Source organism: Eublepharis macularius, chromosome 11 (assembly GCF_028583425.1).
Source record: "Eublepharis macularius isolate TG4126 chromosome 11, MPM_Emac_v1.0, whole genome shotgun sequence".
NCBI classification, from domain to species: domain Eukaryota; kingdom Metazoa; phylum Chordata; class Lepidosauria; order Squamata; family Eublepharidae; genus Eublepharis; species Eublepharis macularius.
The window spans coordinates 88,648,015-88,792,193 of NC_072800.1; the positions used below are offsets into that span (position 1 = coordinate 88,648,015).

Consider the following 144,179-nt stretch of genomic DNA (forward strand, 5'->3'; position numbering starts at 1 on the left):
GTGGGGGACGGTTACTGTGATTTGCCGTGATGTGTTGACCTATTGTACTTTGACAGTGAGAAAATAATTTTTTTAAAACTTGAATCATTGTGTGTGTGTGCGCTTCATTCTTTGATGTGAGGTTGGTTCCCAGCATAGGGAACAATGGGGCAGGCTGGCCAGCCTTCTCTGTAGGTGGTGGGGGTGTCGGGGACTGGTTGTCTGTGGTTCAGGTGCTCTTTCCCAGGGACAAGTTGGCACTCAGAAGTGTGTCCATCGTGGTACCCCTGGGCTGTGCAGAATTGCCCTGGGAAAGAGTTTAAAAGTTCCCAGCATAGGGAACAAAGGGAGAGGGCTGGCCCGCCTGTTCCTGGGGTTATGGCGGGTGTGGGGCTGCTGGGGGTGGATTTGGGTCTGCTAATGTGGGGATTTGTGTCTGTGTGTGGCTGCTGGGGGTGGGGGGAATTGGGTTTGTGTGGGGCTGTAGGGGGTGGACTTTGTGGGCTGAGAGCACCTATTTGGGGAGGCCATAAAATGCCCCCCCCCAAGTGGGAGCAGGCTGAGCCTTGGTGGGGGTGGGAGAAGGGCCCCTGAGGGTTAAAATGCCACCTCTAGCAAGCGAAGCCTCCCCAATGTGGAATTGGTGTAGAAAAGAGCACCTACTTGGGAAGGCCATGAAATGCCCCCCCCAAGTGGGAGCAGGCTGAGCCTTGGTGGGGGGGGTGGGAGAAGGGCCCCTGAGGGTTGGGGGGCAAAATGCCACCCCTGGCAAGACAAACCTGCCTCTTCATTTTTTCCCCATAGGAAATAATGAAGATCAGCAGCAGCAAGCACAAAATAAGAGATTAGCAGCAGCAGGCTAAAACTTTCCCCTTTTTTAGGCGAGGATAGGGGGACCTGGTTTGGGGGGCCATAACATGGCCCCCATAGTCCAATCGGTCTGAAACGTGGGGGGTTGTTAGACAGGAGTTAGAGGAAGGTCCCCACCAATTTTGGCTTGATTTGGTGGGAAAATGCCTCCCCCAGGCTTCCGGGAAGGTGGAGGCATTTTTCCATTGAAAAGCATAGCCAAAACAAGCCAAAATACCGAAACGATTACCGAATCATGAATACCGAAACAGTGTGCCTTTCCACACCCCTATTAGCAACACATTTCCTCCACCCAACCACATCCCAGGAAGTCCCTACTAGGGGTGTGCACGTTTGTAAAAATTTGGTTTTCCCTCTTTGGTTTACCCTAAGTGGGAAAATTATCCGTGAAAACTCGGAAGCTGGTCCTCTCCACCACTGTAAAGAGGTCCCGCCTGATCTCCTACCTGTGCTGCCCACCTCAAGCACTTTGTGTGAAGGTAAGCTTGGACATTAGAGGCTTAGGTCAGGGTAGGGCAAGGTGGAAGGACGGTGGCACTGATAGAAACCTCCAATTTCTTGAACAGGAGTTATGGAGGGCATTGAACGGGCACCCTCCATCAGATGTGACCGTTTGTCCAATGTAGATGGTGGACTTGAATCCCAACCACTATACATGCGTTCATGGTTGGGGGCATTCCACCCTGGCGCTGGGCCTGGAAGCAACTCTCTGGAACCTTCAGGTGAAGAACCACATAGCTGCAGCTGCCATCATCTCCCCTGCCCACATTTATTGAAATTTTAATCTAGGAGTGCCATGCCAGACCTCATTTAGGCAAGCCGATGAATGAGGCGTGGATACTTTCTCTCAATGCTTGTTTTGCCATTTCAGCCGACGTCTGTGCAGGCCTCGCAAGTTTAAATATACTTTGAAAGTAAATACATTAAAACTGTTTAAACTTGTAAGTAATTTGAACTTAAAATGCCTTTGTAACAAAACAGGGAACGAACCTTAGCAGCACATTTCCTCGGCCCGACTACGTCTCAGGATATATTCCATCCTCTCCACCTCTGTAAAGAGGCCCCGCATCAACTCCTACCTGCGCTGTCTGCCTCAAACACTTCGTGTGAAGGAAAGATGGGATATTAGAGGTTCGAGTCAGGGCAGGGCAACGAGGGAGAACCTCCAATTGCATGAACAGCAGTTATGGCAGAGGTCAAAGGGCACCGTCTATTATATATTCTGAGCTGTAGGGGGAGATGCTCTCACAATTCCACTTGATATTGCATCCTCTTGTGACATTGCTTTGCTGACATTGAGGGTGGGCTGAACTGCCAAGATTTGCAACAAGCGTCGTGGGTGGAAAGGCCACCAGCCTCCTGCAGGCTATCTGGTAACAGGGGTGAAGGGGTGCAGGTTGTTTAGGAGCCACCCCCTCCCTCCACATCCACTGACCCAAGATCTTTCCCTAGACATTGTACAGGCTCCATGAGGCATTCCCTCCCAAAACAGCAAATGACCCATGTACATTGGATTTAAAGAAACACACACTTAAAACTTTTAAATCGTTACAGTCCATGTAATTCAGCCCCTCCTAGCCAGCAGGTTAAGGCTGCTGGGGCCGGGGGCCGCATTTGCTGCCTGGTAACAAGTGTTTCCACAGATACCTGGATACTGGCAGGGAGGGGGGGGCGAGCCAAAAAGATTCTCTCCCCCCCCACAGCCACCTCTGCTTCCCCCAGCCAGCTGTCCACTCCTTATGCTTGGTTGATGAGCAAAGCTTGGTTGCTTTGCTCTCCCTACCCGAGCTTTTGGAGCGGCGGCAGCCGGCAGGCTTCACAGCTGGCAGTTTTTAAAACTATGAACAGGTAACAGAAAGCCAATTCAGAAGTTGGCTGCAGAAAACAGACGGTGACAGCAGAATGTATTTGGTGTCATTGAAGAATTTCTGTGAAAGGGGAGGTTTAACTATGTTAGCAAACACATTGTATATTAGTGAAATATGCGCAGGGCACTTGTCTTGTTCACTGTTGACTTTTTACACTGCTTTCATCTTTGTACACATTAAATCTGAAGAGGAAGAAAGGCAGATAAAGATCATAAACAGCCTTTGTGGAAATGGTGGATAAGTAACTCTCAAAGAGGAGGCAAAAATATATTCCGTGTTTAGTGCAATCCACATCAGCTCTTTAAAAAGGGGGCTGTCATATTTCTAACTTTCCTGCTGTTTTGACCACCTCCTAAAAAGGCTTCTAAACTTGGAAACAGTTTGAAGCGCACTCTGACAAGCTGTCCGTTTGTGACTACATTTCCCATGATGCTCTTTGCTTGCTGTGCATACGGAAACAGTCAATAGCCACAGGGCTTCTGGGATTGCAAGGTGATCCACTAGAAACACGGCTTCTTTACATTATCTCTGCATTTAAAAATCTGCAGCATTCATTAGTCTCCTTGCGAACTACCCAAATATCCTGAGTCTGGGCTGCACTGAGCAGATATCCAGTGAACTGCAAACTTCTGCGTGCAGAGATACTAGTGAGTATTCTACTACTATGGGAGAGGGGAGGGAGTTGTGACCTTCTCAGGTGAAGAAATGCAATTCAGTTCATTTACTATTCTCTCCCATTCACTCCAAGAAAAAGATGCCAGAGAAATGCAGTCTACTCTAATAAAATTAAAGCTGTATATTTAGTTCAGGACATTTCTCTTTTATCAAACAGTCCTATCTCTGTGACCAAGATTCATTTAAATTCAATATAATTTCTTGGAATATCAGCAAATTAATCAAAGCTGACTAGCCTTCACACAGTTGGGATTCAGAATAAAGTAGAAATAGAACTGGCCTCAAAATACAGAAAATACCACTAGATGCAATGATGGAACTCCTGTGTTATTTTAAAGGAACATGGAGATTTTTTAATCGAACTTTTAAAACCAGGTAGCTGCTGTAGTATTACTTTGGGCACCCACACCCTATTAACAACCACCATCCAACAAAAATTTGGTCTCTTTTAAGCTATTTGAAGTGTGCTTATTGGGGGGGGTGAAGAGTAGTCTACTCCCCCCCCCATCCTGGAATAAAGTAAGGAATCGAGATTATACTGATACACTGTAAGCTTTATTATTGCTTTCAAAGTCTGCTTTCTCAGTGTTGGATCTTTATCCTGTAACCTTGGCTGTAACTAAGCATTACCTTCTATTTAGTCGTTAACATAAAAGCAATTTCCCATGGGAGTAATGCAGTCCCCGTTGCAGTTTTGCCTTCAAGGAAAGTGGTGAATAGGCTGTTAAATATAAATGACAGCACCTGCACATTTCCCCCAGTGTACGAGTTACAATTTTGGATGGGGACTTTGGCTTGCAATCACTGATGAACCACGTCTGACTCGGTTCAGTTGCTACCACGAGACCATCCACATTCATTTTGTTGCCAGAAAGGAACACCTGTACAACCATTTCTGCTGTTGTACAGGTGTTTTGGCACCTGGAACGGCATGGTGAGGAACAAGGGCTGCAGGGATCGCTAGGCACCCAAGACAAATCAGGGCCCCCACAGCAATGTTTAAGTAAAACAGCTCCCGTAACTGTTAGTGTCTCATCTAGTTTGGCTTATAGGTATGCTGCTTCTCCATTTTTGAGCAAGCAAAACCCTAGACATACTCTCTTACCTGTATCTTTGGGAGATACCCATGAATGCTATAGCACTGCTATACCAAAGAGCACACCAGTACCAGCTATTTCATTAAAGCCATATCTGCTGCCATTGAACAGCAGTATTGTAATGGCCTGCATAGGGCATTTCACAACGCAGTATGAAGAATCCACAAACTGATCAGCAGTTCAACAAACTTGTTAGAAGACTTGGACCTGAATGGGAACACATTTTGTCTTTGGGATTTATTTCTTTATTTTATTTATACCCCGCCCTCCCCACGAATGGGCTCAGGGCAGCTCACAACTTTCATAAAATACAGTGAGTTAATCATAAAACTATAAAATCAGTAATAATCTTAAAAACCATCATTAAAATAGGCCAGGAACAGGCTACTTAAATAAACAGTTGCGAGTCCGTATATGGGCATATATGGGCGTAGCACATGGCCAAGGGCAGTCCCAGAAAAAGTAGGACACAAAATGACATTTACTGTTGTCATCTGTGCAATCTCCACTCATAGATTTTGAGTGCTTATTTCATAAATGCAATGTTTTGAGAAGAGAGCTACTATTAAAAGTCTGTGCGCTGGTTTGAAGTTGGGAAGAGTTGACTCTTTGGTGATTCAAAAATTGTTTCCATGACCCTTGGATCCAAAAGTCCTGTGTACCATTCCCAACATGAAATAAATCATGAAAATAAATCAAGGGCAAGTTGGGGATACCAGGTGTCCTCCAGTCCCGCTAAAATAAATTTAAGTATTCAGTTTCCTGTAGCTGCAATAGAACAGATTGACCGTGCCTGCCTATAGTAACAAATGCCAGAAGTTATTAGTTTGCCACATCTTGGAGGTCCTTGGACTTGTCTTTTACTTTTTTTTTTTTTTTTGCTATTCTGTATCTTAATTTTGGTGGTGTTTTATATATTGCTGTATTTATTGTGATTTACGGTATTATATGACCCACCCTGAGCCCACTTGCAAGGAGAACGGGATATACATCTAATATATAAATACACATATAGAAATACAGGAGTAAGTTCCACTGCGACCAGAAGAGCTTTTTAACTGGTGATGTCTGCTTTACAGAACACTCAACTCAGGGACACGTTACTATTATTCTCTTTTGGAAACCAGATTTAAAAAAACATTCATCAAAAGCTTGATTTTACGACTGCTTGTACTTTTTAGTTTGTTTGATCCACATGTCTCTACCAGCATCTGCCATTCAACGAAAAAAAAAAAGTTACTTTGATTTTTGTAACTGTCAGTTGGCTTAATATACATTTAAGGTGTTTTTTATGTCCAAAGGTAAACGTTGCTAACGTGGAAATTCAATATTAATGTAGATAACTGGTCTCTTCATCTTACGATTTCTCTTCTTCCTTTTAGTGTTTTTCAGAGCACCTTTTTAAAAAGGGACCAAGTTTTAATTCAACCTTGAGCAACACTATTTTTCATCAAGTTTTGTGGCTCTCTCACAGCCAAGTAAGAACCGAAGAGGCTGGCCAGAGCAACATTCCAGAGTTTAAACTGCGCCTATCCTAAACTGGCAGATTAGAATGGCCATCCAGGACGAGGATTTGATAGAGCCGCTGCTGCGCTTGAGACGACAGTTTGATCAGAAACCTCACGGGATGCAGCAGGCACCTCCAGGGCTTCAAGGAGAGACCGCGTCCGTCGAAGATGCAAGCACAGAGAAGAAAGAGAAGCGGCTTCCCAGATTTAACATACATTCCGTTTTCTGGCTACTGGCGTCAATCGCAGTCACGTATTACGCTGAATTTTTTAAAACTGTCAAAGAGGTTATTCAGATACAAAGTTGGTGGTTCATACTTGGCAGTTGGCTGTTGCTGGCTAGTTTGTCTGTAGCTTTTTACTGCATTATATACCTCGAGTGGTACTGTGGGATTGATGACTACGACACTGCCTATCCGGCCCTGATCCCCATCACAACAGCCGCTTTCATTGCAGCTGCTGTTTGCTTCAATGTTGCCTTATGGCCCGTGTGGTCTTTCCTCACCCCTTTGGTGCTCTTCACCCAATTCATGGGTATCGTAATGCTAATCTCCCTCCTGGGATGAGTCCAAAAACCAGAGAAGCTGCAAGTGAAAACAGGATTCCATCTGATTTCTTCCCCCCACCCTCTTAAGATAATCTGATTAAGATCAATAACTAATCTAACCAAAATGGGGCTACTAACAGGTGTCAAGATTTGGCTGCATTAAACATCACATCGCCAAAGGGAATTGTCTTTACTTATTATTTCATAGAATCTTTGTCAAACATGTTTTAAATGCTTCCAAGTCAACTTTGAAGACTCATCTTGAAACCAGATTATTGCAGATTTCTCATCCACCTTTCCTCACTCTGAAGAAAAGGAAGCTTGCCTACCAGTCTCAGAATTATATATAATCTATTTCTCTCTTCATGATTAAAGATAAATTATTTTCTATTGCTTCTTGTAATTGTTTTATTCAGTGTTTTTATCGTTTTTAGAAACAAATATGCCCCTGAATGGTTTGAGTAAGCACACGGATTAAGTGGCATTTTCTGAAATTAGTGCATATATTTATATTATAGCCTGCTGTGACGGGGTCAGCATGATTGACATGTTTCCCCCCTCCTCATAGGGCTAGCCTGAAATGGCAGTTGGGGATGGACTGTTGGGGAAGCTGGCAGTTGGAGTTGGAGAGAAAAACACGAGAGTGAAGGGGAGTGGGAGCCTGGCTTTAGACCAGAGAGGGTCAGCCAGAGAATCCTCTGTGAGAGGAAATGTTGTTTTTGAAGCAGTTTTAGTCCTAGGACTAAAGTGGGGGAAACCAGCACTAACTCCTACTCAAGAGATCTGGGAATTATAGAAGGTCAAGAAAGTGGGTAGAGAGGAGTCTCCCCTTCAGTGCCAGGAACACGGTTATAGCTCGTAACTATAACGCCTGCCCAGTATCTAGGAAGGGTTTGTCTCAGTGGAGCACCCTTAAGTCTGGAGAGGAGGGGAAGTCGTGCTGTGTTTGAGTATATAAAGCAGTGTCAACCTCTGAAAGAAGCCAGCAACCTAGTGTTATACCAAGTGTTTTGTGCCTCACACCTGTGAAGTTGCTGTACAAAAACCTTTCTGTTACGTCAGTTCAAACATCTGCCCACCTGCCCTCTGACTTTACCCTACTGTAAATAAACCTTCTGTTATGTTTTGAAACCCCCCCCCCCAAGCCTGGTGTGCCAGTTTCTGCAAAAGGGAAGTGCAAACCCCTGATCTGTCCCCTCCAAAGACTTGGCTGGGTAACCATTTTTATTATTTCTTAAGGGTGAGACAAGAAGAATAGTTGAAGTTTAACATCAACCATGCTACCAGAGGCTTCCCAGCCCAGTATACAGCTTCATAGGCTTAAATGGTACAAGTTTTACCTCAGGATAGGGGTCAGCCTAAGCCTGAGTTGGATGTGAGTTTGTGACACCCACCTTTCTCACTGAGACTCAAGGTACAAATCAATACAATCAATGGCTGGGATATTCAACACAAAAAGGTACGGACTACAGAAATTTGAAAGCAAACATAGATCTGAATATAAAGATGTAACATTGCTTAAATAAAAATTAATTTGCCGTAGCATATTAAATGATGTGGGAGCTCCTAGTAGGAGCATATCTACACCGACAGACAGTACTCTGTAATATAGTCTATACAGTCCTTGTCTCTTTTCCGCAGCATCACTACAGCACAACTCTATGTAACACAAGTAGAAAGTCCTCCCAAATAACCCAAGTTCTGCTCAGTTTGTGAAACACCAAGAGGGTTGAAAGCTCTCCTGACCTCTTCAGGCAGGCCATTCCATAAAGTGCGCGCCATCATTCTATGCACTGAGAGCAAACCAGTGTGGTACAATGGTAAGGTCATTTAAAACAAGTGGTTCTCTGGACAAGGGGCAGTGTGAGGCGATTCAGTGTTCCAAATGTTTATCTGCTTTTTCCCCATTTGTGTTCAGTTGTTCTGTTCAGAGGGGATCATGAATAATGAAACCAGGTTGAAGGTAAAGGAGAAAAATCAGATCTTTGGAAATGGAGCGGCAACTGGGCACCATTCAGCTGGCAAAGCACAGGACACGACACAGGTGGTGCACTTTCTGAAGCCACTATATACATACCCCCCGCCACATTGCAAAACATCTCTGGAAGAGGGGAGGAAAGGGGGAAGAAAGCCAGGCTCCCAAAATCCGACACCTCAGTGAGACACCCAGATGTTCTCCCCACCCTCACCAGAGACACTGGCCAGACCGTCCTCCTACTGGTTGCTGCTAAGACACATGATGGGAGGGGAGAAAGATCCGGAGCAAAAGGAGCATGCGCAAGAATGGCTATAAATAGGAGGCACCCAGTGGTTTGTCGTCTTTTTGTGCTTGGGCTTTGGGAGAGTTAGATCGTGCAGTTCTATACAGCCTGGGAAGGAGGGTGGTTCGTCTCTATTTTGTAAATTAGGGAAATGATGCTGAAATGGTAATGTTTCTGAGGAAAGCCTGCTTAATTGGACTAAAGCTTTTATTTTTATTTTTTAAGGAAAACATTTAGGGCGGGTAGCAGTTTCACTGATTGTTCATCTCCTTCTCTAGTGTACAGAAACTCTAAAAAGTTTTTTTTTAAACCATAAATTTGATTTTTGATTCCTTTGTAGTTTAAACAGTTTACTTCACTTATAAACCTTTTTTTCCCTCATTTGTAAGCCTGCCTCCCTAGCGCAGACATTTTAAAAAATGTGTTTGATTTTAATACCTCAGTAGTTCTTCTATTAATGTAGATATTTAAGGAGTTTTTTCTTAAACAAATATTAGTTTACGTCACTCGCAAACCTTTCTATTTTTTTTAAATATATACTTCACTTGTAAGTCTTTCTCTGCTGAGACTCAGGGTGGGTTACAAAATATATATTTAAAAATCAGGCAGTATGCGAGATTGCCAGTAAACAGTGAAACAGGGCTTCAAGTTATAGCTTATAAACTTAAAAAGTAGTTGAAAATTAAATTTCAGTCTTTGAGGAAATATTTCATACTGTTGTTCAGAGGTGAACACGAATAATGAAACTGGGTTGAAGATTAAAAAAAATCAGAACTTTGGGAATGTACAGAGCTGAGTATGTGAGCAAGAGCAGCAACTGGCGACCATTCAAACTGGCAAAGCACAGGACGCAACACAGGCGGTTGTACACTTTCTGAAGCCACTACACAATGTGACACCCTGCTCCACTCCTCGGAGCAGGTCTCGAGGGCCAAATGTGGCTACGAGGTGGCCCCACGTCAGCTCTACATCATCAGCGTCAACATGATTGCTATTGCACTTCGGTTATCACCAGCAATACATGCTTGCTACTGTACACAGGAGAGCCATTCACCTGATGCCAGGAAAGCACCGGCATGGAAGCTACAACGGCAAGGAGAGGCAGCTCCAGCTGACTTGGGCTCCCCTCCGTCAGGGTCCTATGACTGGGAACACTTTCCTCCCCCCTCACTAAGGTCATCCCTGCCAAGGCTTGAGACTGCATCAGGGAGGACAATTTGATAATTATACAACTTTCTCCGACACCTTCCTGATCTCTCCCAGCTTCGCCTTCATCTGCTGGCCCTTAAGTAAAGCTGCTCCAGTAGCTGCCACATCCACTTGGCCAGCCAATTACTTTTGTGTCCTGTTCAGGGATGGGTCATCAGATATTCTACAGTCAGAATCAGTTTAGGCCCCGTTGTATATGGCTACACCTCAAATACTCATATACGCAGATGAGCTGACACAATTCTGGGCTAGCAACAGATTTCCCACATGGCCAAGGATCACTGTTCACCCCGTGTGTAAAACCTGGGAAGCATCTGGTTGTTCCGGCATCACTTCTACGGCCCCATGAATCGAGATCCCTGCAACTCAACCCACCCAGCCACGGCAATCCAGTTCCTGTGGCCTTCCTTGCAAGTTGGTCCTTCTGAAAACACACTTGAGCATTCCTAGGATACCTTAAACTGTCTTTCATGGTATCTTTGGTGGCAAACTTGCCAAGCTTGCAAGATGTTTACCTGTATCCAGCACTGGCCGCTCAGCCAAATTGCCAATCAGTCGGTTACGGCTGGCTGGCATCCCATGGGCCCAATCAGGCCCACCCATGAACTTCTACCAGTAAGCAAAGATGGTGTGATTGAGAAGTGGCATGGGACAGTCAGTAGGTCAGACTGAGCCCCCTCCCTCGGTTTCAGCTTTGCCAACTGCAGAAGCCTACTCCTCAAGTCAATACCGAAACACGTGACCTCCTCAACCATGGGGAAGGGGGAAGATCCAACTAGCCACACTCCACTGTGTAGCCCAAGTAGCCACAGCATGCCTAGTTGCTAAACGTTATGTGTGGCTGTACTTCCACTCCCAGCTGTCTTTCTAGGGCACCATGTAGCAAGCCCAGCGTGCCAAGGTGGCACCTCAACCCACAGGAATAATCATTACTGCCAACGTGCCCTGAATATCCACATCTTAGTTTGAGGAAAAACTTCAAATTAAGTCTAGCTCTATTCACTCCCCATTTAAACCAGCAAAAAGGTTTAAATAGTTTCTTTTTAAAAACATCACTATTTACACTCCAGATTTAAGACACCAATAACCAACCCACATAATTCTGATTTCACCTTAATACAGATTTACAATTTATCTAGCAAAGACCACTTCAGAAGTAGTGATTTTCTAAGCATTTTTAGTGTTACGCTATTTACAAACATTATAAATCAAAGTAATCCCATAGAATGAAGCAATTCTTACATTTGTTCTCTCCATCACACACACACACCTCTACATTGCAAAATATTCCTTGAAGAATCTACGCAGTTGTAAAAATGTGTACTGCTTTATCTTTAAAGGAAGACTAAATGTGGACATTACACACGCAGAGAGAGATTCGCAAGCAGGTTAACACCGGATGTTCTTTAGCTGGTTCTTGCAAAAGGTGGGAGGGGGGAAGCAAGAACATTCTCTTCCGAGGATACCATCTCCATGGTAACAGCCCAACGGCAGCGTAACCGACGGCCAACAGTACAGCAGACAGCAAATGGAGCAACTCACAGCTGTGCAAGGGAACATAGCATCAGCTGGCCAGTTAGATGTCATTCCAGTTTGACTAAGTCCCAACACCCCCCCCCCTTTCATGCACAAGAAGAGGTAAAAATATGGAAACTGCTTTTGTGGAAGAAGTGGCTGCATCTTTGGTGAGGGAGTTTCTCAGCAAAAAGGTAAAGAAGTTCACAATTCACTTTGTCAATGCATGTTGGTTTTTAGAAAAATATTGTTGTTTGAAACTGCAGCGAAGTCTAAACTTTTCCTCTGCTTTCTGCCAACCCTGCTCTCAGGGTAACTGCTTTCCACTGTTCTTTGGTTCAGGCGTCAGGATCAAAACACACCCAGGACTACACATCCCATAGTGCACTGTGGTTGCAAATGAATACAGAAGCAGATGCATACGGAAGTGAGAGCACAGGCTTTGTATCGAAGCCTTGGAGTTTAGGGGATTGTTCATCAGACACAGCCCTTTCGAAAAGTTGCTTCACTCTGGATAAGGCTTTAAGCCATATACCTGTAGCTACTATGGATCTAAAGTTGGAACTTGTTCAGCAAAAAAATATATGATCATAGCTTCTTTTTACTAAATGTTTTAAGCAGAGTGATTTAATGTTGGTGTAATTCACAAAATGCATTGCTCAAGATTATGCTCTGGAAATGTGTAGTTATTCCACTCTTTTGGGAGGAAGTTATTAATCATATTAGTCAAATTAATTGTGTTAGAAAACTCATTTTTGAGGATGTTAAGAATCTAACTGATGGTCAACAGAGATGAACCCTCTGTGCCCTTACGGTCGCTAAATGACTTACATTTCTACATTGGAAAGACAAAAGTCCACTTCCTGTATATCACTAAATTGAAGACCTTATAAACTTAACATTTGAACGTATTGCATATAGAAGGCAATTGCATATGGACTTATTTTTAGGTATTTGGACATTTTTAATTGATATCTATGTATAGATTTGCCAAGGGGTTTTGTAGCCAGTACTGTTTTCGTTTGTTTGCTTTGTTTTTGCACTACTAAAGTAATTATTTTTAAAAAATTAAACACTAGGTCTGCTATCGTATTACAGGGCAGGAGGATGCGACTTTTCACTTTAAGAAGTGCTGTTAACGTCACTGTTTTTAGCATATGAGGTGTTTTCAACAGTTTAAAACAGCATACCTGAATTTCACTCACTATATAGATGTTGCACGCCAGCATTCTAAAAAGCCTTTGCCCTCAGCTTCCCCTTCTAAAAGAAAACCATCTCATCAGATACTCAGTGATTTAATTTCTGGCCTTAAAGCATACTTTTGACAGAGCATTGGCTTCCTTGATCATGGGGGGCAAAATCAAACCCCAAGTTCGCCACTGAACCTTTTGGCAGAACTAGGTGATAACTGGGCCATCTTTATGAACAAGGATGGGTGATCAGGTGATATCAAGCACCTGTCTATGCAACCATCAGTCCCCCCCCCCCCAGGTTCCATCAGACTGGCCAACAGTGCTCATCAAAATACAAACGAAGGCTGCCCTTCTTCAATGCTGTGGAGGCATATCTAGATTACTACAAAGTTAGGGACTTATCACACCTTTTTGAACTGTAAAGGGACAGCCAGTACAGTAAGTGTCAGATTGGGGAAACACAAATGTGAATCCTCACATTCTTCAGTGGAACTTCAGTGGGCGATGTAGGCCAGTCCCACTGAGCTTTTATGATGACAAAACGCAGGACGGGAAAGAGGACAACAGTGTTGTAAGGTGCTTTGATCACCACTTGGAGAAAAAGTAGGCTACAAGTATCTAAATGAGTCTCAGAAATGTTAATTTTGCAATAAAGCAGGTTTTACCAGAATATGAACCAAGATGTTTTGTAACAAGAGGCTTTCATAAGCACAGACGATCGGGTTTTCACCTACCTCCCAAATAACAACCGCAATAAATTTTGGAAGGAATTTTGCAGAGTGCTTCAGTAGATTATTCCAACAGTAACCGATTAATTCAGGTGATAGAACAGGATGCAGGAAAGAAGTCAATCTGAAGGCATTTTTTAAAAATGGTATTGTTCACAGACAATTCAAACAAAGATTTTTTGTGCTGCTCATTGTCAGATAGGCCTTCAGCATATCTGCCATGCATCAAGTGTATTGTGATAAGAGTATTGTGCTGCAGTGCCTGTGTGTGCAAAATATAATCAAACGCCTGTTGCTTTGATGCTAACTGCTTGTCTTCCAGGCAAAGTGTTTTGCTTCCAAGTTCCTGGCTGAAGCCTGGGAACACAACCTTGGTCTTAAACACAAGAGACTGAGCTGAGCTCCTTTCTCTTCCCTCCCTGGTGGTGTTGTGCACAGGCTTGTGCCTCTGTGGTTCGTTCTCTTTTTTCCCTAACCAACCACAATAAAAATTAAAATAAAATCCAGGAGTCCTTCTTGAATTGAAGCAAAACAGATGGTTCTTTATTAACCCGGGGGATAAGCCTCTTCCCTTACACAGAAGTAGACGGTCTCCTTGTGTGTAAAAAGCTCAACCCCTTACAATAGAAGTGTAGAGTAATTAATACTTTCAGATAATAACAATATTACAATATTCTATTATTTGCTATCTTATTGGCTCATAAGGTATCTAGGGTTAGTTCTGATTTGAAGATGCAATTCTGGGTTGGCTCTTCTTCTGGGGAGAATTCCAAATAGGCTAACCTCTCACCCACTTTCTTCTGGGCATAATACTTTCAATAGCGCCAATGCGTCTTGATCTAGCAACCTTGATACCCTCCAATAACTGAATTCTGCTGGTAAGAAGGGATATTTTATTTTCTCTGTGTCCTTTCCTCCAGTTCCTTCTCTGCCTTAAGGAAAGTAGGCCACAGGTGGCCAAAACCAGCTTGCTGCATCAAATCAGTTTTCTACAAAAGGCTCTCTGGTACTGATTTCTTTTGGAATCTTATAGAATAATATAACATATGCATAATATTTTATAAGTGCAGCTCTAAAAGCAGTATATCAGTTCTTACACAGTTTCAAGTCTTCTTGTTTCAAGTGTCATATTCTTACAGGTTGCATTTCAAGTACTACATTGACTCCTGAGCATAGGAAGAAAGTGCAAGGCATATATGTGTTGTATAAAAGTAATATATAAAATCCTTTTCTTCAATTCTATATCCATCAGCGGTGCGCACCGAAACTTCGAAAGGCCTCTCCTTCCTCCGGGGGCGCGGTGGGGGTTGGTTGGTTTGTGGCGACACTAACCTATAATTGATCCTGTTTTACTATCTTTAGGGATTCCAGTTAATTCTCTTGTACAGCCTCTTGAACTGGTAACTTTCTTTAATAAAGTCATCTTTAACTCATACACTGGAGTGATGCAGTGAAGTGAGTGGGGAAGTACTCGGCAAGACCTGACAACTATAGGGTAGCAAATACCTACTGTGAAACGAAGTGGTAGGTAGGTAAAGCCAGTCCCCTGTGCAAGCACCGAGTCATTACTGACCCATGGGGGGGGGGGGGACATCGCATCACGATGTTTTCTTGGCGGGGTGGTTTGCCATTGCCTTCCCCAGTCATCTAACACTTTACCCCTAGGAAACTGGGTACTCATTTTACCGACCTCAGAAGGATGGAAGGCTGAGTCAACCTTGAGCCGGGCTACCTGAACCCGGGCTTCTGCCAGGATTGAACTCAGGTCGTGAGCAGAGCTTGGGCTGCAGTACTACAACTTACCACTCTGCGCCACAGGGCTCCTCAAGTGGTACCCAAGCGCTAAATTATTATTTTCATTTCTAGACAACCCTCCCCATCTGACAGGCTCAGGGCGGTGTAACAACATACTGTTTGTACATAGTTTAAAAACAATGAAAACATTATGAACGAACATTAAAATCCTATTCCATATACAATAAAAATTTCTCAATTGGCAGATATAAGCATTAAAATACAGCATTTTAGGTGTGACAACTGCACTGAAGAAACACTCATGTTTACATCCAAACATTTTTCCACGTGGAGTTTGGGCCACCTTTTTAAGGTATTATGTAATAAATGCACATTCTTCTCCCTTCTGCACAGGGCTTGAGCAAGACAAGCAGCACCATGGACCAAGAATTCCCACGCACGGCCCTCAGCATCAACAACAGGAACGAGCTTCGCAAGATTTTGCATCTACAGCCATTTTATAAACTAAATAAGGTAAAAAGTTTCTTCTGTGTAACTTGGGAGGATGAACCAGTTGAGGCCATGTCAAGAAGCAGGGGTCTTAGATCTGTCCTGGGAAACTTGAATCATTTTTTCATATCCAGGGCCATGTAGATAGCAACTACTAGGTAAAATTTCTCTGCGCCGTTTAATGTCTCAGATCAAATTGTTTTGTGTTTCAGCGGTGCCGGATTTCTGCTCGTTTAAAAATTACATTTTCATTGCACGCAGACCCTTATGATTACAAATTAGAACAACTGATCAACGTTACTTCTTGAGTCTTTACCGAAACTGAACTTCAGTTTATTTGCTGTTAGATTTTGGAACATGCTTACTTTTAGGCGATTATAAGTTGGAGAATGCTTTTGCTAATGAATCTAGCGAGATCTGTATAGATTACTGATGTTGAGAATTGTTCGTTTGGGGCCATCTAAATCAGTTCTTTCAAATTTAATGGCTGGTGAAATTAATCATCTTCCTTTCAATTAATTGGGACTGGTTATGATTTTGATTGGTTTAATCTGTCAGTAGATGTTATTTGGACGATGTAAGAACTTCAGATAGCAACTTTTATCTCGGTATAAGCAGGATTCATTACCTGTCCCGTCATACGCAAGATACAAATGTGAGAAAACCCAGTTATTATTCCAAATGAAATCTGGCAGAATTGATATACCAAGGAATTTTTTAAAAGGGCCTCCAGTAAATGTTGATCATGAAATAAGCCATAGGCAGATGGGGAGATGGCCAAAGAGGGTGAGGTGCAGCCGCCGCCCCCCCCCCCCCCACAACTTTAACGATCTTTTGGGAAGCAGGGCTGTAACTGGGGAAGTTAACAGAGTACTTGTCCTTTTCCTTTCCCAGGAATTGTCCGCTAAGGAGGGGTGGTTGGAATGAGGGTTTAAGCACTTTCTAGAGCTCCCTTTGCATGCACACACCAGCATGCATGTGCTTCCACAGATGTGATGTTACTAGAAATGGGCACAAACAGCATTATGAATGGAAAAAACCCATGTTCACGAATAGCCCGTTCATGAGGCACCATTCCAGACGAAGAGGTGGTCGTTGTGAACCTCGTTCGTTGCGTTCGTCTGCTATTCAGGAAGCCACTAGGGAGGAGGGCGGGAAGAGGGGTGGGTGGGAAGAGGGTGCCAACCACAGACCTCCTGCGTTTCTCAATCAGACCTCTGCTTATAAAAGGGCACTGCGCTCCCGGTTCTGGTTTCACTTTCAGCAAGCAGTGGAGTGGGACAGAGCTGTTGATAGCCTTTTTGGAGACAGGGAAAATGCATTGGAGCTGAGATTTTTTTGTGCGTGTGGTGGGTGGGATAGGGACCTATCTCCTCTGGTTCCAAGGCTGCCGCCAGGCCCCACAACCAAGCTCAGTGCACACCTTGGCCGAAGGCTCACCCTGATTATTACTGCCTGATCTGATCAGGCTGCTGTGGGCACCTCGGTTGAGGGCTCACCCAGACTATTACTATTATTAGTATCAGTGCCTGATCTCATGGTCAGGCTTCTGCATGTGCTGGGCTAGGGCTCTAGCCTCAGCCTCCGCTTCCAGGGCTGCTGCCAGGCCCTGGGGCCAAACTCAGTGGGAATCTCAGCTGAGGGCTCACCCTGTTACTATTACTTCTATCAGTGCCTGATCTGGTGGTCAAGCTTCTGCGTGTGCTGAGCTAGGGCTCTAGCCCCAGCCTCTGGTTGCAGGGCTGCTGCCCTTTCTGTTCTCCTTAATTCTAGTTTGGTGGCACAATAAGTCTTCATATTGTGGTAGCCACGGGTGGTTGTGGGGGAAGTGCAAAGGTAGTCCTCCGGGTTTCCTCGTGGCAAGCAGTACTGCTTGTGACTCGGGGGCAGCAAAGAGTACTCCCGCTCCCCCAATTGACCTGTGGGGGCTGTGTAAGAGGCCAAAAAGGTCTTTCCACGGGGGGGGGGAGGATCTCTCTCAACATTTTGAGGTGGGTGATGGAACCCTGGAGGAATGGTATGTGTTTTATGAAACATCCCTCCCGTCCCCATCCCAAACTCTCAGTGGTCCCCGCCTGCAGCCCGCCCCTCACTCCGTTGTCCGTGGCCAGCTCCGCCTGTAACCATTTGGGACAGTTAGTGATCCACGTTTCAACACCTCCATATGGAGGCACTTTCAGGCCTTGTCAAGTTCTGCAGTCGGTAGGAAGAGTCGAGGGAAGAAGAAACACGTCTCTGCACAGAAACAGTTGGCTACCTTGGTTGTTGCCACTGAACCTGCAAAGCAATCTTCTTGGGTTGTTGACTCAGGAGCGTTCCAGATATTTGTAAATGACAAAAGTTTGTTACAGGAGCCAAGGTCTTCAGCTCTGAAATCCGTGAGTATGGCAGTATTTGACAATGTGCTGTGTGTTCCCTCACTAGAAAATAATTTGCTAAGTATATGTGTGTTGGATGAAGCTGGATTTAACATACAGTTCCAGAGTAAGGGTTGCAGTATCCTGAAAGATGGTAAGCAACTTGCTAGAGGGGAATTGAAGAATGGTCTATATGTGTTAAAAGCAGACACAGGGAAGGCACAGTCAGTGGTAAATAAGGGATTACATGATAAATGTATTCATTTGCTGCACAGGTGTTTAGGGCATGCAAATTTGGGGGCAATACAAAAAACGCTTGCATTGTTAAAGAATGAAAAAGTATCTAACTATAAGGTATTTTTAGATTGTGATTATCTGTAAGCAATGTAAGTCTCAAGCAGTCCCTGTTGCCAAAAAGAGTCAAAGGGTTACTGACAAACCACTGAGTTTAATCCATTCTGATGTAATTGGGCCTTTTCCCAACAGCCATTCAAAGCAAAGGTACCTGTTACTTCTGGTGGATGATGCTAGTAGATTTATGTGGTGCTATCCTTTGGTACACAAGTCTGAACTGTGTAAAACAATTAAGACATGGGCTAAAAGGGTAGAGAAACGATTTCAAAGCCAAATACAAGCGTTACAGACAGATATGGGCGATGAATGTATGTCCAATCAGTTGGCACAATGGTTTACCAAAAAAGGCATTGAGCATAAGATTGCCAATGTTTCCTCGCCCACTGAGAATGGAATTGCAGAAATCGTGCCAACGATTCAGGAGACAAACACAAATTAAAAGGAAATCACATAATTTCTTTTTTAGAAAGTATTTTTATTAATTTTCCACTTAACCATTTCATTAACACATTCTGTACTGTCTTCCTGTCCCTTGACTCAACTTAAACTGGGACAAATTTGTAAAAGAACACTGTGCTGCTGAACTTGCTTGTGGCATGGGGCTCCGCACAGGTCCATTTCAGACAAGCAAGTTGAAACTATGGGGTTCCTATCCCATTTCACTCGTATCAAATCCTTACTTGCTTGTGGTGCAGTGCTCTGATCAGGTCATGCTCAGATTGGTGGTGGTCCCCACATCGCAGAGGCAGGGCCTCCCCGAGCGCGAAGGCCAGTTTCAGCAGAATGAAGGGCATCTGCAAGGAGGGGTGAGGCCAGGCCACCATCAAAAGATACCTCTCTGGTGTGGCAGGGAGGGGGCGGCCACCGTCAATACCCACCTCTCCCACATGGTGGCTGGCTGCCCTCTCACCAGCCACTCAAACCCCAACCAGCATATCCTTCCTTTGCCAACGCCGCCACATTCGGTGAAGTGGGTTTCGTCAGCGACCGACTGTCCTGCTCTTGCGAGCGCAAGGGCCCCTCTGAGGGTCAATCCCCAAAGTCCGGTGACAAGAAGGACAGTGGCCCAGGTCACAGCTCTGCCCCTAACCCAAGCAAGCAGACACATAAGCCCTGTCCCTGGCACCTTCTAAGTACTTTGTCTTTTTCTTGTGTATTAACATACAAACCAGCGTAAGGCACATGACGACTGACAGCTTTACAAACATATATTATCCTCCCGACAAGGCCTGTCCCTGGCACCTTCTAAGTACCTCCTCTTATTCTTTATAAACTCAACGACTTTTGGTATAATTTGTATGACAGAACAGGCTAAGGCACAACTGTTGTCCATCTCATCGTTTCTGGCGAGGTAGGAAGGTGGGTGAGGTTGGCAGCCGCCGCCGAATTGTTCCTCGGGGGTGGGACCCTGGCTTCAGGATACTGGCCATTTGTGGTACTTCATGGTCCTCCCCTTCCTCCCGACACATCCAGTCCCTCCCTGTAGCCTCCCAAGGGTGACATGCCCTGCTCCTTTGTGGTGAGGCAGGAAGGTGGGTGAGGTCAGCTGCCACCATAAGCATAAGTCGGCAGTTGGCAGTTCAGTTGCGGTCCCGATAGCGGGGGGGGGGGGGGGAATCAGGCCACCCACCAAGCAAATGTCAACTCTCCCCCAGTGACAGTACCAGCACACTCCCGTGGGGCCAGACCTCCCCGCCCCGAGGGGAGGCAGCTCAGAGCCGCGTCCCCGGGCCGGCCGGGCCCGGCGACCTATGTCATCACCCACCTCCCTTCCTTTGCGGGGATTCCGCTCCACTCTCCTTTGGCCCGGTGGCCGGGCACATGGGGGGTGCTGCCGGCGAGCGGCCAGCCCCCCTGCCCCCTCAGGGGAGGCAGCTCGGTGCCGCCTCCCCGGGCCTGCCGGGCCCGGAGGCCACTGTCCTTACCCACCTCCCTTTCTTTGCGGGGATTCCACTCCGCTCTCCTTTGGCCCGGCGGCCAGGCACATGGGGGGTGCCGCTGGTGAGTGGCCGCCCCCTCAGGAGAGGCAGCTTGGCGGCGGCGCCTCCCCGGGCCTACCGGCCACCGTCCTTACCCACCTACCTTCCTTTGTGGGGATTCCGCCCCGCAAAAGGGGATTTGCTAAGGGATTTCTGCAATTCCATTCTCAGCGGGCGAGGAAACATTGGCAAAACCTTTTGCAGAAATCCCTTTTTGCACTTCAAGCCCAACCGGGGCCAGTGAAGGAGGCCCCCGTAAGGAGGGGGCGGCCGCCGTCGAAACCCACCTCTCCCGCATGGTGGCCACCCTCTCGCCAGCCAGTCGAACCCCAACCAGCATATCCTTCCTTTGCCAACGCTGCCATGTTCAGTGAAGTGGGTTTTGTCGGCAACCGACCGTCCTGCTCCCGCGAGCGCAAGGGCCCCTCTGAGGGTCAATCCCCAAAGTCTGGTGAGAAGGAGGACAGTGGCCCAGGTCAGCTTGCTTGATAGCTAGCAAGCTGACACACCATGTCACTGAAATGGGACTCGTTGTCCACTGCCCAAAGAGGCTCCTTCTGAAGAGGGTAGCATGAGTTTCCTTCCCTCAAGGTGTGGAAGACATCCTTTCCCTCCCTCCCGTGCCTTCCATTCCAGCAAGGGGCCTTTGATTTGCTGCATGATCTCCTGTTGCGGAGTTGGCTTTCACTCAAGTACATCCACTCATTGCCCATCATGGAGAGTTGGTCTCCCCGCCCCGCTCTTGTTGATGCAGCCCCTCTCCTGGACAGGAGCACAAGTCTCTCTCCTTCCCCCAAGGGCGGGTAAGGGTCACTGAGAATAGGGGAGAGGAAGTTGTGGTTTGTCTCTTTGGAAAAGTGATAATCGAGGAGCGTTACATGAGAACCTTTGGTGGGGAAAGTCTACTGAAGTGAAAATGTGTGGGAAAACCCAGGCCTCCCTGAACCGAACCGGTTCTCGAACCGGGCCCAGTCAGTTAAAAGTTCGTGGTCCGTGAAAGCCCACGAACCCCGAAGTGGCGGTCCGTAGGCCAATGCCGGTCCATGCCCATCTCTAATTGTTACATTTATCAAGATTTCAGACAGTTTATTTAAAAAACCCTTCATATTGCAGATAACATGGATCGGGGTGACAGAAGGGTATTTTTGTAAAACACTGACGTTCCACAACTCTCACAAACAGATTTGGCCCTCCCAGTTTCACCTACTGAAATCAAGGGAATTATGAAAGATTCTTATGAATTCTATAATTAATTAGGTGTACACATGGTTAAATTCTTTAATAAGACGCTATGATCCAAAGTCATTTTAGATCATTGGGCAGATGCTATTATTTATTACTTAAGGGAACATCCCTAGAATACCTCCTTATTTAGCTATTTCTTTGTTTACAAGAGTGGACCACTTAAAGAAAGTTCTCTATAACTTGAAATTCTTGTTATTGCAGACAAAGGAGAATCCCCTGAAAACCATCCTTGAAATCATGACTAGCTGTTTTCTGGAGCAGACCATTAACTTTCAAAGCCCACCAGTTCCACAGAACAAGCACTCCCAGCTTAGAGCTTCCGAGACTCCCGTACCCAAGAGCTCCTTCTCTGATGAAGACACTGGTGTGCCAGAAGCACCTGAAACGAACCAGACTGAGAGATGCAGGTAAATAAACCCACTTGAATCTTACAGCTCTTTCTTAAAATCATTAATCACCAACAGCACTTGTTTTGACAAACCAATACAGCCAGCTACCTACATATACTGGCTTTAGTTGTATACCTACCACATGCTTCTTACATTTATCTTGGAAAAGTAATTCCAGAAATGTATGCATTTGCACAAGTTTGGTCCTTATCTAGAATCAAAGCATGAGCAATCAACCCTTTTAAGACATACTGGTGAGGGAGTTTTCTCTTAAGAAGTATGTATGTAGTAGGGGCATAATTGCATGTATGCAAGAATACTGAATTACTTAGTTCTTGGAAAGTTATTTCCCACTGAGGTCGATAGATCCGGATGGTATAACTCCAGAGAAGTGTAGTTTTCAAGTAATTATATTCAACGGTGAGCTGTATATTGAAATAAAGTTTGATTTCTGGAAGTTATTTTCTTCCTAAGTACGGAATGCAGCATCCTGACTCATTTCAATCAGACTCAACCATAGAAATTTAAAGAAATACAGGGATTAAATTTCACAAAGTATTTAAAATGTCAATGTCCAGAAAAAAACTCTTCAAATTAATGTAGCAGGACTCACTGACTTGTGCTGGACGTATCATTGGCCAAAACCAACCTTTAAATCCATATACAGTAGGTTTGTGTAGTGTAGTAGTTTTGGTAGAAATAAGCCAATTAATAAAATTCCATTAACTTTGTTCATTAGCTTTGTTCTTGTTGACCTCAAGTGGGAGACAAATGGAAAATAAGAATGGAGCCTTATCGAGCAAACTTACTGTTGCAGCCGGTTCAATCGCTGCACAATTCTGGTTTTGCAAAAAGATCTCTCTGAACGAATACTGGCCGAGATGTATAGGCCAATAAATAAATTTTGACAAAGATGAAATTGATTTATCGACTACCAGAATAACAATTAAACCAAAATTGAATTTTTTAAGTTCTGAAAAGCATTATCTATCCAGAGACAGGGGAGATGTGATGTTAAGTTTATCTATAATCTGCAGTTTGAAGGTTTTTACAGCGTTATTTGCGGCCTCGTTTTACTGAATGTTGTATATTTCTCTGAATAGAGATTACTTCTACATCTATATGAATTTAAAAGATAAAACAAAACCGTTTTTGAATCAAGGGCTAAAAAACTAACTTTCATAAGTTTTGAAGTTAAACTTCTTTTTGAAAATAATCTTTTAGCCCCTAAAATATGTCTCTGAGGAGATAAATGTTCTTCAAACTATTAGGAAAGACTATCACTCCCCAAATCACTTAAAAGACACTGCAGAATCTTTGTTAAAAAAAAAAAAAGGAAATGGGGAAAAAAATTGTACCCAAATATATCATTTCTGGTACTGTATTGTAGCCCATGTGTGTTTTATTTATTTTATAGACCAGGGCCTTTTCAGTCCTGGCTCCAAACCTCTGTTGGATGAGACCAGGACCCAGCAGGATTTGTCATCCTTTTGCTGGGCCTGTAAGACAAAGATGTTCTGCCAGATATATGGTTGAGGCTAGGCCTGGCCTCCACCAGCCAAATAGAGGAGATTGGATCCCTCCCTACTAGATGTATCTGCCACATAGCTCTTTAAAACTTTCTAAATAGTAGTTTAGGTGGTGACTGAGCGCCACTATCTATTTTTATGCTTCACTGTTTCATATTGCTATTTAGATTATTTTTATAATTTATACTGAAATGTTTTAAATTAAAATTGTAATCTGCCCTGAGCCTGCTTGTGTTGGGAGGGCGGAATATACATCAAAAAATAAATGAACAGCTGTACTTTGAACCACTCCCCAATGAATTCTGCTAAAAAATGTGCAAGAGTAGGAAATACAGGAATATATTCAGGACTACCATCAGGCATTATTTTGCGGCAAATGGCCCTAACAGTCCAGAGTTTATTTTTTAATGTTCTCTTTCTTAATGTAACTCTTTCCCCTCATGTATAACAGCATCTGGCTTTCTACATGCCGTTCTGCAGAAACATGTAAAATCACATACATTAGCCACATCCAAGCTAATACAAAAATATCTTCAAACCTATATTGGTTTTTATTTTTTAAAATATTAGGGTATCCAAAATTACTATAGTATTTTTCAAGACCTAACTAATGGGTTATAAACTATTAAACCCTCAGCATCAAGACTGCTAGCAATTGCATTCCAGGATCCAAGACCACAACAATGTATGAAATATTTCCCCAAAGACTGAACTTTAATCTTTAATTAAGCTATAACTTGGAAGTCCTATTTCACTGTTTACTAGCTCTCTCGCCCACTGATTTTTAAATATATTTTGTTCATCTTCGTTCTTCTGTGCTTCCACACATGGGGACTGAGCAGGCGCAGGCCAGCCGCCGGAGAATTTTCTACAGCTTCTATAGCTCCGAAGGGGCCGTTTGTCGCGCGCCTCAGTGACCGTTTTCCCGCCCAAACGGTCACATGCTCCTCCAGCGACCAACGGCCCCTTCCCTCAATTCTCTTCTTGCCGCCGCTTGGAGAGAACGTGAGCTTCGTTGCTCTGTCTTTTTGTGTGCTTTTGAACTTCTTGATTGATCTTTTGGCTTGACTTCGGACTACTCTTCTGCTATACTGATTTGGACTTTGTGTGACCTCGGTAATTATAACTCGGACTGTCTGACCATTCTTTTGCCTGCCCCTGAAGATGGCCTCCAAGGCACTCTTCAAGCACTGTGTGAAGTGCCACACGAAGATGGCACAAACTGATGGCCATGAGCTGTGCCTCTTCTGCCTGGGGGAGACCCATAACGTGACCGCATGTAAGGTCTGCCAGGGGTTTACCCACAAGGCTCGGCAGGATCACCAAGCCCGGCTAAATTCCGCCTTGTGGAAGTCCGTCATGTCGGAGGCCACCCCGATGCCCTCTGCTAAGGCCGGCCCTAGCCCCTCTGCCGAATGGCGATCTAGAGCGGGTTCAGTGGCTTCCGCGAGGTCGGGGTCAAAATCTTGGCCCCCAAGTGCCTCGGCGTCGAAAGCGGCCTCACCGGCACAGGGATCGGCAAGGCCGCCCCGAAGCGCATCTTCTACCTGTTCGGATCCGAGACCAGCTTCGGAACCGAGGATCGTGGTGCCGAGTCCCCGCTCGGAGCCGACAGCTGGCTCGATACCGATCAGAGCGAAGGGGTCGAAGCCGAGGTCCACTTCGACGTCGAAGAGCCCTTCGGTTCGGAGGTCCTCATCGGACCCACCGGCCAAGAAGACGACGACTAAACATCGCCACCGGTCGCCGCGTCCTGTTCCACCAGAAGACGTCATCGTACGCCCTCGCACACCTTCTCCCCACCTGGGTTCCCCGGATCCGGAGGAGGTCCTGGAACCGGTGCCGGAACCGACGGCCTTCGACGTCGTGCAGGCGGAGTTTTCTCCGGGGCCCCCTGGTGAAGGGGAGCCAACCATCACCTGCCCGTCGTTCCCCAGCTACTTCCATCCACGGACGACGTCGGTCCGAGGAGAGTGTCAGTTCCGACCGTTCCATCGCGTCCCGTCATCGCCAGGCTTCTTACCTTCCCCCGACGTACCACTGCCAGTGGGAAGGGGCACCTGCCGGGTTCTCCGGCTCGGAACCGAGGCCTTCTACGTCGAGGCAAGCGTGGCTCCCCCCGCCGATCCAGGGAGAGGAATCACAGCACAGTTCCGAAGGAGAAGAAGTGGAGAGCGTGGGGGACTACCGTTCCGAGTCCTGGTCCGAGCCTTCGCCGGATGATGATGTGGCGCCGAGCACCAGCTCACCATACGAGGATCTGAGGATCTACTCAGTCCAGATGGCCCGGATGGTGCAGGCGCTGGAGATGGACATCTCATCGGCTACCCCCCAGACCAAGGACAAACTCCGGACAATCCAGCGTCCATCGGTTTCCCCATGCTGGAAGGCCTTGAGGAGATTGTGGAGAGGGTTTGGAAGGTGCCCTGCGACCAGCCTGCAACTTCTAAGAGGATCGAGCAGCTTTATAAAATCAAGCAGGGCACCTGGCAAGCGCTGGTGAAACACCCTCCACCCTCCTCACTGGTCACGGAGGAATTCCACCCCCGGCGTTCAGGCCAATCTTCTGTACCGTCTGACAAGGAGAGCAGAAAGCTTGATGCGCTTGGCAGGCGGCAGTATTCAATTGCTTCCCTGGGCCTTAGGATCGCCAACTACCAGACTATTATGGCTGGTTACCAGCTTTATCTCTGGGAAAAGTTGGCGTCCTATGTTGGAGACCTCCCACCTGAAAAGAAGGCGGTGGTATCCCTGCTACAGACCGAGGCTGTGAGGCTGTCCAAGCAGCAGATGAACGCGGGGAGCCACGCTGCCGACACTGCTGCACGGGGGATGGCTTCGGCGGTGGTCCTCAGGCGCCATTCCTGGTTGCGGTCAACCGCCCTTTCGCAGGAGGTGCGATCCAGGGTGGAGAGTATGCCTTTTGAAGGGGACTCGCTGTTCTCCAAGACCACCGACGAGGCCTTGAAAAAGAAAAAGGAAGACAGGCAGACGGCGCGGTCCTTGGGGCTGGCTCCTGCGGACAAGCCCACTTCCAAGCCACGGTACGCCCCCCGGTACGGCCCATATCATTACCAGGGCCGGTACCAGCAGCAGCGGCCGGCTACCAGCAATATCCTGCCTACCCGCAACGGACCTATCCTCCTGCGCAACAACAGAGGAGGCGTAGGCCGTTCAAGTCTCGCCCGTCGCAGCCACCGGCCCAGCAGAGGGATCAGCAGGGTCCCGGGAGGCAGTACTGACGGGACACGCCAGCCGTATCCCCAACTTTTTCGGACAGACTGAGTCCACTCCTCTCTGAGTGGGAGTCAATAACATCTGACTCATGGGTCTCAACGATTGTTGATAAGGGATACGGGCTGGAATTCGTTGAGCTGCCCAGGTGCATTTCACCCGACAGTTGTCAATAACACTATGGCCGAGCTGGATGCGGAGATCGTGTCGCTCGTGGCCAAGGGTGCTGTGGAAGAGTTGGCCTATGAGGAAACCGTAACTGGGTTCTTCTCTAGGTTTTTCCTGGTACCCAAAAAAGATCGGGGTTTACGCCTCATTTTAGATCTGAGGGGTCTTAATGCCTTCAAGATGGTTACATTGACGATGGTGATCACCTTACTGAAACAGGGGAATTGGTTTGCAGTCCTTGATTTGAAGGACGCATATTTTCACATGGGGATACGGTAAGAGCACAGAAAATACCTGAGCTTTGTTTATCAATGTAGAGTTTTCCGGTATAGGGTGCTTCCCTTTGGTCTATCCACTGCCCCACGAGTGTTCACAAAATGTGTGGCCCCTGTGGTCTCCTTCCTCCGTGAGGAGGGCTGTACCATCTTCCCATAGCTCGATGACTGGCTCATCGTGGCTGAGTCGGAGACTAGGCTGGTGCGGGACATTGACGTAGTGCTTAGCACTTGTGACCGCTTGGGGCTCTTGGTGAACTTTGAGAAATCCAAGCTAGTGCCCACCTGCAAGGTTTCTTACATCGGTGCACTGTTAGACTCCGTGGAGGGTAAGGCTCTGCTCCCCTTGGAGAGGGCTAGGTCCCTAAGGGGTCTTGTGTCCATGTTTAAGAGGAACCGTTTCCAATCTGTACGCACTATCCAGTACTTGTTAGGTCATATGGCAACGGCCACCTCTGTGGTCCCCTTCGCTAGGCTGCATATGTGCCCTCTCCAGAACTGGTTTGTACGGAGGTACGATGCCATGCAGCACCCTCCGTCCCTCAAGCTCTCCATCCCAAGGGTCATCCTGTCTTCCTTGGACTGGTGGTTGTCTGATGACAATTTATTTAAAGGAACCCCTTTTGGCTATCAGCATCCTGACGTCACGGTGACCACTGACGCCTCTCTGCTGGGATGGGGGGCTTATTGTGGTGATGTATGTGTGCAAGATGTCTGGTCTGAGAGGGAAAAGACCCTCCATATCAATGTGCTTGAACTAAGAGCCATTCGTTTCGCATTTGTGTCCCTTACAGCATTTTTGAAAAATCGCCAGGTGTTGGTACAGACGGACAACACAACTGCCATGTACTACATAAATCAACAAGGGGGCACAGTGTCCATGGCGCTCTGCCGGGAAGCCACGCTCACTTGGCAATGGGCACTCAGGAATGGCATGACAATTCGTGCTTTACACGTGGCAGGGTCGGACAATGCCCGAGCGGATGCCCTAAGCAGGGTCCTTCTGCTGGACCACGAGTGGGAACTGAACGTAGAGTGCATTAGGCCGATCTTTCGGATGTGGGGTCATCCGGATATAGACGTGTTCGCAACTGCGGCGAATACCAAGGCCCAAATGTTCTGTTCCAGGGCAGGGAGCGACCCCCTCTCTATTGGGGATGCCTTCCAGTGTATGTGGACTCAGGGGTTGCATTATATGTTTCCTCCGTTCCCTTTGATTCCCAGGGTCCTGTGCAGAATAGAGGAGAACAGGACGGACTGCATCCTGGTGGCCCCTTTTTGGCCAAGGCAGGTTTGGTTTCCAAAGCTCCTGCGGATGTCCCAACGGACATATGTGAGTCTGCCCCCTCGGCAGGACCTTCTCCTGAACGGGAGCTTAGTCCATCACGACCCCGGGACGCTGCACCTGACGGCTTGGCGGATCGTTCCTCCCCTGTAGGTTTTTCAGATCAGGTGAAGAAGGTCCTCCTGAATGCTCACAGACCATCCACTAGGCGCTCTTATGAGGCCAAGTGGCGCAGATTCGAAATATGGGCACTTGCTAAAGGAGTGGTGCCTGCCAGCAGCCCCCTAGTGGTTGTATTCGATTACTTGTGCCACCTGCGGGACCTGGGCTTGAAGGTTTCCTCTCTGAAGGTCCACCTTGCGGCTATCTCTGCTGCTCACACTCGAGTTGATGGTGGTACAGTATTTTCTCACCCGAAATCCCGTCAATTCCTTAAGGGCATGTTCAACCTATACCCACCTGTGTCGGCACCAGTACCTCAGTGGTCGCTGTCCCTGGTGCTCTCGCGGCTTATGTTGCCTCCGTTCGAACCTCTGGCAACCTGCCCCTTGGACCTGTTGTCGTACAAGGTATCATTCTTGGTGGCCGTAACTTCTGCTAGAAGGGTCAGTGAGCTGTCTGTGTTGCGATCTGACCCTCCCTTCCTGGTGTTTCATCCGAACAAGGTGGTCCCGTGTCCCTGCCTAGGTTTCCTGCTTAAGGTGGTGTCCGCTTTCCACCTCTCGCAGGATATTGCATTGCCTGCATTTTTTCCTCGCCCTTCCTCGAAAGGGGAGAAGGCCCTCCATTCACTAGATTTGAAAAGGGCCATAACCTACTATTTGGATAGGACAAAGGGCTTCCGATCAAGTCCTCACCTGTTTGTGTGCTTTGGGGCCAAGGACAAGGGTAACAGGGCTTCTTCACAGACTCTGTCTAGGTGGATCGTGTCGGCCATTAGCAAGGCCTATTCCCTAGCTGGGGTGGCTTGCCCTCTTCGTGTCAGGGCCCATTCTACGCGGTCCCAAGCATCCTCCTCGGCACTCCTCAGGGGTGTGCCTCTGGTTAACATCTGCAAGGCGGCCACATGGTCCTCTACAGACACTTTTGTGAGGCATTATGCCGTGGATGTCAATACAGAGCAGGATGTTTCTGTGGCCAAGGCTGTCCTACACTCCCTTTTTTCCTAAGCAAGTCTTGGATGAGCTTCTTTGCGTACCTGTCAGGTACCCTTGGGTGAAATTGTATATATGCTATCTGTATATATGTATATATTGAATATATATAGTTATTGCACATGCTGTATAGATGTATATATATGTGTATGTAGTTGTTATTGTGTTTGTTACACATGTGGAGTGTTATTGGTGTTGTATAATAATAAAATTGTGTTGGACTTCACACCACCTTCCTTATTGTGTGAAGCTTGGTACTCTCCCATGTGTGGAAGCACAGAAGAACGAAGATGAAAACAGGGTTGACATACCTGTAACTTATGTTCATCGAGTTCTTCTGTGCTGACACACAACCCTCCCTCCTACCCCGCTGTGAATTCCAATGCACGGTGCTGTGATGACTATAACAAAAATTGGTGTCTTTGAAGGTTTATGGCTATGTGTATTGGTTAAGCGGCGGCAAGGGAGAACTGAGGGAAGGGGCCGTTGGTCGCTGGAGGAGCATGTGACCGTTTGGGCAGGAAAACAGTCGCTGAGGCGCGCGACAAACGGCCCCTTCGGAGCTATAGAAGCTGTAGAAAATTCTCCGGCGGCTGGCCTGCGCCTGCGCAGTCCCCATGTGTGTCAGCACAGAAGAACTCGATGAACATAAGTTACAGGTATGTCAACCCTGTTTAACCCAGCCTGAGTTTCAGCGAAGGCAAGCTTACAAGTGAGGTATACTTTTTTAAAAAAATCTTTTTTCAGTGCTGGGATGCAGCCCTGTGGAACAACTGTTACTCTGAGCATGTTCAAGCTGTTTTTCTGCCAGTATTGGAGTGCAGGGAAGCTCACAGGACCACTCGAGAAGGAGCCATAGTTTAGTCCTAGAACCCCAACTAGCTTTGCAAAAGGCCCCATTGCTATTGTTCAGTAACACTATGTTAAAAACTGTTGATGTACTTAATGTTAAGTGATGTGAAGTTCCTGAATTTCCAGAGGGCTGGAGAAGTTGGATGGACTTGCATGGCAAGTGTTTGAAAAAGTGTAATAGATTTAGCTGTAACAGGACACACCATTTAACCCACATCCCATTCCATAGCCACTACAAGATAAAAGTCAGAGCCCAAGGGTAGCATATGTTAGACACAGTATGTCTAAAATTGTGGTCTAAAAAGTCCCCAATTTAGGACTTTTAGAGCACAGTACTGGTAGCACGAGGTTTGTGCACACTTTTGACGAGTGCATTTTTTTCCAATTTACAACTTTTCTCTTTGAGCAACACTTTGGCCAAGCCAGGAAAGCACATGATTCTAATGCTCTGGATTAACGAGGGTTTAACTTTGTATATTGTACCAAGTACACTGACCTTACACGGGGAGCTATTGCAATTTTTGAAGTAATCATTCAGAAATTAGGAGACACCAGTAACACAAGACCTTCAATATCTTCAGGTTAGAAATCATATTCAAAACAAGAAAATGCACAAAAATGTCTCAGAACCACAGAACTTTGAGAACATTTTGAATCAGATTCAAATGATTTGTTAGGTAAGATGTATATACTGACTTTTCATGAACCTAACATGGTTTGGATCTCGACCAATTAGTAATCAGACTCAACCAAAGAAATTTCAAGAAACAAGAATTAAATTGCACAAATGTCAGTATATGTGAATGTCCTGAAAAACCTATTCAAATTAATGTTCCGGGGGTATTAGACTCTAGTTCAGAGCTATACAACAGGGTTCACTGACTTGTACTGGACTTGTCATTTGGCCAAAAAAGTTTTAAATCCATGTACAGTAAGTCTGAGCATTATAACAGTTTTGGTAAAAAATAAGCAAGTTTAGTAAAACCCCATTAAAAGTTCAGCTTTGTTCTTGTTGACTCCAAGTGGGAGACAAATGGAAAGTAAGAATGGAACCTTCTTAAGCAAATTTCCAGTTGCAGCCTATTCATGCCCTGCAAAATTGTGGTTATGCAAATAGATCTCTTTAAGAGAATGCTGCCTGAGAAGATGTATAGGCTAATGAATAAATTTTGACAAAGATGAAGTTCATTTATCAACTACAGGAATACAATTAAACCAAAACTGAATGTTTGAAGTTCTGAAAAACGTATCTGTCTAGACAGGGAAGATGCAATATAAAGTTTATTTATAATCTGCTGTTTGAAGGGTTTTAAAGTGTTATTTGCAGTCTCTATTTTATCTAATGTTATATATTTTTGAATAGAGATTTCTCCTATATATTAATTTTTGTATATAAAGAAAAGCTATTTGATTATAATCAACTAGCTGATTATGTTCTGTCTCAGCAATTCCTCAATCCCGTACTGGGTTCTTGCTAAGACTATGTCTTTGTAAACTTATATTCATTTACCCCATGACATGGTGGAAATGTTCTTGACACTATTTATTTACCCTATGACATTGTTTATGGAACTGTTCTTGAAACTGTATGGAAATGCCTGTCCTTGTCCTGCCACTGATTGTACGAATCTCTCACTATTATAATAATCTGCCTTGAGTCTCAGTGAGAAAGGCAGAATATAAATGATATAAAATATAATAAATATTTTGAACCCAAGGTGCTAGCCAGGAAACAAACTTTCATAAATCTTGAAGGAAAGCATCTTTTCTTCTTGAAAATATTATTCCAAAAAAACTCACTGTGTGAGGTAAATGTTCTCCAAACCATTAGAAAGCACTATTACCCTCCTAAGCACTTAAAATACATTGCAGAATTGTTTTTTTAAAAGACACACATGGTTAAATTTTGTACTCATATATTTCTGGCACTGTTTTATATAGCCCATGTGCTTTTTAGTTTATAGGGGAAACTACTGTAAAATAGCTGTACTTTGAAGTCACGTGCATGCTAGGTGGCAATACCCAAAACAAATTGTATGAACCTCTTCCCTATGAATTGTTTAAAAATGTGCAACAAAAGAAATACAGAATTATCTTCAGGATATCAAGCCTTATTTAGTGGCAAACGGCCCTTAATAGACCTAACAGTTTACTTTTATTATGTTCTCTTAATGCAATTCTAGCTTGCAACTCCTTCAGCAAAAGTCCAGATTTGGCTTTCTGCATGATCTATCATAGCCATTTAGTACAAACATTAAAAAGGGCATACACTAGCCACACCCAAACTGAATGAAAAATAACTGCAAACCTATACTGGTTTTCTTTCCAATATTAGGGTCTCCTAAATTACTATACAGAACATAGTGGGTTATAAACTATAAGCCCTCAGTACAATAGTATTCCAGGATCCAAGACCACAACCATGTTTGAAATAAATAAAGTTTAATTTTCAACAGCCTTCTAAATTTTATAAGACGTAACTAAAATTCTTATTTCACTGTTCACTGGGCATCTTGCACACTGCCTGATTTTTAAATTATATATTTTGTAAACCACCCACCCTGACTCTCAGTGAAGGCAAGCTTCCAAATGAGTTAACATTTTTTAAAAAATTACAAGTTTATAAGCGAAGGAAACTATTTAAAAAAACAACCCTTGCCTACATTAAGAACAGAGGAACTAGCAAGGAATTAAAATCAAATGTATGTTTTTTAAAAGGTTCTTTTAGAGTTTCCAGGCACTACAGAGGCAGGCTTGCAAGTGAGGTGATTTTTTTTAAAATAAACAGTTCATAACTTTAAAAAAAAAACACCATAACTACTTTCGTTAAGAATTAAAAAAACTAGAGTATAAAATCAAACGAGTTTTTAAAAATGTCTTTGTAGAGTTTCCACACACTAAGAAGGCAGGCTTACAAAGTAATTAAAAAAAAAAACCAAAGTTTTTAAATTAAGTAAAACTATTTTTAAAACCCGTAATTATCTACATTAGAAACAGAATACAGCCCAAATAAGCATAGTATTTATGGTTTTTCAGACGTCTTTTTAGCTTCCACCGGGGGGGGGGGGGAAGCAATCTTTCAGAGAAATTGCTGCGCCCCCTAAACGCTTTCCTTAAATGATTTCTTAAATTTCACTCCAACTAAACAGGTTCCCGTGCAACAGAGCCCCTCAGAAACGTTTTTGTTTTAGTTTCATTTCCCTACTTTATAAAATAAAGACCATGTGCCCGTCCTCCCGCTATAGCCTGTATAAAACCACCCAAACGCCTGGTCCCAAAGCCTCAGCACAAAATGCGACGAACTGCCCGGTGGCTCGAATTTATAGAGTTGCTCACGCATGCTCAGTCCAACCCCTTTCGCGCGCCAAAAGTTGAGCTCCCCGCTTTTCCTCCCTCCCATCGTGTGTCTCTGAGGCAACGAATAGGAGGGAGGCCCTTCTGGCCAGGGTCTTTATGGTAGAAAGTGGGAAGAACATCCGGGCTTCCCCTCCTCCCCTCCCGAGTCTCCCAGGCAGAGAGGCAGGAAGGAGCGTCTGGGCATCGTCTCTATGGTGAGGGAAGGGCTCCTCGCCCAGGCGACAGGGCTGCGGGGGGCGTGGCTTTCCTCCCCTTTCCCTCCTCGCCTCTCTGCTGCTGGGGCTTGGTGGGTTGAGGCAGAAGTGGAACCGGTGAAGCTTCCCTCTGCTTGTCTCTGGGGGTAGGGAAGAAAGCCTCCCCTGGGGCGGCTGCCGAAGGCCTCTAGGACACGTTAAGGTTTCCTCTTGAGTAAATATAGCCCTGCTGCATCTCTGTGCTTGATAAACTGAAAATGGCAGCTCTGTATATATGGATTTGGGGCACCAAGAGAAGAACTTCTGAGCTTGGATCTGTTGCTGCTGTTTTGGGTGCTCCTCTCTCCTTTCCATTCTTAGGGAAGAGGGAGGTGGGGGGGGGGAGAAATAATTGGGATCCTTTTTTCTGGGTTTGCCAACCCTCCAGGTGGTGGCTGGAGATCTCCCAGGATAACAACTGATCTCCAGGAAAGAGAGAGCTCAGTTCTCCTGGAGGAAATGGCTGATTGGGAAGGTGGTCTCCATGGCATTCTACCCTGCTAAGGGCCCTCCTCTTCCCAAACCGTGCCTTCCTCAAGTTCCACCCCCCCCCCCAAATCTCCAGGAATTTTCTAAGCTGGAGCTGGCAACCTTATGCCTACTTGCAACACACTTGTGTATCTGCTGGCATGGTGGGGGGGGGGTTCATCTGTTGCCCAGCTCCTAATTTGGGTGTCCCTATCCCTTTTCCATTTTTAGGGAAGGGGGAAACGATTGCCATCCAGTTTTTAGTCTTGTCAGGGTTGCCAACCTGGCAGTCCATGGCAAATGGTTTCTTTAGAGGGCGGACTCTATGGCTCTATATGCCTCTGAGGTCCCCCTCCCCTCCCTAAGCCCAGCCCTCCTCAGACTCCACCCCCAAATCTCCAGGAATTTCCCCATCCGAGTTGGCAACCCCATGGGTCTGAGCCTGCATTATATATTTCTACTGGGCCCACAGAAAGGATGATTGGTCCTGAGCTCACTGAGAGACTCCTGCCCCGGAATCTGTTTTCAGTGCTGGGATGCAGCCCTGTGGGACGACAGTGCCTCTGAGCATGTTCAGGCTGTGTTTTTGCCAGTATCGGAGTGCAGGGAGGCTCACAGGACCACTCAAGGAGGAGCCATAGTTTAGTCTTGGAGCCCCAGCTAGCTTAGCATGCAAAAGGTCCCATTACTGTTTCTCAGTAATGCTATATGTTAAAAATGATTGATGTGCTTAGTGCTAATCGTGTGAAATTCCTGGATTTTAGGGTGGGCAGGGAGGGAGTTGCATGGAGTTGCATGGCAAAAGGGTTTGAAAAAAGTGTAATAGATTAAGCTATAAAATGGGACACACCGTTTAAGACACATACACACCCCATTCCATTGGGGTGTGACAAATATATGGAGCAGAGGTCCATCAGTGGCTATTAGCCACAGGAGATAGATGGTATTCTCTTTGTGGGGAGGTGGTGCTCTGTTGTCTTGGTGCTGGAAGGAAGGCAGTGGGAGGGCTTCTGGTGTCCTGGCCTCACTGACAGTCCTTTAGATGGCACTGGATTTCTAGCCACTGTGTGTGACAGAATGTTGGACTGGATGGGCCACTGGCCTGATCCAACATGGCTTTGCTTATGTTCTTATGTTCTTATGTTCTTATTGCCACGACAGGATCCTGGAGCCAATCAGAGCCCAAGGGTAGCATATTTTAGGCAAAATATGTCCAAAATTGTGTTGCAATTTCATTCCGCAATTCGGGGCTTTTAGACCACAATACTGGTGGGGCAGGCTTTGTGTACGCTTTTGGGCTGTGCTTATATCTTGAAACCAGAAATCCAAACCTGTTTATTGCAAAGAAATTGCCAGTAATTCAATTAAAACAATTTACAGGCTCTTATGAGGCTTATGGTGGCGTCCTGGCTCCCCAGACGAGGCTGCCTGCTGCATCTCTGTATGTGACATAGTGCTTGGATTTTGCTTTCTTTCAGCGCTTCCATGTTGGAAAATAGTAAACGATGCATCTGACAAAGAGAGCTGTGGTTCTTGAAAGCTGACGAATACATCTGATGAAGAGAACTGTGGTTCTTGAAAGCTTATGCTACAATAAAGTTGCATCTGATAAAGAGAGCTGTGGTTCTCGAAAGCTTATGCTACTGTAAAGTTGGTTAGTATTAAAGGTGCTACTGGACTCTTTCCTATTTTGCAACTACAAACTAACACAGCTGACTCCTCTGGATCTATGTCCCTGATGGAAGAGGCTCATTCAAATGCTCCCAAGTTGCCGTAGTATCATTCAGACACTTGAGATGCAAAGATTCACACAACATACGTCTGCATCAGTGGCTCCCATGGAAATACAGCAAGCAGGTTTCATACTTCAGTTCGGGAGGGGGGCGGGGGGAGAGAGAACAAAATGTCCTGAATTATTATAAGTTTGAGGAGTCTAGCCCTAAACACTGAGTACTAAACTAATTTGTACCCTTTTATAGTTGTCAGGTAGGTGCAGGCTGGAGATCTGTAATGACAACTGGTTTCCAGACTGTATAGAGATCAGTGCCCCTAGAGAACATGGCTGCTTTGAAGGGTGGACTCTATGGCATTCTGCGGAGGTCCCTTCCCTGCCCAAACCCTGCCGCCTCCAGGATCCACCCCCCGCCCAATTTTTCAGGAATTTTCCAACCCAGGGTTGGCAACTCTTCAGCCATTCTGTGTGATGAGTGAACAAATGCAGGGAAGAGAATGGCAAAAGGCTCCACCCCGAAATAAATGCAAACTGAATCTTGCCCAACCTGATCCCACAGCGTCCTCCATGCATCTCAATTTTACTCTGAGAAAATATTTTAAAAGGGCTTGGACTATAGATGGCTATTGTTGTTGTTGTTAGTGTTATTTATAGACTGCTTTTCTCACTGAGACTCAAGGCAGATTACACAGAGTGAGTCGGTACAGTCAATTTGCAAAGATGTTTCAATAAGAATATAATAGGGTCTATAAATACAAATTTTCAAAGATTTAAAACCAGCAGGAATCCAATATGGAGTTGAAGAAATGCTGAAACAGCATAAGCAGTTTTAAGCCTGACTTATTAAACGACACATAAACTAACCTATAGGCTTGCACGAGGCAGGTTTTAACTGGCTTGCAAACTGAAGCTAGTGTGTGGCAATGATTAGAGCATCAAGGAGCTGAGAGATCCAAGTTTGAATACCTACTCTGCCATGGCAGTTTGCAGGGTGACTTTGAGCCAGCCGTACGCTGTCAGTCTAACCTACCTCACAGGGTTGTTGTGAGGATAAATGGGAGGAGAGGAATGTTAGCCACTTTGAGCACTTATTGGGGAGAATGTCAAGGTGTAAAATAAGTCATTTTATCTTTATAAAAAAGCTGTTTTGATTATGGTGCATGAGGAATGAGAAAACGTTTGAAATGGCATTTCCCTAAAATTGAAAGTGGTGGTTATGAAATAGTAATTAATTTATTTGAATGTATACGTTCCATTATAGTGGAGTTAGCTGTGTTAGTCTTTAATTGCAAAGTAATAAAGAGTCCAGTAGCACCTTTAAGGCTAACCCACTTTATTGTAGCATAAGCTTTCGAGAACGACAGCTCTCTTTGTCAGATGCATCATCAGATGCATCTGACAAAGAGCTGTGGTTCTCAAAAGCTTATGCTACAATAAAGTTGCCTCTGACGAAGAGAGCTGTGGTTCCCGAAAGCTTATGCTACAATAAAGTTGCATCTGACAAAGAGCTGTGGTTCCCGAAAGCTTATGCTACAATTAAGTCGGTTATTTTTTTTGTGATTAAAACATTTCTGTGCCACCTTTCCACCCAGTTCAGAGTTTGCAGTTCAACACAGTATATACCACAGTATATGAAAGTTACCTATCGTTTGGGCGATGTGCGTATAAATTGGATCAGTGGATTTGGTTACTAGTCACGTTCTTTCATCTGTATTCGTGTCTGTGTTTTCTTTGCAGCTACGGAATTGGTGAGGAGATCAACAGTCTGACTTTTCTTTCCCGGAGGCATCGCGTAGAAAACAAGAAAGGCAAGATCTGGCAAGCGTCGGAGAGCTCACTTGTTGAGGGAGAGAAAAAGCTTCAAAATAGCACCGAGGAGCACAGAACTCCAGAGCTGTCTTCAGAGACCAGAACGGCCATGAGAGAGAAAGTCCGGACCAAGCCCGGCCTCATCATCCGTGGAATGATGGCTGGTCCCACCGCCAGCTTTCAAGAGGTTTTGTTCTTTGCTTTGGTCCTAAATATTTGACCTCTTGATTTTGTTTAATTTAACTCTCTACCCCAAAAAAAAGGATTTGCTGAACCTCCTAGCATGAAGCATCTTTCTTATGAGGAAATTTAAATTTAATTTAATTTATTACATTTATATTCCGCCCTCCCCGCATCAGCGGGCTCAGGGCGGATAACAACAATTCAACATATTAAATATTAAAGAATATTGGTTGGGGCTTTTTAGCTCAGAAAAACATAAGATTAAAGGGGGGATATATTAGACGTTCATAACATTATGCACAGTGTGAGGAATATGAATTTTTCCTCCTTTTCCAAAAATCCTGAAGCTTAGAGGCACTCAAAGAAATAGTTGGAAGGCAGATTGAAGAAAAAAATATATATTTTCTCACTCAGTGCAGAATTACCTTGTGGAACTCCCTGCCACAAGATGCAGTTTAAATGGCTGAAATGGAGAGTAGGCAAATTTCATGGCAGTTAGGTATACCAATAGCTGTTAGCCATGATGGGTAAATGGAACCTCTGTGTTCTGAGGTATTATAGCTCTGAAGGCCGGGCTACCTCCGGAACTGGAGGTAGCTCTAGCCATGTTCTTGTATTTGGGCCTTCTGAGGGCCTCCAATTGGCCACTGTGTGAAAGAGGAGGGCTAGACTAGACAGAGATTTGGTCTGATCCAGCAAGGCTCTTTTTAGGTTCTTCATTTCTGAAGAATGTTGTGGTCCTCCTAAAACTCTATCTCTGGTTAAACAGGTTCAGCAGGGTTCTGGCATGCTTCCAAAACCTTATTTGACCAGAGATGATATCAGGACACAAGGAATGTGTCTATCTTGCTCTCCTTAAAACTGTTTCCAGCCTAATGTTGGGAAAGCTTTCTTCTTTCCTGAGTAATTTGGCCGCCATATTCCACCCGACGTAACTCTGGCAACTCAGACATGGAGCCTGGTGAAAATCTTGCGTTTCTGATGAACAATCAGAGAGGTAACTTGTCTTTCCAAAATGGCTGCGTTACGGTGGCTTGGGAATCCTTTGAAGTCTTTGCTTAATGCCAGCACAAACGTTGAACCTCTTAACTATCAAAGTATCAAAATGATTTGTATAGAAGCATTAGACCATATTAAGATATAGCAGTAAGAATGTACACGGAGACCGCTTGTTTTGACCTTCAGTCGATCTAAAATTGAATACTGTGTAGGAAAAAGATCGTATTTAGTTTGCAAAGATTCACAGGAGTTGGAATAGGAGATGTAATATTGATGAACTCTGATTAAGATATGTTCTGTGTACTCTGTATTTTATTATAGCAACTCTTGTAGTGCAAAATCTTATTGTTCCCTTGACCTTAATGTCCCCTTTTTTCTGTACCCCTCTTTGTTCTGAAAAAAATAAATAAATTGATGATGATGATGATGATGATGATGATGATCAAAATAAAAATAAATTCTCTCTGGGCAATGTTTTTTAGGATTCTGTGAAAAGAAGGCACTTGAAACGGCCCTCTGGAATCAGTAACTCAACACAGCTTCGAGAAGAAGACCGTACAAAGAGTTCTTTTGGAGTGCCAAGCAACGATTTCCAAGAGACTAAAGGAACTTCCAGACAGTCCGCAAATCTCCTCTCTTTACAGTTTGGCAGTTCCCTAGACATAGGGAAGGAGCACTCATCCAAGATGTTGTTCGGTCCCCATGCAAATACAGCGGATGAAAAAGCCAAAAATTCCACCAAGGTTAAAAATGACCCTGTTGCCAGATGGGTGTCCGACAGACCCCAAACCGAAGCTCGGAAATCTGCATCCAGCTACGATACGGAGGGGAACGAGAAGAGCTCCTGGTTAAATGGTTTTCCGAGGCCCTCGGGAGATGGAAGAGAGAAACCAGCGAGGCCACCTAGAAAGAGCGAAACCCGGTTTTCAGACTGCAGGTAGGATCATGACGGGGGCCTTGCGAGAATACCGTTTCTGTGGTTTTTGCAGGGAACTGTTTATCTGTCTCTGTCAGTGTACGTGCTGCTTTGTGGGGGGAGATCTCAGTCCCTGCCCCAAGAAGCTTACAATCTCAGCTACACATCTTAAGAAAGGAGCTTTGGTATTCAGTGGAGGGAAAATAGGGCAGCGGTCTTCAACTACAAGCCGTGGCCCTCTCTGGGGTCACAGGGTCCTCCCCTGTTGGATCCCAACCCCCCGTAGACACTCCATGTTTTGCTTCTTTGGGGAGGGACCTGCTAGAAGCAGGCACACAAAGAGCAAGAATGCAGTGCTGTTTGCTTATTCTTGCACATAGCAGGATGGGGAGATGAGGCCACTGCAGAGCTCTGGTCTTGCTTTGTCACTCTACAGTCCATCTGATGCTTGGGCCATTTTTTATTTCTCTCTGACTCCCTCCGTCCACTCACAGTCCTGGCCTCAACACTGCTGAGGTCATCACTCTCTCTGGCTTTCCCCCTTTTCGTCACATCTCTTCTTTCATGTACTTAAAGCTCACTGCATCACGGGCCAGTGCACGGCTTAAAGGTAGGACTGCATCTGAAAAGGCTGCGGACCACTGGAGGAGAGGCAAGGGAGAGGCAAGGGTTGCCAACTCTGGGTTGGGAAATTCCTGGAGATTTCTGGGTGGAGCCTGGGGAGGGCGGGGTTTGCAGAGGGGAGGGACCTCGGCAGGGTATAATGCCGCAGAGTCCACCCACCAAAACTGCCGTTATCTCTGGGGGAACTGATTTCTTTCATCTGGAGATCAGTTGTAACTCTGGGAGATCTCCAGTCCCCACCACCAGGAGACTGGCAACCCTAAAACTTAAGATTAAGAATGGTCTTGATGGGAAAGGGCAAGTTTAGAGCAGCGGTCCTCCGTTTTTTGAACCTGTGGGCTCTTCTCGAATTCTGAGAGGTGATGGTGAGCGCTGCTCCAAAATGTCCCTGCCACACTTGAGTCCAGTGGCACTTTAGAGACCAACAACATTTTTGCTATATAAGCTTTCAAGCGTCAGAGCTCCAGAGCTCGCGTTTACTTAGAAACACATTTCCTTGTAAGCAGGCTTCCCTCCACGTTAATCTGTTTAGAGCAACCGTTCTCGAACTATTGGCTGTAATTCCAGGTGGGGTTATGCTTCATGGCTTATTCTTCAAAGCTCCTTTCTTCATGATCCAGAGAAAGGAGCTCTGACTCTCAAAAGCGTATGCACTAAAAATCTTGTTGGTCTCTAAGGTGCCACTGGTAGCAAAATTTGTTTCAGTCCTTCACAGAATCACGGAGTCAGAAGGGGCCATACAGACCTTCTAGTCCAACCCCTTCTCAATGCAGGATGAGCCTAAAGCATCCCTGTCCAATATTCATTTAGCCTCTTCTTGAAAACTGCCAGTGAAGGGGAGCTCACCACCACCTCCCTAGGCAGCTGATTCCACCTTTGAACTACTCTGACCGTGAAAAAGTTCTTCCTAATATCCATCTGGTACCTTTGTGCATGTAATTTAAGCCCGTTGTTTCGGGTTCTACCCTCTGCTGCCAATTGGAACAGCTCCTTGCCCTCCTCCAAATGACAGCCTTTCAAATATTTAGCAATCATGTCCCCCCTCAATCTCCTCCAAACTAAACATTCCCAAGGCCCTCAGCCTTTCCTCGTAGGGCTCAGTCTCCAGACCCCTGATCATCCTCGTCCCTCTCCTCTGCACCCCCTCGATTTTGTCCACATCCTATTTGAAGTGAGTCCTTCTATCCCTTGAGTCTAAAAAACGATGAACAAGAACTTTCTGCTGCTCAAGATTTGTTAATCAGTGAGCTTCTAAGGAACTAAAAGGAAAGGTAAAAGGAAAGGTGCCACTGGACTCAAATCCTGCTATTCTACCGCAGACCAACACAGCTACCTGCCTGAAATTAAAATCCAGAACTGTCATTCCTGTTGTGAAATCGGGCTCCATATGCCGCAAGAGAGTCACCCTGTAAGCTCTACCTTCGCCTGAATTTTTTCTCACCACCAAAATAAAGTCAGGCCGAAGCCTTCATCTCTAACCTGGGATGCCTGCCTAGCGGAAATGCATCTGGACGATCAGCAGAGGGCACTCTTTTAAAAGCGATTGGCATATTGAAGGTCGCAGCAGTTTTCATTTGGCAGTTTGGCGTTTGCAGCCAGAATGTTCAAAGCACCCAAGACGGCTGACCTTTAAGTAAAGGAGTCACCCTCTTTGAAGTTGATTTGGAATACCTTCCCCAGAAGGAAAGACTGAAGCGTTTGGGGCCTTCTTTAATTTAAAAAAAAAATCATGGGGTGGGGAGGTTACAGAGAATTATGGACGAGTGTAAGAGAAAGAATTTTCTTTCTCTCGTAATCATGCGAGGATACTGTGTACCGTTTCAGTACTTCATTGGACAACGCAAGTGAGTTTAGGGATTTTGCTACGACCAATGTTGCAGCTGGAAAACAGATTTAGACAGGATGGTGGAAGAAAGGTCTTTCTACGGGAGTTACCGCAGAAATTGAGCCCCAGGTTGCAGAAATATACCTCTGAATTCCCGGCAGTGTGTAAAACCAATAAAGGCAGGGGGAGAAGGGAGCGTTGCCTTCCAGTCTTGGTTCCTAAGAAACATCTCTGTTGGAAACAGAATCCTGGATAAGATGGAGGAACTATGGTGTAGTTGTTACAGCATCTGGCTGGAACCTGGGATCATAGAATTGTAGAGTTGGAACGGACCTCCTGGGTCATCTAGTCCAACCCCCCCCCCCCCCCGCACCCTGCAGGAAATTCACAACTACCTCCCCAGGTGCAGATCCCAGCTCTGACATGAAGCTTCCTGGATGACTTTGACTTAGTCACATAGTCTCAGACTACCCCATCTTACAGGGCTGATGAAATGGGGAAGGGGGAGGGAGAGCCATATATGTCACGCTGAGCTCACAGGTAAATCTTGGTTCTGAATCCAGCAAGGTGAATTCTTCATTCTCTCCTAAATGAACTGCCAGCTTGTAACAACCGTTGTCTCGATTTGTGACACACAAATTGGCCCCCCTGTTGGAGCCTTAATTTCTGGTGGGTCAGCGGCTGGCCATTACTGCAGCCCCGGGCAGTGGCCTCCTCTGCCCTCCCCCTTTCCGTTACTGAAGTCCAGACATTCTTTTCTCATTCTTTTCATTCCCTTTTCCCTTGTTTTGTTTCAAACCTGTGGTTTGACATTTCCAAAAGCCTCTCCTGGTTATACATCAGCTGGGCGTCTAGTTATTTTTCACCCTTGTTAGCATCTGGTGAACAGACAGTACAGAGAACCACGGTTTGGCTTGAAAATCACTGAATAGGAACCATCAAAGAGAGGACAGGAACGTAAAGGTCTTAAGCCCTACCAGAGAAATCCAGATTCTCGTTTTTATTATGAGGGACAGAGGGAGGGATGAAAGCAAGGCAGTATTCCCTGCGTCAGCACTTGTTAACAACAGATGGGCAGTGTGGTGTAGTGGTTTGAGCTTGAAGCACAAGGTGACTGATTCAGATCTCAGACCTGAGCCCATCGGCTCCCTCCAAATGCGGATTTTGCCCCAAACAGACAACAGGAAGTCCTCACAGTGAAGGAGAGCAACTTTGGCGTGCTTTACCTGGTTTATCTCCCCACCTCTCTACTTCTGAGAAAATGTAAACCTCGCTCTCTCCGGTGGGGTTGGCGGGGTAGGTAATCTCTGCCTTTAAAACGGTAGAGCCGTGATCTTTATTCCCTCCCCTACTCCTTTATCCCTCAACATCTGGTTTTCTTTATTAACAGTTCTTTCATGCGGTTCCAATAAAGGGCCGGCAGCATCCAGATAAACCTTCACTGTGATGAACACCAGATATTTAGCATTCGGGTGCCAGTTTGGTGCGTTCCAAGCACTCACAGGAACGTAAGAAGAGTCTTGGTCCATCGAGTCCAGTGTCTCTTTTCACCCAGCAGCTGAACCAGTTGCTCTGGAGGGCTGATGAACAGGACGTAGAGGCTGAGCCCTTCCTGTGATGTTGCCTCCTGGGGCTTTAGTCGCCATGGCTGGCAGCCCTCGACAGACCTCCATCAGTCTGTCAAGCCCCTTTTAAACTCATCGATGCCCGTGACCATCACTACGTTTGCTGGCAGTGTATTCTGCAGTGTAATTATTTCTTTAGTACATCCACGATATAGCTTGGTATAGCTTGCAGGACAAATGCTGTTTTAAGCAGAGTGGTAAGCTGCAGCCCAAGCTCTGCTCACAACCTGAGTTCGATCCTGGCGGAAGCCGGGTTCAGGTAGCCGGCTCAAGGTTGACTCAGCCTTCCGTCCTTCGGAGGTCGGTAAAATGAGTACCCAGTTTCCTGGGGGTAAAGTGTAGATGACTGGGGAAGGCAATGGCAAGCCACCCCATAACAAAAAGTCTGCCAGGAAAACATCGTGATGCGACGTCTCTCATGGGTCAGTAATGACTTGGTGCTTGCACAGGGTTAGGGTTAGAGCAACCCTAACCTTTACCTTTACCTTTACCCAAACAACCCCCCTCCTAGTTTTTAAACTAGGGCAAGACAGGGGACTGCAGAGTACGTGAACACAGCAAGAGTCTTCAGCCATGAGAAATTGAGAGGGTGGGTTCAAACCCAGAATTATTGGAGCATTATAAATATATTCTTATTTTCAGCTTTAAAATATTGGAGGCCCTGGATAGCCCAGGTGAACCCGATCTCATCAGATCTCAGAAGCTAAGCAGAGTCGGCCTTGGTTAGTAATTGGATGGGAGACCTCCATGGAAGACCGGTGTTGCAGAGGCAGGCAATGGCAAACCCTCCTCTGTTAGTCTCTTGCCATGAAAACTCCACCAGGGGTTGCCATAAGTCAGCTGTGACTTATTTATTTATTTCGACTTTTATTTCACCCTCCCCAAACAAGCAGGCTCCGGGCGGACTTGAGGGCATTCTCCACCACCACATCCACTCCACAGGTATTATTTTAAATTGATCGTGAGACTGAGAAGTCTGTGAATGGCTCTTCCCAGCCTAGGTTTTTCCAGGGGCTCAGCGTCCCAGATTTTGAGACCTGCCTGGGGCCTGGCCACATCACATTGAATAGCAGTACCCCCCTTGGTAAAAGGACCGCAAGGCAGCTCTAGCTTTACGACTTTTTAAATCTCTCCCTCCCTCCAAGGAGCACAGCACATGCATCTTCCTTCTTCTGCATTACTCTCTCAACAACCCTGCGAGGTAGCACTCTAGCAGAGAGCGGCCGGCCCAAGGTCATCTTGCGAACTTCGTGGCAGAGTGGGGGATTCGAATCTTGGTGAATGTACGGAGTCAGAATCGCGTGGTTCAGAAAAGATGGAGTATTCAAAATGCTGACTCAAATTTTGAAACTACCAGCATGGAAGTTAACTATGCACTATGCATAAAATGGAGTTGGGGCAGAGTGGCAGATCGTAGATACCAAAAGCAAAGAGAAGGGCTCCCCTGGATAATGCTGTGAAAATAAGAAGGCCACCGCCTACCAGAGGGTAACAACTTCCAATAAATCAACCACAATACAAAAATGTCAATCTGAAAAATTTAAAGTGCTGAAAGTGCTCAAATATGCTCACAATAAGCACAATAAATATAGCAAATACAAGTTGCTTGGCAACATGATGCTCTGATGGTCTTGATAATGTTGAGCCTTTGAAAAAGTTGGTGTTATGAAATGGGATTAATAATGCTGGTAAACGCCCGTTAGGCTCCGTCTTGCCAGTCTCTTCTTCAAGACTATGTTCAAGTTACTCCTTTTGAAGAAGTTAGACATCACATCTTTTTCTCAGAGGACATGTAAAGAAAGAAGAAACAATCATAACATATTCATGGACTTGAAAATCTATTACTCACCTGCAAAATTTATTTCCAGTAATTGAATATTTATGTGGCCATCCTGTGTGTAGGGTTGGGCTGTGAGATTTCCGCCTAAGCATCAGCCATCAAGCCTTGAGTATGGGGGGCAAAGCCTTTCCATCAAGGGTTGCTTTTAACCTTGGAGAGAGGGGGTGGAAATCTAGGGCGCTCTCTCTCTCTGTCCATCCCTTTTCTCTTCCAAGTCTCAGAAGGGATAACTGTTTTATTTCTCCTTCAGGGTTCATAAGAGGTGCCCAGGGTGTGTATTGGGTTTCAACAGAATTGTTTCGTTGGGGAGCAGGCAAATAAACCTCTCCCCGCTTCAGAGCCACACGCTCTGATCAGGTCAGTTGATGCACCCTGACAGTAAACACCTAAAAGTCATCCAACCGAGAGTTTGTTGTTAACCTGGTTCCGGCTCTACCTGCAACAAGAGAAAGAAATAAACGGTTAATGTAATTTTTGTGGACGCTTACCTGCTGAAGTATCTTTTTCCTTCGGGAACAACTCGTCTCCACGCACCTACAGAGAGAAAGAAAGAAAGAGTGGACAAGAAACTCTCGGTTGGATGCTTTTTCCCCACCACCATGAACGGACTTTGTTGGCCATCTGTTTAATCATATTTGTGGATTGTGGATATTTTGTAGGACTTTTAGATATTTATTGTGTAGAACTGTATTTATATTGTATTTAGATGAAAAAGCACTTAGCACTTTGCCCATCAATTTATAAAATTCTACATATCTTGAGCCAGTTTGGTGTAGTGGTTAAGAGCGCAGGACTCTAATCTGGAGAACCGGGTTTGATTCCCTGCTCCTCCGCTTGAAGCCAGCTGGGTGACCTTGGATCAGTCACAGCTCTCTCAGAGCTCTCTCAGCTCCACCCACCTCACAGGGTGTTTTGTTGTGGGGATAATAGTAACATACTTTGTAAGCCGCTCTGAGTGGGTGTTATCCTGAAGGGCGGTATATAAATCGAATGTTGTTGTTGTTGTTGTTGTTGTTACTAGAAATCATACTTGTCCTTTACATTTATTCCCGGTTATGGATCCCCACCTTGGGTTTGGTCTGATTGTCCAGGAGAGCTTCTTTGTTAGTTGCAGTAAACAGGGCTTTTTTCTGGGAAAAGAGGTGGTGGAACTCAGTGGGTTGCCAGCACAGGGGACAACTCTAGGTGGGAGGTAGTGCCCCTGGTACCGCATGCACATGCGCAAAGTGCGCACATGCTCCCAGAACCGCACATTGATGTCACTTTGGGTTAGCTGGAACAAGGGTGGAGTTTTTAAAAGTTTAAATCACCCTTGGCGAAAATGGTCACATGGCTGGTGGCCCCGCCCCCTGATCTCCAGGCAGAGGGGAGTTTAAATTGCCTTCCGCGCTGCTCAGCGGCGCGGAGGGCAATCTAAACTCTCCTCTGTCTGGAGATCAGGGGGCGGGGCCACCAGCCATGTGACCATTTTCAAGAGGTTCCGGAACTCCTTCCACTGCGTTCCAGCTGAAAAAAAGCCCTGGCAGTAAATAACATTTAGCAGTTTCGTTTCACCGAAGCAGCCAACTAGTTTCCATAGCAAGTAGCATTCCAGGTGATGTGGCTCGACTCGGTCTTTCATCTTGGCTTTCCTATCTCTAAATGAGAAACAGGCACTGTGACCCTAATGGACTCTCCTTGGCACAGAGCGCTCTGTAATACTTCTGGAGGGACCGAGGTACAACCTCAGCATTCAGTAATCAGATTGTTTGTGAACGTTCCCTTGCATCCTTGTACAAAGAGCAATCCATTAACGGCCAGGCTTCTCGAAAGCTTTTGTTGGAAAATTAGTCATATTTCATAGAACCGTTATAAAAATTAGTCTTTTGGGCCATTCTGTTCCCGGTATATGATGTTATGCTCTCTGCGTGTGTTTCTATAATATTTTCTTCATTAAGTTTTCCAGGGTTTTGTCCATCCCAGTATCGCCATGACTCTCGTGGCAAGATTTTTACCATTTCCTTTCAGGAAAATAAGGCTTGTTTTAAATAGATCTTCAGGTTTAGTGAACGTTTTCTTTGATGTTTAAGCCTTTCCCTCCGCACAGTCTAAATCTGTCCAATGAGCTTAAAGCGATGACTGGGACAATGAGCCTATAATGAATGTACGTCTTCCAAAGGCCACCTAAGTCCAAAATTATCCAAGTTTTGGCTTCTGTCGGACATTTTTCTAAACTATTCTGGCAGTATCCTGAGTCTGTGAAATATCCTTCTGCATCCACCCACCCACATTAGGATTGCAACATCAGCAGGGAGCGCTATGCAAATGATTCTTGATTCAAGGAGAAAAACGGCATGGTGATTCCATATTTGACAAAGCACGTTTGATATTTCTGTGTGTGTTTGTTCCTCACCCTGAGCTTTCCTTCTTGACTTCTTTAACCTGATGGCTCAGGGATGCACTCCTAGACAGAGACCAACAGTGGACCATTGATTTCAGTGGCCTTAGACCAGAGTAACTCTGTTTGGGATTGCACTGCAAAGGTCTGGCTAGCTGGAAGTCATATCTAGCAGCTCCCATTATCTTGGAGGGGGCAAAGTTGGCTAAATCTACAAACCAAAAGACCCAGTGTGGTGGAGTTGTTAAGAGTGTCGGATTAGGCTCTGGGAGACCCTGGTTCGAATCCCCACTGTGCCATCGAAACTCACTGGGTGACCTTGGGCTAGTCTCACACTCTGAGCTTCACCCGCCTCACAGGAGCAGGAGTTCAGTAGCACCTATAAGACTAACAACGTTTGTGGTAGGGTATGAGCTCTTATAAGTGCTACCAGACTTTTGCTCCTTCCTGCTGCTTCAGACAGACTAACACGGCTGCTCATCTCGATCTACCTCGTAGGGTTATGGTTGCTATGAATTTAAAGGGGAAGAGGGAAAAATGATGATGTAGGCTGCTTTGGGACCCCGTCTGGGAGAGAAGTAGAGTATAAATGTTTAAACAAAGAAGCAGGAAGAGGCTGTCTTCTGGCCACCCCGTATCAAAGGGCGGTTGTGCGAATGCGTTGGCAGTTCCCCAAAGCATACCCCAAACCCACCCAGAGTACGCTAAACAAGCGAGCGCAAAAAGCTGTGCAGAAAACCAAAGCTGGCCCGACACTGTGGTCCTTGGCCTTCCTGCCGCCACATCCAGTGCCTTTAACAGCTGGATGGTGGACCCAGAGGTGGAGCCGTGCTCTGCTCAGCAAAGCACAGATGAGAAACAGCTGGCTGAGGTTTTGGTGCCCTGCCCAGCTGTTAAAGGCAGAACTAGTCACGCTCTCTGCCTGCAACCTCACAAGGTTGTTGTGATGATGAAATGGAAAAGCGGAGAGTCGTAGTTTGAGTCCCCGTTGGGGGAAAAGACAGGGTATAAATGAAGTAAAACAAACTCTTATCAGAGCCAGGAACTACGTGTCCGGAACTACAATGCCAAGACCACGGCCGTACAGCCCGGAACATCTACAACAACTAATCTATCAGAGCCCCTTATGTTGGAGTGAGGCTTCAGTCTCAGCTGGACAGAGAAGTAGGATATGACCCCCTGTATTAAATAGTAAAGAGTCCAGTGGCACCTTTAAGACTAACCAACTTTATCGTAGCATAAGCTTTTGAGAACCACAGCTCTCTGCATCTGACAAAGAGAGCTGCGACTCTCAAAAGCTGATGCTACAGTAAAGTTGGTTAGTCTTAAAGGTGCTACTGGACTCTTTACCATTTTGCAACTACAGACTAACACTCCTCTGTATTAAATAGAGGTCAGTACAAGGCAATAAACTCCTTGAACTAGTCAATCAGTGTTGGCGCAATATCTGTAAATATTGAAAGGAAACAGCATCCGTCTTCATTTTCTGTCTTCTCTTTTTAAATCGTTCTCACTTTTAAAAAAATCCTGTATATCCAACTGCACAAGAACTTATTTCACAGTGCATAAATATTTTTTGTCATAGCACAAAACGTGCCCAGTTGTACACAAGAAGAAACCATTCTTTGCAGGAAAAACTCGTCTCTTTTCCCATTACCTATCCCCCCCCCACATTGACAGAGAGACTGACCCAGATCCATAGCAGCAGAGTATAACCTCCCAGATCCTAGCCCAACTTGGGGACTGACTGTGGCTCAGTAGACGAGCCTCTGCTCGGCAAGCAGAAGGTCCTGAGTTCATTTCCCAGCATCTCCAGTTGGAAGGACCTCTGCCTGAGAGATCATGGAGAGCTACTGCCATTAGACAGAGTCTGATTAAGTATAACGTGGCTTCACGTCTGCATGTCAGAGACCACCGAGTTCTGAAGGCTAAATAAGCAGACACACAGACGTACTACTCCACACAGCTCATAGCTGAACTGTGAAACTTACTGCCACAAGATGAAGCGAGGGCCGCTAGCTTAGGTGGACTGAAAAGAGAGTTGGACCAGTTTGTGGATGATAGGATCTCTTGGCTGTTAGCCCTGATAGCTGAATTCCAAGTTCAAAGGCTGAGGTCCTTTCTTCGGAGCAAGCCCGATTAAATAACATGGGATGTGCTTCTGCGTAGACTTGCTTAGGTTTGATCGTTGCATGCTTCCCTGTGGCATCTGGCTAGCCACTTGGCATCTGGCTGGCCACTTAGATGGACCGTTGGTCTGATCTAGCAAGGCTGCTTTTTATGTGAAGATGAAGGGGTGTGTATACTGGGGGAAAGAATTGCCAAAATCCCTCCTACAATTCCTTGCAGCCTTGCCTAAATAATAACAAATTAGTAATAATGTCCATATGTCCTCCTCCCCGCCCGATACTTGCCTATGCCAGGTCAAACCCAAGGCTTCGAAAAGTGTGGAAAATGGAAAGGCAACGGGAAGGGGCTCTCCCTTTCCCAGGAAGATAAAAACCAGAAGAACCTAGGGATATGTTTGAATTTATGTCTTATAGGGTGTGGGCTGTGCTTTCAACACAGCAGTCTCTATGGGAGCCAAGTTTTCCCACCCACTCCCTCCATGCTCATATCTGCATGCATGCAAACAAACACAAAGTCCTGTATTTTTACCCAGTTTTTTTTTAATGCTCCCAGAAGTGTGGGGCGGGGTGGAGAGACAGAGACAGACTGCTTTTTGCTGGAATGAATTAGCGCTAGAAAAACGCCTGATGAATTAAACGCACTATTGAGTGGGTCCGTTGGCAACACCTGGTGCGCTCAAACAAAACTGATTCAAAGAGCGTCCCCTTTCTTATAGCATTTATTTCATTTTTATTGCATCCTTCCTCCAAGAAGGGCTCCCCTCCTTCGTTTTATCCCAGAAACCGCGCAAGGTGGGTTAAGCTGCGGAAGAGTGTCCGGCACAAGCTTTGTTGCAGAAGTGGGATTTGTACCCCAGGTGTCTCCATTCCTAGTGGGCCAGTCACTCCCTCTCCACCTAACCTTCCACACAGGTTGTCCTGAGGACAAAAGGGGGGGTGCGCCAAACACCTTAAGCCAGGGATCCCCAACATGGTGCCCATGGGCACCACAGCACCTGCCTACATCTTTCCTGGTTTCCACCAGGTGTTTTGAGAAACTGGGTGGGGCATTGGCCATTGAAGATTTGACTGTGTAGATTTTTTAAAATGCTGCTTTGGCAGAAGCTGCCACCACAGCAGCACAAGGATCTTCACTGTATGACTGAAGGTAAGCTGTGGCAGCCATTTTGTGGCTGGCTCCATCCCCTTGCAGCCGCCATTTTGTAGCAGCCATTTTGTAGCTGTGCCCACCACTCTGCATCAGAATTCCAAATGTGCTCACAGGCTCAAAAAGGTTGGGGACCTCTGCCCTAAGCACTAATGTGCGACCATGGCATACATCAGTCTTATCACCTACATAGCAAGGCCTGCGCTTCCTGTGATCCAAGGAGGTGCAGGTAAAACCTGGAACAAGGAGGTGTCTGATAATCGTACTAGGGAATGAAATCAGTTGGTTTTCACGTTTCTCAGAATCAGAAAATGCTGATTGTGTGAGGCTGAAGGCTGTTACAATTGAACAATTAAAACACAGGAAAAAACATGATGCTAAAAACACATAAAAGTGCATTAAAACGCATAGCATCTTCTCAGCCATTAATACATTTATATTTAAACCCAGATCTCACAGACAGCGTACACTGACCAGCCTGTACAGCAGGCAGGGTATCATATGTTCAAATTGTCCTTGGAGGAAAAAGAAATCCCCCCCCCCCATGAGGGAAAGAGCATTCAATCTTGTGGGACCTGAGTTCTGACATGGAGAACAGCCTGGAAGTAGCTTCCAAAGCAACACCAGAGCAAAAACCATCGGCCGGAGAACGATGGTTGTTGTGGGACACTGAGAGATCTCTGTCTTTTGGTGCTACACCTCTGAAGATGCCAGCCACAGCTGCTGGCGAAACGTCAGGAACTACAATGCCAAGACCATGGCAATGCAGCCCGGAAAACCCACAACAACCATCAGAGAGGTCCATTTCGTTCAGTTTGTTTCCTCGATATTCCCCGCAGTTGCAGATACCAGGAAATGATTCCCTTTGCTGACGGGAAAGGAAGTCCTGTGCAAAGGAGTGCCCTGGCCGGATGTAGCCCTCTGGTGTGATTCCCCCAGATTTCTTTTCCTGGCCTCTGCAACTCACGCTGATCAGTCGGGACTTTCCTAGTTTCCGAGGCAAGTCCTACGGCCTCCCTTGCACCCGCTTGACATGAGGGCTGCCTTGTAGCCGTGCGGACCGGAAACCACACTGAAGAAAGGGCGGCCCGCACCTTCCCGAAAAAAACACACAGGAAACTGACTAAACCGAACCCCGTATTCTTATTCCTCTCGCCGTTTGTCATTTTGAAGTGGCCGGGGCCCTCTCCTCGTTTTATCAGCCCGCCTGTTTGTTTCTCCTATATTGTAAATAGGAAGCCGGTCAAGGACGTGTGCATTATTGGACTTTCTCTGTGAGCCTTGCCACTCACGGAAACTCCAGGCCCCCCCATACACGGACAGCAAAAGGGAAGGCTTGTCGGACGAAGAGAACACCAGAGGGTTTCCTTATAATGAGGCCTCTTTGCTTCCTGGAGTATTTTCCTGACATGATAAAGTGCTTCCTTCTCCTCACAGTTATAAACTAATCACAGGGTTTTCTCTCCCCCTCCACCTTGTGTGTGTAAGAAAGGCAGTTGAGAGACGAGAGCGATACAGTCCCAGAGATGCTCCCAATGCAGTAATTCAGGGAGGGGGAAGTGACTACGGATCACAGTAAATTGCTTTGTACCCATAATAATAATAATAATAACAACAACATTTGATTTATATACCACCCTTCAGGATGACTTAACACCCATTCAGAGTGGTTTACAAAGTATGTTCTCATTATCCCCACAACGACAATCACCCTGTGAGGTGGGTGGGGCTGAGAGAGCTCTGAGAGAGCTGTGACTGAGCCAAGGTCACCCAGCTGGCTTCAAGCGGAGAAGTAGGGAATCAAACCTGGTTCTCCATATTAGAGTCCCGCCGCTCTTAACCGCTACACCAGGTTCAATCTCTCACATCTCCAGGACCTCGAGCAGAAGGTCTGCCTGAGTCCCTGAAGAACCGCTTCCTAGTAGACCTTGGTGGCCTACCCTTCAAGTACTAACCAGAGCTGACCTTGCTTAGCATCCAAGATCAGATGTGTCCAGGCTAGCCTGGGCCATCAGGTCAGTGTTTTTTGCTGGTAAATCCTATACCAGGGTTGGAAAATGGTCAGTAAAATCAGTGGTGGTGGAGAGTGCCCTCAAGTCTGAGTTGACTTAAGACGACCCCTGGTGGAGTTTTCACAGCAAGAGACTAACAGAGGTGGTTTGCCATTGCCTGCCTCTGCAACCCTGGTTTTCCTTGGAGGACTCCCCTCCAATTACTAACCAGGGCCGACCCTGCTTAGCTTCTGAGATCTGATGCGATCAGGCTCACCTGGGCTATCCAGGTCAGGGCCAATAAAATCAGTAAAAGTTGGTTTTTCATCTTGGTCATTCATTGTCAGTTTTTTTTTTTAAATGGTCAGTAGAGTCAGTATTTCTTTGTTTTCATGAATGCAATTTGTGGTTTTTTGTTTTCGTTACTGCATTTGAGGGAAAACATGATGACTTCCCAGTGACACGACAGATTTTTTTCGGTTCAAACATTGTCCTCTCTTCATAAAAATATTTTTTTTCAATAAAAAGTGTGCAGTTGCTGGCTGTGGAGATGGTGGAGGCCAGATCATAATTTTGTTTTTAATGAAGTCCCACTTTTACTTTTAAAGCACTAATTTATCAATAGGCTGAAATTAAATTGTTCAGCAATTTTTCAGAATTTAGCCAGGTTTTTTTGGAATCTCGGTCAGTAAAATCAGTAATTTTGACCCTTTGACTAGTTTCCACTCCTCCTATACCGCAGTTTACCATCAAGTGCCTCACCGGTCACTGAAACCAGTCTTTCAGTTCATCTTTCAATTCATCTGCCTGTTTTTCGACAAAGCGGACTGTATTTCACTGCCATCCGTCTTGATTTCCTTTCAGCTCTTTTATTTCCATCTTGTGACTGATCTCCTGCGTTCAGATGGCTGGCAAGATTCTTCTGCCTTGACTCATTCCTAGAGCAGATGATTCATTTTCCACTCTGGGCATGGACATATATAGTCATTGTGCCGATCCAGCCACGTTCTGTTGAATCCACTTCTGAAGGCTTTTTCTGGGAGAGAAACCAAGAAGATGGCATTTTGTGTTCTTCTTGGACGGGCAGCCCGCCTGCCCTCTGGGTGCCAAAAACTGGCCTAGGAAAGTCTGAAGTGTCATGTGGGTGTTCTCTCCTTTGCTTCCCTCCTGCTAAAAAAGCCAGGAGGGAAATGAAATGAATGAGAAGTCCGAGGTGATCCAGCCGTTGTTGAGGTGATGACGTGGTGTCCATTGTTGGACAGGTAATTTGTGGAATACTGGATCTGGGATGGAGTCCCTTAGAAACCGTCCCCTTTAAGTTTGGGTTGGTATTTTTCCGAAGTAATAAAAAGAAGCCTGAAACAGATCCGGGCCACTATCCAACGGGCTGCTTAATCCCATTTTATTTATTTTTATTTATTTATTTCGATTTATAAACCGCCCATCCTCAGGGGCTCTGGGCGGTGAACAACAGTTAAAATCAATAAAAACAAGAAAACAATAATTCTAAAATCAACATACCATAAGCAATAATAAAATAAGTTAACCAAATACATTAAGGTGCAATGGTGGGGAGAACAACCTACCCCAAAGGTGGGTGGCCGAGGTTGCTTGATGCAACAAGCAACCTATAATAATAATAACAACAACATTCGATTTATATACCGCCCTTCAGGACAACTTAACAACCACTCAGAGCGGTTTACAAAGTATGTCATTATTATCCCCACAACAAAACACCCTGTGAGGTGGGTGGGGCTGAGAGAGCTCTGAGAGAGCTGTGACTGACCCAAGGTCACCCAGCTGGCTTCACGTGGAGAAGTGGGGAATCAAACCTGGTTCTCCAGATGCTCTTAACCACTACACCAAACTGGTTGAACCTAAAATAGAAGTCTGTGGTGAAAGAAGATCCTAAATGTTTTTTAAAAAAAAAAAAAAAAACACTGTTGATTCATTTCCCGTTTTCCTTCCAGTTCCTAGCAGGTTTGCCATCTAGTCATTGACCAAAACTAATCCTGCTTAACTTCTACAAACTTGCTTGATTATATGCTTTTCAGCCGTACCCTGATCTGCCAATAAATAGGATATCCAGTGAAAATATCAGGGAGTCAACGTGTCGGTTCAGTTTAGGTTTAACTGAGAGTTAAGTCGATTGGGCTTTGTCCTAGTGAGTAAAAACTTCAGGAACTGGCTGGGCAAACCTCTGGATTTGGGACAGTTGTCTCTGGCACTGAAAAACTTAAATATGATTCATACTGTGGCGGTGAATTGCAAATCAGGGTGGAGCAAGTTAATGGGTCTAACCGGGCGAAAAAAGGAAGCCCAAAGTACTACAAAGTATGCATGAATAAGCAGCCAGTGCTCAACTTGCAACGTGATTTTTAAAAATTTCCTATTTAATCACTCTCCGGTTACTTATTTAAACCAAAGGTCACAACTAAATAATGAGTTGTAAAATACAAATATGGATGTTGTAAAACAGTCATACGTTGCAAAAACAATACGCTAACATGCTATATACAGCAAGATTTGAGATAAGTTTGTTGGGCCTTCACTTCTTTCAGAGGGTCTAGTCTCCATCTGACGGGGATTAGATGTGTATCAATTAATAATAATAATAATAATATTAGATTTATATACCGCCGTTCAGGATGACTTAATACTCAATCAGAGCAGTTTACAAAGTGTGTTGTTATTATCCCCACAACAAAACACCCTTTGAGGTGGGTGGGGCTGAGAGAGCTCCAGAGAACTGACTGACCCAAGGTCACCCAGCTGGCTTCAAGCAAAGGAGTGGGGAATCAAACCCGGCTCTCCAGATTAGAGTCCCGTGCTCTTAACCACTGCACCAAACTGGAAGGGCCTTTTCTGTGGCAGCTCCATCTCAGTGGAATAGGCTGCCCAGTGAGGTGAGGACTATACCATCTTTGTTTCTGTTTCAGCAAATCTGCAAACCAGAATTGTCCGGCAGGGCTTTCCCCGATTTCTGTAGTTTACTTTTGGCACCCCCAATCCGTGTTTGTGACTGTTTCGGGTTTTAGATTGCTATCTGATTTTGTGGTTTGTTTTTACTGGAAATTGTCTTGAGCTGCCGGGAAAAAGCGATATTAAAATCAATAAAATGACCACGTTATTTTTTTGCTAATTTGTTGCTTCGTTCGTTTCATTCCAGAAAGACTCCGACATCCATTTCCAGTCCAAGCAGCTTGAGCAACGATGCATTAGAGTTAGGTATGTCATATCACACGGGGCTTTTGCTTTGGGGGCTGCCTTTGTTTAATGTTTTGCTTTTCAGGCAAAACTCCATGGAACAAGATTCCCCAACCTCCTTACTCCACCTGGGTATAGCTAAGGAGTTTTGCCTAGTGTTTGATCTACATCTCCTAACCTGGATGTTTAAAGGAGCACTCTTCAGCCCTTTCAGACCCAGGACACATCCCCAATATGAGACCCATTTTGGGGGCAGGATTGTATTTTAAACTGTGTCTAGATCTGGCCTTTCTTCTCTGCACATTTCTCTCTGTCTTTCTCTTCTCCTGTTTTCTATCAGCCTGTGTCCAAGCACGTTCTCAAGCGTTAAGGACACGTTTTCTGAAGCCCCCCTCCACATACACCCCCTCTGCTATTCCCATGGTTCCACTGGCTCCCCGAAACAAAATTTCAGGGGGCTTCAATGAGAAGAGAGAACTGCAGAGCTTGCTACCCACCCTTTATTTAAACAATACCCTTCAGTTTGAGGAATGGCATACTTGGACTCTTTCTTTCTTTCTTTCTTTCTTTCTTTCTTTCTTTCTTTCTTTCTTTCTCTTTCTTTCTTTCTTTCTTTGCTTCAATTTATATTCCACCCTGCCCACACCAGCAGGCTCAGGGTGGATTACACAGCGATTTCTCCAAAAGAGATCAGTGCATTGCCCAAACAACCCCACCTCTGATAAGTTGAGAGTCATGCCAGATTTCTATCTAAAAAAAAATCACGGCGTCATGGTGTGGGACAGGTGGACAGCACTTGCACAGGTCAGGGGGTGGAGCTTAATGGAGAGATTGGATTGGAGCAGGAGCTTGCTCTTCGGAGCCAATTCAGCAAGTATGGAGCCCTGCCATCGCTTCTCTTGAACATGTCACAGGTCCACATTGTCTGCCGCTGCCTGCCCTGCCCCCTTCAGCACAACATGGCCCATGTGGGGTTGCTATTGAGGAATGACGCGGGGTACCAGGTAGTCTCTCTGGCTGCAGTGTGCAAAAATGGCACACCAAGGAGGAGCTCACGCCAGTACCTTAGTGGGCCTACATAGATCCCACAGATCCTGCATGAATATAATGCGCACAACCATGCTATGGCGTTTTCCACACGCACAAACATGGAAGCTCTCCCAGATGTAAAAACAAACATGGCCAACCCAGTTTTTTTTATACATCTGTCGGCAGACCTGCCTATAACCCACCAAGGCAAATCATGGGATTGGTGTTATGACTTCTGTTCTGAAATTTAAATGTCTGTGTTAGCCAGGCTGCCCTGACTTGAATTGCTCAGGCTATCCCAATCTCATCAGATCTCAGAAGCTAAGCAGGGTCGGCCCGGGATAGTACTGGGATGGGAGACCATCGAGGAAGGCAAGAGTCGCTATGCAGAGGCAGGCAATGGCAAACCAGCTCGGTTCCTCTCTTCCCTTGAAAACCCCAGCATAAGTTGGCTGCAGCTTGTCAGCTCTTTACACACGCATTAACCAGGCTGCTAATAGGGATTTCATAACTTCTGCCCTCCGCCCCCATCACGACTTCTGGAAGCAAATGTTTCCAGCCGTATGCTGGGACCGATAGTTCGGCAGAACGTGTGCTTCAAAGCTGGGAGAGAAAGTGTGACGTGGTTCACCTTGGTGAAACCGAGCAAAGCGATGTCGAATTTTCACTTGCATGTTCTGGATGTTTAACGCTCTGTTATCCCCTTTTCCCCACCCCTTGCCGGTAGTTGACGTGGAGGATGAAGTGTGTGCTGTGGAGGCGTGCCGAGTCCCCGATCCTTTGGTGCTGTTTGTGCTCCAAGTAAAATCGAAGCCCATTGACTTCTGCCTGGCACGAGTAAGTGATGCGGTTGACCTTGGATCAGAATGACTGTCACGTGACGTCCCAAGCACAAACATCCCCCCTTCTTCATTCCGTGCGACCATCAGCCCCACGAAAGGAGACTATGCTGAGAATCTATCCAGTGGTGCAGCATCCACCTGCTAGTAACAGCCTTCCTCAAAGGGTTGTTGTGAGTTACGGACAGTGTGAGAGCCAGTGTTTTGTAGTTATTAGGGTAGGGTTGCCAGCTCCAGATTTAAAAATTTGTGGAGATGTGTGGACAGAGCCTGGGGAGGACAGGGTTTGGGGAGGTTCTTCAGTGGAACCCTCCAACGCAGGCATTTTCTCCAAGGGGACTGATCTCCGGAATCGGGAGATCAGCTGTCATTCTGGGGAAATATCCAGGCCCTGCCAGGAGGTTGGCAACCCTACTTCCCGGTTTGGCAACCGCTCAGGCAACAACACAAGTGGCGCAAAGGGTCAGCGCACAGCATATCCTCAACAGCAGCAAAGGCCGCCGATCTCCATTTCTGCACACCCCTGATTAGATAAGTTAAGTCAAACTAACGGCCCCCTGTCATTTACCGGAGTTGGAAAACAGCATTTCGACAGTGTTATGGAGAACAATTCATACTCCGCAGAATCATTAAAAGATTAATTTGAATCAAAAATGTGAATTAAAGCAAACATTCGAGAGCCTTGGGGGCGGAAAGCGAGCCCTCCCGAAGGAGCACTTTGCAGTTTTGTTGTGTTCACAGCCTCTCTGGGAGTAGCAGGACAAGCGTCTTCTGTTTGCCTTGTGATTAGGTTTGACATGGGCTTTCCTGGGAATGATTTAAGACCCCTCGAGCCCCCCCCCCCCTCCACCCAGACTCCCGCTATGGCAGTGAAACAGAAGAATTTATGCCGAGAGACCACAGTAAGGAAGGGAAAAGCTGACTCCTCAGCGGAATAATCCAGCTACGTACAGTATTTATAAAACAGAGAATTAAAAGGGCGGAGAGGCAGCCTCAGACGCTGAGCAACCACGTTTCTACTTTCTCGTAGGAAAGTTCTGTAAAAATAGATCGTTTGCCTTTCTTTCAAACATGAGAAGGGGGGGCTCACTCCTTCCGTTTTCACTCATTCTCTCCATCCTCTCCCCCTTTTTTCGTTTCCTCTTTTAATTAAGGACCTCAAAATCCTTTTGTTTGGCTCCAGCCTCAGCTGCTTCAGCGAGGAATGGAAAATTCAGAGCTTCGTTTTCAGCGATATCCCCGAGCTCAAGTACGGCATTGTGCAAAAAAAGGTAATGTCAAAGCAAAGCGAAATTGGCCTTTGGGCACAGTCTACGGGACTCTTTCCTGGGCCACGGCTCATTGGAATAGGCAGGGGTTGCACACGAGCAGGCAGGGCACTTTATTTATTCATTTATATCCCACTTTTTTCCTTGATTGGGGACTCAGAGTGGCTTTTCACAGAGTTTTCCTTTCCTCCACTTCATCTTCACAACAACAAATTGATGGTGGTGGAAAGTGTTGTGAAGTCATACCTGACTTCTGGCGACCCCTGGCAGGGTTTTCATGGCAAGAGACTATCAGAGGTGGTTTGCCATTGCCTGTCTCTGCTACCAGGGTCTTTGTTGGTCTCCCATCTGATTACTAAACAAGGTCGACCCTGCTTAGCTTCTGAGATCTGACGAGAACAAGCTTGCCTGGACTATCCCGGTCAGGGTAGGTTAGGCTGAGAGATTGCGATGGGCCCAGGGTCACTTGGCAGGCTTCCATGATTGAGCAAGGATCCAGAGGAGTTAGCCATGTTAGTCTGTAGTAGCAAAATAGAAAAGAGTCCAGTAGCACCTTTAAGACTAACCAACTTTACTGTAACATAAGCTTTCGAGAATCACAGTTCTCTTTGTCAGATGCACAGTTCTCTTCGTCCAACTTTGACCCCAGGCCCAAATGAGGAACCACAATATAATTTAAAGAACTGGCAAGCCTAACGTAAGAACGCTGTCCATTTTTATGCCACCCTTCCTCCAAGGAGGTCAAGGCTAAAGGCATGGCTGTCGCTTCCCCTGTCATCTGATGAAGAGAGCTGTGGTTCTCGAAAGCTTATGCTACAGTAAAGTTGGTTAGTCTTAAAGGTGCTACTGGACTCTTTTCTATGATTCAGCAAGGTATTCAAACCCAGTCATTCCAGGTCCTAGTCTAACACTCTAACCACTATACCCCAACTGTCCTCTGGATCAGCCACCCAGCAAGCTTTATGGCAACACAAGGCTGTTTATGTTCTACAGCAACTGCTTAATTTTTAGTTGCAAAACGGGGAGGGGGGCGCTTCTTGTGTTTTTTCCTGTTGATGTTTCGACTGACTGATTCCTGTATTTCTATCATGGTAGATGCTTTTGGAGCACATGCCTTGGAATACACTCTCCTGTGACTGCTTAATACAAGTTATGGTTGCCAAATGATTAGAAACAAACCATAGTCTTGCTGCTTGTGGTTTGGCTTCGATCTCTTCGGAGCGAGCCTTTCACAGGCCGTTTGCCAGAAGCGCTGAGGAGGTCAGAACCTTTTCACACGCACACAGACACCCTGGCTAGTCTAAGCTGTACATCCCAGAAGAATCAACAGCTTTTGCACCATGCTCTGTTAGCAGTTGGGAAATCCTTGGAGATTTGTTGGTGGAACCTGGGATGTACAGGGTTTAGGAAGGGGAGGGACTTCAGTGGGGTATAATGCCGTAGAGCCCAGCTTCCGAAGCAGCCATTTTCTCCAGGGGAACTGATCTCTGTTGTCTTGGGAGCAGTTGTAATTCTGGGAGATATCCAGCCCCACCTAGAGGTTGGCAACCCTTTGCTCCACCACTGGGCCTGCCCCACGCTGCTGAGCCCTGCCCCTGGAACCTGGCCTCTACCCTCTGGCCATAGTCCTGGCTGTAGTCCTCCGGCTTTGACTCCAGACCCAACTGTGGAACCAGAATATAATTCAACACCAGAACTCTGTCCATTTTTATCCCACTCTCCAAGGAGTTCAAGGCAAAAGGCGTGGCTGTTGCTTCCCCTGGCTTCTTGAACTGGAGGAAAGGTTCAGCCTTGTGAATGGCGAGATGCAGGCTGCTAGTTTTATGCCTTTGGCCCACAACGCACTGCGCAGATGTTGTCCAGGAAGCGTTCCAGCCAGCGCTCCAGAATGAAATCCAAAGCCCCCTTCCTCAGACATAAATCCCACCCCAAATTGGCAGAGCTTGTAAGTAAATACGCAGTTGGTAGCGATAGGCCTTCAGCCCCGCTCTTGAAAATCAAGCCGTCCGTGACATTTGCTCAGGCAGTTTGGCCGTCAGGAAATCAGGCTGTTGTTCTCTTCCTTGATAGCAGAACAAAATCAACAAGCATCCCCTTGAGGTTATCACAGCCAGCGCATACTGGGGGTTTTCAGGAAAATGTGAAGGGACAACCTTTGCGTTATGAACGCAGCATTGGATATGCATATAACTTTATGGTTGAAGCAGAGAAGAAAAAAAATGGGACCTGGGGAATTGGGAGTTTGGAGTGTGGTTCTCCTGAATGCCAAAAAACAGCCTCAGACAATACTCTCCTGTTTGCCTTCCTCCTTTGTGTTACAACCCTGTCTAGGGGGGACCGTGTGGGGTGCTGGCAGCCGTTCAAGCTTGTGTCCTGCGACATCTTATCTTTGGAGACAGTAGCCAGAACAACGGCGATCCCTGGTAAGTCAACACGTCTCAGAGCTGGGAGCATTTTCCATTCCAAATTGAATTAAGATCCCCTCTATTGTTATAATGGGGGAAAGAGCCTTTCTGGCCTGACCCGATAGAGGAAGATAAAGTACCGTTGGATGTGTTCACATTGACCAAGGCGAAGGGAAGCCGGAAGTTGTCGGCAGCCGTGTGTGGGTCCCAAAGTCAAATCTTAAAAAAAAAAAATCCCAGAACATAATCCACATTACTGTTGTTGTTGTTTTTTGTTAATAATAATAAAATTTATATTCCACTGTCCCTGCAAGCGGGCGCAGAGCAGATCACAGCTGTATAAAATACACAATAATAAAACTCGGCAGCATAAATATAAAGTCAGCAATTAGAAATACAGTGGGTCAGCCAGCCACACACATATTGCACTACCCATTCAGCCTAGACAAACCCACGGGCAGGGTGGCCAGTTATAGATGGATACAGAGTCAGGGGGGCACCCGTCCCCCCTCCCCTGGCAGGAGGACGGCACGGACAATTTGGACGGCTTGCCCATCTCAATCACCATATGCCTGGCAGAACATCTCCGTCTTGCAGGCCTGGTGGAAAGATAACGAATCCGAATGGGCCCGGGTTGCCACAGACAGAGAGTTCCACCGGGTTGGTGCCAGGGCTGAGAAAGCCTTGGCCCTGGTTGAGGCAACTAAATGGTCCACAGTGAAATTCATCACCTCCCATGACTGCTTTTTCGTTTTCGCTCGGCCTCAAGTCCCAAGATCAAGGTGGTAATTTTGCTCCGTCTCCTTGCTCTTTGGAATTCCCTATTCCATTTGTAATTTTTTGTGTTGTTTTCGTGGCTCCTGAAGGCCTGGCCTGGCGCCTCTGAACAGATGAGAAAGAGCTGTGGGCGGTGTGGGACCTGACGCTTGCTTTCTTCTGCTGTTGTGCCCAAAAGTTCAACTTCCTTTCGGAGCAGAAGGAAGACGGTTCGGACTGCCCGCAGTCCCCAAGGCAGATGAAGAACACCAGAGTTTCTTCTTTCATGTCTGGCGCTTTGATTTAATGTTTAGTCTTTTTAATTCAGTTCTTTTCATGCCAGCGGTGGGAACATTTAGAGGCTGAAATTGCTGTTGTCTGGGATTCAAGTGACATTTCCAAATTTTGGAAAAACAAGGCTTTTGATTTTGCTTTTTGTTTGATTCAGTAGAGGACTAAAGGTACACCCAGATCAGCTTTTTATGTTATTTTGGATTTATTTTTGTTTTGACCCCTGCTATCCTGATTTTAATTTTTGCACACATATTTTTCATCGTTAATCAGTGGCTGGTTTTTCCAGAGGGCTAAGGCTTCATCGCCTATCCCTTAAAATAATAATAACAACAACAACATTCTACTTATATACCACCCTTCAGGACAACTTAATGTCCACTCAGCGCAGTTTACAAAGTATGTTATTATTATCCCCACAACAATCACCCTGTGCGGTGGGTGGGGCTGAGAGAGCTCTGAGAGAGCTGTGACTAACCCAAGGTCACCCAGCTGGCTTCAAGTGGAGGAGCGGGGAATCAAACTCGGTTCCCCAGATTAGAGTCCTGCTGCTCTTAAGTGACTGACCCAAGGTCACCCAGCTGGCTTCAAGTGGAGGAATGGGGAATCAAACCTGGCTCTCCAGATTAGAGTCCTGCCGCTCTTAAGTGACTGACCCAAGGTCACCCAGCTGGCTTCAAGTGGAGGAGTGGGGAATCAAACCTGGCTCTCCAGATTAGAGTCCTGCCGCTCTTAAGTGACTGACCCAAGGTCACCCAGCTGGCTTCAAGTGGAGGAGCGGGGAATCAAACCCGGTTCCCCAGATTAGAGTCCAGCCGCTCTTAACCATTACACCAAACAGGTGTAAAATAACGGTGTTATTCATTAACGTGAAGGATCTTGGTGTTGCTGACATCTTCCTTATATATACATCCCTAAATTGCAGGCTTAGATGTTTTAAATTTTATTTTTAATGAACACTGAATGGGCATAGCAAGGTTCAGGTCCGGTAGCACCTTAAAGACTAAATAGATTTCCAGGGTATGAGAGTCAAAGCTCCCTGAGCCAACATGGTACCTGATAAATAGAGGCTTTGTCAGTTTTGCATGCAGTGGGTGCACATGCAGAATTTGTTCGGAGCCACCTGGAAGCAACGCTTGTGGTTTTTGTATGACGCTCCCACAAGGCCTTGCATAGATGTTTGCTTGTGTAGTTGTTGATCCGCACCAATTACTGTGCTGTGGGGATGTGGGAATGCGAGACTCACTGCCTCATACGACCGCCAGAAAACCTGCTATCAGGCGCGTCATATCCCTTGAGAGTATTTGTGTGCAAGGAGGTTATCCTTCCGTGAGGGGAGGGGGGCACACTTCCTCCCTGAACAGAACGGTGAAATATTTTGTGGCCACAGTAAAGAGCACTCAAAAGCCTTCAATCCTTAAGTCGTGGAAAATGTTTAAAAGACACAACAGCTCACCATCCTCATTAATGTCTTTTTCTTTTCTTTTTTCTTTTGCCTTTCTGCAAAAATGTGCCTCTAGGGGTAACTTTGGCCCCACCCTAAGTACAGCTCTGCATCCTGTAGAACTCACTGTCTAGGGCAAGATTGTTTCCCGTTATCCTGTCCTTAATTTACCTTTTCCTGATTGCATCCTGTTACCTCTGCTTTTAACCTTTGTGCCTGTCTCAGCGCCCACATTTTCTCCGCCCATCGAACTCTTTCTTTCTCTGCCTCGACCCTTCGATTTCTGTAACCAGCCCCAGGCAACTTTATCCGCCCTGAGCCTGCTTGCGGGGAGGGCGGAATATAAATATGATAAAATAAATAAATAAATAAATAAATAAATAAAACCCCAAAGAGAAGGGGGGCATTCCAAGCTGTGTCTCAGTGTACCAGTGAAGGATCCTCTTCCGTTCATATACGCATAAAAACTGGCATTTTGGCTGTTGCGGGTTGTTGCAGATGGATGACATGCCCAGGGCTTTTTTTCAGGGGGAATGCGGGGGGGATGGAGTTCCGGAACTTCTTGAAAATGGTCACATGGCTGGTGGCCCCGCCCCCTGATCTCCAGACAGAGGGGAGTTGAGATTGCCTCAGTGGCGCGGAGGGCAATCTCAACTCCTCTGTCTGGAGATCCGGGGGCGGGGCCACCAGCGATGTGACCATTTTCTCCGAGGGCAACCCACGGAGTTCCACCACCTCTTTCCCCAGGAAAAAAGCCCTGGACATACCAATATTCTTTGTTTTGCACAACTATTAAATGTGTGGGATCCTGACTCTAGCTTGCCACTCATTTCATTGGTTAAGACTGAGCTGCAAGAAAAGAAAGGGCTGAAAGGAAGGTTCCAACCAGGAGCTCTACTTGTAAGGGAAAGGATATCTTCCTTTTCCCTGGTCCTGGTTTCTGGATCCTGTATTTTGCATTCCTGCTTCACACATGCAAAATAATGAGATGGGTGTAACGTGATAGGATTGGCAGCAGCCTCACATCAGGTGGAGGATCACGTCCGGGAATTCTCCCCTGTATTAAAAACGCCTTGCAAATTGAAATGACGAGCTGGGAGAAGGTCTAGACGCTTCCTCCTTGCCTCGGTTGAGTTTTCTCTCAACCTAGAGTTTTGTACGTGGAGGACCATTCAAAGCTGAATTGCTTCTCCTGCAGTCCAAAGCAACGCGTTTCCATCCTACCATTCATTCTTCGGAGGATGTAAGCCAAGTCTAACAGCCAAGCTACAAGTGACGCCTTACACAGGTTGGACACTTGTCGGCTTCCCTCAAGTTTTGATGGGGAATGTAGGTGCCCTGGTTTTACAGCTTGGCTCTCCATTACAGCTGCAAGACCAGGACGCCTACATTTCCCATCAAAACTTGAGGGAAGCTGACAAGTGTCCAACCTGTGTAAGGCGTCACTTGTAGCTTGGCTCTAAGCAAGGCAGTCAGATCCAAAGGAGAGCAAAGCCAGGCATTTCCCCAGACTCCTGAACCAGCAAATGGGACCCTGCTGAACTGTGCCACACATTTAATTTTGCACAGGGCTGTCCCCGTAGGCCAGAGGCAGCATGAAAGAATTCTCAGTTTGCACAGCTCGCCTACATCAGGCCCAAAAAGTTTAGCAAAGTGCCTTGTCCAAGGACCACCCCTCCAAAAATCCTGCACCTCTCCTGGCAAAGCAGAGGGTAGAAACTGCATCTGCCCCCTTTCCCATTGCATCAGAGAGTCTCAAGGTCCCGTTTGGCTTTCCATATAGCAGCCTGGCAGCCCTAGCGAAATGCACCTTCTGCTTCAGTTGTACTTTAGTATGTAGTACTCCGCTCTCCATGAACCAACTTAACTTTGTGGGGACTATATGACAGTGAATGATTTTCAGTGTATTGTTGTTGTGGAAATGGTAACCGCCCCCAAGGAGGTCTCTCAGCGAAACATCAGGTTTCTCTGCTGGCCCTGACTGTCGGGCGAACAGGGAACGTCCTACGGGGCGTCCCAATACTTTCTCTATACCACGTGAAAGAGAACCAAAAGAAAATGATTATTAAGAGTGGACTTGGTCCACGTCTATACTTACCTGTACTCCATGGAAACTTACCTGTGGGACGTTTTCCGGCTTGTTGTTTCTGTCCCTGTTGAACTGTGAAAATGGAATATTTTTGAATATTGTTGTATTATAATAGCGGCTGAAATTGTGGATACGTTTGCTTACTGTATTTATAACTCACATGAACATATTTTGGCTTTGATATTTACATCTATTGGTGAATGACTTTTTTGATTTATAATTAGTAAATTGCAATTTCACTGGGTCTTCTTGCTTTAATTTGTTTCCTTCACGTGTAAGCATCTTACTCTTTTTTCATCGCACTCTGAAATCACAGCAGATCTGGGGAGATATCCGAAATACAGCTCAGCCAACAGTTCTCATCTCCCTTTCCACCCATCCTCTTCTGTAGAAGGCTTCAAACTTTTTGTGCCTGGGTGTCTCTTCATAGACCTTAAGCACTGATGTGTTTGCCTTTCTCTTCCTCAAACGGCAGGATCCTTCAGCCCTCAGAAGCTCACAGGACCAAATGCCTAGCTTTGGCTCTCACCGATATTTTATGGCGTGCAGGCGGAAGCGAGAAAGCAACAGTTGCCTTGTAAGTGAAAAGGTTCCGGTCGAGTTTCTTCAGACAGGTAAAACTGTCCATTAATACTCCCCCTTCACTTAAGCGGCTGGTTTTCAGACCGTGGCTTCCCGCACATGAAAGTTTTGTTGTAACTTGGCATCTAAACCAGAGCAGGGTTTTTTGGAGCAGCCACATTACGTCATGCTCTAATCATTCACTTTCCGGGTCTCCCCCTGTTCTGAGACAATCTTTCCTATTCCTATTCCACCCCTGGTTATGATCTTTTTGGAAAGATTGCAGTCAAAGCACCTATGCACACCTATGCATGGGAAAATGTGCGTTTTTGAAGGCTCTGCCCACGTTGGCACCACTTTCCTTGCCTCAAACCCCCAGCTGCCCACCCCATGGCTGTGGGTTTCCCCCATGCCACTGCAAAGATTTGAAGGTTTTTTTTTTTTTTTATTAATCAGCAGTTGCTGGATTGCTACAGAGCAGTAACGTCATAAACTGCCCCATGGAGTCGCTATATTCTCTGTTGTGAAACTTGTACGTAGTCATATAAGAAGCTGATTTTCACAAGGGAGCCAGTAGCAGCTCCATGGGGCAGTTCAAGGATGCAAAAACAGCAGCTGCTGGTGGTGCTACAACTGCTTCTCCCTGCGTGCCGTGGTTACAGGCGGAAAAGAGCCGATGCGCATCTGGGAGGCACAAAGCTCCCACTGCACATGTGATACGAAGTCTCCTCGTTGTTCCCCGTCAACATTGTAATGGTGTATTTGGAGCTGCAGGTTGGCAGATGGTAACGGCAGACCACTTTCATCCTCAGACAGCATCCCCTGTTATGCCACCTCTGAGAACAGCATCAGTGAATGCTTAATTCCCTGATTGAAAATCCATCATTTTAGGGAGGCGAGATGCTGCCTTATGCTGGCTCAGGCTGTTGGCCATCTCTACTGGCTGGCAGTGCCTACTGAAAGTCCCAGGCAAAATGTCTTTTCCCAGCCTTGCTTCCTCAAATCCCTCAAACGAAGTGTCCATTGCAGAATCTGGGACCTTTCACCTTTAACAGTAAGTTATGGTCAACGTAAGACAGTGTGGTGCAGTGGTTATAGTGTCAGACTAGGATCTGAGAACCCTTTCTCAAATCCACACTGCCATGGAAGCTCACTGGGCCAGTCGCACACTCTCAGCCTAACCTACTCTGGAGAAAAGAGCAAGAGTCCAGTAGCACCGTATCTGAAGACGAGAGCTGCGACTCACGAACGCTCAGACCCTACCACAAATTTTGTTAGTCTTATAGGTGCTGCTGGACTCTTGCTCTTTTCTACTGCTATGGACATAGCTACCCATCTTGATCTAGAATCGTAGAATCATATGGTTGGAAGGTACCTCCAGGGTCATCTAGTCCAACCCTCGGCACAGTGCAGAAAATTCACAACTTCCTCCCCCTCACACAGACACCCAGTGACCCCCTGCTCCATGCTCAGAAGATCCAAAGAGGTGTAACCCCAGCGTTTGGCACCTGATGCAAAGATGCAATCAAGTTCCATCCCAATCTCTTAAGCCTTCATAGCATTTAAGAGGGAAGCCCGTGCCCCTCACTCTTTCCTTCTACAGCTGTTTTTTTTCTGTATGTCCTCTCTAGGTGCTCAGGAACACAGCAGTTCACTCCTGCAGGAAAATACAAAGCAGATGGGATCTTAGAAACGGTAGGATTTTATTCCGACTTGCGTATATGCCTATGCGTTTCTCGTACGTGTGCAGATCTCCTGGAGAGAGAGGCTGTCTGCCGGGATGCATGTGTGGAATTTGGAATCCTGAGAATCTCAGCTATCCCTCCAAGGAGGAGCACGTGCAACTAGCCCCCATGATTGCTGAGCCACACCAGAAAATTTGTGACCAGGGTCTGGCAAGTGGAAGGATGCCAGAGCAGCTTTCAGCACCTATGGCATTTAAGGACTCTTTCCTAGGCAGCTGGTTCTGGAAGCCTGTCGCATAATCCTGCTATTGCAAATGTCAAAAAGGGGATTCCATTTATTGCTATCTTCCCTCTAGCTGGGCTGCTGTCATATAGGGCTAGCTTCCTCTCATGTGCAAATTTGCACATAACAGGGACCCAGTGCTATGTGTTCTTTGAGGAAAAAAACCCAGTGTTGGAACTCTGCTACGAGAATTGCATGTATACTTTTGAGAGGGCGGCTGCTTCCCAGTGGAAAAGCAGCTGTCCCGTTCCACTCTAACCTGACTGGCTGTGCAAGAACAGAGGCAATATCAGAGCACTACTGAAGTGGAACAATTATCCTTGTAGAATGAAAATAAAAAAAACTAGAACACTTTGCAATTAATATTCCCTCAAGGGCAATACACATTAATGTTCTGTTCTTTTTCAGTGACTCTCTAGTACATTTTGTTTTTAATTCTGCCCTTCCTCTAAGGAGCGCAGGGAAATTTACATCCTTCTCTGCGGCCCGTTTTGTGCTCGGAACAATCCGGCAGCATAGGATAGGTTGAGGAAGAGGGCCTATCCTAAGGTCACCTAGCAAGCTTCATAGCAGAGTGGAGACTGATCCTTGGCTCTCCCTGATCCAAAGTCCTACACTCCAACCGCCACACCAGAACATCTACACAGGACAGAGACAGAGGCGTCCATCCCTCTGGAACTGAGAACAGGTGTGAGAACGTCCATCCACTTTTTTGATCTGTCACTGGTCACAGACCAACTAACATATCCCCAGGTGTCTCTGTGGACAGTAGGATATAGATCCACTTGCCAGTTCTGCTCAGTCCACATATTTTTGGAGATTCCCTTTTCCCGAGAGGTTCTTCTGGCCTCAGCAAAATCAGTGGCTTTTTGGGTGGTGCTCCCCCTCTTAGGAATGGCTTACCACGGGAAGGGCATAAAGCATCTTACCTGGTTAGATCGCGCCAAGCAATTTTGTTTCCAGTGGCCATTTGCTGCCTGAGTTTGATAGCAGTGTCCTGTAGAACTTCTTTTGCAAGGTGTTGGCTTTGATTTGCTACGCTTCTTGAGTCAACAGTTTGGTACAGTTCCTAACTGAGCCTAAGTGCACAGAATCAGCTCTGTCGAAGGCTTTCACGGCCGGAGAACGATGGTTGTTTTGGGTTTTCCGGGCTGTATGGCTGTGATCTTGGCATTGTAGTTCCTGACGTTTCGCCAGCAGCTGTGGCTGGCATCTTCAGAGGTGTAGCACCGAAAGACAGAGATCTCTCAGTGTCACAGTGTGGAAAAGATGTTGGCAGGTAATTTATATCTACTCAGGAAGGTGGGTTTGGGCTGAGTCAGAGTTTCCCAGGGTGTGGAATGCTAATGGGGGGAAGCTTCACTGTCTTTTGGCGCTACACCTCTGAAGATGCCAGCCACAGCTGCTGGCGAAACGTCAGGAACTACAATGCCAAAACCATGGCAATACAGCCCGGAAAACCCACAACAACCATCAGAATCAGCTCTGTTCTTGCTGTTGTTTCTGTCTCTTTTATTGTGGTGGGCTTTTTAAAAATCAATAATTGAGTGCAATCAGAAGTGGAATAGAAGAGGGTTTTTTAAAAAAATAGAACCCTATACAGCTTGGGGCCAGCATACTTTAAGGACCACCTTCTCCCATATGAATCTTCTTAGAATCATAGGGTTGGAAGGGACCTCTAGGGCCATCTAGTCCAACCCCACTTGTCCACTCCCGTCATCTTCAGAGGCACTGCTTCAGGCGGCAACTCAGGAAAGGGCCTTTTTGGTGAGGGCACCAAAACCCTGGAACTTCCTCCGAAGGGAGATTCCTTTGTTTCCTTCTACTGTTGTTTTCCACCAGGGAGTGAAAACTTTTATTTTGTTTGGCAGCCCCCGGAAAACTGTTCTGGCCCTCCTGCCTGATTTTGGTGTTATGTGTGGTTTTATCCAATCATTGTGTATATGTATTTTATTTGAAATGTTTTTAATGTTGAAATGTTTTAATATTTTGATGTTCAGCACTTGGAGACACTATTTGGGTGGAATGGCAGTTGAGATGTTGTAGACAGATAGGCAGGCAGGCAGACGATAGATAGACAAACAGACAGACCAGACAGACATTCTGCAACAGTAGCTAAATCTGAGTTCCATTTACATTCATTGCCTAGACCTTGATTAGAAGTTCATTTTTTAACCGATATATTATTTTTTCATTTTTTATTCTGACATGAACTTGATCCTCTCGGCCTCTTCTGGTTCCGCAGATGATGTTGCACGAAATCACAAATTATGAAGACCTATTGAAGTTTCTGCAAAAGAATATTTATGAGGTATGAAATGCGGCCCCGAAACGGGCTTCTTCGTTCAGCTCTGTGATGCTCTGTGGACGGATTCCTCCTTGAAGATGGAGGACCAGATCACTGCAGTTGCCAGGTCTTCCTTTTATTATCTTCGGCAGGCCAGGCAGCTTGCCCCTTATTTGTCTCCCCGTGACATGACTACAGTGGTCCAAGCAATGGTCACCTCTAGGTTGGATTACTGTAACGCGCTCTACGCTGGGCTTCCCATGGGCCTGATCCAGCGGTTACAGCTGGTACAGAATGCAGCAGCGCGGGTCATTGCTGGAGCACCGGTGTGGGAGCATATTACACCGGTGCTACGCCAGCTGCATTGGCTGCCAGTGGAGTACCGAATCAGGTTCAAGGTTTTGGTGTTAACCTACAAAGCCCTACGCGGACTGGGACCGACGTATCTGAGGGACCATCTCTCACCATATGAGCCCCGGAGGACTCTCCGCTCTGGCGGAAAACATCTTTTAAGTGTCCCTGGCCCTAGGGAGGCCCGCCTGGCGTCGACCAGGGCCAGGGCCTTTTCAGTCCTGGCCCCGACCTGGTGGAATGCTCTGTCTTGCGAGACAAGGGCCCGGCAAGATTTGCTTGCATTTCGCCAGGCCTGTAAGACAGAGCTATTCCGCCAGGCATATGGCTAACGCCGGGCAGTGCCCGCCCCCCCCCCCGTGAAGGGGGGGTTAAACCATCACCCCTATGCAAACACAGAGGCATGTATGAACCACTGTGCAGCATGAATTGTTATATTTAATGTTTTTAAATGTTTTTAAATGTATTATTTAATGTTTTTAAATGTTTTTAAACATGTTTGTATTTGTTATCCGCCCTGAGCCTGCGAAAGCGGGGAGGGCGGAATATAAATATAATAATAAATTAAATTAAATTAAATTAAAAACGTTTGCTGTTTTAATCAAAGACAAAATGTGCCGTTCCAAAAGAGCAGTTTGTGCAATTGGAAAATCCGAATCGTGCAAAAATTTTATTATGTTAGCTATTGTAAAACATGAGTTATGTTGTTCTAAGCCCACTGAGTTCAATGGACTGAGAAGGATGTAACTCCACTAAGGAAAGCACTGTAAATATCCTGGAATATGACTCTAAGCAACAAGAGCATGCATGAACACAAAAAGAGAATTGCCAAATTGTTCTGTAGTGATATGTGCTACATACACAAATGAATCGTCACATACTACTGCGCTGTTTCCATTCTTCCCTCTAAAATGCCCCGGTTTAGTTCCATGCATATAGCAGAATCTGGGAAAGACGGAAAGAGCAGCTGCCAGCCAGAGTATGAAATGTTTCTTTATAAAGTGTACATCAGTATTCAGCAGGTAGTTTGGTGTCCCAGTAAACATTCCAGAATGACACTCAGGACATGTGACTGTATGAAATCATTCACAATTGAAAATGGCAGTGTGTCCTTCTCAACCTGGGTGTGCTTTTTTTGGGAAAAGACAGTATTTTAAATATAGGTATATAGCAAAAATACATTTGCAGTTCCTCCATAAAAGTTCAGTTCGAAAGAGATGCCTCAGAACGCAACGTTCTGTCTTGCTTTTCTCTCCACTCGGTGTCTCCCAGTTTGAAGCGGGCCCACATGGGTGCATTCTTCTGACGCTGTCTGCGATATTATCAAGATCCATCAATCAGTGAGTACATTTGCATTTCTTTCTCCCAGATGCCATTGGTTCCTAATCCGGGGTATATTTGAAAGACGTGTGTTGCGGGTCAGCGTTTCGAAGTATGTTCCAGCTTCTCATAGATGGAATTCCTTAGATTTGGGATTCTCAGAAATCGCTCACCAAACCACCCGAACGAGCACGTCCACGTTCATGTTTGTGGCACTCGATGTGCTTGTGCAAGGTGTGGGCCTGAAGGGGGCTTCACTGTGTGCAGGATACATGCTCCTCCAACACTTCTGTCAAAGAAGGGTTGTGGGTCAATGCTGGACTAACGCATGGTTGGTATACAAGCAGCATGCGCTCGCTTGAGATAACTGTCATGGGGTGAACCTTAGATGGAGGCCTGTGCGTGATGTAGTGCAAAATTGTTGTCTTATTTTCTCAGCGTAGCTCTTTTTTTTTTGTATTAACATTTTCTTTATTTAAACTATAAAGTACACACCCCAACACAATAAACAACGAACATAGAGAACAAGAAAAAACACACAATTCTAAACATAACACACTAACAATACATATATCTATAAAATTAAGAAGAAAAGAAAAAAGAAAACAAAAAAACCCTAAATTACATTACAAGTTGAGTTCTGATTTTCTCGGCTACAAGTATGTATCATTTCTAGAGTCCCACTTATTCTAAGTTAGTCACAAAACCCCTCTTTTTTCTATTGTTCCTGTTTCTTAATCCATAAATCCAGATGTCAACAAATCCTTGTTATCCATTTCATGCAAAAAGTCTATTAACGGTTTCCATTCAGTCAAGAAGTTAACTAATGTCCTTTCTCTAATTAATGCAGTAAGTTTTGCCATTAACGCAAACTCCAAAACTTTTGTCAACCATTCCTCCACTGTAGGCAATGTTGTAGTTTTCCACTTTTGTGCATAAAGTACTCTTGCTACTGTAATAAAGTATAAAAACAGTGTTCTAAAACTTTTTTCCAACTGGCTGTCCATTATTCCCAACAGAAAAGTCTCTGGTTTCAGCTGAAGTTTAATCTTCAAAATCTTCTGAATCGATCATTGTATCTGCAACCAAAAACTCGTCGCTTTCTTACATGTCCGCCACATATGAAAAAATGTCCCTTCTTGTTTAGCACATTTCCAACATACATTTGACGCCCCCTTATACATTCTAGCCAATTTTTCAGGAGTCATATGCCAATGATACATCATTTTGTAAAACTTTTCTCAACATAGCTCTTGAAGGCCCCCAGACAAAAAAATCAGGGGAAACCCTGAGGGATGTCTTTCCAACACCATGAAGTGCCGGAGCTGAAATCTACAGGCCAGTTCACAGTGGTGGCAGAAGTACTTCCCACTCTTCTCAGAACTTGTAGAAATACAAGTGTTTATCTCATGAAATTTTTCCAGCATCTGTAGTCCACCTTTCTCAAGAAGACTCAAGGCGAATCACAAAAGTGTTTTAAACCTGTAAATAGCAACAAAACTAGAATCTTAAAAACTAATTAATAACAATAAGTGATCTATAAAATCATACTAGAAAATCATACTAGAAACCACAAGTCAATTCACAAAAAGGCCTTCCGGGAAAGTTCTTTCTTACAAAGACTGCAGAAGGACAGAAGCATGGGTCAGCTGAACCTCTCAGAAGCCAGCTCCTCTCATAAGTTGCTCAGTCAGGTAGGAGCTTCAACCAAGGATGGCTGTAAGACATCACATTTGTCTGCGGGAGGAGATCTTCAAGAGACTCTGATCAAATGAGCAGCGCTGACACTGCGAAGCCTAATGGGAGAGGTGATCCTGTAGTTATGTGAGTCCCATGCCGTTCACGGCCTTCTAGCTAATAACTAGCATCTTGAATTGAAGCCGGAAATGAATCCGCAACTAATGAAAACATTGCCAAGTAGACATGGGCACGAATCAAGAAAAAAACGAAATGAGAGTTTCGTGTTTCATCCCAATCCACGAACCAGGAACCACAAACTTGCCCCAGTAAGCGAACCGGTTCGTGGTTCGTGGGGTTTAAATGCCCTTTCCCCTGCTGCTGAAGCGGCAGGGAAAGCGGCATTCAAACGCCACCTGTTTGGATCAGCTGCTTGTCAGAGATGTTCCTGACAAGCAGCTGATCTGGGGGGTTAAATGCCCTTTCCCCTGCCGCTGCGAAGCAGCAGGGAAAGGGGCATTTCACCCCCACCGGCTTGATTCGGCTGCTTGTCAGGGAGATCCCCGAAACAGCCAATTTTGTGATGAAATTAGGTTCGTTTTGTGGTTCGTGGCCATGTCTATTTCCAAGTGGGTGTAATGCAATCATTCCGCCTTGCCCCAATAATAACCTGCAGCATTTTGCACAGCCTTTCGTTTACGGATTGTCTTCAGGGCAGTTGCGTGTAGTGTGTGTTAAAAAAGTCTTATCTAGTCTTGAGGTTACTGTGCATGGATCCACATGGCCAGATATGTTGGGTCTTGGTAGGGAGCCAACTTGCACGCCAAATGAAAGTGGAAGAAGGCCCTGTTTGCCTGGTTCTTCGGCAATAGTCCTGGGTAAAGTAAAAACCCCAGATTCTTAACTGGGTCAGTAGAGGTCAGCTGTGCCCCTCAAACATGAAGAGCACGATAACCTCTACAACCTCAGCCTTCCTGGCCATCACTCCTGCCAGCAAATTGAAATGATTCAATTTCATCTCGTTTACCTTCAGCCGCAGGACCCGGGCAACCAACGAATTTTATGTGTAAATTATGTAGAAACCATATTTTATGTGCTGTAATTTTATGTGTTTTATTCAAAGGAACAGTTTTGGATGTTCTGTGCTGGGCCTAGACTCTATTCATAAATGTTGTTGTTGTTGTAACCCTGCAGTGTAGCCTTTCACCCCAGTTTGGTGTAGTGGTTAAGAGTGTGCGGCTCTAATCTGGAGAGCCAGGTTTGATTCCCCACTCCTCCGCTTGAAGCCAGTTGGGTGACTGTGGGTCAGTCACAGCTCTCTCGGAGCTCTTTCAGCCCCACACACCTCACAGGGCAATTGTTGTGGGGATAATAATGACACACTTTGTAAACCGCTCTGAGTGGGCGTGAAGTCCTGAAGGGCAGTATATAAATCGAATGTTGTTGTTGTTGCCATTGTTGTCGTTATTGTTGTTGTTGTTATTGCTGCAGACAAGCATTATTGACTGGTCCCTTGCTGTGTTCAGGGCTGTTGTGATACTTGATTCATCTCGCGCTCTTCACGAGCACATTACTCTAACAGCACGGCAGATTCAAGGTGCATTAGGGAGGCGAGTTGAAGAGAAAGAAAGGGAGAGCGCATACGGAAGAACTCAGCTCCCCCCGCCCTTATCTCTTGTTTATGTTGAGCAAGCCTGATGAATTTATCCCTTATCACTCAAGAGAACGATATGTGAGTTTTTGGGTTGTGCCGGGCAGCCTTTAATGGCGCAGCCTGTTCTTTCTTAAGTATATTTTAATTGGAGCTGTCAGAACCATTCCCCCTTCCCTGCTTAGAGAAACAACAGGATACGGATCCCTCGCCTTCTCCCAGCGCACGGAAATATGTGCCATGAAGTTTCTGGTACAGGCACTGTGAGAGGTAGCAGTGAAGCATAGCTGGCATAGTTTGGAACGGGCGTTGAAAAGGGCCGGGGAAAGCCGAACATTTCCCAGGTGAGCCCCTGGACAATGTTGGGCGATTCGCTGCTCAGCCTTGCAGTTCCATCTTGCAAGGTTGTTGTGAAGATAAAAGGGAAGAGCTCCTGGATTTAGCTGTCACCTTTGAGACATGAATTCCTTTGTATTTATTGTTACATGATTTGCTTGAATAACTTGATACACTTTTACATTGTTGATAAAACGTTACTTTATTGCCTTACTTTGTGTATTGCATATATACTGTTTCCTGGGATTAATTTTTTGTTAGTTTCTAGTCCCAGGTTAAGCCCTTTAGCTGGTATAGACCTTTGAGACAGCAAATCATGCCATCTTGTTGAGGCATTTGTGTTGGGTTTCTTTTGCAAGTGTCCTACATTCAATCACGAAAGAGTTAAATTGTTATTCCGTTTGTTTAGTCAGACAGCTAGTTAGCATAGGACCAATTAGGCCCCAAGTAAAAGTTCCCGCCAGAGAAAGTAGGAGTCTTTAGTGTTAATGAGGGAATATAGGAATGTCCATTGGATGAGCCAGTTTATTGGGGGGCAGTTAGCTAGCAACATACACTAAGGTTTTATTGCTCTTTGTTCAGTCTCTTCTCATGCAGTCTAAGTTCAATCTAAGTCTCTTTGAGTTTTTCCCTAGCTTTCAAGATGTAGTCAGTCGGTGTTTATTTTTTTTCTACCAAATGTACCCTTTTATCCTGCTATGTAGCAAAGTATTTTTATAGACCAGAACCACAGAAGTCTACTTATTTCCACTGTGCTAATATCAAACTTTGCTACTCTGCTACCTTACTTACATTATTATAATCTGAACCCCCCTCCCCAACAATTTGGAAGCAGAAGTGGGTATGATGGGATTTGCCTTGGACTGGTTTAAATCATTCCTCGTGGAATTGACTCAAAGGGTCAGATTCCCTGGGGGACACACTAGAGGTCTAGATCTAGGTTTAGGTCTGATTCTAGGTTTTCTCAATCTGGGGAGACATTTAAGCACCACATATGAGACTGGGGAAAGTTCCTTCTTCTTCTGAGTCTCTGTTCAGCCTTCAGGCTCCCCTGTGGATCAGAGCATGCTTTGAATGTTATGTGTGGTAATGTGCTGTCAAGTCACCTCCGACCTATGGGGACCGTATGAATGAAAGACCTCCCAAACGTCCTATCGTTAACAGACTTGCTCAGATCCTGCAAACTGGAGGACGTGGCTTCTTTGATTGAGTCAAGCCATCTCGTTTTAGGTCTTCCTCTTTTCCTACTGCCTTCCACTTTTCCCGGCATTATCGGCTTTTCCAGAGAATCTTGTCTTAAAGATTTCCGCTCAGGAGTCTCATGTGGGGCCAACGCCTCAAACTTTTAAAACTTTCCCCCTCTGAACTGGTTTCGAGAGGATGGCAAAAACAATGGCCAGTGTTTTTGTGTTTAATAAAATACAGAGCATCCCTTTTAATAAAGAAAAATTGAAAGGAAACAATGCCTTTGAGAAAACAGCCCAGCGTCTTAGGAACATGAAAGGTCAGGAGGCTGCTGGGTCCATTAAAACCCAATCTATTCTAATGCACGGAAAATGTGATGCAGCCTAATCTGTCGCAGGGCCGCGATCCCAAACCTCAAGGAGTCCTGCCTCTGTGGCCTCTCTTTCCTTCCTGAACGTCGGACCAAGCTACCCCCTGAACTGAGCCATGTTTCCGTTGCACCATTCAGTGGTTTGCTCTGTCGTCTAATGTATGCTCATCAGATTGCTTTTTTTGGCCATTTATATGCTAATTCCTCTCCGTCCTGGGCCTCATCAGACGAGTGTACCGTACTCCCCCAAATTACTAATTGTTCCATGTGGTTTGCTGACAGCTTTGGTGGTCCAGATATCTTATGAAAGATACTTATGTTCCAGATATCTCCTCCAGATATCTTATGATCTGTTCTACACATAGAGGGCTGTTACCCGTTGCACATCGGGCCCAAGTGATCTTAGTCTCGCACTAAACCTGGAGTGGAGTGAAGGGGTGTCACCTCGTTGAAAGGACCGTACCAAACCAGGCAGCAGTTGAATTTTTTTTTCAGTGCTTCCTTACACTTTTTAAAAACTAGCAACTTCCCCAAAAGTAGACAAATGAGAAGGGAGAAGGATAGGAACCTGTTTTGTTTTTGTTTTTTTGCTTGTGGAGGACATTTTCCAAAAGGGAACCTTTGCAAAAGCAGCCTTGATGCTTTGATCGGTGCTAGTTTCAAAGCACATATTCAAACAAGTGATCGTTTGGTGTTGCCCCGTCGGCCAGGATGTCTCACAACTTTCGGGGATCCGCTGAAGTCGGATCACAAGCATCTTCAAGATGCGCAGGACTTTTTTTCAGCGGGAACGCAGTGGAACGGAGTTCCGGAACCTCTTGAAAATGGTCACATGGCTGGTGGCCCTGCCCCCTGCTCTCCAGACAGAGAGAAGTTTAGATTGCCCTCCGCGCCGTGGCATGGAGGGCAATCTAAACTTCCCTCTGTCTGGAGATCAGGGGGCGGGGCCACCAGCCATGTGACCATTTACGCCAAGGGCAATTTAAAAACTCCCCCTTGTTCCAGCTGATCTAAAATGATGTCATTGGTCCTGGGAGCATGCACACACTTTGCACGTGCACATGTGGTACCAGGGGCACCACCTTTCGTCAAGAGGTGCCCCCTGTACTGGCAACCCACTGTGTTCCACCACCTCTTTTCCCAGAAAAAAGCCCTGAAGATGTGCATAGCAGGGTGTACCATTCCTAGCTGTCCTCATCTGTAGATCTTCTTGATGCCTGTCCATTGATCTCTGGTCCCTCATGCTGGTGAACCAAATCTGCTAACAAGGGCACATAACAGTCAGCAATCCATGTGCCTGGACTGCCTTTTCCTAAAAGCTTCCCTTGTAATTATTTGAAACGTCTCTCCCCCCACTCCGCTCCTTGCTCCTTTCCAGCCCGTGTGCTATTTCTGTCACCTACTCGTAATTGCGTGTTTTGTTAATGTTAAACAGTCTGTTGCCATGAAGAAGGGGTGTGAGGTCACCCATGCAGCATTACAGCTTCGCCACATGGATACAATCTGTGAGCCAGGCCACACTCCAGCACACACGAATGTGCTGTTTTGTTTTCCAAATAAGTGGCAAGCGGCAGGAAGGGTCTGCCATAACAGTTGGGGGGAAGGTGGTTTGTTTTGCTTGCACATGCTGGCATTTTCCCCCAGAAGTGGCCTTTTACTTTCTGTTAATGACATGGCATGTGGTGGAAGGGAATGTCTCTTTCCCTCTGATCTTGCATCGGGCTTCCAAAGCCGGTCTTTGCAAATACGACAGAATCTCCTGCCTTGAAAAGCATTTGTCGAAGGCACTGTTAAGTGCAGAACAGCAGCGAAGTGGTCCTCCCAGAAAGGTGTGGACTTTGGACCATGGAGGTTGCCCCTACATCCTCTCCAACATATTCATTACACAGCATACATGAACCTGCCTTACAGATTTGATCCGTCTAGGTCAGTATTGCCTGCTCAGACTGGAAGCAGCTCTCCGCGATCCTGGGAAGAGATCTGTCATGTCACCTGCATCCTGGAGAAGCCAGGAGCTGCACCTGGGTCCTTCTACATGCAAAGCCGATTCTCCACCACCGAGCCATCGGCCATTGGTTGAATCAAGGCCAATGGTGGCAGCCACCTCCACCAGCCAGTAGCCCAAAGCATAAAGCTGCCCACTTAATACTGCGCCAATAGGGGTGAGCAGATTTCTCCCTCTTCCGTTCTTCTTTTGTTTCCAAAGTTTGCCGTGTGCTGCATTCCACTCCTCCTTAATTCTGAGTTGAGTAGCAGAATGTCCATAATTAAATTCCCACAGATGGTGAGAGGGTTGACCTCAGAGGGTGCGGTCCAAGCTGCCAAGGTAAGCCAGACCGGCCATTAAGCCCCTGCATCTGAAGGTTTCTTTGGGAAGGGTAACCTTATTCATGGCCAGTAGTCTCATCTTGGGGAACATTTATGTGGAGGGATCCCAGATGAGCAGTAGAAGTGGGAGAAATCTCCATCTCTGACCCCAAAGAGTCACTGCCAGTTGGAGTAGACAAGTAGGAGGCCAGTTGGACCCATGGTCTGATTCCATATGAGACGGCTTCTACATGATCACAATGAATTCTCTGAACGGGCTTGCGTGTTTTTGATTGTCTCGCATCTCTAAAGTTCCAGGTTGGGTGAATGTGATTGCCTTCGAAGGGGAGTTTCGGCACGACTCAAGTTAGCTGTAAATCTTTAAGCCACGTCCTTGATGCTTACTTCCTCACTAGCACAAATGATGTGAAATGCAGATGTCGCTCCTCCGAGAATGCCCTTAGGTACAGCTCCAAATTCTCATAGCATTTGCACCTGAGGATGGAATTAGAACTTCCTTCTATTGTCCCGATTGTGTGTCCCACAGCCCCAAACTGACGCACATCACTGGTTTCGAGCAACGTTTCCAAGGTGTGCGATTATTCCTTCAGTTGAAAAGCAAGCGGTGGCCAAAGAGGGTTCTTCTTGAACAACCTTCCCAAAACGTGAAATCACTCAAGCTTTTCATGATGGCATCTTTGCTCTTTAAAATCATTAACAAAATTAAGAGTTAATTATTAAGATTTTAATGGGTATCAACTTTTCTTTTTAATTATCGCTTTGAATACCCTGTTCCCGGCAGCTGTTAAAGAAAGTTTTCAGTCATCCTAGCTGCCTCAGTGCTGTGCACATATTTTTCGTTTTGGTTAAAACAAAGAACAGCCAAGATGATTCTTTGGTCAGCTTCTTGGAACCAGAGTTTGTTTATTTTTTTAAAAAACCCAAAATACAGATTCTAATATTTGACTTTGAAGACAGGATATTCTACTCAAATCCTACTTAAACCACTCAAATTCCCCCAGAGTCCTTTTGACTTAATCATTGCAAATGTATAAAATCGTGTGGTTTTCTTTCTTTAAACCACCAAAAAAGGAGAAAATGAAAAATGGGCTTGCAGTATGTATCAAACGAAAGCGAACCCCGGTTAATACTGGCTTGTATCCTGCTGCTCTGCACAGCCAATTCCAGATCCTTTCAACAGAATTATCACTTGAAGCTGGAATATGCCTTCAGAATTGGGCGAGCGGCGTGGTAAGGAGGCATGTTGCTGTTGATGCTTTTTAGAAGGGACTTTTGCTTGCTTATGACAAATCTGGTTGCCATTTCAGAGAATACTGCAGTTTCCTTCCACTGATGGTAGAGCCTTCCTTGGGCATAAGTCTTCCTCCAGTGGAATAGACTTTCTACCAGTGGACAGCTCCTTCTGCCACAGGAAGGATCCCGTGGCTTGCATCCACTCAACAAAGTTCGAAAGCTTCCTGCAACTTCAGTGGTGGACTGATGGTGAAGGCTCCATTGGCTGGAGGAAGGCTCCAGGTGTCAGTCCCTGGCAGTCAGATCCCCAAGTCCCTCATAGCAAGAAAGCCAGGTTCATTGGTTGAAGAAAGCTTTATTTAGAGATCCATACTGTTCAGGCATTCACTCGAACGCAGGGCTCATTTTGGGGGCGAACGCACAGGAACGCAGTTCCGGCAGTTCCCCAAAGAGGTCACATGTCAGGTGGCCCCGCCCACTTGACTCGGCCATTTTGGGCCTGTTTTGGCCTGGATTGGGGCCAAAACAGCCCAGATCAGGCCTCTGACACATGGTGGATCACTCTCCCGCTTAGCAATGGCCCAATCCTGACCATTTTGGACCAATTTTCAGCCATTTTCAGCCCCTTTTTGCCATTTTGGGCTCAGTTTCGGCCCTGAATGGCCAGGATTGGGTCCAAAACAGCCAGGATAGGTGATGTCAAGGAGTGTAGCATATGCAAATCAGTTATGCGAATGACACACTTCCGGTGATGGCAAGCGGAGTGGCATATGCTAATGAGTTATGCTAATGAGTTCCTCCAGCTCTTTTTCTACAAAATGACCCCTGCTCCAAAGTATAAGTTGGCAGAAGTGATTATTCAAACAATAGCACTAGTAATTACTGGTAACATTCCCCCCGCCCTGTGGGCTGATAACATTTAGGCGCGAAAGTCCAGAAAGTTGCATGAGAACCAAAAGCAGTTTCATCTGAGAGAAAGTACAGAGTGGAATCTTCTCTCCTGTGAAACAGATACCGTTCATTCAGCACAAAGCTGCAGCTTCAGCCTTGAGAGGCCGCTCAGAACCGAAAGCACATAGTTCTTAGAGATAACAACCAAAGAGGCCCCTGGCTTCCCTGGAAATCACTCTTAGCACTCAGCTGGCCTATATAAAATGCATAGGATAGAGTATACAATTTTGGCATATAAGAGTCAGTACAAAATGCAGAACACAATAATGGCATGAATGCTGGCATACATGACAGCAGATGCCATTGAGTGGAACGGTAGCCCTGTTCATAGACTGGAACCATTTGTCCCGCTCTGTGTTTTCTCACACCACATATCTTTATAAACACAAATTTATAGAACTTTACCTTGTAGGGCACAGCCCACATTTCTTCCAGTGGAGCAAAAAATGGAATTGCCTGTACATTGATTAAAAAACTTGTCATGACAATGGGTTTCAAGTCAACTTTACTTGTGCCTTTTCCGTTTCAGAGTTCGGGGGGATTTTGATGTGGTCACGAATCGACTGATTGGGGCACACGGATACTGTACACAGGTAAACAGAGGAGAGGTCTTTGTAATGTAAAAATGAATATACACCGCAACGTGAAGATCAAGATGAGTAGCCATGTTTGTCTGTAGCAGTTGAAAAGAGCACAAGTCCAGTAGCACCTATAAAACTCACAAAATTTGTGGTAGGGGATGAGCTTTCGTGAGTCACAGCTTGGTATCTGAAGAAGTGAGCTGTGGCTACGAAAGCTCATACTCTACCACAAATGCTGTTAGTCTTATACCTGCTGCTGGACTCTTGCTCTTTTCTACTACCACAGAGTGAAGTTATTTAGCTGAATAAGCTTGGAAAATGCAGGAGCAGTTCAAGGGCTAACTTTTTCTATGCAGGGAGGTTTTTACATGAAGCACTAAAAATGGGACCCTTTCCCTCTGCAGTCTGAAGCAGTACAGCCCAGTTTATAACACCGTTCTTTCATCCCACTGTATATGCATACACCTGGGTCTACGTGTCTGTTGGTTTGCTTTGTTTCCAACACAGTATTGTACTGGCACCTGAATCTTTAAGCAGTAGCATGAGTCCCAGGGTGTGCTCACTGACCAAAGCCCATTGCTAGAAGCCTTTTCTTCTGTTGAATCCAGGAGCTGGTAAAGCCTTTTCTTCTGTTGAATCCAGGAGCTGGTAAACCTGCTGTTGACAGGCAAAGCCGTGTCCAATGTTTTCAATGATGTCATCGAGCTGGACTCCGGAAATGGCAACACCACGGTTTTAAAAGGGGTCTCCGGACGAAGCGAGGTTGGCTTGCTGTCCCTGTTTGAGCACTACGACGTCTGTCAGGTATGCGCTAAACGCCTCCACCATCAAGGGAAAGGAGCAACTCACAGAAATATTTTATCCTTGCAGGGAGAACCTCTGTGGCCGGGTTCCCCAACACAGTGCCCAGGGGCGCCAGGGTGCCTGCCATCATCTTTTCTGGTACCCCACCAAGTGTTTTAGAAAGTGGGTGGAGTCAGGTGGGGGTTTTGTCCAGCAGGGCCTCTGATTGGCTGCACAGATTTGCGTCAGCAGCAGCTCCCCCCCCCCAGCACAAGATCTTCACTGCATGACTGAAGGTATGCAAGAAAATATTTTTAAACAATATATTAATTTTATAAAGGTATCCTGTTAAGTAGAACTTAACTTCTACGCTTATGCATGACCTCACTCCCTGATACTTTGTGATTAGCTCCACCGCATTTGGCAGCCATTTTGTTGTTGCATACACCCACCAGATTGGGCTTTCCTCGGCTATCCAGGTCAGGGCTCCATTTTATTGCCCGTGCTTTTTAAATTTGTGTGTAAGGTCCTTGGGGAGAAGTCACCAACATTTATGGTGCTGGATGCCACCAGTAACGCCAATGGCACCTGCTTAAATATTTGTATCTAAACCACCTGATTGTCATGGGCTGGGCCGGGCCAGCCCAAGCAGGGTGGTTCAAGTCCAAACCTTAATGCCAGAGTCTGAGGGGAGTTCCAAGAGCTAAAGCCAGGTCAAACCGGTGGCCAGAGCACGAGATAACACCAGGAGTGAGTCCAGAGTCCAAGAGCAAGGTCAGGCACAGTCCAAGGTCAGTCACCGATAGCATCAGGTCCAAAAGCAGGCACGGGCAAGGTCCATGGAACACGGCGTGGTTGCAGACAGTAAACACGTTGCTTCCACACCCGGTAGTTCCTCCAGCCTGGCTCTTATAGCCAGACGTGGTTTTCAGCCAGCTGCTGGGGCTCCATCCTGACGCTACTCATCGTCACTCTCCAGCAGCTGGCGTTGGCTCAAGAGGCGAGCACTGCGCCGTCTCTCCTGCAGTTCCAGTCTCTGGCGCTGCCTGCGGCGTTCCTTGGGCGTGGGTGAACCTGGGGGGGTGGAGGCTCTTGGCTGCGCTGCACCTGTAGAAGTCCCTGGCTGAGCTTCCCCTGTGGTATTGGAGCTAGAGGGTGCTGGCGCCTCAGCTGCTGGCTGTAAGCTCTGATCAGCCAGCAGCTGTTGCTCCTGATTGCTGGCTTCTGCTGAATCAGGGCGAGGGCTGGCTACACAGGGCTCCTCTTCTCCTGAGGAGTCCTGGCTGGCTACATGAGGCTCCTCTCCTCCAGAGGAGACCTCCCTCTCAGACTGGGCCGTGACACTGATGTTGCCGTGACTGTCTCTAGGGTAGCGCTTGTTTGCCCTGGTCTTGTGTCTAAAGATGAACGAGTTGAAATTGAATCGACGATGAGGCATGCTTCCAATGTAGTATTCCTACAGAGCCTCTCCCAGAACTGGAACTCTCCAAAGATTGATGGCTCTTAATTGCTCGAAGACAGCATTTCAGTTCCGCCTGCCTCGCTCTCCTTAGCAAGACCAGCCAGCTCCTTTGATTGAGTGCATCTGCTCCCACCGTACGACAGAGTTCTCCAATTGAAAAGGAAATCTAATTCCTCTGGGTTGACTTCTCCCAGGATTAAGGCTCACTCCAGAAATAAGGGTCTTCTCTTAGTGGTAGATGCTGAGAAGCCCTTTGAGTTCTCCACATTTCCATTGGCATAGGAGCGGAACTGAAACCAAACTTTTGGAATTACTCCCTTCTGTCCCCCACACCCCGAGGGCAATTTTCTCCTGCCCAGCGTTTCAGTAAATATACTCATTCAGCATCAAATTACTTTGTGGCTGTCTAAGCGGTAACCAGGCATGGAAAAACAAGTTAAGAGAGACGGAGGGAATCCCAAATGTTGTTTCTGGTGAAGGGGGAAGAGATGGAAATGTCGCTTAGGGCTTTCCAAAGACCATTCCTCTTTCGTAATTTCTGTGCTGCTCTGCTTGCGAGTGATGCTGTGGTTCTGTGCTTGGAAGCCTGCAGGCGAGGAATCAGACAGTTAGTTCAGATCAAGATGGGGGATTTAGCTCTCCATCACGTTCTTTTGGTCATCGAGGCGCCATTACGGCTTCTAGCTCCTGGTAGTGCCAGGGGTGGGCTTTTGCTCCAAGACGCCAAAACAAGATCTGGGAGGCTTAGTAATTGCAAGAGTCCGCTTTATTGTTACTAGATTTATTGTCATTAGCCATAGGCCAGGACAAAAAAAAATTGCTTCATCTAAAAACAGTTACATCCAGCATCCTAGTTAGAAAAATTAAAATAAACTGTACAAGAAACCGTACCGGTCACAAGGCCACCCGTTCAGAGAAGCTTTGGATCTGATCTCCCTGGCAAATTGTGAAACTCTGTAGGATACACGACTGTCGCTGTCTGCTAACAGGAACACAGTATGCAGCTGTGGCAGGCAAAATTCCAGCCAGAAATTTAATTCTGGGTGCATTATATAGCGGGCAGTATAATAAATAACGAGGAAGGTTCTCCACGGCAGATAGTCCGCAAATAGAAACACGGTTTTCCTCGGGCGTCCAAAAAGGCTGATTGCATGGAGTGAAAGCACAGGACAGTAAAAGAGGCTCTAAGGTGGTCGTTAGAAATGCTGGCTAGGTACGTGGATTGTTGCGGCCGTCTTTTCACAGACTAACCCCAATCATTTTCCTTTCTCACTTGGTTGGCACCTTCCACCCTTTCTCACGCCAGCCCCGGGCCATGGCGGGCAACTTGCTTTGCTGCTCCCCCCAACGTCAGTGCACTTCTGAGGCTTGAGTCTTCTCCATGCTGTTCTGGTGGTTGTGTTCCTTTTAACTTATCCCTGCCACCCAGGGCACTGCCCTCCTCCTCCGGTGGCATGCCCATACCAGCACATACTGGCCTACTCTACTTGTCCCTGGCCACAACTTACCGACCAGACATGGCAGCCATCAGTTTCCGTGATCTACAGCCGTCCCAACCCCCAACCAGGGCAAGCAGCAACTACGTTCCAACTGGCAGTATTCCTCTGGCTCGATTGTTAACAGCAGTTGACCACAATAACAGGAGCTTCTTGAATGTGGTATCCCATGTCTGCATGAAGATGGAGCTCTCTGGATTGCGAGACCTGGATCTGGCAACCCAAGGATTGTGAGAAGCCCCCTTTCACACTCGAAATATGACAAGGTGGGTGTGCTCCAATGACAACTGCCCATCTGTTCCATTAACAGAGATGATTAGCTTGTAATAAATCCTTCACCTAGCTTGGAACGGGGAAATCGGCTTGCTTAGCCAAAATATTTGTGTTTCTCACATTTCTACCCATTCTGCAGAGGATTAGATTTTGGCACGAATCTCCATTCTTCTTACCTGGAGAAAATATATCTGATGAGAGCTATGTATCTTTTGTTTTGGAAGAAAAAAAATTAAAATAATTTAATCGATTTCAATAAATAATGTAATTGAAAACATTGTTTTTATAAAAGAATAAATAAATTAAAATTGGATAGCATTTTGGGGGGGGGATTAATTCCTCCCTCCCAAAGACGCAACAAATGTCATAAGGGAAAAATTGTTTACATTTATAACAAACACCCATAAATGTAGAAATAGTACAGGATTTAATTTTGAAGTCTTAGGATTTCCAAGCTGGCAAGTCCCTGCAGGTCTCTTCATACAAAGTGCCAGCGCAGGATTATTGTATTTTAAACGAGGGACTCTCAAGCACTTGTAGGGAACATCTCAACTGCGCGCCCCTCCCTCGATTATTCCCTCTTTCGGTTCCCTTGCCTTTTCCTACTTCCTTCTCTACTTCCCGCCTATCTTTTATCTTCAGCCATTTTTATTATTTATTTACTTCATTTATACCCTGTCTCTCTTCCCAATGGGGACCCGAAGCAGCTCACATCCTTCAACTACTATGCCACACTGTCTTTCATGGGGTGGCTTGCTGTTGAACAGTCATATACAGCTGGGCCCAGATGAGTCATGCAATTCGGGTAGTATCAAGTTGGCCAGTGGTTGCTGCTAGGCCTGGCCCAGATAAGTCCTCCCTCAACGGCCAAAACAGCCCTGGAAAAGGCCCTTCCCCCTCCCTTTTACAGAAACCGAGGCTTGAAGGCTGGCGATACTGTTAGGGTTGCCTAGCAAAGGGGATCCGTTTCTTAAGGCCACAGGCACCACTTCAGTTATTTGGGGGTGGGAGGCTTCCCCCCCCCCATCCCAACCCAGAGCTGGCAACCCTCATTCCCACGCTTTGTCTTGTGAACGGAGGGACAGGAGCTGCAGGTTGTCCTCAAAGCATGTGCCTGTAGTGCCTGATTGCAGGCATGGCAAGAGTGCAGCCATGGCAGTCTCCTCCTTCCCCTTCCTTGTCATTTTTGCCCACCTAGAGCAGTCCAAGAGGAATACTATTTGCCCATTGAGGAAACCTGTGTGTTTATTTTAGATGGGACACAAGGTGTGCAGTGCACCCCAGACCACACCAGTGCACTCTGTTGTATGTAAATCAGACTCCCAAGGACCCTGAGCAGAAGAAATAGCAACCCCCCGCAGCTCGGCCTTGCTCTTAAGGGGTCCTGAGAGTTAGGTATGACACTACGACCCCCTTGCTGTGACGTCTATGGCATTTTAAAAAAATCTCGTAGATGCCCTGCTGTACCATGGCCTGATGAAAAAGGGGGCTCACGTGGTCTGCCTCCACAGGGTTATAACATTTGAGACTGGCCCTCTGTGCGAAGGGCTTTTATTCTTTAAAAAAGACTTGTGATAATCTGATCGCAGGCGCTTGGATGATGTGGCATGCTTTTATTCCCGTTAAGATTTTTGTCTTGCCGATCTGCCAGCTCTCCGGTGTTTTTTGGTCTCTCCGCTTTTTTTGCAGACCTTTTCTGTCAACCAACAAATCACGTTAACAGCCTGGCTTGTTTAAGTTCACGCTCTTCAATTTATTAAATAACGAGATCTGAGAAGAGGCCTGTGTCTGGTGTCTTCCTGCCACCTTTTAAGTATCTGCAGAAAGTTCGGTATCCCTCGGCCACAAACAAGCGACAAAATGATCCAGAAAAGGCTTTTCACGCTAGCGACTATTGAGTTGCTGCATAATATCGTTGAAAGGGATTACATTTGCCGGTTGTGGAAGGGGGCAGTGAAGTCAAACGAGCATAAAGTCCCCCTGGGGAGCTGGAAATGAGTCGGTCTTTGCAGCTACCTCCTTTCAGAAGGGTTGACATTTTCCCCAAATGAAAACCCACAAGTTGCATTTATGAGAGCCCATAAGGGGTCCGGGGGAGGAAAACGGAGGTATAAAAGGTTCCAACTCCACTGATTCAGCCATCTTTCCCAGCAGTGGACTGGCGCAGATTTGTCAGAAACAAATCTTTAAACAAAACAAAAACGATTGACTGGCATTTGGTGGTGTTTTTAAACAATCTTTGTGCTTTAAAAATACTGGGTTTTGTTCCTATGTCTAGCAAAGTAAAAATAGAGGCAAGAGAACTGTCTTGCACATGAAGACCCTGGGAAGGAGAGGGGTCTTCCTTTTCCTGGGTGGTGGTGGAGAGTGCCCTCAAGTCTTAGTTGACTTACGGCAACGCCTGGTGGGGTTTTCGTGGCAAGAGACTAACAGAGGTGGTTTGCCATTGCCTGCCTCAGCAACCCTAGTCTTCTTTGGAGGTCTCCCATCCAATTACTAACCAGTGCCAACCCCGCTTAGCTCACCTGGATGGGCTCACCTGGCCCATCCAGGTGTGACAGCCCATTGTCTTTGCAGAATCTGCTGATGTTGGTTGGTGACAGTTACAGCAAGTCTCTCCAGGCTTTTCACCTGGAGTGAACCCTGAGAAATATAGAAGGTAGGAAAGAAGGATAGCTGAAGGAAAGCCAGACAAAACCAAAAAGGTCTTCACCCTCTGGAAGAAGACAATGATAGAAGAGAACAAATGAATATCCCTGCAAAGGGTGTTCCATAATTTTGGCAACTCCACCAAGGAGGCCATTTCTCGAGTGGCGTATGGACCACCCCAACAAAAAAGTTTCAGTTTGTCTATCATTTCACATCAAACAGCATTCTAAGGGCTTTTTCTCTTTGAAGCTGGGGGCGAGGGGATGAGCAGCTTGTTTGATTTTCAGAAGGCTACCGTGTGCATGCGTTAATAAGGAAACCCTGATGACGCTGTCCTTATCCCTACTGAAATCTTTTTTTTTTTCTGGTAGCATATTTATAACTTTGGGTCTCTGTTCTCAGCTCAAGAATTTATCAAGCAAACAAACAAAGCATTGTGTGGAACAATTGGCTTTAAAAATAGTAAATAACAGGCAGAAAAGGGTAGAGAAATGGTTATCTAACTTTCACATCGCGGGGGGGAAGCGGCTTTTTATTTATATAATGTTTCTGGCAGAGTTGGGAGATGACACTGTACATTCACTCGGTAAGGCCCATTTTGTACGTTCTTGGAGTGACATGGGGGATGCTTCCCTGTGGACTAGTCTTGTGCAGCTGCGGTATTATCTGTGGAGCAGACTCACACACATTGACCTGATAGAGCTCCTTCAGCACCAATGGCATGGGAAAGAACCGTGTTGTTAAACCAATGTCTGCAGGTGTGTGGGGCTGAATCTCAGGAAATTGCTCCTTGTGTTTTTCACGGTTAAGTCAGGGCTCGACAAATCCCAGGCGCCAGGTCACCAAAGTGCCTAGAAATTTCATTGCAGTTCCCAGTAATTTCAGCAATGGTTTATTGTAGTCTCAGTAGAAGCACAAAGCTTATTCATAATTTCACTTCAGAACGCTTTGTTGTGAGACATAAACAGGCACGTACATGGATTTTTTTCATTGCTTCGTTGTTTGTTAATTTTACACTATTCAGGGGTGGTAAATAAATTCATTTCCTGACCAGTTGCTTTCTATACTGGCTCCAAAATCAAAAAGAGCCAGTAGCACCTTTAAGACTAACCAATTTTATTGTAGCATAAGCTACATTATGCTACAGTAAAATTGGTTAGTCTTAAAGGTGCTACTGGACTCTTTTTGATTTTGCTACTACAGACTAACACGGCTAACTCCTCTGGATCTATAATGGCTCCAGTGTCCAATAAATGGAGCTTTTTTAAAGCAATAATGCAGCGATGATACGTTTGGGGAGAAATTAGGTTAAGGTTAGAAGTCAACTTTTTGTTGTGGTGACGACAACTACATTTATATGTACAACTCTTTTGTCATAGCTTTAGCACAAATTAGTACAAATTGTGAAGAATTTAGGATTAGACTTTATGCCAACAATAACTAGAAAATTTGGTTATTAAAATATGAAACCCTGAGGGCTGGCTCCTAAATGTTTGGGCTGACTCCTAGAGCCAAAGGAAATTTGTCGAGGCAGGATTATCATGGAAATGCAGGGAAGCAACTGGGCGGCCATGTTAATGTACAAAGGTGTTTTTGTCCTTTCTCTGAACTACTCTGTGCATCTGTTAGAACTTCATGATTCTACAGCGGTTGCCAGTTTCTGGAATTTCATATAAGCAAGAAGTGGTTGTTAATACAATTGATAAAAATCAGGATTTAAAAAAAAAAAATTTCTCTCTTGCACAGGTTGGCTGTTATTTAAAGACCCCCAAGTTCCCCATTTGGCTCGTGTGCAGCGAGAGTCATTTCACCGTGCTCTTCAGCACGCGGAAGGATTTACTTGGGGACTGGAAAACAGAGCGGCGGTTTGACCTGCATTACTACGATGGCTTAGCCAATCAGCAAGAGGAGATGCGCCTAACAATCGGTATGGAAACACCTTGCAAAACACTGAGCCGTGGAACTCCTTGTCCCTACGTTTTGGAAATGTCAGTGATATATTTCACATAGGAATGAGCAGGGCTTTTTTTCAGCAGGAACGCAGTGGAACGGAGTTCCGGCACCGCTTGTAAACGGTCACATGGCCGGTGGCCCCGCCCCCTGATCTCCAGACAGAGGGGAGTTTATATCGCCCTCCGCGCCACTCAGCAACACAGAGGGCAGTCTAAACTCCCCTCTGTCTGGAGATCAGGGGGCGGGGCCACCAGCCATGTGACCGTTTTTGCCAAGGGCGATTTAAACTGTAAAAAACTCCCCCCTTGTTCCAGCTGACTCAAAGTGACATCATTGTGTGGTCCTGAGTTCCATCACTGAGTCCCACCACCTCTTTTCCCAGAAAAAGAGGAGTTGTTCTTGTTGGCAACATAGGATAGGACTTGAAACAATGGGTTTAAACTACAGGCGGAAAGCTACCAGCTGGATGTTAAGAAAAACTTCTTCACATTAAGAGTAATTCAGTAGAGCAATCGGCTGCCTAGGGAAGTGTTGGGTTCCCCCTCATTGGTAATCTTCAAGGAGCAGCTGGATGAATACTTGTTGGGGATGCTTTAGGCTGTTCCTGCATTGGGCAGAGGGTTGGACTAGATGGTCTGCAAGGCCCCTTCCAACTCTAAGATTCTGGGTTTGTGGTCTATCGGTGGCTACAGGCCAGTGTGAGTAAAAGGAACCTCCAACTTCAGAGGCAGTCAACCTCTGGATCCCAGTGCCAAAAGGCAACATCAGGGGAAGGCGTCAGTCTCTACGCCCTGTTTATTGGCCCTGCAAAGTAGCTAGTTGGCCGCTGTGTGAGACAGGATGCCGGACTAAATGAACCACTGGTTGGATCCAGCGAGGCTCTTCTTACGTCCTTATATTCTTGACATGAACAAGTGTTGTTGCGTGCATCACATGAAGCTCAGGCTGCACCGTTCCCACTTGCTGGTACTCTCCTACTGCTGGGGTTCCTGAAAATCAGGGGTGCTGTTCCACCCCAGCTGGCTTTTAGGTTGGGTGCCAGCTGGGATGGATGGGAAGCGAGATTTTTAAAAATTGGAACCCGGAGCCCTTGCTCTGTGGCATGCGCAGGCCGCTTCTGATAGGCCCCTTTTTCATCTAACAGCATCACCCTTCCTTTCCATGGGGACCCCATGGTACATTGGGAAGTAGGGACTGCTTGCTTGAATGCTTCTGAAATCTCTGTGTTATAAACTAAAAAATGAGAAAGAAAGGATCCCTTTGGCTGCCTCCTTAATGTGCTGTTTTCTGTGTGCGGGGAGATTTTCATAGTAAAGTATGTAAACATTCAGCATAAAACTAGTACAATCAGGGAAAGACATGCTTTGGTGCTTGATTTGGCAGCTGTATGTTACTGATCAGTAATGGAGGCTGGGGTAGCAAACTCTTTAACAGGCCCTGCTTCTGCGTTTTTAACATCACCCCCGTAGATCAATCTGGCACAGAGATAAGTGGAGGGAAAGGTTCCCCAGCTTAATTCTTGCATCTCAAGACTGCCCCAGACTGCTCCCCCACTTCATCAGCTCTAGTGTCAGGGAATTTGGGGAAACCTGTTTGCTTTTAATAGATGCCGTTGCATAGCCTCATCCGCCACCTCCTCCTAAGCTACCGAAAGATTCTTTCTACTCTCCTGTTGTCTGCCCAGTCTTACAGTCAATGCAGAGTTTGCTGAAGATGCCATGGTAACTTTGCTTTTTCTGGTTTTCTCCCCCGTCACCTACAATCTGTGATTATAATACCTGTGCACTCACATGTTCCAGAGTGTGATTTCTTCTCTGGCATGTTGGCATGTGACAATTTGAACGTTCCCCTGCACACCCACCTGGGCCCATCCATGCAGGCTTCACAGCAACCGAGTTAGCAGGAGCTGCTATTCCAAGAAGATGCCGAGGAACTGTGGGCGTACTGCTGCCAAGAGCTGTCATTCACAGAAGGCAGAATTGCAGAGGAGGGCTGTTCGGTGCTGCGTTCCGCAGTTCTCTTCTATCCTCTCCTCCTCCTGTCTGATTCGGGATCTCATTGCATACCTCTGGTTCTCTCTCCACATTTAACCAGAGGGACTGCTGGATTCAGCTAATAGTTAAGAGTGCTGTAGAAATTTAGCAGCCTCGCCATATTGACTTGAAAATCTTGGTCTTTTAAAAAAGCATTAATTCATTCATTCATTCATTCACAAAGTTCATATCCCACCTTTCTTCCCTCCTCATGGCCACCAAGGCAGCTAACAGATTATTTACTTACTTTATTTTATTTATACCCTGCCTTTCTCCCCAACGGGAGACCGAAAGCAGGTTACATCATTCTCCTCTCATCCCTTTTATCCTCACAACAAACCTGCAAGGTAGGTTAGGTCGAAAGAGCGTGACTGGCCCAAGGTCACCCTGCAATCTTCCATGGCAGGGTGGGGATTCGAACCTGGGTCTCCCAGATCCTAGCCTGACGTTCTAACCACTAAACAACACTGGTTCTCCCAATTAAAAACATAATACTGGAAAAGATTAAAAACATACATAATGAAAATACATATTTTTAAAAAATATTCATTTCCAATAATACACTCAAACACATACACAAAAAGCACAACTGCATCATACGATCATCCAAATCATATCTCTGCAGTCATCCACACATCTTAAAACACATCTTAAGAGTCATTAGACCAAACAAAAATTTGAAAATCCTGGTCTCATTTTTGTTTCTCCCTTGTGTGGAAGAGACCCCGGCCCGAGTCTTTGTTTGCATCTTTCCTGTTTCTTTGCATTGATTCCCTCCTCCCGTTACCTTTATGCGGCTTAAAGTTATTTTGTCGTATAAATAACATATGAAACAGTCGGTGGCCGTTTTCACACGGCCAGGCGCCAGGAAGATTGCGCAAAACTCACACCATGAAAGCGTCTTCCTAGCGCAATTTCTCAGCACGATCCCGTTTAATGGCCCTTTTTCTGACGTCATCGGGCCATTAAAGGGAATCGTGCCGGGATCGTGCTAGGATGATGCTTCATGCTGTGAGTTTGCACGATCTCCCAGGGCACGTGTGAAAACGGCCGGTGTTTAAAATGGAGTAAAAGAAACCACTTAGGCACAGCAGCAGTAGAAATGGGCGCAATGAAAATGTTCACAACAGCAAAAGACGATAAAAGGCCTACCTGACCCATCTCCTCTGATAACCTACAGCGGTCTGTAGCTCAGGACATGCATTAATTCTCACTTCCTGGTGGCTGCATCTTACCCATTTCCAATAATGTTCGGGTAAAGCGTACATTTATATTTACCCCACAGCTGCTTCTGAAAACAACCTTCTGTGGGGTGTTGGTCCCCCGGCTGTTTATAATGTTTAGAATTCTAAGGGCCAATCTAGACCACATGTGAGATGTACATTATGTCAGGGCTCCCAACTCGACTTGCAGTCACACAAGACGTTGGGGAACTTATATTTCAGAGCACTCTGAAGCCCAAATCAGCTTGGGAGCTCAGCAAAGGGGCAGGAGGGGCTTCAGCCTTCCGTGCTCTGCTGTTTTCCCAAGCTAAAATGGGGCTGCCCTGTTTGAACGCAAGCCTGAAAAATAAAAAGATGGGAGGACATCCCCTTCTTTGACCAGCCTTATTCCAGGGGGGGGGACACTGCCCCCCCTGTCAGCTTGCCACCCGCCCCACAGGTTTTAGTGAGGGAAGGACAACGTGAGTGCTGCTGGAATTTATAAATTTGAACCTGGTTTTATTATGCTACCTGCTGGGCTTTTTTCAGCTGGAACACGGTGGAACAGAGTTCTGGCACCTCTTGAAAATGGTCACATGACGGGTGGCCCCGCCCCCCTGATCTCCAGACAGAGGGGAGTTTAGATTGCCCTCCGCACCACTGAGCAGTGCAGAGGGCAATCTAAATTCCCCTCTGTCTGGAGATCGGGGGGTGGGGCCACCAGCCATGTGACCATTTTCTCCGAGGGCGATTTAAACTTTAAAAAACTCTCCCCTTGTTCTAGCTGACCCAAAGTGATGTCATTGTGTGGTCCTGAGTTCCACCACTGAGTTCCACCACCTCTTTTCCCAGAAAAAAAGCCCTGGCTACCTGTTTTATATTGTGATGTAATCTGCTAAGCCTGCTCTGCAGGGAGAGCCAGAGCCCGTTGTGTCATAATACAATGAGCTCTAGCAGGGTGCCGGGCAGCTGGCCTGCACCGCAGAGGGCCACTAGGCAGCGCCACCTAGCAGCTGGCCACGCTGCAGCAGGCCGTCTGGCACCGCATTGGCCCCGACGGGCTCCACCCCCCCCCCTTTGCCCACGGATCAGCTGGGCAGGGCAGACGGAATGCTCAGCAGCCCCACCCCTTCCCAGCCGACCTGTTGGGGAGGGCACACCTGCGCCAAATGTGAGTCATCGGGAACACAGTTACCTTTTTGTATAGTAGGATAAATGCTACAGCGTGTACTTAGGTGTATACATATGCATGTAGAACATCTATTACATCGCAGCTTTCCAGCTATCCGCTCCAGGCAGCTCACAATAAACACAATAGAATAAAACCACCCAGCCATTAAAAGCAAGCCAGAACATTGAACAAGAGCTCAAGAGAGACGTTTTACCATTGATTAGACTTCCCTGCTTTTGATACGAAGAGGCTTCAACCTGCTGCTTTATCTTTACGGCTCATCCCAAAGGGTTCTGCAAATGTGACCCATTTTGGTTTCCCCTTCTGACCCTGCTGGCCTCTCTCTCTGCAGATACATCTCAGCCTTACTTTGAAGACCGAGCAGATGACCTCATTCCTCCACTGGAACACTGCATTAGGACCAAGTAAGTCAGATGCCGTGTAGCGTTGTTTCTGCTTTCTGTAGAATGGACTTCTTTGTGCAAAAACACATTTACAGTCAGCTCCGCCTCATTGGCATAGCACATGCCAGCGCCCTGTCTCCCCCGTTCATTCCTTGGCATTCCCAGTTTGAAAAGGGACCCACGGTAGCAGAGCCAAAGGAGGATCTCAGCTTGAAATCCTGGAATGCTGCTGCCAGAGACCATACCAAGCTAAATGCACCGCCCTACCTTTATTTTATTTAACTTCATCTATTCTCTGCCTTTGTCTCTGGTGGGGACCCGAAGCCGTTTATATAATCCCCTTCCCTGTTCAACTCTGCTGGCGCGGCCGCAGCCCTTCCGCATTTGCCTTCCTACTAAACCCGCTTTTGCCCCGGCATGTGATCTGCCCTGGCTGCTTCTCCAAATCCCCCCGCCCCCCGCAAGAACTCTGCAAGCTGCTTCCTTGCCTCCTTTATTACATCCTTGGAAGATGTCTTGGGGAACTGTTTGCAGGATGCAGGCAAGAGAACTGCAAGCGACAGCTTTTCCCTTCCTTTCTTTGACAATGGCAGCTCAATTGCATGCCACCTGGCAAAAGACATTCTCTTTTGCCAACATGCATTTTCAACAAAGGGAGAGGATTCTTTCCCCTGCCATTAAAGCCTTTGTTTGCTTAAACATGCCATTCTGTTTGCCATTAGTAATCCTGCCTGATTGCCTTTCCCTCATAAAGAAACTCTGTCATTTCCCGGTGACAGCTTTACAGAATCTGGGAAGAAACAACCGTTGCTCATGGTACACAATTCAAGTGTTTTTGTTCTCACTGTGGTTTTTGATCAAACAGGTCTGGCAGGTTTTTTTCAGCAGCACACAAACCTGTAAAACTGTTCTGTCTGGATGTGTGTGTTATGGGCCATCAAGTCGCCTCCGACTTATGGCAACTCTGTGAATGAAAGACCTCCAAAATGTCCTATCGTTAATAGACATGCTCAGATCATGCAAACTGGAGGACGTGGCTTCCTTTATTGAGTCAAGCCATCTCATTTTGGGTCTTCCACTTTTCCTAGTGCCTTCCACTTTTCCCAGCATGATTGACTTTTCCAGAGACTTGTCTTCTCACGATGTAACCAGTGTCCGATAACCTTGGTTTTGTCATTTTGGCTTCTAGGGAGAATTTAGGCTTGATGTTACCTAGAACCCACTTATTTGTCATTTTGGCCATCCATGGTATCTGCAAAACTCTCCTCCAGCACCACATTTCTATTGGTCTGTCTGGACAGCAATACAGAAAACACTTGGAATGTTCATGCTGAGAGTGGCTAGGCTTGTAGGATGCACTCTTGGAGCCTCTGAAAAGCTGTGCTTTCCATGGTCATAGACCCAGAGGGGCTAGCTGTGCTAGTCTGTAGCTGCAAAATAGGAAAGAGTCCAGTAGCACCTTTAAGACTAACCAACTTTATTGTTGCATAAGCTTTCGAGAACCACAGCTCGAAGCCTGTGTTTATTGACAGCAACATTGCCTCCTGCTTTTGAATGGCCACTTTGTTCTGAAGGTTCCAGTGTCTTGAATGTCTCTCTGACAGCCAGAAAGTCAATAGGTGTGACCAGGGCTTTTTTTCTGGGAAAAGAGGTGGTGGAACTCAGTGGGTTGCCCTCAGTGAAAAAGGTCACATGGCTGGTGGCCCCGCCCCCTGATCTCCAGATAGAGGGGAGTTTAGATTGCCCTCTGCGCCACACACGCGGAGGGCAATCTCAACTCGCCTCAGTCTGGAGATCAGGGGGCGGGGCCACCAGCCATGTGACCTTTTTCAAGAGGTTCCGGAACTCCGTTCCTCCACGTTCCCGCTGAAAAAAGCCCTGGGTGCGACCTTCTATGTAGCATGGAGCTCCGTAGCAGTGAGGCCCTGTTGAATTTTTGTCAGCCTCAAAGAATTAATATGCGGACCAACTTTATTTATTTATTTATTTATTTATTTATTTATTTATTTATTTATTTATTTATTATTTTAGACTTCTATTCCTTCTTCCCCGCAAAGCAGGCCCAGGGCGGATTACAACAGATAAAAACATATTTATAATAACTTACATCATAAAAGCAGTTTCAAATCAAACAAGCGGCACAGCAGTACACTGTAAAGACTGATATGCAAAACAGCAGCAATCAGTTTGCTAATTGGAGGCCACCAGTCTGCCAGTTCGAAGCTAGATGGTGGACGACTCCAATAGGGAGGGGTCAGATCTTCCCTTCTCCTCTGTCCAGGCCGGTGGAGGCTTAGCCTAGCCTCAAGCATATGCCTGGCAGATCATCTTTGAGTGTGACTCTGGAGAAAGCCGCCATGTCTGTGAAGCTTCAGCCGCAGCGACAGCGGAAGGATCTGCTGCAGATGCTTCCGCTGTCGCTACGGCTGAAGCTTCACCGACACTTCCGCTTCCAGAACAGATCCCCGGGAGCAGGCAGCCTGCAGGACGCCCTGGGAGAAAGCAGCAGCTGCCCGCCCCCAAACGAAGCCCTCTTGCGGCTCTTCAGGCAGCGATGCTAACAGAGAGGGGAAGGACCACTCGGACTTCACTTCCCAGGTAACCTTGCAAGAAAAATCTAGTGTTCTCCACGTGAAGAAAGTCACTTGTAGCTTTGCTCTCTGTCTTACAGGCCCGGCAGAAAGATAGTAAATTCTTCCGGGGAAGGTCCCACCAGTACCTTCTGGTAATAGGAATGCTTTATTATTGCTCCATACAGCAGATTTGAGTAAGAGAGCTCAGCTAGAGAAGACCGAATGGACTGAATACATTTTTCCCCAACCCTTCCTCCGGGGAGTTCCAGCAAGCGTACATCATTCTCCTCCTTTGCCCTTTTTCATTCTCACAACAACCCAGTGAGGTTGTTTAGGCCACAAGGGCAAGCTAGCCGAAGGTCACCCGGTCAAGTTAGCAGCTCAGTGTGGATTTGAACCTAGACTTCCCAAATCCTAGCCCGATATTTTGACCGCTTCGTTACAAAAAATCCCACGGATAGCTCACAATTTATATGCCGCCTCCAAAGCAGGGATGCAGAGCTTAGATTGCACTGACCAGCAATTAGCTCGGGAGCAGGCCAGTTTGAGGAGGCCATGCTGGGACCCGTTTCCCAAACGGCAGATCCCACAACCACTTAATCCTCCTCAGCGCTCTGGGTTTGCCACCAGGAAGGCCTGCTTGTACTCCTCCGGAGTCCTGATTTGACCCGGGAACTCTCAGCCGGATGCTCCGTTTGGAGCATTTGCTGTTGCTGTCGCCTTATTCCTGCCTGTTTAATGAAAGTCTGAGGACAGTCTGAGGACACCGCCTCTCCCGTCTCCCGCCATGCCCCACCTCCAACTCCTTGGGACTGCGAGAAGAGCAGCTGGTTGCCTGCCCAGAGAGACTGGCGGCTCCAAACATCTGTGTAAGCAGAGAAATTCTGAAGGCAAAAGGAATGTGCATTTTTTGGAGTTCTGGGGAATGCCAGGTGTCCTGATTTAGTCCATGGCCTTGGGAAAGAAAGAGATTCATGCCGCAGCCCCGATCCTCCTGCGTTCTTTTCTGTCTCCAGAACAGGAAATAACTTCTCTTAGCTCTGCCTGAGGGGGGACTCCTCTTTGATCTGAGCAATCTAGATTCAGCGTTATATTTCATTAACATCTAAGGCTTTCTTTGGCGTGCCTTGGCCGTGCTCAGATGCATGTCTCTGGAATGCCGCGGTTCTTTTCAAACAGCACATTCCCCTGGAATAGTCACTGCTGGGGGAGGGGCGGGCTAAGAATCAGTGTGTGATTGTGGAGAGAGTGGGAAAGCCGCTGGATGATCGGGCACCCGCTATCATTTGCTATACCCAAGTTTGAAGGTGGTGGAAAGTGCCGTCAAGTCATAGCTGATGGTGACACACACACACACACACACACACACACACCGTTGCTAGGGGTTTTAAGGCAACAGACAAACAGATGATTTGTTATTGCCTGTCTCTTTACATCAACGTTATACTTCCTAGGTGATCTCTCATCCAGTTACTAACCAAGGCTGACCCTGCTTAGCTTCCAAAATGTAACAAGATCGGGCTTGCCTGGGCTGTCCAGGTCCGGGCATCGGACCAGTTATCAAGGAACAGTAGCCCATACTTCTTTTCTTCCCTACTGATGCCCCAGTTGGATGGGTGGCCAGTTACCAGCCCACCTAGCGATTCCTGCAAGACAGGTGCTTCTGCTGTCGTAAAAGTAGGTATCCCAGCACACTAACTGCAGTTGGCTGGAGTTTTCAAGGCAAGAGAGATGGTCTACCTTATCACTGCATGGAAGAGAGAGGAAAGTCTCCCAGTTACTAACCAAGTCCCGCTCCCAATTACTAACCAAGGCTGACCCTGCTTTGCTTCCGAGATCTGATGAGGTTGGGCTTGCCTCGGCTAACCAGGGCCGTTTCCACACTACTCGCCTTCATCTGGAACGCTGCGGAACATCGTGAAAAAAATGCGGAAGATAGCGTCTGCTGAGGGGAGGGAGCGTTGTAGGAATTGATGTCGGAACAGTCAATTTTCTGAAACTGCCATTTTCTCCAGTGTCATAGATCCAGAGCAGTTAGCCATGTTAGTCTGTAGTAGCAAAATAGTAAAGAGGCCAGTAGTATCTTTAACCAACTTTATTGTAGCATAAGCTTTCAAGAGCCACAACTGTCTTAGTCAGATGCATCGTCAGCTTTCAAGAACCACAGCTCTCTTTGTCAGATGCAGCATCAGATGAGCCCCGTATGAGCGCCGGAGGACTCTCCGATCTGGTGGAAAGCATCTTTTAAGTGTCCTAGGCCCTAGAGCCTTAGGCGTCGACCAGGCCCGGGGCCTTTTCAGTCCTGGCCCCGGCCTGGTGGAATGCTCTGTCTTGAGAGACTAGGGCCCGGCAAGATTTGCTTGCATTTCGCCGAGCCTGTAAGACCGAGCTATTCTGCCAGGCATATGGCTGATGCCGGGCGGTGCTCCCCCCCACCCCCCGTAGAGGGGGTGGTGGTTAAACCATCGCCCCTATGTGAACACAGATGCTGTTGCCACACTCATTACTACTGCATGTATTTGCTCTGGTAGAACCACTGCGAAACACCAAATTTATGTTATGTGCTGCTTTTTAATTATTTATATGTAAATAGATATCATATATGATATGACATAGTGCTTTTAAATGTTTTTAATGGTATGTGATATTTGCATTTTGTTATCCGCCCTGAGCCTGCGAAAGGGGGGAGGGCGGAATATAAATATAATAAATTAAATTTAAATTAAATTGTCAAAAGCTGTCAATGCATCAGACAGAGCTGTGGTTCTCAAAAGCTGACAGAGCACCTGACGAGAGCTGTGGTTCTCGAAAGCTTTTTTCCTCCAGGGGAACTGATCTCGGTTGTCTGGAGAACAGTGGCAATTCTGGGAGATCTGCAGGTCCCACCTGGACATTCGCAGCCCTTACACAATTCCCTGACATCATTCCCAGACAATCAAGGAGCAGTTAGTCCCTGGTTTTTCTCCCCACTCAAGCCTCCTCTTCCCGTTGCTCCCAAGTATATTTCAACAGACTGAGTCAATAGGAACTCATTTGAGCTCTTTTGAAGCCCCAGCCATAAATAAATGTGCCTGACAAAGGCCTCTTAAGTGAACAATCAGCCCAGCCTGATTCAGGCTTTGGACTCCTTCCTGAAGGCCACCAGCCAGAAGGGATTGCCAGCGTGTTCCCATTGTCACGGGAGTTCCTGTGACGTCGAGCCCGGACAGTAGGTGACAGCCTTCTTCCCTGATAGCTTCTGCCCACCTCATTGGATCACGGAATTAAAAGGCAAATTCTGATTCACCACGAATGCCCTTCAAGATGAGCCAAGTCTCTCATGGCCACCAAGCCTCCTTACTCAGCTTAGCAAGCTCCTTCTTCCATTTCCCACACCCCAGCACTTCCGTTTTACTCTCAAAAATGTGGTGGCTGCTGGGATTGCGACCTCAGTGAACATTAGGATTTGTGTCCAGTGGCACCTTAGAGACCAACAGGATTTTCAAGGTGAAAGCTTTGGAGAGGCAGAGCTCTCGCAGTAGAACAGCAGGAATTGAGTCCAGTGGCACCTAAGAGACCAACAAAAAACAACCCGGTGAAGACGGAGGTCCTGCAGCTGGGACGGGGGCTGCCAGATGTTGGGATCCAGCTCCCTGCCCTGGATGGGACACCACTGGCAAAGTGGTGGAAGAGTCTGGGTGTGCTCCTGGGTGCCTCCCTGTCGATGGAGGCCCAGATCACGGTGGTTGCTAAGTCTGCATTTTTCCATCTCCATCAGATCAGGCAACTTGCCCCTTACCTGGTGCCCCAGGACCTGGCTACAGTGACCCACGCAACAGCCACCTCCAGGCTAGATTACTGTAATTCACTGTACGCTGGGCTACCCCTGGGCCTGATCCGGAAACTACAACTGGTCCAGAATGCAGCAGCGCGGGTCCTGACTGGTATATCTTACCAGTCACATATTACACCTGTCCTGCGCCAGCTGCACTGTCTTCCGGTTGAATTCCGAATCAGGTTCAAGGTATAGGTTCTTACTTTTAAAGCCCTGAGTGGGTTGGGACTGGCATATCTTCGGGACCGCCTCTCCCTGTATGTTCCCTGGAGACCGCTTCAATCAGAGGATAAATGTTTACTGGTGGTCCCCAGCCCTAAGGAAGCCCACCTCGCTTCAACCAGGGCCAGGGCCTTTTCAGTCCTGGCCCCAGCCTGGTGGAATGTCAATGGAGACCCCAGCCCAGCGGGACATATTATCGTTCCGCCGGGCCTGTAAGACAGAGGTGCTCCACCAGGCGTCCGGTGGTTGAAGGGGGCGGTGCCATGTCGGCCTCCCACCTTTGGGATGGGGGGCGGGTTCTCCCCACCATTGCACCTTAATGTACTTGGTTAATTTATTTTCTTATTGCTTATTGTATGTGGATTTTAGAATTATTGTTTTCTTGTTTTTATTGATTTTAACTGTTGTTCACCGCCCAGAGCCCCTGAGGATGGGCGGTTTATAAATCGAAATAATAAATAAATAAATAAATAAATAAATAAATAAATAAATAAATAAATAAATAAATAAATAAATAAAGATGAAATTTATTTTTAGTTTTTTCCAGCAAATTATGGAAGTCAATTCCCTTGATTCCTAGAAATTGGCAACTAGCATTATATAGTTTTAATTCCAATGTTCACACACTTGATTGTGTTTTTGTTTTGTTTTTCATAAACTGCTGGAATAGAGAGAAAAAATCACTTTGAGGCTCAGCTTCTTCCTGCATGAAAATTATAGATTAAGGCAGGAGATAAATGTTTTAGACTGTTCTGTTGGCAAGTATCAATCAGCATATTTAAGAGAGAATTAGGAAGGGTTTTTGAAAACAAAGACTGTGAGTGTTGTTATGAGGTAACATTGTCTTTATCCTTATAAGTTGGCAGGGGAAAACAAAAGTGACGTAATTTTCTGAGATACACCTTGGAGACTAACAAGATTTTCAGGGTGTAAGGTTTGGACTCAGCTCTTGCAACAGAACAGCAGGATTTGAGTCCAGTGGCACCTTAGAGATCAGCAAGATTTTCGGGTGTAAGCTTTCGAGAATCACAGCTCCCTTCTTCAGACACTTGAAGAAGAAGGTGCCACTAGACTCAAGATGCTGCTAGACTCAAATCCTGCTGTTTTACCCACCTAGAACTATCTTCAGTTAGCACCAGGTTGAACAGCCGCCTGGTTTCAGTGACACTTCGACCTGGCACTTTATTGCAGCTGCTCAACCATGCCCACCTTTTCCTCCAAATCATTTGACAACAAGATGAAAGAAACCGATGAAAGTATTTAAAAAGATGGCTGGTAGCCATGTTGTTCTGAAACAAAATCCAAACCCCAAAGCCACGTCATGCCTTGAATTCAGACCAACCCAAACAACCTGAAAACATCTCTCTTTGTCTTTAGGTGGAAAGGAGCTGTTGTCAACTGGAATGGCACAGAACCCATCCTATGACCAGCCTGACCTGGCCGGCTGAAAACAAGCCCTGTTCCCATACTTGGAGGAAGCCAAACAGCTGCTGTGCCTGCTTTTGTTGCATGCAACGGGACAGAATAACACGGGAGGGGAGATGGCAAGGTCTCATTTTGCGCTTCGTTCTTTGTATAAACAGCCGTGGCACATCTGGAGCTGCTTCTCTTTTCTGTGTACGGTGGTGTGTGAAAGCGGAGAATCAGCCTTGACGGCCAAAACAAGCGGCAGGGAAAGAGCCGTAAATCTGTCAACATCTCCTCGAGTTCCGTTTCTGAGCCCCCTCCTTTGTGTCCTGCCATTCTACCCAAAGAACACGGGCTGCCCCCACCGTCTCTTTTTCAACCTTGGCGGTTTTCCACCGTCTCCATTCTAAATCAAGGCAAACCAAAGCATAGACAGGAAACATGGAAGGAACCCTTCTACCCAGTTGCATTTCTGTAAGGCTCCCAATATGCTTTGGGCCAAAAGATAATCACCAACCAACTAGGCATCAACTCCTTGTTCTTCGTATATCGACTCCTGGCTACTGGGGGACCCACACAATTTATTTTATCCTACTCTTAATTCCACTAGCAGAGGGATTTCTTTTCTTTGCCTGGCTGCATGATACTGCTTAGTCACTGGGTCACCATTCCGACCATTAAAATCCAATATTATAAGCACGATTTAACTTTTAAAAGAGAGAAGTAAACCGCAAGTAGTCCGTATATCCGTGTGTAATTTGAACCGATCTAGAGAAATGATACTTGCCACAGGGATTAGCACGGTGAATTTCCCACGGCCACCTTTGTATGTGTGATCTGTTAGAAGGAGGTATTAGTAGGAGCCATCCCATAGTGGGCCCCCTCAGCCTCACTGGCGAACACCATTGAGAAGGGCAAGGAAATTCACAACAAGATAGCCCAAATTCAGGTGCTAATATCTGCCACAGCACAGCGAGGGGACGTCAAAAGAATTTGCAGGAGAGAGGCAGAATCCAGGCATGATGTTTAGTGCAGGCTTCCGTCCGAGGGAACACTGTAAAATGCATACTCTTAAAGGAAAATAAACACGAACAGTGCAGTCCTAAGAAGAGTTACTCCAGTCTAAGCCCCTTGATTTCAATGGGCTTAGACTGGAATAACTCCTCTTAGGATCACACCGGAAGTCAGACAGAGGTGGGCAGTTTCCTGCTTTGGTTGATCAAGTTCACTGACTGCCCCAAAGCAGTGGACCGGCAGAGGAGTTCACCATCTTTTTTTTTTCTTCAACGGGTTCTTGGTCTTTTTTTGGTGAGTCCATCCAATTTCAGCTCCTAGGTAGAGTTTGAGGACTGTGGTCAGGTATCATTTGGGCTGTATGCTGTGTTTTGGGGTAATGTTTTGGGGGGATTTGGCAGCGGGGAGACTAGATTGTACGCCCCCTGCCTGTGCCTTGAAGTTTCAGCAGTGAAATTTTCCAACTCCTCTATTTCGGCCATGTTTTTGCCAATTTTTTTTTCTTATTAATCGTAACAAAAATATGCATTATCAGTGAGCGTTATTTCAGTTTGAATAATATTCCTGGTCATGTTACAGTTAGCGGATATTTCAAAGTCATTTTGTAAATAAAAAATATTTATAAGGTTTGTTGGTCATTTATGGTTTTTGTCGCCAGAAAATGAATCAATTCAATGTTGACTGGATTGCCCAGGATCAAGCCAGAAACAAAAAAAGAGCCCGAGAGAGATACAAATTATTTGTAATATATGTTGAACTAGTCCATGAACTCCAGAGATGTTATTTTTAAAAAAATGTGTTTAAAATATGGTGATGGTGGAAAGTGCCATCAAGTCATAGCTGACTTATGGCGACCCCTGGTGGGGTTTTCGTGGCAAGAGACTAGCAGAGGTGGTTTGCCATTGCCTGCCTTTGCAACCTTGATCTTTACTGGAGATCTCCCATCCAATTACTAACCATGGCCGAACTTGCTTAGCTTTTGAGATCTGACGAGATCAGGCTCACCTGGGCTATCCAGGTCACACTTGACTCTTACTGTAAGACTGGTTTTGTGAATATTTTGCCACATTTCCAAGCCATTTTGAGTCCATTGCTAGGGATTTCTTGGATCAAATCCAAATCTAGCCCGAGACGCTCTTCTGAAATTCCATCCTTAATTCCAATTAATGCTTATATCCAAGAATTGCATATGCCAGATAAAAAAAAGAAATCCTACCCTCAAGTTTCAGCTCCTATTTCAGCTATGTTTTTTGCCCTTTTTTTTCTTATTAATGATAACGAAAAATGCATTATCAGTGAGCGTTATTTCAGTCTTCGCTAGAGGTCTCGCATCCCATTATTAACCAAGGCTGACCCTTCTTCTGAGATCTCATGAGTTCGGGCTCTCCTGGGCTCTCCAGGTCAAGGCCCGATAGACAACATATTTTCCCCATAGCGTGGAGCAGAGGCCAGTGTTCGTGTGCAAATGAAGAAATCACATGATGCCCCCCCCCAGATGTGATTCCTTCGTGTACATGTCATTAGAAAGATGTCAGGTTGATGGCTGGGAAACGTCTCTCTGGTATATGCAGCGATACAGAGATAAGGCCTTGGAATGTTTTCCAGAGGTGGTGAGCTTTAAACCTCATTCATACCAGAATGGAACCAGAGTATCTGGAGTGGCTCCACTTTGATGCCACAGCTTCAGAAGGGTACGAATCAACCTCGAGACGCTGGCCAACCTCCTCAGGTGCTCAAAACCAGGTTTCCGGTCTCTGGAGATCTCCCCTGTGAGATGCATCAAAAGGCTGCTGCACATATGACTTGGATCAGGCATTGCAGGGCTGCTGAGAAAAGAGCACCAAAATCCTTCCTTCCTGTGCCAGCAGGGCTGCTAGTTAAGGGCACGAGCATTTCAAGCCGGGATTTATTTACTTCATTTATACTCTACCTTTCTCCCCAATGGGGACTCAAAGCAGCTTACATCATTCTCTTCTCCCGCCCCTCGATTTTATCCTCACAACAGCCCTGTGAGGTAGGTTAGGCTGAGTGTGTGTGACTGGCCCAAGGTCACCTAATTAGCGTTCCATGGCAGAGTGGGGATTCGAACCTGGGTCTCCCAGATCCTAGTCTGACACTCTAACCACTATATCACACTGGATGCGAGTAGCACAGATTAGTATCGGGGACTTGGGTCATCCAGGAGAGCCGGTATCGTGCGTCACAGCATCCAGGAGCATTCACAGCTGTAAAAAGATGGAAAGGTTTTAAGGAATTTCAAACAAAGGGCAAATTATTAAAGGAGCTGTAGCATAATGATTAAGTGGTTGGGCTGTACATCAGCACTCTGCTGGTTCAGATCCCACCACTGTGATGAGCTCAGCAAGTGGCCTTGGGTAAGCCTCTCCCCTCAGCTGTGTCGTGGGGATAACGACAACATTGACTTTGTTCACCACTCTGAGTGGGGCACTAATCTGTCTAGAAGAGCAGTATATAAGTGCAGTTATTTTAAGGGAGCTGCTGCACCATAGTGGTTAAGTGGCTGGGTTGCGAATCAGCGCTCTGCTGGTTCGAATGCCACTCCTGCCATTAGCTCAGCAGATGGCCTTGGTTAAGCCACTCCCCGCCCCCCCCCCAGCTCCCCAGCTGTATTGTATGAATAATAATAACACTGACCTTGTTCACAACTCTGAGTGGGGCACTAATCTGTCTAGAAGAGTGGTATATAAGCAGAGTTGTTATTACAGGGGAACTGCTGTAGCATAGTGGTTAAGTGGTTGGGCTGCGAATCAGTGCTCTGCTGGTTCAAATCCCACCACGGTCATGAGCTCTGCAGGCGGCCTTGGATAAACCACTCCCCAGCTGTATTGTGAGGAGCATAACACTAACTTTGTTTACTGTTCTGAGTGGGTACTAATCTGTCTTGAAGAGCACTGTTGTTATTGTTACCCTTGCTGTTGTACAACCGCGCTAGACTCGAATAGTTCATCGCTGTTGGAGTGAATGTTACACATTTGTTATCCTTGTTTTCTTACACTCCTCGCTGAGAGCTTGCAAAAGCCACCACGGCCAGCGCTCTGGAAGAGAGCAGTGCCTCCTCCCAAGAAGGACAAAGCCAGTTTCCCGTTCGCTGTGTAAACTGTGGACGCTCGTCCCAGCAGGGGTCTCATGTAAAGGGACTTCCGATAGACTCGCAGCAGCGGTATATTTGTTTTCATGGGACGAACCCAGCTGCGCGCTCCAAAATGAGGAAGTCGTTTTCTCTCCAGTGGCTTTGTGTAGGAATTTGGCTTGGGGATTTTAAAAGAAATGCTTTTGTCCGTGGCAACCAAGAGTGACTGCAAGTACCGAACGGCCCTAAACCAAAAAGAGACTTTAATACGGCATCTTAATTCGAACAGGGTTAGATGGATGCCTCTGGGAGATTCACAAATAAGGCATGCAGGATACACCCCGTTGTCTCCTCTTTCATAGCTGGTTCCAACATCTGGTGTTCAGGAGAGCATTAGTCTACGTGTCTGGAAACTGGGTTTTAGACTTTGTGGCACGTGGTCGTCGATCAACCTTTATCTAAGACTTTGGTCCTCCTACAGGCCTTCTGGCTTGAATTAAAAACGCCTCTCTTCTGGCAGACCTTTGAATTGGATTGCAAAAGGCTAGTTTTTAATCCTTTTTCTGCTGAGGGTTTTTATTTAAGAATGAATATAGTGGAATTTTTGTCTGATTTTCACTTGTACAGCACTTTGAGCTTCTCCTGATGGAACGGGGGTTGATAAATATCTAAAACGCATTTATTTCAAGCATTCAATGGAGCGGGCTTCCTCGGGAGGTGGTGGCCTCTCCTTTTTTGGAGATTTTTAAGCAGAGGCTAGATGGCCAGCTGACAGCAAGGCTGATTCTGTGAGCCTAGGCAGATCATGAGAGGGAGGGCAGGAAGGGTTACATCAGTGCTTAGTTCTCATGGCCCATTCTTACATGCCCAGGGTAATGTCGATCGCCATTTCGGAGTCAGGAAGCAATTTTCCCCAGGCCAGTTTGGCTAGGGATCCTGGAGGGTTTTTTTTGCCATCTTCTGGAGATGGAGCATGGGTCACTGGCAGTATTGTGGTGGGGGGGAGGTAGTTGTGAATTTCCTGCATTGTACAGGGGGTTGGACTAGATAACCTTGGAGATCCCTTCCAGCTCTTATGATTCTATTCCTGTCTCGCCTTTCTCTTCAGACTCAAGGCAACCTGCGTAGGCACCACTAAACTGCAGCAGAAAAGTAAAGCATTTACCTTCTCTAAAAGACAATACTCTTGCAATCATTTCATAAAGCGGGAAGTGAAGGTAGCGTTCCCCCCCACCCTTTCCAGCAGGCCATTCCATACCGCTGGCCTTGCTACAGAAAAAGCCCTCATTATAGATGTCACTGAACAAACCAATCTACTGGAAGGCACTGAAATGAAAAGGTTATTTTAGGATTGTCATTATTGCAATGGACTGTGTTTGGGAATACATTTTCTCATCTGTTTTAAAACCATTTTTAGACCATCAGTTTAGGGAAAGTGAATTTGTATTGGGGCAAGAGTATGATACCGGCAGCAATCCCCTGTCCCTCTTCCTATGTGTGTTTAATATTGAACACATGAAGCTGCCATATACTGAATCGAACCACTGATCCATCAAGATCAGTCATGTCTACTCAGACCGGCAGTGTCTCTCCAGGGTTTCAGATGGAGGTCTTTCACATCACCTACTGCCCAGTACTTTTTAACTGGAGATTCCACAGATAGGGTTCTCAGGTGCCCGCCGGTGGGTGGGCAAACTCTTGGGGGTTTGCCCCATTGCCTGCCAATCTGCCAGCCATTGGCGGGAGATGGCAAGCCCCCCAGAAATTTCCCGCCACTGGCAGGCATCCCGAGAGCGTGGCATGCTCCCAGGGGGCCCGACGACATCACTTCGGGAAGTGACATCACTTCGGGAAGTGCACTGCCGTGGGATTGCTCCCATGCTTCACTGGAGCCAACTGTCCAGAATTAGCCCCATGTTTCATGCAGGAGCTCGCCCGTGGCCGGGCCAATGATGTCACTCCAGAAGTGATGTCATCATGCATGTGCAGGGAGTACATGTGCACAAAGCACACATGTGAAGAGGACTACAGTGGAGGCACAAGGTAAGTGCCAGGTCCCACACCCTCCCACTGGGAGGGTATAGGTACTTGGCACTCCTAGCCAGGAATTGAACCCGGGACCTTCTGCATGCACAGCAGAGGCTCTTCCACTGAGCCACAGTCCCTCCCTCTCTGCTAGAATAAGCTGCATGCCCAGAGTTTGTAAATGCAATCGAGAACTTTGCAAAAAGCAGAGTCCCTTGATCATACGGATGAACCAGTGCATGCACAGTTTATACACAAGTAGAATGTGTTCTCAGACTACTAGATTTAGAGTGAGGCCTAGGCTTGCCATTCCCCCACCTGGGGCGGGGGATCCCCTGCTCCCACTTCCTCCCCCCCACCCTCACCTGGCCAGTGGGGGGGTGCACCCCCTAGGGCACCTTCCCCCAGTGGCATGGCGCACCCCCAGGCAGCTCCTGTGCCCTGCAACTGCCCCATTTGGGGCCGAATCGGGCCCGTGGCAGGGCAATTCAGCCCTTTGACAAGCACAGGAGAGCTCCCAGGCCCCCTTTGACCTGCATGATGACGTCATTTCCCGGAAGTGACATCATCGCGTATGCCAGGAGTGTGCGCATGCTAGAATTCAGTTTGGCTGTAGGCTAAATAACTTTGGGCCTTCTGCTACTGAGCAAATCAGTTTAACTTCTTGTAGGAATTTAGGAGGTTCCCCCCTTCCATATGATATTTCACCACAATCCTGAACTGGCTTTGCTCTCTCAAAACTCTTCTGTTTCACCTGAACAAAACCTCCAAATAGAGTTGCCAGGTTCCCTGACCTCCCCAGCGGGAGATTGAAGGACTGGCACCTACCTGGTCTTCTCCCTTGTGCGCGTGCGCGCTCCCAGGCCCATGCATTGACATTACTTCCAGGAAGTGATGTCATCACACAGGCAGGGAACGCACTCATGCTCTGCAGGGGGGGGCCTTGATCCAGGCCGGACCGAGCCCAAAATGGCCTGGATTGGGCCTGGAATGGACTACTGCCACAGGAGCACGTCCTGCCACTCAGGAGCATGCCATGCACCCAGGAATGTGCTCAGGAGACCCATGCCTCCCCCACCGGACAGATAAGCGGGAGTGGGGGGTGGAGGGTAAAAGTGGGGGATCCCCGGCCCCCAGCAAGGGACCGGCAACCCTAATTCCAAACATGCTGAAAAAATTCTGCTGTTGGTAAAACCCTTAAGCATGTGCATGTGCAAAACCACCCTGAGAAATCTGTTTCAGGCAGGTAGCCGTGCTGGCCTGCCGTCGAAGAGCAAGATCCAGGTCCTATATCTGGTTCGCTCTGTCCCAATTCTCCAGAAACATCAACAGACAAGAAGAGGATATGGACGATTTATCGCTGAGGCAGGAGCGTGCAAACTGTGGAGGAGATTCGATAGTCAAACCTGAAACGGGACCTTGACCTGGCTGCTTGCCAAGATTGGGACCTTGAGGAAACTCCCTTTCACAGAGAACAAATAACAATACGAAGACATTAAAATGGGGGGGAGGGGAGAAAAATAGGAAATTGAGTGTATGCATGTCTATTGGGCTCGTTTCCAGATCGTCTAAAAACTGATTAAGCCCAGGCCTGCAGGTCATAAGCACAAAAATAAGCCAACAATTCAGCAGCATGTGATATTCAACAAATATTTATTCGTTCACAAAATGCAAGCAAAGAATGTACTGGATCAACAAACATGATCGGCCCACCCTGCCGAAACTGCATCACTGAAAGGACAGACAGTGGTCCAAATTACCTTTGGTAAATCCAATCCGCCTTCTGAACCTGTTTGTTTTCGTTGAGGTTTTGGAACAATAATGAGGGCTGTCTACGAATGAATTTTCAAAAAAATCATTTTTCAAAAAATACCAGGTTTTCCATGATTATAACAGTAATACGCTTAGTGAGGAAAAGGCACTCGATAAAACGGAACAAAGGAACTGCATACCTTAAAGGAACTATCTTTCTCTCGTTCCTTCTTTCCTTCGTTCCTTCGTTCTTTCGTTCTTTTGTTTGTTCTTTAACAGAGCACGATAGCTAATAGGTAGCCAATGGAGTGAAGGCAAGATGGGAGTGATGTGCGTGCTCCTGCTCGCTCCTGATAACAGTTGAGCCGCAGTGTTTTGCCCCAATGCCAATTACTCCAGTCTTTATTTGGGTAAAAGCAATATGAAACTTGGGGAGCCAGACCTGGGAGAACAGCCGAGAAGGAGATGAGAAAGGTTTGTGAGTCTGTGTTTTGCAGGTAAAACAGACCAGGTATTAATTCTTTAGCATCTCTATTTAAAAGACCACAGATACTGGAAAAGATATTTCTCTGCTTGAGATTTTATAGAGTATAATAGTGGTGTAGATAGTTTGATTCAGTGCAAAGCACCTTCACAAATTAAAATATGGACACCCCCCTTATAAATAAGTGTTGCAATTTATAAGAAGATTTGTAGGTAGTATTGTTGCAAAAATAGCAGGTCCATTTGACCTGGTGCAGTTTGTCCAACTAACACCACCAGTCCAGAGAACATTGGAAGTGGAAAAGCTTTATTACGGGAATAAACGGACTGGGACCAGCATACCTAAGGCACCGCCTCTCCCCGTATGTGCCCCAGAGAACACTCCGATCAGCTGGAAAACATCTGCTGGTGGTCCCTGGCCCCAGGGAGGCTCAGTTGGCCTCAACCAGGGCCAGGGCCTTTTCAGTCCTGGCCCCAACCTGGTGGAACTCTCTGTCTGAGGACACCCGGGCCCTTCAGGATCTTCTATCATTTTGGCGGGCCTGTAAGGCGGAGATGTTCCACCAGGCGTATGGTTGGGGCCAGCTTGAGATCCTCACTGAGCCTCCCACCAGCCTCCCACTAAGTGTGGGGTTATACAGTGTCCACCGGACGGCTGCCCAATGTATGGGTACAGCACGGGGCCATGTAGCGCCCATTCGTTAGCTGACCTACGAATGGGTTGCAGTACATTATCTGTCTGCTTCCCTCCCCCTGTATGCTGATGGGCAGGAATCTGGAATTGACCCCATCTTGGGACCGTTATTATCTGTTTGTTGATTTTATGATGAACGTTGTTTTATGAATGGTTTTAATATTTGTATTATATTTTATAACTGCTGTACCTCGCCCTGAGCCCGCTTGCGGGAAGGGCAGGTTAGAAATGTAATAAATAATAATAATAATAATAATAATAATAATAATTTAAAAAAAACAGGTACAGAGTAATAGCATAAAAATTCATTCTGTTCCCACCCAAAATGTCGGGGAGGATCTTTTATACCTTGCTTTTCTTAGGGCGAAGCCCACCTTGCTGAGACAAAAGCCCACTCTTCATTTGCTTCTCAGCTCTAAGTGAAACTTTCCCTACTCTCTGATCTCACTGGGTCTAACCAGCTTCATTTACCAGCTTCTGATATTGCTGTCTCAACTATTTCTGAGCACAAGCTGCACATTCAAGGTTAAGCACTTTCTTTGCATTGCATGCCAGTAATATGCTGTAATTTCTGCTTTTTTTGCTCACAGTATCTTACCTTTCAGTAATGTACTGCAATCTCAGCTGGAGAAACTCTTAACTAGAGGGTAAGTTCTACCACATGTGATAGCACAAAGTTGGCCTACACCTCCTTTAACACATTGAGAGTATTCCTAAATGGAAAATATTGATGGGTGCAAAGTTTGTCCTGTTTAATTGCAGAGGAGTTCGCCGTGTTAGTCTGTAGTGGCAAAATCGAAAACAGTCCCGTAGCACCTTTAAGACTAACCAACTTAAGCTTTCGAGAATCACAGTTCTCTTCGTCAGATGCATGGAGGGTAAGAAGAAACTGGTCAGATATATAGGTGGAGAGGGGAGGGGGGGAGTAGATGCAATCAGTAGCTTCTGATAATGGGATCAGTTTGCTTCTGATAATGAAATCAGTTACTTCTGATAATGAGATAACCATGTCTGGGGTCTGAGTCCCAGCCCCCAGACTTGCCAGGAGGGAGCAGTGGGAGGCAACCAGGAGGCAGCGGCCCTGCCACCCCAGCCAGCAACCAGGTCCAGAACCTGCCCACTCCAGGGGGAAGGGGCAAAAGGCCAAAGCCTCAGAGGGCTGGAGGGAGCAGGGAGAGACCAGCCAGTCCCACCCTCCAGGGGGAAGAGAGGGGGCTAAGCAGGACAGAGGCAAAGGGCCAAGGCAGGGGGAACAGGGACCCAGCCTCAGCCCAAACAGAGCGCTTACCAGCCAAGGAGGAGAAGCAGCCACTACAGCCCAGAGCCACACCCTGGCTAGAGGACAGCAGCCTGGCTCAGGAGGTGCTAGGAGCCAAGCCCCTCCAGGGGGAGCTGCCACAGGCATTCTGGGGGAGGAGATGGGCAGCCCCGCCCGGCATCAAGGAGCAGGCAGCCCAGAAGCCAGCTGGGGCAATTCCTCGCGAGCAAGGCCAGGCATGCTCAGCAGCACAGAAGCCGGCTGGGGCAGCTCCTCGCGAACAAGGCCAAGGAGACCTCAGCTGGGGATGGCTCGCATTCAACCCCACCCTGCCAGCAAGGCAAGGAAGCCAAGAAGGGATGAGTGGTAGGAGGGAAACACCTGAGGGGAGGCACAGCTGGGCCAAGTCAGGAGAGGGAACAAGCCTAGAAGGAGGACGGGGCAGGGAAAGGAAACCCTATATAAGGTGGCTGGGAAGAGCTCTGAGGTGGTGAGTAAGGAGTGATGGTGTGGAGTGAGAGCAGAGTAGTGCAAGAAGGGAGGCTTGGAGGAGAGTTCTGGGAGGAGGAGATGATGGAGGACGCAGAGGGTAAGCAGACCAGGTTGAGCAGGCCAGAGAGTGGGCTGAGAGGGAGTCTGGATGATGTATACCGCCCCTCCTTCCACAGAGCAGGGTCCTGCAGCATCCCTGGCGCCCCTCTGATGTCAGGGCCAGCCCAGCCGGCGCCCGCCCAGCAGCAGCAGCGACAAGCCCTGACAAACCGTTCATAGTCTCTATTCAATCCAAGCCTGACTGAGTCAAATTTACATATGAATTCCAATTCAGCAGTTTCCCATTGGATTCTGTTGGTATAAAAGACTGAACTTTTTTCCATACAGAAATTGATGGACTGGATCTGTGACCATTCGAAAATGGGTAAAATAGCATTACAACCTCAGCTTGAGAGATTCCTGGAGATATGGGGGTGTGGAACCTAAGGAGGGCAGAGTGTAGGGAGGGACCTGAGAGCCAGTTTGGTGTAGTGGTTAAGAGCCGACACTGATGAATCATTTGTGGAACTGAAACGGTGAAAGAAAACTGCTTGAACAAATGATTGAAACCTGTATATGAATTATTTTGCCCCTGAAGAAGCACAGTGTGAAAGTACAGCATGTGAAACAGAAGCGGCCGATTGTCCATAGGGCAGGGACGTCTTGGGATAGACGTCGACTGGAAGACTGTACATAGTCACGGACAGCAGCTTGCCTTTTGCAGAGCACTCTTTGCACTTTATTTCCCATATGTTTACAGCTTGTTTTACAGCTTGCAATACCCAGAGTAGTCGGTCTTTAATCTCAGTCATATAAATGTTTATAAATCTTTTTAAACGGAATTGATGGAATGTGTGCGTTTTTGGATTTGTGGATGGTAGATCATTGTATATATTCATGAATTTATTATATATGTTATGAACTTTGTATGTAGTTTATGCACTCGGCGCACTTTGAATTTAAAAATATTTTCATAAAGTGATCTATTGTTAATGGTTTAACTCTACATAGGGGGCTTTTGTCAATTTCTCAGTCGTGTATACCCCCTAGATTTGGCCTTTTTCTATTTATTTTTTTTTTTAGAAAATTTTTTATTAGGTGAGAATATTAATATACAACTTTCAAATAGCATCTCATTATCCTTTCCCCCACCCTTTCCCTCCCCCCTTTTCCAAGACTTCCAACAGCTTTCCAACCCTATAGCCTAATCTATTCCCAATTTGTCCCCTTTTTCTGTAACTCCTTATCTCATATTTACTTACTCTTTTATTCAACTAAAGATTTGGCCTTTTTCTAGTTAGTAGTGGTTAAGAGCAGCAGGACTCTAATCTGGAGAACCGGGTTTGATTCCTCTGCTTGAAGCCAGCTGGGTGACCTTGGACTTCTCCGAGGTCTCTCAGCCCCACCCACCTCACAGGGTGATTGTTGTGAGGATAATGACACACTTTGTAAACCGCTCTGCATGGGCATTAAATTGTCCTAAAGGGTGGTATATAAATCGAATGTTGTTATTGTGTTATTATTATAAAGTATAACACCATGGAGCCCACCCTCCAAAGCAGCCCATTTCTCCAGGGGAACTGATCCATGTTGTCTGGAGATCAGTTGTCATTCCAGGAGATCTCCAGCTACCACCTGGAGTTTGGCAACTTCATGGGCCAAACCCTTGAGAATTTATTTTTAATTCCCCTTGTACTTCTTTTTGTCTGATCCTCAAGGCCAGGGATTAAACAGAGAAGGAAGAACAATTGCTGGCCGTTGACATTTGTGTTCACACACAACCCACGCCTGTCCGTGCAGGAGTTGGCAAGACCAAAGCACGATGCACTTCCTCCGTTTTATTGCTCTCCCTCGCTTCATCTCGGGCCAACAATGCTTGATTTCGGAAGCTCCAATCATGATGTGTCGATGTTTTTCACTGCCCTTCCCGAAAGATTTCCAATGACTTTTGGTGACTGTTCTCGAGGAAGTTTTTTCGGGAAGGCTTGTAGAAAACATCTCTCTGCTTTCTCAGGGGCAGGGCTGGCTGACTTTTTATAAATCAACACCATTGTGGTTTGTTTATAAAGTAGTAAATGCCATTTGTCCTTTCAACAATCTGTTTCCCTTCTGCTACGGGTTTGCGAGATGACATTTGTAAATCAGGTTGTCGGCCGATAATAAACGTGTCTCATAAATATTCCCACAGATGATTTGTGTGGAACATTATAAACCAAAATTCCGCCCTTTCCCCCCTCAATTCTCAACAAGCCATCAGGTTAGGGACGGGCCCTCCTCACATCTTGCGAGAGCCAAACAGGCAGCTTCCATATTGTTGATAAGCTGTCCAGAAGAGATTTATGCCACTTTAAGCCATTTGGTGCTTCGTGATTTTTAATGTGCACTTTTCCTTTTGAGCAGTCTGCACATGAGACTGCACACTGGCTACATGAGGAGAGGAAAGCAGTTATCTATTCAAATTGGCCATGCAGACTCCAAACGGAGTTTCACCTTGTGACAAACCTTAGAGATATCTTCCTAAATATCTTACTCAAGTGTGTTACAGTGGTGATGGAGGAGAAAATTTATTTTGAAGTTTATATACTCTGTTATACTCAGGCCACAGAAACTGCTAATTTTCTTTTTAATATTATTTTTTTTATGATGTTCTTAGAATGTTCTTATTATTGCTATGTTCTCTTTGCATGTTTGGATCAATTTTCATATATACAATAGCTCAATCTATCCAATTTAGAATGTGCAATTATTATCAAAATAGACTAACACCTAAGCTAAATAGTGAAACTAATAAGTTAAAGGTAAAGATAGTCCCCTGAGCAAGCACTGAGTCATTACTGACCAATGGGGGGGACGTCGCATCACGTTTTCTTGGCAGACGTTTTATGGGGTGGTTTGCCATTGCCTTCCCCAGTCATCTACACTTTACCCCCAGAAAACTGGGTACTCATTTTACCAACCTCGGAAGGATGGAAGGCTGAGTTAACCTTGAGCTGGTTACCTGAACTTCCGCCAGGATCGAACTCAGACCTTGAGCAGAACTTGGGCTACAGTACTGCCGCTTAGCACTTTGCACCACGGGGCTCGTCATGCACCACATACCAAATATTGTGTGGTAGAATATAATGTTGAATACAAAATGTTTAAAGTTCCACCTGTGCTGAATCCCCCTTCAAAAAACCCCTAAAAATGGGCTTTCAGAAATATTTTGAAGTATTACAGCTCATTTATATGATTTTAAACTTGGTTGTAATCCGCCCTGAGCCTGCTGATGCGGGGAGGGCAGAATATAAATCGAATAAAATAAATAAATAAATTCTTTCTTTTTGTTTTCCCTTTGTTATAATAATAGTGAGGGAGAGCAGTAAAAGTATGATGTTCAGTTATGTTGTATATTCTGATTATCTTTCCTGCAACTCAAATTTATTATTATATTCTCTATATATTCTTTCCGACATAACCTAATGTATTTTGTATAAGGTTCTATGCACTTTCAATCACTTTTTTTCCTAAATAAAAACTATTTTTTAAAAAAACCCAAATTGTCCATGCAAAGGGGACAAGACTTTTCCACCCTCTGACTAACCTGTTGCTAGCCTCCAGGTGGTGAGTGGCAATCTCTGGTTAATGTTGCCAGTTGCTTGCTTATACTGGGCAAATTCCCAGCCATGCTCAATGGAGTGGTGCTGGAAAAATGGGGGTGGGAGAAAGACATCACCATGTTGAGCAACGCTCTAGGAATTACACCAAACTCTATAGGTGAAAACCAGGAAGTAACATCACCATGTTGATGATTGGTGGAATTCCTAGAGATTGGTGGAATTCCTTGAGCATCACTCAACACGCTGTTATTACTTCCGGTTTTCACCCAGAAGTGGCATCACATATTGTGCAATGCCTTTCCCCCCATGCACAACGTCTCCCAGGGGTTCCAGGATGTCCTAGCAACCCCATATGGGTGGGTTCTGGCCACTACCCCTTACTAGGGATCTCATGTCCTTTGGTGGGGGCAGGGGATCCCACCCCCCCACCTTCTGCCAACACTCTCCTGGCTTGCTAGCGGGAGCGGGGGGGATGAAGGTGGGAGAAAGATGGCCTCTTGGGCGCGCTCTCAAGGCAGTGCAATGATGTCACTCCTGGGAGTGACATTTTTGTGCCAACCTGGGAGGGTTCTCACCCTCTGCAAATTACTTGTTCTCTCTCTAATACAGCTAAGTTACCTGAATAGTTAATAATAATAATATGTTTATTGCTTTACCGGCCGCAGCCATAAGCCATACAAATACCAACAAAATATGAACTGTACACTTGAACATACCCAATTCACATAGATAACTCGTCATTATCACTTTAAACTATCTAAACTCATGAAAATCTTGTTTCTTTATCACCGTGGCTAAAAAGGAAGCCACTATAGCAGAGGTTTGATTGTCAGGAAAGTTATCAGACAATAACACTGAGATTGCCCAAGGAAGGAAGGGAAGCTTTTCTTTTAACATAATAGGAATAATAAATCTCTCTCTTTCCTTACTCCACTTAGGGCAAAAAACTATTATATGATCCAAGGTCTCTAACTTTCCTTGTCCACAGTCACAAACTCGTTCAGAATAAGGGAGTCCCGAGAAACGACCAGAAAGCACTTTAGAAGGGAAGGAGTTAAGTCTAGCCAATGTGAAGGCTCTGCGTTGAGCTGGAATCTTTAAAGAATAGCAATAAGATGGAATAGCCTCTGGGGGTGAAATAGTTAATAAACGTTCATCTTATGTTTTACTGCATCCTGGATCCAGAAAGTTAATCATGAAGAACGTTATACTCTCTGACCAATTTTATCTCTGCTGCAGCCCAGATATAACACCTGTATTAAAGATGCCAGCTCCAGCCCGGGAAATTCTTGGAGACTTTGAGACAGTGTGTAATACTGATTTTATGTGTGTGTCTTGAAATGCTTGGTGTGGTACAAATGAAGAATGGGGGCGAAAGAGAGGGATGAGTGAGTGAGATGATGGGTTGATGACTGAGAGCCAAATTACAAGTGACGTCTTACACAGGTTGGACACTAGTCGGCTTCCCTCAAGTTTTGATGGGAAATGTAGGCATCCTGGTCTTGCAGCTGTAATGGAGAGCCAAGCTGTAAAACCAGGGCGCCTACATTTCCCATCAAAACTTGAGGGAAGCCGACTAGTGTCCAACCTGTGTAAGGCGTCACTTGTAGTTTGGCTCTGAGAGAGTGTGGGCAGAGGGAACGGCAGTTTTTAGTTACTGAGCAGAGAGAAAAGATTCATTCAGCATTCTGGTTTAGACAGGCAAACTGTGTGTGTGCCTGAGAGAAAGTCTATGTACATTTGAGTGAGTGAGTGATCTATCTGAAGCAGGCAAACTTTGTGTGTGCTTGAGAGAGAAAGTTTACGAAGATCTGAGTGACTGTGCCTATGTAAAGGAACTTTAAGAACTCAGAATTATCTTTAAAAACCATCTAGTGTAAGTAATAGTATCAAACCGATTCGCTTCTTTTAAAAATAACAGTTAATTTGTTTTTCATTCCAGAGTATCTGTTATTCCTGTATCCCATTCCTATCCTCAGGGCCACATAGTCCCATGAAGGAGCCAGATGTTTGGGCACATTATGGAAAGGGAAATTTGAATTAACTATTTTGGAATATAATTCCTGGTGGCAGCAATCTACCCGGTGGGTGTAAGAAGAGGGTTAAAGGCAAAACATAACTGAAAAAGAAAGGGGGTCATATAGCACAGTATTTATGAAAGGAGGGATTCGGGGAGGGATTTCCCCTAGAATCTATGGTACACCATAAAATCTGCTTCTGAAGTGGCCATTTTCTCCAAGGGAACTGATGTCTGTAGTCTGGAGATCTAGAAATGTCATGAGAACTCCATGCATCTCTGGCTTTTGCACATTCATGTTGCTATTGCACTCATTCACAACTGGATACACAATACAAGTCGGGTTGCCGGCCCCTCCAGTGAGGGTGGGAGGTTCCCAGACCTAAGCTGGTGTTTTCCAGCAGCTATCAGAGCAGCAGCAGGAGAAAAAATGTTAAAAAGGCTATCACTCAATAGCATGATTTCACTTTCAAGAAAATCCAGAAAAGACATCAAGCCTCTCTAGGAATTGGCTAAAACTCTATGGTGGTTTGCCTGCCTCTGTGCAGCAACTTTGGATTTCCTTGATGATGTCCTATAGATTGACCCTCGAAATCTCAGATATTGGGCTAGCAATATATTTGTTATATATTGCAATATAGCAATCTATAAATTACTGATTTTTTTTAGACTACAAAATTGCTCTCTAGAGATGCTGGGGGGAAAGGCAGCTGCAGAGCTCTGAGGCAAGAAAAACGGTGAGGGAACTGCCTTGTGGACTCTCCATTGTCACTGCTAATGCCCCTCATTCTCAGAAGCAACAAGAGCTACACAGATCATCGTCACCATGTGGAAAGCAGCCTTTGTGTAAACTAAAAAGTCCAAAACGATTTAGTCCCTTAAGAATTTTGGTTGCACTTTTGAGCACCTCTTCTGACACCCATTTGAGATGGATTGACCAAAACAGCACATTGTATTTCGAATGCAAACTGGCCTTAGAGTTGTGTATTCCGATACTGGTTCTTCTATTTTCAGGCCCTGGTGTTGAATTTGTCTTTTTTCATCCATTCTGCATCTGTCCTGCATTCTGAGGTGACATTTTCATTGATCTAATCATCAGCATAACCCAAATGTCATTGCTGTTGGAAATTGCAATGTCTGGTGTATAAGGAGGAAGAAGGGAAGAAGAGCCTTCCATACAGGGGGCAGCAAGGATCACTTAGAGCCAAACTACAAGTGACGTCTTACACAGGTTGGACACTAGTCGGCTTCCCTCAAGTTTTGATGGGAAATGTAGGCGCCCTGGTTTTACAGCTTGGCTCTCCATTACAGCTGCAAGACCAGGATGCCTACATTTCCCATCAAAACTTGAGGGAAGCCAACTAGTGTCCAACCTGTGTCAGGCGTCACTTTTAGTTTGGCTCTTAGTTAGGATAGTGAGGGCAGCCTCTCTCTTCTTTCCTAATGGTCATTTCCTTGTCTTGTCTCCTGTTGGTCTAAACAGGGCAATATCCTGCTTCTTCTCTCTCCTGACCTCTCTTCTTCTTCTAAGATATAGTCAGATAGCCAGCATCTATTTCTATCTCAACCCTGTACTCTCCAGTATGTAGTTCCTAAATAAACTTTTTTATCCTCTTTAACCAGCACTGCGTGCTTCCACTGCGCTTTACTTACACTCTGCCTAACAATTGCCAGTTCAGACATCATCAGTGTTTGTGAGAAGTTAAGATTTCCTCTCTTCCAGTGAGGATAGTTTCAGGTAAAACAGCAGGATTTGAGTCCAAGGGAACTTTGATTCTCGAAAGCTGAAAATCTTATTGGTCTCTGTGGAGAAACGCCATTCTGGTTGTGGAGTTAACTTTCTATGGGCTGCAGAGGGGAGGGGCCAGTTCTGGGGTGGGAGGTGATTGGAGGGAGAGCGAGTCAGTTGGCGGAGGGGAGTTGGAAGTGGACAGTTGGTGGCTGGAGAGTGGAGGGAGAGATGGCTCTGAGGGGAGAGGTAGATCTAGTGTAACCCCAGGTACCAAAGGATCGGGCCTGCCTGACACAACATCGAATTAGGGCATGAGGGAGAGAGAGCAGGGGTTTCTGTTTCGGTTTTATTATTCATTCCGTTCCCTGTATATTGGCCTGTGTATTGTTAGAAGTTAAATGAGTTTTGGAATTTATGAAGGAAGAAAGATCTTCTGTTCCACACAGTTGCCCAACCGCTTGGGCCCACTAGCAGAGGAGGGAGGTTAGGAGGCTGGCCCGCCTAACCAGGACTACATACAGGGACAGTGGTGGCAGCAACTACCCGGAGATAGGGGAGACAGCCCCTTCAGGTGCCGGGCCAGAGGTGATAAAGGGAGGGGTAGGCAGAGCGGGGTTTACCAGTGGGAGGAAAGGCCCCGTTTTGCCACTGTCTCTAAGCTGCCACTGGACTCAAATCCAGCTCTCTTCCAGCATGTATCAATTTGCATCTAAGTGTATTATAATCATTGGCAGGTTTTTTTGCCGATTTCTTCAGTCTGGAGAAATTCTCTGGGATAATCCTCTTGAGTTTTCACTCCATTATAAATTATTTGCTGTTATCCACACTCTACTTTTCTGCTCACCTGTCTCCTTTAAAACAAAGGTAAACCTTGTATTGTCGAAGGCTTTCACGGCCGGAGAACGATGGTTGTTGTGGGTTTTCCGGGCTGTATTGCCGTGGTCTTGGCATTGTAGTTCCTGACGTTTCGCCAGCAGCTGTGGCTGGCATCTTCAGAGGTGTAGCACCAAAAGACAGAGATCTCTCAGTGTCACAATGTGGAAAAGATGTAGGTCATTTGTATCTACTCAGGAGGGGTGGGGTTGAGCTGAGTCATCCTGTAAGAGTTTCCCAGGGTGTGGAATGCTAATGGCGGGAGGCTTCACTGTATCCTGAGGAGGTTCTTTTGCATATGGATTGGTACTTGATGTGCTAATCTTCTCTACAGGGCTATTGTCGGGGATAGAATGTTTTGTTAGCCTGGTGTTTTTCAGAACTAGAAACCATGCACTGTTCATTCTTAAGGTTTCTTCTTTCCTGTTGAAGTTTTGCTTATGCTTGTGAATTTCAATGGCTTCCCTGTGCAGTCTGACAAAGTAGTTGGAAGTGTTGTCCAGTATTTTGGTGTCCTGGAATAAGATACTGTGCCCTGTTTGCGTTAGGCTATGTTCAGCCACTGCTGATTTTTCAGGTTGTCCAAGTCTGCAGTGTCTTTCATGTTCTTTTATTCTTGTCTGGATGCTACGCTTTGTGGTCCCGATGTAAACTTGTCCACAGCTGCAGGGTATACGGTATACTCCTGCAGAGGTGAGGGGGTCTCTACTGTCTTTTGCTGATCGTAGCATCTGTTGTATTTTTCGGGTGGGTCTGAATACTGCTTGAAGGTTATACATTTTCATAAGCTTTCCCATCTGATCAGTAATTCCTTTGATATATGGCAAAAACACTTTTCCTGTAGGAGACTGTTTTTCCTTGGTTGTTTGATTCATCCTGGGTTTGATTGCTCTTCGGATTTCATTTCTAGAGTAGCCATTTGCCTGAAGTGCGTGGTTTAGATGATTAATTTCCTTACTGAGAAAGTGCGGCTCACATATCCGTCTTGCACGATCCACTAATGTTTTCATTATGCCTCTTTTCTGTCGGGGGTGGTGATTGGAGTTTTTGTGTAAGTACCGATCAGTGTGAGTTGGTTTCCTGTAGACCTTGTGACCTAACTGAAAGTTTGCTTTGCAGATGACCAAGGTATCCAGGAATGGGAGTTTTCCCTCGACCAGGCTAACAAACACCAGGCTAACAAAAACATTCTATCCCCGACAATAGCCCTGCAGAGAAGATTAGCACATCAAGTACCAATCCATATGCAAAAGAACCTCCTCAGGATACAGTGAAGCCTCCCGCCATTAGCATTCCACACCCTGGGAAACTCTTACAGGATGACTCAGCTCAACCCCACCCCTCCTGAGTAGATACAAATGACCTACATCTTTTCCACACTGTGACACTGAGAGATCTCTGTCTTTTGGTGCTACACCTCTGAAGATGCCAGCCACAGCTGCTGGCGAAACGTCAGGAACTACAATGCCAAGACCACGGCAATACAGCCCGGAAAACCCACAACAACCAAAGGTAAACCTCACGGGCCCTAAGACAGGTCCTTGGGGATGCCACTCTTGGCTTCCCTCTATCTTTAATTCTGTCGGCTAATTCCCCCCCCCCACACACACACACTGTTCTGCCTTTCATCCAGTGACCTATCTGTAAAGCCCATCCTCTTGCTCAGAGTACAACATCTTCCTTTCTGTAGACACGGACATTGAGCCACAAGAATTTCATCACCATCTGAAATGAAGGCTTTCACTACATTGCACGGTCCCCTCCTCCCATTTCGCAGGCATCTTATAAGCAAAAAGCTTTGAAGTGCTTGTTCCAGCACGGAGGAGGAATTATGGTGCAGCTGAACACAGAAGAACATGTTGGTCTCCTGCCTTTTCCTGCTGACATTTTTGAACACTCTCTGTTCAGGGTGTAGGCAACAGCCTCTGGTGACATTCTTCCACTTTCAATGGCACAGCTTACTCAATGCCATGGTGGCGTCCAGGGACTGTCAATGTGCCAAGAGAGCTACCTTCAGAATAAACAAACTTCGGAGGGCGGCAGCCCTGGCTCTCCTTTCTGTCAACCCTTCTCTTTTGTAGAACGTGAATTCTGTTCAGCCTGGGCTGCCACCGTACTCACTGTAGTGTTTTCCTAATTCAAGAGAAAGGAAAGACTCCAGCTACCACAAGCAAGATGCAGGGCAAGAAAAGGGCTGTCCTCTCGGCTCTTTTAAAAGGATCAACTGGAGACTAGAGATGGGCACGAACAGCAATACGAACTAAAAAAAGCCATGAACAGCCCAATTTGCTGTTCGCTAACAAGCTGTTCGTGAGGCTCCATTCTAAATTAACAGGTGGTCGTTGCAAGCCTCGTTCGTTGCTGTTCGTTGCTGTTTGTCAAGCCAGACAGTCTGGCACCTGCAATCAATTCCCTTGGCAACTTGGGCAGGGATTGTCTGAACTCTGTCTGAACTCCTGCTGTTGCTCTGGAAGTCCCCATGTAAGCCCAATTTAGCTTGATAGGCAGGTCTTCCTTTCAAGTGTGGAGCTCCAAATTTGTTACAACAAGGGAGCAAAGAGCAGGGGGGAGGGGAGCTCCCAGCTCTGACTTTGCAGACAGTGGAGAGGGAGAGAGACAGCTGCTGTTGGCATTTTGATAGAGTGCATTGGAGCTTGAATTTTCTTTGTGTGTGGTGGGATAGGGATCTACCCCTTCAGGTTCCAGTGCTGCTGCCAGGCTATGGGTCAAGCTATTACTTACTATTGGTACCTTTCCTGCTGCCTGCTCAGGTCAGGTTTTTGGGAGTGGTGCGGTAGGGATCTTGACTTGGATGATGGCTGGAGGTGAGCCTGCTGGCCCCCACGAACAGCCAACCATGAACATGTTCATGAACAGGGCCATGTTCGTGGTTGTTCATGAGTCCCTGTTTGTGGATGGCAACAAACAACGAACATCACATTCTTATTTTTTTCTATTCGTGGGAAGTGATATCATATTCACTACAATGTTCTAGCGATCCCCCCAAATGTCTACGATTTCACCGTAGAGATCTGGGAGATTGCTAGCATACCATGTCAACACATCATGCCACTTCCAGTTATGTGACTGGAAATCACAGAATCATAGAGTTGGAAGAGATCTCCAGGGTCATCTAGTCCAACCCCCTGCCCAATGCAGGAAATTCAAAACTACCTCCCCCCACCCCTCCAGTGACACTGCTCCATGTCCGGAAGATGGCAAAACACCTCCAGGATCCCTAGCCAAACCGGCCTGGAGAAAATTGATATCTTGGTGTCATGCAGCTTTCAGTGAGGTTGTGCAACACCAAGCCTTGCCACCCGAAGCTCCTTGGGGGCTATCAGCTCTCAGCTGGAAACCTAAATAGAAATATAAAACAATTGACAATTTGTTATTCTTTAATGGCATCCCAGACTCTGATGCCTTAATTGTTGACTGAAGTTTGCCCATGCTGGGTCTACAATCTGCACTGGCCTATGCATGCCCAAAGCATATGCTCGTTGGTTGGTTTGCATGCTCAGAAATCTAGAATCCCTGTTTCTACATACTATATGCAGAGGCTTAGGTCTTAAGAGGGTCTGATTCCATGAGACAGGACAACGCAGCCTCGCTGACGTTAAGCAGCTTTAGGTCTGGTGCCTGGAAGGGAAGGGACACCCTCAGTATGGCAGTTTGAGTTCTGCGGTGGATTATGAATCGAAATGTCATGAACACACACGGACACGCATGAAGCTGCTTTCTGTTAGACCAGAACTTTGGTCCATCAAAGTCAGTATTTCCTACTCAGACTGGCAGCAGCTCTCAGGGTCCCAGGAAGAGGTCTTTCACGTACTGTGATGGAGAGTGCCTTCACGTCATATATATATATATGTCATAGCCTTCTCCAATGTTGCCTCCGAGGACTGCTATGCAGAGGTGTACACATAAAGGGTGGCGGTGCCCTCAAGTCAGAGTTGACTTATGGCGACCCCTGGTGGGGTTTTCATAGCAAGAGACTAACAGAGGTGGTTTGCCATTGCCTGCCTCTGCAACCCTGGCCTTCATTGGAGGTCTCCCAATCAGGGCTTTTTTTCAGCGGGAATGCAGTGGAACGGAGTTCTGGAACCTCTTGAAAATGGTCACATGGCTCGTGGCCCCGCCCCCTGATCTCCAGACAGAGGGGAGTTGAGATTCCTCTCCACGCCGCTCAGCAGTGCGGAGGGCAATCTAAACTCCCCTCTGTCTGGAGATCAGGGGGCTGGGCCACCAGCCATGTGACCATTTTCTCTGAGGGCAACCCACTGAGTTCCACCATCTCTTTTCCCAGAAAAAAAGCCCTGCTCCCATCCAATGACTAACCAAGGCCGATCCTGCTTATCTTACGAGATCTGATGCGATCAGGCTCACCTGGGCTATCCAGGTCAGGACCTCTCTCACATACTATCCGATCCTTTAACTGGAGATGCCAGCAATTGAACCTGCATGCCAAGCTGATGCTCTACCACTGAGTCTCTCCTGGGCACATGGGATGGAGCTGCCTTGCTATCCCAGTTCTGTGCTTCCCTGCTTGTTTAACTGAATATCTTCAAAGGTCTTCAGACAACAGAACCAGGAGGCATCATGCTGGCATGTATTTTAGGTCCAAGCTGCACTTTATGGTCATCTCTGTTTCAGCCACCAGGATTTTCATGCTGTTGCTACTGGGAAACAACTTTGTGGTACACATGCAGCAAAGAATGTCTCCTTGGGAATGTTGGGGAAATGGTTTGAAGTGGAAGACTGAAGCCTCTCCCGTGAAGCGCGATCGCAGTCCAAACAGTGCCCCGTGCACTGTGGTGTTGCATTCCCAGTGGGGAATTTGCAAAACAAGGTCTGTCTGAAAGTCCTCATGGAGACAACCAAGCGTGTAGTTTGGCTCTTGGTAGCTTGAAGAACTGAAAACAAACCAGAAAGCGGCTAAATCTGAAGCATCAGTCCTTCTTTGTCCTGCACTCTTCAGCGTGCGCTCCTTTGGCCCTTCTATATGCTTAAAAAAAGCCCCTACATGCATGCTAAATTCCTGGAAAACAGTAACCTGTCCCCTCCTCTCCTCAACTTGCTAAATGGCTCACCAGAGGCCAAGGGCGTTCTTTGGCACAACTTTAGGCAGTTTGCTCATTCAGAGACTCACATTATCAGAAATGAAAACTCTTGTGTGAGAAACGTGAGATGGAAATGGTGGCAGAGATAAGCTCTTCCGTTGTTTTTCATTCCAGGCAACGGGTCATCTCTCATTAGGTCTGCTTTCATCTGTCAATACTTAGGTCCACCCCTTTTTCTTTTCCCCGAAGAAATTCTGGCACATCCAAGCAGCAATGGAATTTCTAGTTAAGATGGTTTCTAACGCCCGTCAGCAAAGCTCCCATAAAACATTCCGTAATGGGAAATTCCTAGAGAAGATTCCATTTTAATGTCCTCTTGGAAGGAGCTGATCCGTGAAAAGACACACCAAACACTCTTCCAAATCTAAGATGGTTTGGGGTGGGGTTTGTGGAAAATGTTCATGAACCCTATTGATCATTTACTGTCATATTTCGCTATCGGAAGCTAGGCCTGTGAGAAGAGTGCTGACTTTGGTCATTTTCACACATCTTAAACAGTACGTAAAATAGCACAAAGCTCACAGAACAAGCTGTCTTCATGGCGCGATTTGCCGTCATGCTTCTGTTTTCATGGCGCGATGACATCAAAAATCGCACCATGAAGACGCCTCGTTCTGTGAGTTTTGTGCAATTTTACACGCTGTTTAAGAGCCAAGCCACAAGTGACGCCTGACACAGGTTAGACACTTGTCAGCTTACCTCAAATTTTGATGGGAAATGTAGGCATCCTGGTTTTACAGCTTGGCTCTCCATTACAGCTACAAGACCAGGATGCCTACATTTCCCATCAAAACTTGAGGGAAGCTGACAAGTGTCCAACCTGTGTCAGGCGTCACTTGTGGCTTGGCTCTAAGTCGTGTGAAAACAGCCCTTGTTTCATTTGGTCTTTGGTTCTGTCTTCTAGTTCTAATTCTTCCCGTAGGTTTGGTGATCCTCACTTTATATGATGTTATCACTCTTGAACAGTGGAAAAGAGCAAGAGTCCAGTAGCACCTATAAGACTATAAGACTAACAACATTAGTGGTAGGGTAGTGGCTTTTGTGAGCCACAGCTCACTTCTTCAGCTGTGGCTCACGAAAGCTCCTACCCTACCACTAATTTTGTTAGCCTTAGAGGTGCTACTGGGCTCTTGCTCTTTTCCACTGCTATAGTCAGACTAACACGGCTACCCATCTTGATCGTTCTCGAGAACTCCCAAAAGACTTTCAATCCTATATACTCCTCTTTATGTTGTTTCAGAATTGATTTGTAGGGTGTGAGATTTGCTCACTTCCAACAAGCGCGTGGAAAACGGAAGAGGAGGGGAAAGTGTCTGTTTGTTCCTATCTCTTTCCTCCTGCAGACACAAAAAAAGCTCCCGGTCTCCTCCCCGTTTCTTTTGTTTATTTAAAATAAGCTCTTTTGAGATGTTTCTTGGGAAAGTTAAGTGATAAATTCACTGGGGAGACATTCTCAGGAAAACAGAGGCCTACGTGGGTGAGTCACCTGGCTCCAGTTCTCTTAGATGAATTTGAATGGAAGAGGAAGCCTTGGTAGACATAAGGCCACCGGCATCAGGGACCAACGAAAACACGTCTCATCCTTTCAGGCTGTGCAAACAGCTGGCACTAATGGAAGCGTCAGTTCGGGGGTACCAAACGTTCCGCTCCAATCACACTGGCATTGTCTGACCAACAGGCAGGAGTCCAAAGCAAGGTTTCGAGCCAAGAATAAGATCCGCAGCCCTGTTAAAATTCTCAAGGCATATTTGAACAAAACTGGTTTGATTGACACTCACTGGCTGAGATGGGATTGCGGACCGGCATTTATTACCATGAATTTTATGCACCCATTGGATCACTCGCCTCTGCCTTTTCTTAGGTCTCATGTGCATTACCCAAGAAATAAATCCTCCCCCAAATAATCTAAGATCTATGGTTGTTGTGGATTTTCTGGGCTGTATCGCCGTGACCTTGGCATTGTAGTTCCTGACGTTTCGCCAGCAGCTGTGACTGGCATCTTCAGAGGTGTAGCACCTCAGTGACACTGAGAGATCTGTCTTTTGGTGCTACACCTCTGAAGATGCCAGTCACAGCTGCTGGTGAAACGTCAGGAACTACAATGCCAAGATCATGGCGATACAGCACAGAAAACCCACAACAACCATCGTTCTCCGGCCATGAAGGCCTTTGACAATAAATGGTTGGGGATTCAAGAAAGGTCCAGTAGCATGCAGATGAAAACAACCATCTGACGGGATGACCTGTTGGGGTCCCGTTTCCAGAGACTTTTTCAAAGATGGAAGATAGTCTGGTATGATTTTCAATATTTATAGACTTCCATTCAGTTCACCAATAACATAACGCCGGGTGCTGCTCCAAGAGAGGGCTGCATGAGAAAGGGGGTTGCTTAGGTTTGCTAACCTCCAGATGGTGGCTGGAGATCTCCTGGATTTACAACTGATCTCCAGGCTACAGAGATCAGTTCTCCTGGAGAAAATGGCAGCTTTGAACAGTAGACTTTGTGGCATTGGTCCCTACTGAGGTCCATCCCTTTCCCAAACCCTGCTTTCCCCAGGCACTGCCCCCAAATCTCCGATTGGCAACCCTCATTTTATAACCTGTACAAAACAAGTGCATAGTACTGGCTTGCCAAATGGAAACGTCTGTGAAGGGGAGCGCTCCACGTGAGAGCCATGTTATGCTGCCAAACGTGTTTTCTCTCATCCTTCCTCTGCAGAAGAAAGACTGCCAAGGGACAATGCTTCCTTTCTTTTGGAAGGTGCCATATAGCTCACTTTTAACCATTAGCCTAAGGACCTTTACATTAAAACAAGGTGAAGGTTAAGGCCATTCAGGAATGCTTGAAAAGGCTTTTATCTCCTGCTGTTCCGAACAAGGGTTTCCTGAATTTTGACGTGACCATATGGCAGAGGCACTTTCTCTACAGAGTTCCAAGTTAGCAAAGAAATACGTCGCCATCATGATCGAGTAGTTGGTGCCAGGGGTCATTTTGTAGAAAAGGAGCTGGGGGAACTCATCAGCATAACTCATTAGCACAACTCATTAGCATATGCCACACCTCTTGCCATCACTGGAAGTGTGTCATTAGTATAACTGATTTGCATATGCCACACCCCCTGACATCACCTATCCTGGCTGTTTTGGACCCAATCTTGGCCATTCAGGGCCGAAATTGGGCCCAAAATGGCAAAAGGGGGCTGAAAATGGCTGAAAAGGGGCCCCAAGTGGTCAGGATCGGGCTGCTGATGAGCGGGAGAGTGATCCACCACCCGTCAGAGACCAATCCAGGCCAAAACGGGCCCAAAATGGCCGAGAGTCAGGTGGGCTGGGCCACTTGACATGTGACCTCTTTGGGGAACTGCCAGAACTGCGTTCCTGTGCATTCCCCCTCGAAATGAGCCCTGGTTGGTGCGCTAGGCCTGAGGAGGCACAGGTTCGAGTCCCCTCTCTGCCGTGAAGCCCAGTGAGAGACCTTGGACCAGTTGTTCTTTCGCAGTCTATGTTACCTCACAATGTTGTGAGAATAAAGCAAAGGAGAATGATCTACAGGTGCCCTGAACACCCTGGAAGAAGGTTAGACTAAAAATGAGTGATATGCATCTAGAAAATGGACGAAGCCCGAAGGATTCCCTCTCCCTTGTAAAGTGATCTTGGGTAAAGTCATTTAACATCTGAGGAGATTAAGGAATGAGGAACCCTTTCCGGGCCTCTTTCCCTCTGAAATTCTAACACCCTGCTCAGCTGTTTCTACCCCCGTCTCGACCAGTGCTGCGCCCCAGAGCCCAATAAGACCAAGGCGATGGAGCCGTTTGCATGAGCGCTTAGAAAAGCGAGAGGCACCACGTTATTATTTATTTATTTATTTATTTATTTATTTGTTTGTTTGTTTATTTATTTATTTATTTATTTAATTCGATTTATACCCCACCCTCCCCACAGATGGGCTCAGGGCGGCTAACAACATTAAAAAATACATTAAAAATCACAAAAACATAAAATCAATAATAATTTTTAAAAAATCATTAAAATAGTCCAGGAGCAGGCTATTTAAACAAATATTGGGAGTCTGTATACGGGCATAGCAAATGGCCGAGGGCAGCCCCAGAAGAAGTGGTGGTGTTAGATGGAAGAAGGAGGACACCCACTGGCACTCAGCTGAAGGCCTGGCGGAACATCTCCGTTTTACAGGCCCTGCGGAACTGTAACAGGTCCTGCAGTGGGAGAGCGTTCCACCAGGCCGGGGCCAGGGCAGAAAAAGCCCTGGCCCTGGTTGAGGCCAGACGGATGTCCTTCGGGCCGGGGACCACCAGGACTGGCTCGTCTGCAGAGCGCCACACCCTGCAGGGGACGTAATGGGAGAGGCAGTCCCGCTCAACCTATGACGTTCAACCTATGAAGCTGCTCAGCTCTGAGCAAGCCAGCCAGCCACCTTCCTTGACTCAAAGAGCCATCAGAAAGTGAGAGTATATATAAGAGAGGCACATACACACTCATTCAGGTGAACTGGCAATGCATTTGAGTCAAGACCAGACTAAAGTAATCCAGCTGAATAAATCTCAGCGGAGGGATGTAGATCACTTCCAGATGGGCTCCTTAAACCATTTTGATATCTGATGGAGATTTTTTTTTTTTTGCGCGTTTCAGGCAGACTCTTTAAACTGTTGCTGATTCAGATAGCAAAGGTTTTATTTTTTTATTTCAGATGTCTTAAAGGGCGAGTGTCCTTTTTTAAATGAAGGCCTGATCCATTTTTTCCCCAGTTGCTTTTCTTCAGGTTTTGTTGTGTGGTCACATTTCTGAGTTGCAGGAGAGGCTATCCAAACTGTAGCCCTTCGTAGTGAGCTGCTTTACTTTGCCAGCTCATTTCTACAGGTTTTTTGTTTTTTTTAAGTGGAGTGGTTTTTCAATATAATATATATTGATGTAGTCAGGGCTTTTTTTCTGGGAAAAGAGGTGGTGGAACTCAGAGCCAAGCTACAAGTGACGCCTGACACAGGTTGGACACTTGTCAGCTTCCCTCAAGTTTTGATGGGAAATGTAGGCGTCCTGGTCTTGCAGCTGTAACGGAGAGCCATGCTGTAAAACCAGGACACCTACATTTCCCATCAAAACTTGAGGGAAGCTGACAAGTGTCCAACCTGTGTCAGGAGTCACTTGTAGCTTGGCTCTCAGTGGGTTGCCAGCACAGAGGGCAATGCTTGGTGGGAGGTCATGCCCCTGGTACCACATGCGCGTGCACAAAGTGCGCGCATGCTCCCAGGACAGCACAATGACATCACTTTGGGTCAGCTGGAACAAGGGGGGGTTAAAGTTTAAATCGCCCTCGGCGAAAATGGTCACATGGCTGGTGGCCCCGCCCCCTAATCTCCAGACAGAGGGGAGTTTAGATTGCCTTCCACGCTGCTGGAGTGGTACAGAGGGCAATCTAAACTCCCCTCTGTCTGGAGATCAGGGGGCGGGGCCACTGGCCATGTGACCATTTTCAAGCGGTGCCAGAACTCTGTTCCACCGCGTTCCAGCTGAAAAAAAGCCCTGGATGTAGTTCAGAATGGGTGCTGTGGGAAAAGTGCCACCATCTGAAATTCAAAATCCAATACAGATGTGCTGTGCGTACAGTTTAAAGAGCCTGTCTCAAAGTGCCCCCTTTGAAAAAGTCCCACCTCACTTTTACAACATTTGGGACCGAACCTGATTCAAAACAGTGTAATGCCTTTGTGTGAATGTCCATCTCTTGAGATTTATTCGGCTAATTCACAACAGTGAAGAATTATGTACCTGAAGTGCAGTGCGTAAGTTTACTTCCCCCCCGTTCCCCGTTGATCAAGCATTTCAGAAGCAACTCAATATATTGACTTTTTAAAGATGCTTCTTTCCAGTAGCAATTAGGGGATGTGGAGGATTTCCTGATATATTCCCATTTGATGATCGGCACAAAGCACTTTCACAGGGCTTTTGAAAGGGAATAAAATGCTTTATATTCAAAGGACATTTATCAGTTTGAATTGCAGCACTCTAAGGGAGAAAAAAATCCACTCTTAGGAAAATCTAAACCTGTAAAGGAAACTGGACTAACAGTAAAATCCTAGAAAACAGCAAGAGTCCAGTAGCACCTGTAAGACTGACCAAATCTGTGGTAAGGTTTGAGCTTTTGTGAGTCACAGCTCCCTTCTTCAGTGAAATCCTAAAAAGATTTACTCCAGTCTAAGCGCATAGCTTTCAATGTGTTTAGCCTGGAGTAACTCTGTTTAGGATTTTACTGTAAATAATTGAAGTTTGCTGATGAGAAATCACAGATGACTTAACTGTGGGGACTTTGGAGAATACCTCAAGAAAGCTGGCATGGCCTGAGCACAGGTAGATGATAGATCTTCAATCCTGTATGTTTCTTACAAAGTGAGCTTTGTTTCTTATACCCTGAAAAAAATTGTTGATCTTTAAGGTGCTACTAGACATTGAGTGATTCTGCACACATTGGAAAATGCACTTCCAATTCTCTTTATAGATCATTTGGAACGGATTTTTCGTGTGCGGAACAAACAATCCACCTCAGACGATCGATAAAGTGCATTGAAAGTGCATTATCCAATGTGTGCGGAATCAGCTTCAGATTTTAATCTCTTCCTGCAGCCATACAATTTTAAGGAGAAGGAAGGAAAGAAGGGTGGCAACCTGGTTAAATCTGGACCAGGCGCTCTGCTATCATGTCATTCAGCCTCAGATAAGACACAGGGTAGGAAAGCCTTGATTCGGGTAGTGCGTCAAAAAAGCAGCAACTTGGCCTGGTTGTAATGGCACAGACTTTGGTCTGGAAATTGGTCCACTCAAGTCAGAAATTGGGAATATGTGCCATTCCCAGCCAGGATTAGACTTCTATGGCTCAAACCGTTCTTCCGATACTGGGAGACAGGGCTTATTTTGAGAGGGAATGCACAGGAACACAGTTCCGGCAGTTCTCCAAAGAGGCAAAGGCAAGCTATTGTCCGTGACTATGTACAGTCTACCCGTCGACGTCTATCCCAAGACGTCCCTGCCCTACGGACAGCGCTCATTTAGAGGGGGAACACGCAGGAATGCAGTTCTGGCACTTCCCCAAAGAGGTCACGTGTCAGGTAGCCCTGCCCACTTGACTCTCGGCCATTTTGAGCTCGTTTCAGCCTGGATTGGGGCCGAACAGCCCAGATCGGACCTCTGACGGCCGGTGGATCACGGTCCCACTCAGCAGCGGCCTGATCCTGACCATTTTGGGCCCATTTTCGGTCATTTTCAGCCCCTTTTGCCATTTTGGGCCCAATTTCGGCCCTGAATGGTCAGGATTGGGTCCAAAACAGCCAGTATAGATGATGTCAGGGGGTGTGGCATACGCAAATCAGTTATGCTAATGAACCACTTCCGGTAATGGCAAGGGGTGTGGCATATGCTAATGAGTTATGCTAATGTGTTATGCTAATGAGTTCCTCCAGCTATTTTTCTATGAAATGACCCCTGCTGGGAGATCATTGTGACCAGCATATGATATGTGAACATATGATACGTAGCTGCAAGACAAATGCAGCCGCCCAACTGATTATGACATGCTTTCTAATAATATTCCCATGGTTATAGATCAAGATGGGTATCTTTGTTAGTCTGTCAGTAGTAGTAGAAAAGAGCAAGAGTCCAGTAGCACCTATAAGACTAACAACATTTGTGGCAATGTATGAGCTTTTGTGAGACACAGCTCACTTCTTCAGATACAGCTAGAACTTGTGTCCATCTGTCCTTACATCTTGGAGAGTGGTGTGATTTCAGATGCCAAATGACAAAAGCTAGTGAATGACAATAGTTGGTGAATAGCAGGCGTGATTAGATTAGGTGGGATATGCAGAGGGGTTAGTGGGTGTAGAGAAATCAGCATTGGTAATAAGACAGGAAGCCTAGATCTTGATTCAGTCCAGGTGATTGCATTGTCTTGAGCTTTGTTATCAGTTGCAATTCACCTGTCCCACGGTTATTGTTTTTAGATACAACTTTGTGCTTCTTTTTTTTTAATGCAATTTCATTTATTTTTCCTTTTTCTTCTGTTTTTCTGTACAGGCTCTCCCATGTCCTAATGGTTCGGCTAGAGCTCCTCCCTCTATCTTTGCTTTGTTTTTTAAAACTAAGCATACAACCCATGGAAGGAAAAGGGCAAAATATGACATCAGATTAATGAGCCTCGGAGATTATTCCTCTGTGGTCTTTTGACCCTGCCTTGTAACCTACCGCTCTGCTCGTCCAAGTCTGAAGCCTCATTTCAACACTATGTTGGCAAAGGAACAGAATGTTTTCCAGGGTAAACTGAAATGCGTGCTGCCTATCTGTCCTTTGGCCCAAGGACTCTTCCTCCAATGGGGCTGCGGCTTGAGCATCTGCTTGGCAAGCAGTTTCAATCTCTGGCATCAGGGCCAGATCTAGGGTTGCCGGCGCCCAGCGCAACACTTGCTCTGGCCTCTGTGCGCACACGCGCACAACACGCACACTCCCGGTGCTGTGTGATGACGTCACTTCTGTGACATCATCGCACAGGGGAGGGAGGCGTGCCGCCCGTGCAGCAAGCTAGCCACCCAAGCGCCCAGTGCGCTAGGGCGGACGGATTGCTGTGTGGGTGGCTGAGCACAGGGCTAGGAGGCCCTCTGCGCAGTTTCCCTGCCCCGCTGCCCCGTGCCGCCTGCACAGCAAGCCAGCCGCCCCAGTGCCCAGTTCACCGCGGAGCTGGCAGCAGCACTGCAGGCCTGCGCTGGGGCAGCTGGCTTGCCGCTCGGGTGGCTGAGTGCAGGGTTGGGAGGTCCTGCGCGTGTGGCAAGCCAGCTGCCCCATCAGCGGGGCAGGCGAGGGCCTCCCAACCCTGCGGCCAGCCTCCTGTGCGGCAAGCAGCGGCTGGCAGCCATGCCCGGTGCCCCCTCTTTGGCGCCACCGGGGGCAGGCTACCCCTCTGCCCCCCCTCGATCCGGCCCTGTCTGGCATCTCCAATTAAAAGAATCAAGCAAGAGGTGGTGGAGCAGAACTCTTTCTAAGACTCTGGAGACACACTGCCAGCCACAGTGGGCGGTACTGACCTTGATAGACCAATGGAGTGATTCAATAAAAGGCAATTTTATGGCTTCAGGTGGAAGCAACCTGGAAGAGGAAGGATTCTTGGTTCAGGGAAGGGCTTCAGACTTGGAGGAATGAGGTGGTTTTATTCCAACAATCGCCAAAGGAATAGAATGTTCCCGCTTTGCAAGGTAAATCGGAAGGTTTGCTACGGATTCATATCTCGGCGGGGTGTGTGTGTGTATATTTCAGGCTTTTCTAGTTGCTTCCCTAAGGTGGAAGATACAAGATAGTAGATACACAGCAAATATGCATGGTGTAGTATTTAGAATGTCGGAATAGGATCTTGGAGGACCAGGTTTGAATTCCTTCTGTGCCGTCAAAAAGCTTGCTAAGTGACCTCGGCCCAGTGACACACTCCACCTCACCTACCTCACGGGGTTGTTGTGCAGATGAAACGGAGGAGAGAAAAAACAACTGAGTCCACACTGGAGAGAAAAATGGGGTATAAATGAAGTAAAAGAAAATAAGAAATAAAATAAGTTTACCTTGGAAAAAAACATTGTGTTCCTTCGCCAGCATCCTGAGGAAATAAAACCAATGTGGTTTTATTGAACACATTGGCTGCGTTTTATGAAGAGCTGGGAGAAGCTCACCTTTGTGCAACCTCAAAATCCAGGAGATTGCTGTGTTTTGGACGAGTGATGGATGGTTAGGGTGGAGGACTGCTGGAAACATCTCTATGATATTTCAAAGCAAGGACTCGCCAGCCAGCTGTCAAGAGCTAGATGGATAACTTTAGTGTTGTTCAGAGACCTTTGCACTGAATGGATGCGAGATGAATTCCATGTTTCTGCTCGGAGCTGTTGCAAAACCTGGGTAGACATAAACACAACTCGTTCCAAAGCACCAGAGCTTTTCAGATTGCCAGTGCTATTCAGGGATTTTATTCTGGGAAAAGAGGTGGTGGAACTCAGTGGGTTGCCCTTGGAGAAAATGGTCACATGGCTGGTGGCTCCGCCCCCTGATCTCCAGACAGAGGGGGGTTTAGATTGCCCTCCGCTACAGCGCGGAGGGCAATCTCAACTCCCCTCTGTCTGGAGATCAGGGGGCGGGGCCACCAGCCATGTGACCATTTTGAAGAGGTTCCAGAACTCCGTTCCACTGCGTTCCAGCTGAAAAAAAGCCGTGGTGCTATCCTACGGTGAGTTACACTAGTCTAAGCCCATTGAAGTCAATGGACTTAGACTGGAGTAACTCTCCACAGGATCACATTGTAACTGGCCTCCATGAAAGGTGTGCTGAGGGTCAGCTCTATAAGAAGGACAGCTGAACTGGTCAACCAAATTGTGGCTTTCTGGAGGCAGCAACTGCCCATTTTATCCCTCTGCCTGCCAAAAAACTACTTTCCTCCCTTCCTGCCTGCTGTTCATTCACCTGCCTGCCACCACTGCCTGTGAGCCAGAGGAAACAATCTTCCTTATTCCTCTCTCCCCTGGGCCTCTTTACAAATAATACAGCCAGTGACACATGCCAGTTCCAAAATGCTCTACCATTTTAGTTTGGACATGTGTGGCTGGTTGTGTTGTTTTTAAAAAGAACTGAGAGATGGAGGAGGCAAAGAGGATTCTCCTCTGATTGAGGGGATGTGTGTGTGTTATGTGCCATCAAGTCACCTCCAACCTATGGTGACCCTATGAATGAAAGACCTCCAAAACATCCTATCATTCACAGACTTGCTCAGATCCTGCAAATTGGAGGACGTGGCTTCCTTTATTGAGTCCAGCCATCTCGTTTTAGGTCTTCCTCTTTTCCTGCTGCCTTCCACTTTTCCTAGCATTATTGACTTTTCCAGAGAATCTTGTCTTCTCATGATGTGACCAAAGTACGAGAGCCTCTGAGCCAAGCTACAAGTGACTCCTGACACAGGTTGGACACTTGTCAGCTTCCGTCAAGTTTTTATGGGAAATGTAGGCAGCTTGGTGGAATGTTGGACAACTGACAGTTGAAAAGTCCATTGGACAGCAGTTGGAGAGCCAAACTTCAAGACTAGGATGCCTACATTTCCCATGAAAACTTGAGGGAAGCTGACAAGTGTCCAACCTGTGTCAGGTGTCACTTGTAGCTTGGCTCTCAGTTTTGTTGCTTTAGCTTCTAGGGAGAATCCAGGATTGATTTGATCTAATGCCCACTTATTTGTCTTTTTGGCTGTCCGTGGTATCCACAAAACTCTCCTCCAGCACATTTCAAATGAATCCATTTTCTTCCTGCCCGCTTTCTTAACCGTCCAACTTTCACTTCCATCCATAGTAACATGCATGACTGGCTGTATTGTTTTTTAAAAGGGCTGAGGGATGGAGGAGGCCAGGATTCTCTTCTTTGGTTGTGGGGATAGAGGCAGCAAAATATCTGGAGCTGCCAGGGGGGTTGAGGGTACTCTCCACCAATACTTCCCTAGATTCTCTGGAAAGGCAAAGCCTCCGGGTGAATCTAGATCCTCAAATGGTGGTGGACAGTGCCCTCAAGTCATAGCTGACTTATGGCAACCCCTGGTGAAGTTTTCATGGCAAGAGACTAACAGAGGTGGTTTGCCATTGCCTGCCTCTGCAACCCTGGTCTTCATTCGAGATCTCCCATCCAATTACTAACCAAGGCCAACCCTTCTGACAAGATCAGGCTCACCTGGGCTATCCAAGTCAGGGTATTCATTCATTCATTCATTCATTCATTCATTCATTCATTCATTCATTCATTCATTCATTCATTCATTCATTCGATTTGTAGTCTGCAAGCAGGCTCAGAGTGGATCACATCAATTTAAACACACAAAAATAAACAGTTAAAAACTGGTAGCATAAAAAGAGTAGATGCCGTATGGTGGAGGATACTATCATCATCATCATCATCAAATTTTATTTCTATACCTCCCATAGCAAAAGCTGTCTGGGTGGTTTACAACAAATATAACACAGTAAATACAATAAATAAACATTAAAATTAACATAAGATAATATAAAAACATCAAAACAGTAAAAGCAGTAAAAGAAATTGATAGAGGCACCAAGCTAATCATAACGGGTACTCTGACCAAGGAGATCTTTAAAGGCCTCTGTAAAGAGGGCTGTCTTAACCTGGCGCCGAAAAGATGGCAGATTTGGCACCAGGTGAGCTGCAGCAGGAAGGTAGTTCCAAAGACAGGGAGCCACCACCGAAAAGGCTCTCCCCCTAGTTGCCAGCCTCTGAGCCTCTTGAAGAATTGGCACCCAGAGGAAGACCACTGAGGCTAAGCTCAGTGTCTGGGTAGACTGAAGCCGGGAGAGGCGCTCCGACAAGTATATAGGACTTTTTTAGGTTAAAACCAGCAGACTGGGGCCACGGTTCTGAGAAAGAGGAGGTCCAAGTCTTCCCTTTTGTTGCATCCAAATCTGGATCTCCAATCATGGACTCCCAGCATCACAAACAGTATGGCCCACAGACAACATAAAGAGTTTTATATAGCATCATTTCTAAGAAACACCCCATACACCTGTTTCTAATGGCCACATTCACAAGGGAGGGTAACCAAAGAGATTGGAACCCAAAAAGTGAATTAAATATAACTACAAACTGAATACAAATGAATTAAACACCAGTATATAATTTAATTCAACAAATGAATGTGCAAAAGTATGATTTAAAACATCAGCAACGGTCTGTTATAAGGGACGCTGCCATCGAAGGTAAAGTTTGGAATTTTAGTCCACGTTAAAATATTTATGCTTTAGGAATTTGTGAGGCTAAAGAAGATTTGGAAGAGGATATGGAATCTTTCATCTCAGGGTTAACCAAATGGCCAGGCATTAGGAATCAAAGGAATAGGGTGTTTCTGTGTGTGTACAACAGCACGATATACATCTGTGGGGAAGCAAGACCAGTTATGAATGACTTTCATGTCTGAATTCTTCCTCTGGCTCTCTCTCTCTTGATCCTCGAGAAAGGTTTTTCTTAAATCTTCAGCCTAAACTCACCATCCTGGGCAAACTCTTTGCTTCTGGCCCTGTCCTTCGCGGACCAGATGAGTAGCTAATTCTTTTTTTCATTCCATGAATTTGTCTCCTCTGCCTTCTTGACTTGAAAATCCCCCCGTATCAGTTTTGCTTCTCCCTGGAACAAATCAAACCAACGTGTCCTTAGTTATGCACCATTTACTCGCTCCGTGTGCTGTATGTCTCCCATTAAACATTTCCCATTTTCAAACATTATTTTATATCAATAGCTTAGAAATGGTGCAAAAATAGCATTACAGAAGTCTCGGAAGAAGCAAACGGCAGCAACAAAAACAAGCAAACGGTATAAATGAAGGTTGTTGTGGGTTTTCCGGGCTGTATTGCCGTGGTCTTGGCATTGTAGTTCCTGACGTTTCGCCAGCAGCTGTGGCTGGCATCTTCCGAGGTGTAGCACCAAAAGACAGAGATCTCTCAATGCCAAGACCACGGCAATACAGCCCGGAAAACCCACAACAACCATCGTTCTCCGGCCGTGAAAGCCTTCGACAATACATCGGTATAAATGAAAACGAACAAAAAAGTGCAGATCCATGTTTGCCTAGCTCTGTTTATCTATCAAATTCTTCTCCCATCCTTCCTCTAGGGTACAGCATTATCTCCTCTCAGTGGATCCTCCCCAAAAAAAACCCCAAACCCTGTGAAATAGGTTTGTCTAAAAGACAGCAAGCTGCCCGCACTTGTCCTTTCATTGCTGACTTGAGTTTTCAAGTCCTGGTCCAGTGCTCTAACCAGTACTCATTAGGTCCCTAATTTTATTGACCCTATGAGAACCTGTAGAGTTTTGTGAATGGGGAGCGGGCACCACCAGAAAATGACTGCCTTTGGGTACGGGGTCTAATGACAGAGGTGACATGATAGAGGTTTACAAGATTATGCATGGAATAGAGAAGGCAGAGAAAGAAGTATTTTTCTCCCTTTCTCACAATACAAGAGCTCGTGGGCACTCAATGAAATTGCTGAGCAGTTGGGTTAGAACGGATAAAAGGAAGTACTTCTTCACCCAAAGAGTGATTAACACACGGAATTCACTGCCACAGGAGGTGGTGGCAGCTTCAAGCATAGACAGCTTCAAGAGGGGATTGGATAAACATATGGAGCAGAGGTCCATCAGTGGCTATTAGCCACAAGCTGGTATAGATGGAACTCTCTGCCTAGGGCAGTGATGCTCTGTATTCTTGGTGTTTGTGGGGGGCAATCAGTGGGAGGGCTTCTAGTGTCCCTTCCCCACTGGCAGACCTCCTGAGGACACCTGTTTTTTTGGCCACTGTGTGACACAGAGTGTTGGACTGGATGGGCCACTGGCCTGATCCAACATGGCTTCTCTTATGTTCTAATCACAAAATGTTGGGAGGTTCTAAGCCAAGCATACTCCTAAGATGGAGGCAGATGTTTCCCAAAACATTTATTTGATCGCGGAACTGGAAGTTAAGAAAAATTAAGAACAGTTAATATGGAATTAGATTAATTACAAAGGCGAAACTTTTAAAATGTTGAGTATAAAATATGAAATAGATGACTGATTAAAGATTATTGATATGAAGTTTTAGG

General features: G+C 46.2%; 2 protein-coding genes across 2 annotated transcripts; both read left to right on the plus strand.

Annotated features, from left to right (window-relative positions):
• The first annotated feature begins 3,205 nt into the window (after positions 1 to 3,205).
• TMEM128 (transmembrane protein 128) lies at positions 3,206 to 6,938 on the plus strand. The gene is made up of 2 exons (XM_054991803.1): positions 3,206 to 3,364; positions 5,872 to 6,938. The coding sequence occupies exon 2, from the start codon at positions 6,042 to 6,044 to the stop codon at positions 6,561 to 6,563; it is 522 nt and encodes a 173-aa protein (XP_054847778.1). The 5' UTR covers positions 3,206 to 3,364; positions 5,872 to 6,041; the 3' UTR covers positions 6,564 to 6,938.
• A 4,712-nt stretch (positions 6,939 to 11,650) lies between these two features.
• MINDY4 (MINDY lysine 48 deubiquitinase 4) lies at positions 11,651 to 106,620 on the plus strand. The gene is made up of 18 exons (XM_054992021.1): positions 11,651 to 11,723; positions 15,599 to 15,718; positions 21,831 to 22,036; positions 38,043 to 38,301; positions 39,779 to 40,233; positions 56,943 to 57,001; positions 58,737 to 58,846; positions 60,003 to 60,119; positions 62,448 to 62,539; positions 67,577 to 67,678; positions 69,294 to 69,357; positions 71,876 to 71,941; positions 73,541 to 73,608; positions 83,849 to 83,912; positions 84,543 to 84,704; positions 92,310 to 92,490; positions 97,275 to 97,347; positions 105,313 to 106,620. The coding sequence occupies exons 1-18, from the start codon at positions 11,661 to 11,663 to the stop codon at positions 105,359 to 105,361; spliced, it is 2,310 nt and encodes a 769-aa protein (XP_054847996.1). The 5' UTR covers positions 11,651 to 11,660; the 3' UTR covers positions 105,362 to 106,620.
• The last annotated feature ends 37,559 nt before the right edge of the window (positions 106,621 to 144,179 follow it).

What these genes read in the sequence shown, in the direction of transcription:
- TMEM128 (XM_054991803.1), top strand. Translation starts at nt 6,042, where the DNA reads ATGGCCATCCAGGACGAGGATTTGATAGAGCCGCTGCTGCGCTTGAGA.
- MINDY4 (XM_054992021.1), top strand. Translation starts at nt 11,661, where the DNA reads ATGGAAACTGCTTTTGTGGAAGAAGTGGCTGCATCTTTGGTGAGGGAG. An exon ending in CCACCGCCAGCTTTCAAGAG is followed by an intron (nt 38,302 to 39,778) that starts GTTTTGTTCTTT and finishes AATGTTTTTTAG; the next exon opens with GATTCTGTGAAAAGAAGGCA. An exon ending in GGAGATGCGCCTAACAATCG is followed by an intron (nt 92,491 to 97,274) that starts GTATGGAAACAC and finishes CTCTCTCTGCAG; the next exon opens with ATACATCTCAGCCTTACTTT.